We start from the raw sequence: 144179 nt of genomic DNA on the forward strand, positions 1-144179 counted from the left end.
TGATCATTCATATTTTAAATACGCCTATTAAAAAAGGTGAAAACTTGCTGATTTGCATAAAACCGAAGTAGCCACTTTCATTTCATTATTATGTTTTGATGAGTCCCACTGTGTAAAAATCCCGGTAAAAATATTGGATCCAAAACATAATGATCAAATTGACTGCATAAAAGCCAAAATTATATTTATTGGTTTCGCTAAGAGTTGTAAAATGTTGGATTCGACTACACCTCTTCTAATATTTTAAAACTTATAGCTCCAGCAATAAATATAGGCTTAATCAATCCAATTTTTCTGATTTCACCATTGGAATTTAGAAAAAGTGTAGTTTGACATATCTTGAGTCATATACAAAACGGTCAAATGCTGGGTTCCTCAATTTAAAGTTACCAAAAATATTTTAGCTATGTAATGAAACATGAAGCAAAATAAAATGCATATAAATAATTCTTGTGCGTCAACATTTGGTTTCTTTGCCAAATCACTTATTATTAACGTTGTAATCACAGATTGGTCGTCATTCCTGTCTTGTAAAACCACTCCAACTAACTGTGTATGTCACTCTCCTCCCCCTTTACCCTTCAAACTTCAGTAACTGGGCTGGATGTTGGGCGACGAATGCGTTGGACCCTTCTAATACACCCCGCAGACCTCTATATGTCGCTTCAGACTAAAACTTCTGCCCGGGCTTCTGCCAACTTCTCCCATCGTGCATACTCCAGCTCTTACTAGTACATCAGCTACCTTCGACTATATTTATAAATTAGTATTTATAAATACGCACGTGACACATGGGCACGACATACCAAGACCAGCAAGCGTGACCAAAACTCTTTAGATAAATATCATCAAATTTAAGTATTAATTGAACAGCAAAATTATTACTCATGGGGGATTCCGAATTTGTAATATGTTATCAAAAACAACATTTTGAAAGTATTTGCCAGCGGAAAAATATTTATCGAGGGAAACATTTACAATATAATCACGAAGTTGAATAAAATAGACAATTTTGCTGCATAGTCTCGCTTTGTTTACCGCCTTTGCATTCAAATGTACAGGAAGTCCATCCGCTATGTTGAAAGTCACTTCGAGACTTATTGTCTAGAAGTTGTTATGGCAGCCCGATACCTATATATGTATAGACTAATCCAACGAGCCAAGTCATGGTCAGGATTTGGTCAGACATCTTTGGGTAGCCGCTAGCACCAACCTGGTGTTTTGAGCGTCCAATTGTGCAAATAAAAGCCGCCTAAAACCTAGAGAAGATGCAAGGACGAGGAGGGTTAAAAGCTAATAGCTAATAATATATATAATGGAGATAATTCCGCAGGTAATCCCGTCGCATCTATTCATACATAGTCCTTTTGTTCGCAAGTACATGAATGCATAGATACCGCGTGCAGTTAATCCGATTATTATGTCACTTCAACAGCGAATAGACCATGTAGAAGCTTGTAAACTTTAATCATTCTTTTGTCTACCTGTGTTTTCGCGGAAGGTGTAAAACGGGTGATGGAATGCAGTTTAAAATTTCCGCCAAGGCCGAATCATTTCACATTTTGAGTGCATTGTAGCCGACGGCTACCCAACTAAAGGCTGCTAGTCAGGTGTAGGAATGCGTGGATTTGGATTCCTCTATACCCAAAATAGCGCATCAATACGTCGAAGTGCGTCCAAACCCTAGCTGGTGCTAGCAAAATCAATTCTTCATGAGAGGAGTTAGTCATACCCGACAGCACGACGACAGTGATCGCTCATTATTTTAGTAATATGTTTCATTTATCACAATTCGCCTAGTATAGCATAGTCTAATCCTAACGGGCCCCACTGTCGTGATTCCTCAATGCAATAATACCAATGCCACCCGCCCATACGCTTCCACTGCGTCATCATTGGTCCTCTTCCTGTTCCTCTTGATGTATCCTCACTATTGCTCTCTTCTTACTCCCTTCACCAATCACCTTCCTCCCGTTCCGGTTCTTAATCTTTTTGCGACTCCTATTCTTCTACGGTTTCCTTATCAGGTTTCCCTTTCCTCCTTTCTACCCTGCCTTCACCGACTTTTGTATTCCCCTTTAATCACCTAGATTTTGTTGTTCTTTTTTCTGCCTAAAACTTCGTTCTATCCGTTACCCTTTCCCCTTTCTACATCCACCCTTCTCTCCATACGTTACGTTGCTTTTCTAGCTCGTCCAGTTTGTTTTGCTGTTCTTCTTCCCGTTTCTTAGGCTTCTTCCAACTTCTTTTTCTGTCCTTTTTTTTTTTTTTTCTTTCTCTCCTCTCCTTCGGATTTCTTCTTCCCGTTTGCTCTGTCTCCTCTTTCTTCTGTATCTTCTCTCTAGCTTCCTCCGCCTGGCATTCCTGGCGCTCATTTATTTCTACCCCTCGTTTCATTTCTCTTATATTTTTATGCATTCTCTCTCTTTTCTGTGCCCTCTGCGTTCTTCTCATTCCTTTCTATCATTCTCCTTTTGTTTCCTCTTTTAACTTTTTCTTTCCTTCTTCTGTCCGAAGCTCTCTACTTTCTTTCTATCGTTCAATTTTTCTCTGTTTCTCTGTATTTTGTTTAAGTTTTTCTTTTTTTTTTTCTGCCTATAGCTTTCCTTCTACCTTTTCGTCTTTCCTCCTCCAACTCTTCCCGTTTGATCCTGAGCATTTCCTTTCTCAACTCCACCTCCCTCATTTCAAACTCTGCAGCATGTTCTACACTCTCTTGTGTCTTTTCGCCAACTCCCACCCTTTACATCTCTTCTACCATGTATATGTTGTTATTCCTCTATCTCTGTCAAACTGTATGTTCAAATGTCTGGGACATTTGTTTTTGCTACTGCAACGATGTAGAGAGTACAGCCAGCGACACAATCATGATGAGATATTGCTCCGTTCTTTCCCCTTTTTGTTACTCATATCTTGGTGTTCATGGCATTTGTTAGGTTGGGTTTAATACCAGGTCTTTTCAAGAGCACTTGTGAGTTATGTTCCGGCCGGACTGTGTCCTTAAACTGCTGGAGAACAGTGCGGTAAGGTCGGGTGCTGTTTTTCTGGTAGGGCTAGTTTAGTTCCAAGGTCTCTTGCCATGAACATCAAGCTCCATCTATGTTTTCTTGAGTATTCTAAGGGGACAAGGACGTAGTGATTCTCTTCATATTGGAGTAGCCTATCTCAATGGCTCCTAATTTTCGTCATGGGCCAAAGAGCGGAAGTTTTACTTCCCAACGGTCAATAGGCTGGTGTTGAACATGTCATCATTGGTCAACCTTCCAACACTGGCCAACATGTTCCAGATCAGAGGCGAACTACTGCATATTGGTAGATCTCGGCTGCTGTGTGTCCAGAAATAAGCTGAAACAGGGCTGATCACCCGTAAAGCTGCTGGGACTGGACTAAAATAATTCCCTGCAACTCAATGATTACGAAAACTACAAGCAAATCTCCAAAAATTCCGAGGGTAAATGAGCGGCAGTCTACTGTTGACCCGGGGGGCACTCAACTTTGGAGGTGACGCGTATGTAGGCTGTTAAGACCCCTTTTTCAGCATCGCTGTCACCCAAAGACCCCATATTTTTTTACGAACACATGCTCTGTCCATGCTCTGTCACCCGAAGACCCCCTATTTTTCCATTTGATCTGTCACCCAAAGACCCTTAAAAGTCCAATTTGAACAGCAGCTTTCATTTATCATGGATTTTGTTACTTATTTTGAAAAAACAAGGAAATTTGAAGCCATAACTCAATTTTCGAGGTTTCTGTGGCGCTTTTTCGGCTCTCACCCAAAGATTCCATTTAAAAAAAAGGTCATGTTCTCACCCAATGACCCCATATTTTTCACATTTTGCTCTCACCGAATGCCAAAAATCATGCTCTCACCCAATGACCCCATATTTTTTACATTTTGCTCTCACCGGATGCCCCTTAGTGCGAAAGTGCCAGCCCTGCACCTATATCCATTTCATATTGAAGTGCCCCCCCCCCCCGGGAATGTTGACTCCATGACGGACCAGCGGGAACTCGGCACACCATCACAAACTGTTGGCCCTGATTATTGTCGCCTGTCTACCTTCAAACCTCTTGTAATATCTACTTATAATGTCCGTACTATTTATCAACAAGGGAAAATCCATCAGCTATTCATGGGCTGTGCTGATGCAGGTATTGACATTGCCGGAATTCGAGAACATCGTCTCATTACACCAAGCCCAACTGATGAACTTTGGTCAGACGATAGGAACTGGGTTATAGTATACAGTTCTGCTACCAAGCAAAGGCATGGAGGAGTGGGTCTGGTCTTGTCCAAGCATATGTTCACAGATGTCTTAAGAGTGTTGAAGCTGTTTCTGAGAGGGTGCTATTTGTAACATTCCATGGTAACCTTCAGCTTAGCATCACTGTTGTATATGCACCCACTGAGTGCTCAACATCGTCTGACAAGGAGGATTTCTATTCATCTCTATCTGACCACTTGGATGGTATGAAAAGGCACGACATCCATCTCATCCTCGGTGATTTTAATGCCAGAATTGGAACAGATAGTCATCTTTCCCATTCATGGGTGATTCAACCAATGACAATGGTGAGCGTCTGGTCAACATTTGCCAGACCGGCCCAACTGAGATTCCCCCAACCCAGGAATCGTCTCTGGACTTGGACCCATCCAGCTGGATCAACCCATGCACAGTTAGACCACATTCTAATAAACAGCAAGTGGGTAAATTCTCTCCGCAACTGTCGAGCATACAATTCAGTAGAAGTGGACTCCGATCATCGTATTGTGAGCGTCTGTCTAGCTGCCAGTTTGCGAACAAGCAAAGGAAAACCTTGCAAGAGACCAAAATTCAATTGGAAGAAGTTGGAAGATCCTGATACAAAAGAGAAATTTCAGCTGGAACTAACAAACAGATTCCAGGTCTTGAGCATGGATGATGCCACGCCCATCTCTGATAGGTATGAGACCTTTGAGACAGCAGTTCGTGAAGTTGCTGAGGAAGTTATTGGAAAGCAAAAGCCATACGGACTGCCAAGTTGGGTATCAGATGCAACCATCAGACTTAAAGTTGAAAGGGATGAGGCCAAAAAGCGGTACTCCATTTCAAAGTCTTGTCAATCTAGAGAAAGGTGGAGGAACTTGAACACCAGCCTAAACAACTCCTATAAATCTGATGAGCTTGCTACACTCAATAAGCAGATGGAAGACCTGAAGCTGACCGATGAAATGGGGAATTACACCACCACTTGAAAAACCATACACTCGCTTTCTGGGAGGAACTCAAAGAAAGGGGTAAAAGTCAAAAAGAGAGATGGATCAGCCCCAACCAGTGACCATGAACTGCTTGAGGAATGGAAGGAATATTTCAGCTCACTCCTTGACAATGACAGTGGCACAGCAGCTTCAGAACTTCCTGCACCAGCTGTTGAAGATCTTCCTATTATCACTGAGCCCCCAACTCGTGAAGAAATAGTCGAAGCAATAGCAGCCATGAAGACCAACAAGGCAGCAGCATTGGACTGTGCTATAACTGCTGAAGCACTTCAGGGAGGAGGGGATAGCATTATTGATATGATTCTCAAATTCTGTATGGAAGTATTCTCAACGCTGACACCGCCACGTCAATGGGTCACAAATGTCATCATTCCTCTACCAAAGAAAGGCGACCTCTCTCTCATGACAAACTACCGTGGTATTTCGCTTATGTCCATTGTCGCAAAAGTGTACATCAAGATCCTTCTGAACAGGATTCGACCTCACATTGATCCTTTACTGAGAAGCAACCAGGCTGGCTTTAGAGCAGGTCGAAGCTGTGCTCAGCAAATACACATTTTGAGGAGGATCATGGAAGGCTTCAAGGAGTACCAACTTCCCTTGACATGTCACTTTTGTGGACTTCAAAAAAGCCTTTGACTCCATCAACAGGTCCGTCATGTTCTCAGTGCTGCAGCATTATGTGGATGTTACAATCTAAATGCGGATAGGTGTGCGCCGTTCGGCAGCAACCTAGTTGATGCGATCTGATTGTGATGATTCACCATTGCAGTGAAATTACAGCGCTTTGAGTCCTCTAAGATCTGGAGAAAGGCGCTTTATAAATCCAAAATTTATTTAAGCCTTTCCAAGTAACAACTGGAGTGCTTCAGGGTGATGTGTTGGCACCATTCCTGTTCATTATCCTGGTAGACTACCTCCTGAAGAAATCAAGCTCTGGAATTGATGCTGGAATTGTTACCTACCCACGTCGGTCAAGCAGGTATCCTGCTAGGATGCTGAATGACCTGGATTTTGATGATATTGCCCTGTTGGAATCTTCTATAGCCCGGGCCCAGTCACAGCTTACTAGGACTGCAACAGCAGCAGCAGATCTAGGCCTTGTCATCAGCGCACCTAAGACAGAATATATGACTGCAAACTGTAACGCTCAGCCAGCACTTGTCACAGACTTCAACCATGTCACAGACTTCAAGTACTTGGGTTCCAAGATGGGCTCTAGTGTTGGAGACCTAAAAAGAAGAAAAGCACTAGCCTGGGCCGCTTTCTTGAAACTGGAACGCCTTTGGAGAAGCCCATCCCTGCCAATCGGAACAAAAATCAAGCTGTTTGAGACAACTTGTGTCACTATCCTTCTGTACGGGTGCGAGTCATGGGTAATCACCAAGGACATGGAAAACAAGATCAATGCCTTTGCAACATCTTGCTACAGAGTTATGTTAAACATCAAGCGTGTGGATCGGATCCCAAATGAAACCATCTACAATCTGACCAACACCACTCCACTGGTTGCCAGAGTCAAGATTCATCAACTCAAATTTCTCGGCCATATACTGCGTCTTGAAGATGACGAGCCTGTGAAAGAATATGCCCTTTATATTCCACCACATGGGAAGAGGAAACCGGGACGGCCGCGGACACTGTACTTACAGTATGTACAGCACCTCCTGGGAGATACTAAAGGGATGCTGCAGCCAAACAAAATTGTTTCGCTTGCCCAAGATCGCAACAGTTGGAGAAAGCTTGTAGTCGCCTGCTCCACAGCCGACTGATGATGATGATGTCAAACTGTACAATTGAATCCCGCTCCTGATCCGTGCTATTTTCCTTCTGGCCCTGCAGTGTCATCGCCCCGATATCTTCATGGCAGAAATCGCCATGGTAGGGTGAATCCACCGCCATGTATGGCCATTTTGTATCGACCTGTTTGATAGTTTTGAGTCGCATAATGGGCCGAAGGACATCTGACTAAGGCTACTGACAATATCCCCGATTAGCTCGGTGACGGACCTCGCTGTGTGTCAGTCGAGCATGGTACGTCATAGGTCATATTCTTTTAGACTACCTTCACGATTGGCCTATACACTGCGCTATATAATTCGGCACATATAAATCAGAATTATTGTCAGTTTTTGACTCAAGACGCAAGCTACTGTCTCAAGGCGCAAGCTAACGACTATCATTTGTTCAAAATATATATTCATGTGCAAGGAACCACATCTGGTTTCTTTATACGAAATCATTTACGGGAGATATTCATCATTTTCTACCCCGATATCCAAAGATTTTCTTCTCATATCAAACTCGTGCATAGCAAATTCATGTGTATCGATCCCGGGTATTTATTTTAGTATCTCGACCTGCTGACAAAGTATTTATTAGCCAGGCGATGTCGGTGTGCCCTGCTGATGTAAAGTATCTACCTGGATGCACAAACTGGGCCTAATGGCCCTTCCCCTGTAATTACAGATCAAATATATCCACTTCTCATTCTGTCTCTTCGTAACTCCGTGGAATCCCACCGCTCCCTCGTCTCCCACCCCCAACACGCTCAATCAATACACACAGGATAATCCCCTTCTTTATTGCACTTCGTACTATACTATTACTACCTATTCTACGTCCTCACCCCTCCATATCTCCTACAGAGTGTCCCTGAAAGAACTGTGCAAACGGAAACTGACCGTAATACTTTCAATTAATTGCGTAATAAAAGCTTTCATATACTTTTTGAAATTTTTAAATTGACCCGTTTCGTTCTTGAAATGAATTTGAAAGAAAATAGCTCATTTTCAATTCGTTTCATAGACATAGATCCCGGGGAATGTGGATAAATCCCCCCAATATTTTGATAGTGGGATGGTCCATACAATCATCTCCCAAGGTTGACGCCTGCATGTGGATTTCTGACCAATTTAACCTCATTTGTGGTCATTTTAGCCTACAAAGCGCCTTTGCTTCGCGCGAATTTATTCCACTAGAGCTAGACCTTAACTTTTTGGCACTAGCCAGTCGGGCTTGTAACGCTAAAAAATTACACCGATAAACATTTTATAAGCCCGATTTTTCCAGAAATTTTCCGTTTTCTTATTTAATTCTCTTTTTTCTTCATTTTCTTCTTCTTTAACATGTTTACTACCCTTTCCTCCTCAGTAGCCCTTTGTTTTGATGGGTCTTACATAATTTGTGTAGCCACTGTTACATATTTCCACAGTCTGAACAGCGACCAACGACCTCGGAACCAAAACTTTGATCCAATACTTTCCATAAAATGTTAGCTTTTACCGTCAAATATGCCCCCTTTTTATTTTGAGCCGAACAACTGAGGTAAACCAAACAAAATTGGAATTTACTACCAGCGCCAAAGCCATACGCATTCGACTAATACCGTAGAAACCCGTCTATAAGGAATAGAAGCGACTGTGATGATAGCATATTTCACGCTAGCGCCCTCCACAATATTATATCATTATGGAATTTGAGCAAATCATTTACCGACACAAGCAGGTATACAATGTATTATTTTATCTTTATTTCGCATCTCACGAGCATAGCTCACTTGGCAAGGCATAAGACTTTGGTTCTTTAGATCGGAAGATGGTGAGTTCGAGCCTCATCACGGTCACACAAACTTTTATAAACAAAATATTGTTCAAACTTTTCATTTATATTTTCTTGCATTTTCTAAAGACTCCTTTCGTGATCATTTTTTTTTTCATATTTAGTTTAATTTATTCTATTGTTTTTCTTTTATTGTTTCTTTTCTTTGTCTTTTTTTCTTGTTTAATTTTTTTTTTTCTTTATTTTTCTTTGATTCATATAATATTGGCAGGATAAGGAGAGGAGGAACTAAAGACCCATTCAGTGATTTGCTCATCCGGACGATCGTAAAAATCATCAAAATTCACCTTTGTCATTGTCATAGATGTGGTAACATAGCCTGCTAGTGGTTCAGCAGAAAACCGTGTGACACATAATATACATTTGGCTACATTTTATTATACGATAAATACGAATTTATTAAACATGGTAACAAATATTCTCTAGCAGATCGGTTATACGATGGAACTGGTAGGCATAGGCCTATTCAGCATCGAAGTGGTTACGTAATTCTCTTGGTTACCGGATCACGCTACTTTGGTATGCCTTCGAGTGCCATATACTTTATGTGGTGATCATTTCGATCGTGGTTCATTACTCTAGCGCGTGATCCCGTTGACATAGTAACATTACGTAACTTCGATACTGAATTATAAATTCGGGATATTAAATATCTTCCTGACGAGACAGATCTGCGCATGTGGTCAAAGACGATTCCTTACTAGCCACAGACCGTCCGCTGGAATTAGTTGAATCGCTATGGCTGTTGGTCGGACCTCTCATCTCTCCACATCGATTGTGACCTATCCCCGACATTGCCCTTATGAACTCACATCCTCCTGTTTTATTCCAATACGCTGGCGAAGTTACGTAATAATCGGATTAACTACCATAGCAATAGGTGAAAACAATTTTGAATATACCGCGTTATACACTGATACGTTCAGGCGGTACCTCTTCATTGAACCATATCATGCTGCACCTGTAAGATCTTTGAAAAGACCAGTATTGTATTCAATCTATGATTGCAGACATACACAGTACAGGTGATGAGTGTAACCTGCTTGTAGCGCAGCGCGATATGTTCAAAATTGTTTTCACCTATTGCGCCCGCTATTGCTATGGTAATTAATCCGATTAATTACGCAACTTCACCAGCGTATAATGGCCGAATAAATTCTGACCATCACTTGGCTTGTTGGATTCGTCTATACTACAATTCGCTGTCGAAGTGACGTAATAATCGCAATAATTACCATCAAGCAGATTGCACTAATCACCCGCGTATGTCACCAAACATAGATTGAATACCACTCTTTTCATTAATACTAATCTTACATGGCGAGTGATTAGCATTTCTTTGACAACTATGGTTTAATGCATAGGTGCCACGTGAACGATGAAGTGCAGGGCTATATATTCGAAATTGTATTCATCAATTGCTATGGTAGTTAATCCGATTAATTACGTCACATCGACAGCGAATAGCCTATAGTATGGGTTCAAGTGGAACAAAAAATAGTGTATGTCCATTGCTAGCTATGGTAATTAATCATGTTAGTGTTTACATCACAACTTCGGTGAAGACAAGAGAAGTGTGCCTTCTCTACCAACGCCTGTGATATAACAGGTGCAAGCGAAACAAAATTGAATGACCAGAATAGTTTCCTTTGTCAGATGAATTGATTGAAGTTTTTGAAGACACTCTATTCTTGATGGGACAATAGATTCAAATATGGAATAATTATTATTCCTCATCTATTTTTTTTTTTTTTGAAAAAACTGCAATTGTGGCAACAGAACAATATTTATTTTGATTTCATTTCAAGTAGAAACAAAATCGTGCTTAAGCCAAAAACGCACCCTACCTCAAGAATTGGGATGGCACAAAGGTGCAACATAGGTTTTTATTGCAAAGACGAGGACAGACAAGTAGTTACAACACATCTGTCTAACCGTGGGTTTCGCTATTATTTAGAATAAATGCTTTTACTAGTTTCTATAAAACCACAAAATTACTATAAAAAAAAACTATAAAAAAAAAACGCACCTAAAATTAAAAGTAGAAAGGTAGATTTGAAGAAAGATAAAAGAACATGTCAAAAGTTAAAATTAAACGAGAATAAAAAACGGAACCGGTGCCCGGACCATGCTCTCTTCAGCATGTCTTCAGTTCCAAAGTCTGACGCTCTATCAATTGAGCTATACGATCCTGATATACGAAACAGTCGTTATTATGTCAATACAATTGATTGGTGTTACAACATACTTAGATGGAATGCATAGCCACCCAGTGCCATTATATTTGCTCAAACTCCAAATACAACAAGCAACCAATTTTATTGAGGGCGTTTCTTAGGTATATCCTTGTAGACGGGGTTTTACGGTATCCATCATAATAAATTTTGAGAAAACTACACCTAAAGTCTTCATTTTTACAGGGTATCTTAGTCGAGAAGGGATATGGTTGTGTTCGATTGAAGTCAGCAAGCAAGAACATCCCTTATTATGATTATGGTAAATGCTGCTGTAAAGTGCATGCTACATAAATGATTAATCAAAAGGGAGACACTGCTGCCAATACCTGCAATGCCGGTTGCAAAGAATCAGTTTTAACATGCTGTTTCTGGTGTTGGATTTCCCATTGGGTGCTCCGACCCAGGTGCGGGCTGGTATTTTACCAGAGTAAAAGTGAGGGAATGAGTTCTCTCTGCCTCCCTAGCTCAGTTGCTGAACATGCCAGCTTTTAATAGGGCGGAGGAACCATCAGGTTCAACGGCCAGTATGTTCCGGTCTAACCGTCCAGGCCAGTTGAATTCTTCTCAGTAAGTTAAGTAAGTTAGTTCCATCAACACAACTGCTACTGTAATGTCGTAGACAGTCAGCAGCGCATTTAGGAGGATACCTGTTTAGTGCTGAATATTATACATGTATAAAGAGCATAGGAGGTGTTTCATGTCTTCGATAGGTTAGGGTTCTCTCAAGAGCACCTTGTGATATGTGCCAGCTGGACTTGTTCCTTAAACTGCTGGAGACTAGTGCGGTTAAACCATGTGTTGTATTCTGGTAGGGCTAGTTTTAGTTCCAAGGTGTTCTGCCATGTCCAGGGACAGGCGATATGCGATATGCGCAGAACTGTTTTTTCCGCGCAATTCCGCGCAATTGGCAATTTTTTTTCCTATGGGCAGGGATACATGATTTGCACTGAAAAAAGAGTTCCGCGCAATTCCGCGCAATTTGCTATTTTTTTCCGCGCAAATCGCCTGTCCCTGGCCATGTCTCACTTTACTATAGCGTTTATCCATTTAGTGTCCACTCAGTGTCCTTCATGTAACCCAGCTATGGTTCAAATAGTAACCTCAGGAGAAAAGGACGATTTCTATAATCCACTAGAAGACCATCTTGAAAAGGTGAAGAGGCGCAACATTAACCTCGTTATTGATGATTTCAATGCCAGAATTGGCCAAGATAGCCATGTATCTCATCCAGCTGTGGTTGGTCCTCATTGTTCTTATGGCACAACAAATGACAATGGAGAGAGACTAGTGAATTTATGCCAGGAATTCAAGCTCCGTCCTTCACAATCAAGATTTTCCGAACTCAAAAGTCGTATCTGGACATGGATGCACCCAACGGGCTCAAAACACCAACTGGACCACATCCTTGTCAACAGTAAGTGTTTAAATTCCCTGCGCAATTGCAGAGCCTATAAGTCTGTAGAGCTGGATTCAGACCACCGAATACTCAGTATACGACTGCACACCAGTCTCCGAACTAAAAGGTAAACATTGTAAGAGGCCAAAGTACAACGGGAAGAAGCTGCAACATGCTCCTACTAAGAACCATTACAAGATTTAACTTTCAGGTCCTCCAGCGTGACAAAAACCAGACACCAATTTCTGAGAGGTACGAAATGTTCACGAAAGCAGTAGATGAAGTCGCAGAAAAGGTCGTTGGAAAATGTAGCCCTTTTGGAATGCCAAGCTGGGTGACAGTCAAAACCCTCAAGTTGAGATCAGAAAGAGATGCAGCTAAGAAGACATACCTATTTGTTATAGAACTCGTCCCTCCAAAGAAGTGTGGAGAAGGCTTAACACCCTGCTCAACGAGTCATTCCGAGCTAACGAACTTGCCTCTATACACAGACAGATGGAAGACCTACAAGTAGCAAATGAAAATGGCAATTATAACACCACATGGAAAATAATCCATGACATCTCAGGGAAGAAGAAGAGATCGAATCCCAAAGTGAAGAAGAGAGATGGGACAGTACCCTCAAGTGACAAAGAACTACTTGCTGAGTGGAAAGACCACTTCTGTGCTTTGTTGAACAATGACAATGGACCACCAACATCTGACCCACCACAAACAGATCAGGACTTACCTACTTGTGTTGATCCCCTACCCTGGAAGAGATAAGAAAAGCCATTCAAGCAATGAAAACAAATAAAGCTGATGGACTGGACTGTGTGAGTCTTGTATGATTACCACTGTTACCCTTCCAAAGAAAGGAGACCTCAGCCTCATAAATAACTATAGAGGAATCACACTGATGTCAGTTGCAGCTAAGATGTATAATAGGACCCTACTGAATAGAATTAGGGACCGTGTTAATCCTGTAATAAGAAGTAACCAGGCCGGATTTAGATCAGGCAGAAGCTGTGCACAGCAAACGCCTATCATAGAATCATGGAGGCTTTCCATAGTTACCAACTCCCACTCACAATACCATTCACTGACTTCAAGAAAGCCTTTGATTCAATCAACAGGAAGATTATGTTTTCTGTTTTTCGCCACTATGGTATCCCAGAGAGCATCGCAAAGGCAATACGTGTACTAATACACAAAGCGCCGTATAATACGGTAGATGATTGGTAGATGTGGTAGATGACAACATCTCGGATCCCTTCCTAGTGACAATTGGAGTATTGCAGGGGGGGTTCTAGTTCCATTCTTATTCATTTTTCTCATCGACTAGTTGATGAAGATGGCTACCAATAGGACTGACACTGGTGTTGAAACACATCCGCGTCATTCGAGGCAATATCCTGCCAAGGTTTTGAACGACTTGGATTTCGCTGACGATATTGCCTTACTTGAATCTTTCATCCCGCGGGCGCAGGCACAGCTGACCAGAACAGCGGCTGCAGCAGAAAGCCTGGGTCTCATAAGTACATGACCATCAACTGCGATCACCACTCCAAGTATACGGAGAACCCATCAAGTATAATATGTCACCGATTTTAAATATCTTGCTTCCATGATGGGCTTTTGTTACCAGTGACCTCTCCCGACGAAAGGCGCTTGCATGGTATGCATTTTGTAAACTGGAGCATCTGTGGAGAAGTCCAACAATTACTGTTGCAACAAAAGTCAAGCTTTTTCACACCACTTGTGTTACAGTATTGCTATTGCTCTATGGCTGTGAGTCTTGTGTGATATCCCTGACATGGAAAATAAGATCAACGCTTTTGGTACATCTATTGCTGTGAGTCCTGTGTGATATCCACTGACATGGAAAATAAGATCAACGATTTTGGTACATCATGTTACGGGATAATGCTGAACATCTAGCGCTGAAGCTCACTGATCATCTTGGTAATGCAAGAATCTATACCATCACCAACACTGTGCCTCTTATCAACTCTGTCAAATCAAGACAACTACGATTCCTGTGACATATCCTAAGGATGCAGGAAGCCCGGCAGGAAGATGAACCATGCAGAAGATATGCTCTCTACACCCCCATTACATGGTAAAAGAAAACCTGGAAGGCAACGAACATCCTACTTGTCTTAATATGCAAAAACTGTGGGGGACCGTTCGACAACTTTTTACTTCCAGATGCCATTACTGCAAGATGTCACTTCAAATCATAATACACGGAGAAACTTTGTAGTCGCCTAAGTTCGTAGCCGAATGAAATGAAACGACATAATTAATTATGAAGTAAAAAATGAACTTTTTTTAACCAGTCTTTACCTGAGGAGTGTCAAAATTCCATACGGCAGTCGGGCGTGTACTTAGCTAAAAAATTTGCGCGCTATGCGCGCATAGTACACAAACGATCAAATTTTAACGCACCCTGCATACTTTTGGTGCGCTCCTGGCCTTTGTTCCGGCAATGAATATAGCATTACCAATCGGTATCATATCAACCTGATGGGGCAGAAGGGAAAGGTTTTCCAAATAGGAACATGGAATGTAACAACTATGAATCAAGATGGAAAACTGGAGCTTTTACTTGTCGAGGAAGATAGGCTACATCTAGATGTTCTTGGCCTCAGTGAGACTAAATGGAAAGGAGAAGGATCTTTTCAACCAGATAAAAACACCAAAATCTTGTTCTCTGGAAAACCGAGTAGGAAGAAAGGAGCGATATGCAAGGCATTGCAAGCTACAATCTCATCTCTGATCGACTCATCACTGTAAGACCCAAACCAATAACCATCTTGCAGGTTTATGTCCCAACATCCAGTCACGAGCGCAAGCATTGTCGAGTGTTATGTATATATGCAATCCGCCATGGATAAGAATAAGAAAGGAGATGTAAGTGTGGTCATGCATGACACCAAAGCTGGAGATGGTGAGGACAAGAAATGTGGAATTGGAAAGTTTGGTCTAGGAAACAGAAATGAACGACGGAGGGGGCAGGCTTGCTATGCTGAATTCTTCTGCGCCACAACCTAACAGCTCCTAGCCATCATGAATACTTGTTTCAAACACCACAAAGAATCCTGTACACATGGAAATCACTTGGCGACCGTTACAGAAATCAGATCGACTACATCATGATGAAAAGAAGAAGTAAACCGAATGTCATGGCTGACTGTGATATAGATCACATATTACTAGCAGCAAAGATGTGAGTGAAGCCAACATGTACCAAACCAAACTGGAGAAGATCAGGCAAATTGAATGTTAAGAGGCTGCATGACCCCAACATCAAGGCACCGAACAACAGTTCGGAAATGAAGCAATGAACCAACCGAAATACATCTATGAAACCAATCCTGAATCCTTGTGGGTAACATACAAAACCATAATTATTGACACAGACAGCTGAGCAAACCAAAAGAGTTCCCAAAACAATCATGGATTAGCCAAGAAGTACTTGATACCTCTTGATCTAGCTGAGGAAAAGAACAGGTTGTGCAAACAAAGTAACACGCGAACCCAGAAACATCGATACAAAGAACTACGTGCTGAGGTCAGAAGAGGCAAGGCAACATATCTTGAAGAACAATGTAAGCAGACCAGACACATTTGATGCAACCGGAAAATCCAAGGCAATGTTTGAATGGATTAGATCAGTAAAAGTCCACTCCAACATAGCAAGCATGCATCAAGGATAGAGAAGGAAAACTACTTAGTGAGTCGGAAGATATCATGCAGATGGAAAGAATATATAGTAGAAAACTGTTTGAAAAAACAGATGGAGAATTGGAGATATACCACTTTCCTTGCCAAAACACCGGTTGAAGAGGTACAGCCACCACCTCTTATATCTGAAGTTGAGCATGCAGTCAGCAAACTCAAGACTGTGAAATCACCAGGTCTTAACGGTGTACCTGCCGAGCTATTATAGTTCCACCGGACGGTGTAGAATAGAAGCTTTTAATACACCAACTATGTATATGGACAAGTTGTGAATGGCCAGAAGACTGAAAAATACAAGAGTTTGTAATGTTATTGGGACATACTTCAAGCAATGTTCCAACTACAGGACCATTGCACTCATCAGTCATACCAGCCAAGTTCTCTTGATGATCATCATATATACATCAAAGCAAAGCAAAACCGGAGCAAGAACTACTAGAAGAACAATCTGCTTACAGGAAAGGCCGAGGAACTAGAGACTTGTTGGTATGCCTTCACATACTGATGGATAAGATACTTGACTTCGTCATGTTCATTGATTATTCAAAGGCGTTTGGTTCAGTCAGTCACGTTAAACTGTTTGGTATAGTGGAAGAAATGTGCTTCCCAGTACATCTCGTGTTTCTGTTACAATCCTTGTATGTAAACCAGAGGGGGAAGATCAGACGGAATGGTGAAAATACAGATGAGCCTCAGCATGAGCAAAGGTGTGAGACAGGCTGCATTGCGTCACCATATCTTTTCATGACATACACAGAGAAACCGATGAGGGATGTTGATGTGGATACTTATAGCATCAAAGTAGGAGGCATACCAATCTCATACATCCGTTATGCAGACGACTCCGAACTCCTTGAAACATATGTAGAGTAGCCTACATAAAAGATTGGCAATAGCAATAGATGTAACTGGAAAAGACATGAATATCAAACTCAATGTGAAGCAAACAAAAACTTCTGGTTGCAGAGGCAGAAGGAAAAAGAGTGCAACACCAGAAGTTGAACAGGTGAAAAATATCTGGGCTCGGTGAAAACATCAAATGCAAATTGCACGGCAGACATCAAAGCCAGGATTTGAATGGCCAAAGGAAGTATGATCGAACTTCAGGATCTGTGGAATGATCGGAACCTTGTGTCAGAACTGAAATAAAACTGATCAAGATACTGGTATGGAGTGTACTCCTTTATGGCTTGAATGACTGGACTATGACTAAGCAGATGAGAACCGGGTGTTTGCTGCTGAAATGTGGTTCTGGAGCAGAATGCTAAAGATCAGTTGGAAGGAGAAAAGAACAAACAGGAGCATCCAAACTTCGAGTGAAGAGAGAGCTGCTTGGAGAGTTGGTGACAAAAAGTTTACCTACCTTGGTCACATCCTCAGAGTAAGTAAAGTTGAAGGGAAAAGGAAAAAAAAAAGAAACAATGGTCCGACAACATCGGAGAATGGACAGGAATGAACCCAGTGCAAACCAAGCGTCTAGGTCAGAACAGAACAGCTAGGAGGAAGGAGATAAGTGAATGAGGCCAGGTGCAGCCAATTGTCAGCAGTGACGGCCGCCGAAGAAGAAAAAAGAAGGGAAGGGCAGGTACAAGCTGATCGGGGATACGCAGAGAAAGTGAGGACGAGTGGGAGGAGGACAAGAGGAAGGCGAGGGAAGAGGAAAGGAAAGTGATGATGGAAAATCGAGGAGTCAAGCATTTGCAGAAGACTAGGGATAATTTGCCATGCTATATTGTTGTGTTAGAGTTAGAGTGCATGTACATATGCCCAGAGAAGGTGGATCGAAGAGGATGGAGACAAGAGAGAAACTTGTAGGGTGAGGGATGAAATATAACTTTCTCTAAGGGGATGTCATTTTCTTCGGCGGGGGGGGGAGGGTGGGGGTCATGAATATGTTGGTGACCGAATTTTTTTATGACCCCCCTATCCCGGGTAAAAAAATTTTACAACCCCCCCCCCTATCTTGGGTCGAAAAGTTTTATGCCCCCCCTTCCGCCTACACAGACTCAAGACAAATTAATTCAAGAGTTATCCTTTCCGTAGAATTTGGGGAAACGCCGTCATCATTGGAACTCCTCTCAGGCTCAGCAACCTCTTCCTCAGCATAGTAGCATCGCGGATGTGTGTCCTAATTGGGTCCCAACACCCATCTGTTTGACACATATTCTTTCTAATCTGCATCTCATAAATGCTATGTTCTCGGGAATAATATATTGAGACAGTGGGCTCCGTTACCTTCTGCCTCAGTGCTATCTCGCTGTCCGGGATTCCTGTGGATCTTGCCACTGCTGGTGCTTTAAGAGCATCTCCTTCAGGTAATGTTGCCATGGCACTGTTATGTACAACTTGTGCTGGATGGTCGTTGGCTCTTTCAAGAGAGCTCATCCGCCCATGCAGATAGAACCATCCTCTTGTGCTGGATGGTCGTTGGCTCTCTCAAGCGAAGCTAAGAGAGCTCATCCGCTCTTGTAGATGGATCTTGCATTTATTTCCATCAGGGTGTCCAACCACCCTCCTCACTGTATTCCTCCTGGAAACCAGTGGGGTTGACGGTGTAGTCGCCGTCGACCAGATTTACTCAAAGTAGGTATAGACGCAGGGTCTTGTCTTATAATGGTTGAGTTGGCATCAGATTCAGATCTAGCTGTACTACAACAAACGCCAACTTTAATTTGGGTCAAACACCGAAAAAGATGTAAAGTGAGTAGTGAACACGCGTCCACACCCCACACCCCTGCACACACCCCTCCCCCGTGCACTACACAAACCCTGGCTATACTATCATAGCCTATAAAAGCCTAAGGTCAGGTGGAGCACCCATATTTCCTCAGCCGATACACGCATTGTGCTATCAGTGAGGGGCTGTGCTCACCCGGCCTGGACCCAGTGCCGTGACTTGCGCGCTTCGCGCGCCCTCTCGGCCGCTACACGGCCACGTAGTCCGAGGAGCCGGTTCTAGGGCTGTACAATAATTATGAGTACCCCCCGGGAGGGAAAATTTCCAAATGACATGCCAAAATTGCCCCCCCACCTCCCCCACCTGCTAAAAATCGCCTCCCCTCTCGACCTGCCAAAATTCTTTGCCCCCCCGCATTTCAATTCATAGTTTGAGTATATCTTTATTTTTTGTACTTTAACTTGTTTAAGGGCGTGTTCATAAATGCTTTGGTGGGGTGCTGGGCAAAACTTGGGTCAGGGGGGGGGGGGACACAAAAACTTTGAAGTTGCAATAAGGGGGGGGGGGCAAAAAACCTTATGTGCAAAGGAGATCCGAATGTAGTTTTTTCATCACTCAAAAAGAAACAAATTTGGCCAAAAAAGGTACGCCTATTTCAATGAAAACATGGTAAACATAAACGACGCGGTACTGCAACTTGAGACAACTTAATTAAAGAAAATGTAAGTAATGTAGGCCTAATTTACATCTTTCATTTGATACAAAATTTGCCATTGTATGAGCATGTAGTAGGCCTAGTTTTAAAGTGCTAATTTGAGTTTGCTTGTCCAGTTTTGTTTGGAAAACCCCATATTCGTACTTTTCCTAAGCCTTTTCAGCATGTTTAGAAGCTTTTAGGGACCGTTCATTATTTATAGGGGGGGGCCGGGAGGATTTCAAAATTGAGTTCATAAAGTTACACAACCCCCCCCTATTAGCAGCATCTAAAATTACATAACCCCCCTATTGCTGCCAAAAAAAATACGTAACCCCCCCCTCACACCGAGAAATACATTTTGCTGGTATACCATGGCCGGATTCACCTTTTGATAGCCTATCTTCGTATAGAAGACACCCCTCTCCCCACAATTGGAATCCAAGTTTTTTTCCAAGCTGTCCCCAAAAAATATGCTATTTCAATGCTAAAATTCAAAGAGAGATGTATCGGAGTCACCGAGCCAGGGGGCAAAATTTCCAAATCGTCCCACTGATCTGCTACTAAAAGAACATTACCGGGACAAATGCGCTCGAAGCGCGCTAAAAAAAAGCTAAAATGAACAAATTAAGGACAATATGTGCCCTAAAATCATTCCAAAGGATGATGCATATGGCTTTCACAACTTTTGGTTAATTTAGTCCCAGTATTTTGATCCAGTATACAAGTTTTATGCTTTTTCCAAGCATCAGAAGCTATCAGAGGAGCTGCCCTAGCACTCATATTTATGATTTACATTATAGAATGGATGGAATTATAACTCTCATTTTTGACATTCGTGTTCAAGTTCAAGATGAAAAAAACACCAGAATTTACAAGGGCACGTCTCGCAGATCTACTCACAGAATGGTTTTTCTGAGATAAATGCGCGCGAAGCGCGCAGCAATTTGGCATTTTGATAGGCCTACTAAAAAAATGGGATTAATTTAAGGGTCTATGTGGAAAAAAAAATTATATTTAGGGTCTAAAATAGACCAAAAGGAAGATGCAAATCATAAGTTTTGTCACAATACATCTGTCGACTGAGCAGGGGAGGGGACTGACTTGCCACCCTGCCATATGGCTAATGTACTGATGAACAGTGGCGTAGATTTCTTTTTGACATGAGGTGGTTGGAAAAATTTAGTATTATGTGAATCCAGCACTTTTTGGTGAGAGAACAAGTTTATGACACAAATGCGTGCGAAGCGCACAAAAATGTTGCCATATTGAAGCTAAACTCAAAATATGGTGTAGGAATAAATTCGCGCGAAGCGCGCAAAAATTGACATTTTTGTGGCTAAAATGGCCAAATAGGCCTATGAGGTAAATATTGTAGCAAATCATAATCATAGTGAATAATTTAATATTAAATTTCACCTGACCCCCCCTATCAGGAAAAAATAAAATCACATAACCCCCCCTGTTTGTTAAAGTGAAAATCACATAGCACCCCCCTACATTTTTCCCGCCCCCCTCCCCTGTAAATAATGAGCGGTCCCTTAGAGCGTTTTATTAAAATTGCTTCCCCCCCACCCTTGGCTCGCCAAAATTTCTTCACCCCCCACCAATTTTACCCTCCCACCAGGGCTCATAATTATTGCAATTTCTGTAGCTTTCTGGGAATATAGGTGTGTGTGTGAATTTTTTTTTTTGCGAACTCAACTGATAGACGGTGTACAACATCATGTCAGAAATTAATATTTTGTTCTGGGTCTGATTATTCGGATTAGGTGTACAGTGAATCAACGTATAGTGAATGAATCGGCGATTCAGCGCATGCGCAGTACAATTTCACTTTCATTGTTTACAAACTGTACGATCAGATCAGTACGTGCCGAGGCCGAGCTGTGAGCTGTCACTGTTTCTTTTAAATCGAGATTTCTAAGTTTATACTCGATCAAAGATGTAAGTATATAAAGTTCGAATAATTAACGCCTTGTGTATAATATAGCCTTGGTTTTATGTGTGTAACTTGAGATGATAATCATGCATTGCATTGTTGGGAGTGGCAGATAAAGGCATAAAAATGAAGGTGCAGAATTTGGAAGTTTGGATTCAGTTCATTCATGTCATTATGAGTTGCAACTTGTAATAATTATAATTAATATTGATGTTCTACATTCTACAGGATTTTATGGGTAGACAACTTTGTGCAGTTGTATTAGTATCACGCCTAAGCCTTCAAATAAGCAAACTGGAACCAGGAGCAATTTGTTTTTGTTTTGAACGTTGCTCCTGGTTGTGACTGGGATTTTACAAGAACCAGGAGCAATTTCTAAAGAAACAGGAGCAAATTTTGAAATAGTAAATCCTTTTCTGCATATATACAATACAGCATACAGCACTATTGCATCAAGGGCAAAATTAGAACCAAGAGCAATTTCTTTCAGAAAATTGCTCCTGGTTCATGTTAATTTAACAAGGACCAGGAGCAATTGATGGCTTTACGAGAGCAAATTTGCTCCCCGCGCCCACTTATTTCAAGGCTTGATCACGCCCATCTTGTCCTCTTGAACCTAGAGGTTTAGTACAGTCTACAGGTATCAGAACCGGGCCGTGGTCCCCATTCTCTTTTCGAATGAGAGTTGAGACTTTTATCACTATATAATCAAATTAAGTAATTCTTGGTCAAACTGGAAACACTGTGAACGCTAGTGGCTCCACGATAAACACACACAAATATAGCGTGGTACAGAAGAAAGTATACACGCGCCTTACACTGCGTACACGCTTAGTACACTGCATGGATGCAATGCGCATGTTCCAGTTCGGCCAAGAATTACTTAATTTGATTATAGTTTTAAGTTTAACGTACCCACAGCTAGCCCTAGTCCGAATAATCAGACCCAGAACAAAATATTAATTTCTGACATGATGTTGTACTGGGTCTGAACTGTTTCCATATGAAATCTTGATGGAAAATTGGACAATAGAAGCACATGGTTCTACGTGACAGCTTTTTAATCCCTATTCAGGTTACGTGAATCCCGCTATTGTGGACCATCCTTCTGATACTTGAGTGTTTGGACACGCGGAACGGTTTTTTGTCTACCTCTCTGTTTGTAAACAAACCAGGAGGGCGAAATCGTCCTCCTCTCCGAATACGAAAGTCAGCATAATAGTACGGCACTAAGCTAGCCCTAGAACTCGGGCCATAGTTGAGAAAATTGAAAAATTTGTTGAGCATGCTTGAACGATCCAGTACAAAAGTTGAAAGCATTTCAACACATAGGCACAAAAGGCTGTGTTTATGTACCATTACTCAGCCAAACATAGCACAGTAGGGCCCGGATGTCTTATCTTCACAACGTTAATTTTCTCAACAAGGAAAGAGATACGAAAAGCGAACATCTACACACAGCACAGGGGTGACTCGTCTTTAAAAATCCACATACCGGTATTGAGGGGGTACATGCCTCCTCAGACCAGTGACAGCAACAGGTGGGGGATCTAGTGGGTCGCGAACCACCTTGTACACATACTGTGCCGCGCTGGAGGAGTCGTTGTGGTGTGATGTGTGAATGCATGGTCACCACATGAGATCATTTGAGACATATTGGACAGAACATCAACTTATTCAGACCAAATATCTCGAAACTACCAACTCAACAAGATGAGTATAAAGTCGCGGCGAGTTTACGGTGATTTCGTGGTAGCAGGGCACAAAGGCTCTATAGACTGTTGCAGATGATGTAAGCAGGCAAGACTTGAGGTTTGAGAACTGCCTCAAGTGTCTAAAACAACTGATTGAATGTGGAATTTAAATTTCAATTTCCAAATAGATCAAACTAGATCATTAGTATTGAGCTATGTTTCATCTGGCAAACAAAACATTTAGTGCTGTATTTTCCCGAAAAAAAATCATATGTTATTTTCATTTTGACATATTGCAGATACATAACAATCAACATGGCATGTGGACCCTGTATGGGTGCTGCTGGAGATGTAAGTATTTTTAAAACAATTGAATTCCTTTTAAAAAATGTGCGTAAGCATGTTTTGAACGGTCAGATGGCACACACTTTACTACTTTAGAGCATATACTACTATATGTGAGGACTATGCCTAAAAGGATCTTTATGGGCCCTAAAGTTGTTGTTCTTTAATACTTTGTAAACAAGAAAATGTATAATTTATTCATTGTACAAATGTATATTTTTAAAAATTTGCATTCTTTATAATTTTGGCAGGGGCCCTTTAAACCATCCATGAGGTCACCACTGATCAGATTTATATGCATGAGTATATCCTTTTCTTCATGGCCCCTTCCCGATATATTACTAATAACAGAGTCAATACTCCTCCACTGTTATCTTCAGTGGCCCGATTCCATTTGAAATTGAAATATAATTGTTTTAGGAATAATCTATTAAAATAAGATATAGCTAACTTATACATGTATGTCACTATGTGAAACGGAAAATTAAATAGTCGCAATCATAGACAGTAACACTATGACTGTCAAAAGATAAAAAAAACTATCATCATAAAATCTCATCACTGACAGAGTTAACAATAGAAAGTAAACATGATTGACTTTCCTTAACTTGTTGTTTCTGTTTTCTCTCTATAATAGGAGCCAGATGGTGGCAAGCTACAGCCAATAGCAAAGCGTTCTTGTACAGATATCCTTTGCTGTTTTCTATTTATTGTGTTCTGGGTTGGCATGGTAAGTCTAGTTTGGCTTGTTCTACTTTGTTCGGCTTTTATTAAGTGGAAATTATTCGGCTTTTGTTACTGCGCACTTGCGTAAATTCACATATAGCAAGCGCAGGTCATACATTATGCAACGCACAACTAGCGTAAGCATTGCATCCAACCGCATGGATGCCATTCTATATATCAATACACGGTGTTATGAGCCTTATTTTTTCCGCCGTATATAAACCGAACAAACTTTAGATGTGGGAATTCATATGAGAGTATTTAAAACAAATCATGTTTATTTTTTGTCCCTGCCTGCTTCCTTTTATTTTTCAAGGCTACTTCCTTTTTTAGAATTTGAAAACAGAAATTGCAACATTTTGAGGTTTCCTCCAGCAATTTCCCATGCGTCAATGAGAGTGACATTTGACAGACATATATCGTCAGCCTGCTACACTAATTGCCTAAGTCATTTTTACATGTTTCTCATTTGCAATTTTGATTTTCTGAGTAATAAACCCATAATATTAATCAAATTTCCAGCCGCATTCTTCATTGGAATACATCAAAAGAGATGGATTCCACAAGTTAATGAAAAATGAAGCTGGAAATTTGATTAATGGGTTTATTACTCACTATACTCAGCAAATCAAAATTGCAAATGAGAAACATGTAAAAATGACTTCTAAGGCAATTAGCGTAGCAGGCTGACGATATGTGGTATTATTGATGCACAACTTAAATTGGGCTAATATTTGTACATACATATGTGTGTACATGTACATGTGGGTTACTTTATGAGATTTGGACCATTGGATATTTTAGAAAGATTCCAATTTTACATAAGTACAATCAAACATGATGTATAACATACCATACTTCTATGTAATCGACCCTTTACTAAGATAAGGTAGCCCTTTAATTAATAGTGATCATTCCAAACTTAAAATGTGACACCTTCCAATCCAATCAGACCATAGTCGGCAATAATGCAATTGAGATATAGGCAAAAATAAGGAGCAAAAAAAGTAAAAAACAAACAGTTCATAAAATTGCAACCAAGTATCCCACAGATTTGGAGATTTTAACAACAGTAAGTTATAAATATACTGAGCAAGTTAGGGATAGCAATAACTAAAATTTCCAACTTTGTGGAACAGATCATGACCATAGATATTCTCTTTCTTTGAAAAAACGTTTTGTGTGCATACATTGATAATCTTCATCTTCATGTGTTTCCTAAAAGTTGCTGATAGCAGCCTACTCCATCCTTTTTGGTAATGTGTTCCGCATCATTTATGGCTATGATAGTTTTGGTAACATATGCAGTATGGAGAATGAACCCATAGAGGGAGTAGAACTATCTGGAATGGATATGTCTAATAGAAGGTAAGTGTGACTAGACTGCACACATGCAAATACTCATGGCTCTTTTGAGCTACTTAGAAAGTAGGGCTGTTGTCGAGTAGAACTTACATTGTAGACAATCGGCAAATCTCAAGATCTGATGTCGATAAGTTGTTGGCAAAGCAATACATTGACAGTTAAGTCAAAATATTAAGTTCAGAGACCACATTGTGCATCATTTATTTACACTGAAATATTATAAATAAAAATAAGTTTTGGATTTATAAAGCGCCTTTCTCCAGATCTTAGAGGACTCAAAGTGCTGTAATTTCGCTGCAATGGTGAATCATCACAATCAGATCGCATCAACTAGGTTGCTGCCGAACGGCGCACACCTATCCGCATTTAGATTGTAACATCCACCAATTATCTGTGCTGCTCCCCAAATTCCATTGGGTGAAGGAAGTTTTTGATGACCAAACAACTAATCACCGATTTTTGCGATACAGGAGGAAACCGAAGATCCCGGAGAAAACCTGCGAGAGCAAGCATGGAATCGGGATAAACCAAGTGCACATGAGTCCTTGGGCCGCACCGGGGCTTGAACCCAGGACCTCAGTGGTGCAAAGCGAGGGAATTACCGCTGTGCTAACTCGCCCTCCCTAATATTAATATTACCTAATAAAATATTACCATATACCACATTCACATCATACCCAAAATGCAAGACCAGCTAATCAATATTTTGATAATATAAATTATGTAATTAAATAAGTAGTGATTAACCTCAACCTGCTACTAAACTTGACGTGACAGCCTTTCATAATATTCTGCAAGTAAAAAAGAGCATTCATAAATATTAGCATATTGATTCTGTCATGCATTTAGTATACATGTAGGGCTGCCAGCAAACTCTAAAGTTATGTTTTCATGCATTGATGTCAAATTTGAAATCTAGTTTGGCAGTAAAATAACCATTAGGTTAACATACTTGACCTCAGATGGACATGCATGCCTTTTCTGCTCTAACTATGACTTTACTCAGATGGACATGCATGCCTTTTCTGCAGAATAAACATCATAGTATTTCTGTTCTTTAAAAAACAAAGTAAGTAGAAATGAGATTGACTGGGAATTGCATGAACCCCCAATATATGTGCTTATTCCAAAGGGTTCTCCTCTAACTATGACTTTACAAGGTATGATATGAGCTGCTAGACTGCTATATAGATGTTGACCTAATGACCTTACATACAATATAAGAATGAGATTACAAAAATCATACTGCACCTTATACGCTGTTATAATGTTCTTTTTCAAGTGTTTTTTAGAAAGGCATGACATTTTTAATTGCTAGAAATTTTTTGAAATATCCCTGTTAGATCCTTGGGTGGATGACAGCATTATAATTGCGGACCTTCAATGAGTACTTGATCAATTAAATTTGACAGCAGCTGCCATCAAATAGGAAATGATGTTATACACACTAATTACTTATAAAGGTTATACCAGCTGGTCTGAAGTAGTTGTGTATATGGGGGTGTGGTTATATGTGTAAATATGCAAGTCATATCCAAGAGGGGTTGCATTTGTTGTTGGTGTTGTCTTTTGAATAATTACATGGACCATTATAGATCCTGCATGTACATCTTTGCTTCTTTAGTTTGTGTACAATGTAGGTCTAATTCCTGTGGGCTGTGATTTTATGCGAATGAAATAGTATTGTTTTATATCAATTATCATGCATAGCCAATTTAAGTGTATCCTTCATGTACTGTAAAACACTTAAATTTTGCGGGTACTTTATTTTGCGAATTGAGAAAAAGTAGGATTTTTTAGGGTTTTCAATTCACAAATCCAGATGATTTATTGTTAGTTTCAATGACTCAATGTAACTTTTTATTTCACGGGGGATTTAAGTTTGCAAATTTCAGGTCCTTGTGAAATTAATACCTCGTGAAATTTAAGTGTTTTACTGTAAACAGATTAACAAAAGAGGACAGAATAAATCTCAAATAATTCCCCCAATCAGTGATTTAATCATCTAGCACACTTTCTATTCATATTCAGATTTGGGCATTTTTGTGCTAATGACACAAAATCAGTCTAATTAAGGTAATACACTATTTTAAAGTGTTGCGATTTGGTAGTTCACAACATCTTGCGAATGGTAATGAGCTTTGGCAAAAATTGCATTGCTCATTTCCTTGCAAGCGTGTAGAAGAATTCAAATGTCACAGAAATAATTTTGTAGGTCCTGTGGTTCTTGAGTTATGTTGTAAAGAGGGCTGAAACAACAACACTTTTGTAAAATGTACATAACTCATTAACAACAATAAATTAAGCAAGTTTTCAAATTATATAATTTGTAGAATGAACCTTTGCAAAACATCAAGGTGTTATTTGTCAATAATTTATTGATCTAGAGAATGAAAATCGATTTTTTTGGTTGCTTCGACCAACAACTCCTCGTCTACCCTTAAATCTGGATCTATGATCTATGTGCCTCGGGTTAAAATATGTGTTCAAGGATGTGAGCAGTTTTGGAGTAGTCTAGTTCATCAAATTTACAGGAAATTGTGCAAAACTTGTATATTTGGGCTTTTTTGATGTATAGCCCATTTCTTCATCAAATTCACAGGAAATGGTGAAAAACTTACCTAATCTGTCTAATGTGAAACTGTATTGGGAAATTACAGTTTTTGTTCATTCTTTTCTTTTTGACACATTGGATTAACATTTTTGAGCAGAAATTGAGAGAATATCAAACTAGACAATATTTTACAAATTGGAACTTTTTCACAACTGCTTTGTCAAATTCAGTTAACTTTCCCATTCACTGCAACAGCAACCTTTACTCCAATTTCAGAGGGAGGGTGAAGAAATAGCCATAGAATAGCCTGTATGACAATACCACAATCGATAAAATTTGTGGCTTTTCAGTGTTTTATGCTGTGATCAGTTTTCATGTCTGTATTTATGCATCATGATAAATTGTACAAGTTAGCAATTTGGCCTTTGATATACATATTGCATAAGATTACACTGAATGCCAAAACTTGTTCATTTTTCAGGAACTCATTTTTCATTGGTATTGTTATCCTCTATTAGCCATATCTACATTAATTTTTGCTTATACAATTTATGTTCATACTTGTTTGCTTAAATGGTTTCAGACCCAATTTAATAAGACTTTTTTGTTGGCTGGGGTTGGGTTACAACTTTTGTAGACATGTTGGGGAGCCTTTAATTAAATTCCACTCTAATATGTGACACGATCTGGTCCATGGGGCCAAAGGCGGCAGATTTGAAACTGAGATAAAGGTAAAAATATGGAGTAAAAAACCAATAAAATACCGGTACATAAGAAAATAAACATACAAAATTCATAACTTTAAAGCCAAGTATGCTAGACATTTGATGTTTTCAGTAAATGATATCCTTATAATGTAATAATTACAGTAACTCAATTTTCAAACATACCTCCTTTTGGCCCCCATGGACCAGATCGTGTCAAATATTGGGAATAGGAGTTGTGTATTGAAAATGTATTTTTTTATTTATATGATGTACAATTTGTTTAGCCACTCTATTTGTGGACCTTGTAGTTGGATTCTATGCAAAATGATTAGTATTATCATTGTCATCACATTTTTTAAACAAAATTGATGGAAGATTGTAAAGTGTTTATAAATAGCCATTATTTTTTGTTTTTTAATCCTGCAGTCGTGTGTTTTTTATGGACATCCGTGATCCAGTACGCTCCATGGAGATATGTGTGAGTCAATGTCCAGATGAGATGCTCAATACTAATGAAGAAGTCAAAGACTTTGCCACTGAAACTGGCTCAAGACTTTGTCGTTATGATATAGATACTAGCGAATATCCAACAGCAGACCAAGGTTTGGATGGACCTTGTCCTGAAGTTGTTTATGAAAGGTATGAAAGCAAAAATCTGATATATAAGACTCGTTATTGACATATTTTGCATCAAAAGCAGTTATTATTAGCAGTTAGCATATTAGTGCAAAACAGACTTAATCTTTCTTCAGCTTCCAGACCATTAAGGTACTGGGTAACATTCTCTATTTTAAAGTTGTTATTTTAGCTGTTTTAATTTTTTGACTTGGTCAGCAGCATATCCCATGCCCTTTTGAATTTAATTCAGAAACTTCAATCTGTACAGCACATTGTAGGATTGGAGGTGGTAATTCATGGGGCCTCTTTACAAGAACTATGTCTAATTTTTGAAACATTATAAACATATTCCAATTCATGTCAAAATTGTAGAACAAACTGTAAAATCAGATGCTAAAATATGTTTTTTCCCATGTGTTTTTTTTCTTCTCGTTTCCCATGCAGCAAAAAATATTATCAATCGCTGTGTTCCTGTGCAGTTGGAAGAGTTTGTACGTGAATTTATTGATAACGTAATTGAGGCATTGAATTCTGCAGAATTGATTTCTAAAGCTCTAGCTGATGTGTACATGGCAAGATGGGCTATCTTGGCCATGTGTGTTATTGCATTGGGTAAGTGTCACTTGAAATCAATGGTATAGCCAGGATTTTTTTAGAAGGGGACAAAGTTTAATGCAAATGGTCAATGAAGGCCTAAAAATCGAAAATATCACATCAGCCATCATTCCACAAGGGGGGTGGGGGACAAGATGTTCTACAAGGGCAATGCAGGGTTTGATGTTATCATATTTGCAGGGTTTGATGTTATCATATTTGCAGGGTATATTAGCACAGCCATTCTCTTTACAATGCACTTTTTTTTTTTTCATTTTCTGATTCTGCGAATTACAGATAGAGCCTTTAATTTATTACAGGGTTGGAAAAAAAATGAAATTGTGACTGTGACTCTCCTCAGTGACCAAGTTCTTTTTCACTATTTAAATTATCCCTATTTGTTTTCTTTTCAGTTCTTGCCTTCCTAATGGTATTCCTGATTCACATCGTAGCACAGATAGTGGTGTGGTTGATATACATCATATCAGTTGTAGGGTCTATTGGTAAGTATCATACAATGGACTGGGACAGTAAGGTTTTTGTGTGTTATTTGCTGCAATTTCAAAGAAGTTAAACCAGAAGAACTCTCACTCCATTATGGCTTCATGTTACTTTGCCATATTTGATTGTCAATCATGGTGATTTGTAAATGATAATGGTGTCATAATGCATAAGTATTACAATGTTTATGCATTTAGTGTATAGCACTTGTTATATGCACCACATAGCTGTCGTCCTGCATCTATCGTCTCATATAACACAGGCGACATCATTATTTCTTGTGTAAAACAACTCGGCTTTGCCTTGTTGTTTTACTTAAAATAATGATGTCGCCCGTGTTGTATGAGACGATAGATGCACAACATGGGCTAAAACAATACCTTTATTCTCTAATTATAGCATAGATAACAAAATGGTTGAATATGAATTGCATATATATTGCCCCTTCAGTAGTATACATTTGTAAGTGTAGCCATTCATTGCAACTGATCTTGCAATTTATTTAATAGGGTTTAAATTAATTGCAACTCGATCAAAAGACATTGTATAACAACAGCAATAACATTTAGCCTATTTATTTGATGTTAACTAAAACATCCAATCCTAAATTTGTACAATAGATGGGAATATTTGATCAAGATGGGAATGGAGACACATTTTGACTTAACAGGAACTAAAGTACAGAAGAAAAGTCAGCTCTTTAATTAGAAGTATTGATAGCTATCATTAATTGATTGGGCACACATTTTTCATTGCAATTATTATTATTAGTCATATCTATGTTGGATTTTTAGGGTGTGTGCAGATTGTGATCATAGATACCGTAAAGATTCACCTCTTGACATAACTGAAATTTTAGGCACAGACTAAAAGTGCTCCGGTAAAAATCCCACCAGCAAATAAGGTCATAGACCCTTAATTCTTGAGATTTTCAGACGAGGGACCTCTCTGTTTGTATGTGAAATTTACCCATGGCAAAAGAGCCCAATTTTTATGGTATTAGAATTGATTAAGTAACATTATACATGTATTACTCCTTTTGTAGCTGGTACTGTTGCCCTCTGGATAACATGGAAAATGAAGAAAGACATGTTTGAACAATTACCCGAGTTGGAACAACTTGATGCAGCTTCACGAAATGTCCAAGCTTTCCTCATATATTCTATATTGGCAACAGTGTTTACTGTAAGTATATGTTCTCAATGTACAAAAATATACTACTATATTGTACTAACAAAGAATGTATATCTGTTTAAAAACAAATTTGCATCAAATTCATTTAAGTATTATGGATATCCATCAAATTACTTAAGGCATTATCAGCTATGTTGTTTACATGTCTACTTGTAAGATATTAAAAACACTGCTATTCTTTCTTTTCAGGTCATCCTATGCCTGGTCATCTTGGTTATGAGGAAGCGTATAGCATTCACTGTTGAGCTGTATCATCAGGCTGGGAAGGCATTATCAGCCATGCCATTATTACTGATACAACCTGTTTGGACATTCCTCATATTGGCAGTGTTTTTCATCTATGTGGCTGCTGTCTTTGTTTTCATATCTGCAACAGGTAAATTCAATGACCAATATGGGACCCCATTATATGAAGATTCAATGAGGATTAAAGATGGGAGTTTTTCTGATATGAATGCATATCTCTTCATTCAATCTTCATTAACTTAAGAAGATGGAATGAAGCTAAAGTGCCTCATTAGATTCGCTTAATCAAATTACGCAAATTTGTAGTGTGAACACTTCATTCAATTAAGAGAAGTACTGTGTGTTTTGTCAGTTTCTGTACTTCATCTCTAGGCAACCACACATGTACGATTTAATTTGATTTTGATTAATTTTGGATGTGAATTTGGACAAAATCTTCATTGAATGAAGGCATTTTTGGTGTGAACGGGTATGGGTCTCATTGTAAAACATACTTATTTAGTCTTCAAAACCCATATATAAAAGTTACGAATTTCCTTAAATGAATAGACCACTTGACATCATTGTTTATCAACAGGGCGAGGGACTGGTCTATCAATATGCTTGAACGAACCGCTACACTGTTCAGTGGCTTTCTTGTACTATGTGAAATGTGGTGAGCGATTTAAAATGCATGTGCCCTGAGCAAACTATGATGCGTATGCACACTGCAGGGCAAATACAATGGAAATCGCCATAATTTGTGTGCATACTGCTGGGCAATGATGTCACGGGTTGACAGGATGAGGGATAACTATTCAAGTTCTTATTTTATTTTTCATAATTAGATGCACCCATGTTGAATTTAATTATCAAAATAATCTGGTTTGCCATTATCAGATGCACAAATTATAAAATGGTTGAAATTTATTGTGTATTTTCTGCAGTAATTTCTTAATGTTTATATAAGTTTCTACTACTAAGCCTCAAGACATTTGAACATAGTTGATTGTGGTAATTATAATTAACATACAGTTATTTTTTCTTTTATTCAAAGGTCATCCCACAGTGATGAATGACACAGGATATGTGACCTATGACCCTCCTTCCCCTGTCAGACATTTTTTGGTGGTATCATGCTGTTGGGTTTATCTGGACAGCAGAATTTATTTTGGCATGCCATCAATTCGTCATTGCAGCTAGTGTAGCTGATTGGTACTTTACCAGGTAAGCACAGAATTTCTTAAAATGAGCAATTTAACTTATCTTGAATTTCTCAATGTACCCGTATGATATGTGCGAGACATCCGATGTTGTAACAGGTACAGGAAATAGGTGTGTTCTGTTGGTCACTTTTGTTGACCTTCGGTTGGATTAGGATATTATAAAGGAATGGCAATCTCAGTCCTAGACCATAATTCTTTTTATGCAAGTGAACATCTTCAAGAGTTCAAAAGACTTGCTGCATACATGTAAGCATCAGCAATGAACATTGTAGCACAAATGTATCTATTACAGCATCCATTGTCTTTGTAAATACAAGCGAAATTTCTAAACATTAAAATATATCGCTTATGTTCATCTTTCCCACAGAGAAAAGAAGAAATACAGTTCTCCAATCCTGAAAGCCATTGGAAGACTGACTAGCTACCATTTGGGTTCTATGGTATTTGGTGCATTCATTATTTTACTTGTGAAAATACCCAGGGCTATTCTGCTATACATTCAGTACAAGTAAGTTATTGTTAAGAACTATGCAAAGATAACTAACTGACTGACTGACATGATCTGTATAAGCCGCCTAATTACCAAAGGATGTAAGGCGTGCAAAGAGAGAGAGAAAAGGAAAGACTACATGTCAGGAAAAAGAACGACTACATGTCAGGGAAAAGAAAGACTACATGTCGGGGAAAAGAAAGACTACATGTCAGGGAAAAGATGAAATTTGAGCAGCTTTTTGGTGTATTTATCACATTAAAAAGAATCAAGTCGCACAGTGCTACATGGCTTTGTTATTGAATGCAATACCAAAATCTTGTATCATTATTCAATTAGCTAATCAGTACCTCACTTCTGCGTTTATGCAGTGAAGTGTAACATTAGCAACAAAAACTGAAAAAGACAAGAAATGAAGAAAGTGACAAATCAAAATGGGGAAAGACTAGAAGAAAGGAATAAGGTTTCAACAATTACAATATCTTAATTAAAACCAATGCAGGTTAAGTACCATATTTGGCCATATAGTGCCCACTCCCAGGTGCAAAGTGAGATTTAAATTTCACATTGTATTTATTTTTCTGCAGGTTAAAGGACAGCGCAAATGAAGTAGCTAAGTGTGTTTTGAAGTGTTTATCTTGCTGCCTTTATTGCTTAGAAAAATTCCTGAAATACATCAATGAAAATGCCTACATCATTATAGGTAAGTTAGCGGTAGAAAATGATACCGAGTGACATTTTGTTTAAGTATCTACGTATGTAATGCAATTTACAATTTAACCAGCCAGTAAACTCCAATTAGCTGTGTGTGAATCTGTTGTGCATGTTTGACTGGCTTACCTTTTGCATGTTCATCATTAGGTTTTTAATGCAGCATGCATGGCTGTATTGTGCCAATACACCATGCACATGCACACAGGCATGATCACTAGTATACTAGGACCCTGAGCTATTATACCGAATTTAGATTAATCATGAACTATTTTGTCTTTTGTCAACATTTACAGCTATTGAAGGAGGTGGTTTTTGTAACTCTGCTAGAAAGGTAAGTGCATTGGATATCCTGGTTTATTGATATCTTGATGTGGGGTTCATTTCACAACAATTGTCCTTTAAGTCATCATCCAAAATTTGTGGATACCCTTTACTGATCGTTACTTTTGCAATAAGTTATAACCCCATTATGTATTAATTATTACTTACGTTGTATCAGTGTTGTTTTATGAAGCAGACCTTAATGTATCAAAATGTTTTTGAAGCAGACCTTGGTTTTCAAAAACCCCTAGCATTGTATTTTCAATTTACAGCCACTACAATATCCCTTCCAAATCACTTCAAGAAGTTGACCATTTTAAAACCGTCAGTCAGGTATACTGTGGGCTGTTTCTCTTGCCCAAGATTTTAATTATCATTTACTATTTCCAAACTTCAAACCGTGATGTATGAAGAAGACAGCTCAACATTCCCCACTCTCCCCCATAGTCTACAGTTTAAAAATGTTATTAAAAGAGAAAAAACATCTAAAATAACCTACATTGTCTTTAAAGGAAATCTGTACCATAAATTAATCAATGGCTAATATAGTTATATACCCCTAAATTAAACATACCAGACGGTCTATATGAATTTCGGAATATTCCTAACAAAGAAAAAGCACTTTTAATCCTTCGTTTCTGCGATTCATGGAAGCCGCCATGATAGCTCCTTTCTGCCACAAGCGTACAGTGTAACCTTTCACACAGACCCGTGGCGAGCGTGCGGTGCTATGGCATTCGCGACCCCCACAGCGAATTTTGGTTTTTAGTGCTGTTTTTACTTTTCGTTCTCAAAAGACATTGTTGATCATAAATATTACTTGAAATACATTTTTTTATGTTCTTCTGTAGTTTTATGGGTAAAAATTGTCGCGTTTTCTTTTGAACGAATGTTGAATCTGAACTTTGGTAGTATTCGCTTCGTGTCACCAAAGTTCACGAGCGCGAGTGCTGGTGGCACAGATTTCGCTGGTTTCAAAATCGGGGTACCGTTACAGCGTAATAAAATACATCGGGTATCACTATGGCCGCCACCATGGATTACATTCTGATTGTCGTAAGGAATTAAGAATTTCTCCTTTATTTGGACGTATATAAGCTTGGGACTTTTACTGTTTGTCGTTTTTATCATTACTGCAACTATATAGCCATTGATTAGTTTATGGTACAGATTTCCTTTAACCAGATTGTTACACATTCTCCTTTACAGGCACTTATAATCTTGCTGTCAAACAGTCTAAGAGTGGCAGCCATCAACTGTGTTGGAGACTTTGTCTTGTTTCTTGGCAAGCTTACAGTTGTAGCATTGACTGCAGTATCAGGATTACTAATCATGGGGGTAAGGATTAGTGTGTGTGGAAGTGCAAGTGTGGGGGTGTGCGTGGATTTGGGTCGGAGTGGGGTGTGTGTGTGAGACTTTGTTGTATGTGTCTGAATCTGACTATATGTTAGTGTGCGGGGGTTCAGTTCAGTTCTGAACTGAAGTGTGTGGGGGTGTGTTTGTGCTTATGTATATTTCCATGCATTTTATTTAATGTAATTTCACATCAATTTTTATATGGAACATAAGTATTGCATACCATCACAGGTCAATAAGTGCACTGGGTTTCTCATTATTTTCCGATGTGGTCATTTCGCTGGGCCAGGAAATCCATAAGGTCATCCAAGGTACAAGTATGAATGCACATGAATCAGTATATGTGTCCTATCCTTTACTTTCTGGTTAGTTTAATTTTTTTTTTTGGGGTATGGTCAAAATTCTAATGCATTAACCAATTCAAGTGGAGAGCCCACTCTAGTCATTTATGTGGCTGATAGCAATGCGATTTCTTGATCTTTGCAATTTCCCATTAGATCACCACCTGCTGCTGTACAGTCAATGTCAAAGGTCATACTTTCCATATGTGGCACTGTTCTGGGACTGATAATGATTATGAATTTCGTTTATTGGTGCTTTTCAATTGTAGCAAGTTCATCTATACCATTTTCCACCCTGATGTGGCAGTGACATCAACACGTTAGGGCAGCTGTTTCATGTGCATCTATGCTTTAAGGGCGTATGTGTGTACGCGATTTATAGATGCGCCCAATGAAATGGGCACTGATGTCACTGCCACATCAGGGCAAAATATGGTATAAACATTACCACAATGAAAAACAATATACATGTAAGACACTGATAAAAAATGCTGTTACAAATTTTTAAAAAAAAAACCTGAAATGCCTGCAGAAATTGCAGCTGAATGCATAAATCAGTATTTAGTTCAATGTTTTATTCCTTTTCAATTAACGATTAAAAAAGAAGAGATCATCTCATCTTTTGTCATTTACATTGTACATATGTGACACGATCTGGTCCATGGGGGCTAGGGGAAGGAGGCATTTTTGACAATTGAGTTACTATAACTATAACCTTATACAAACATTATACTATCATATACTGAAAACACCAAAGGTCTAGCACACTTGGTTCAAAAGTTAATAAGTTTTGAGATGTCTATTTTCTTATGTATTTTATTGTTCTTTTAGTCCATATTTTTGCCTTTATCTCAATTTCAAATGTGCCGCCTTTGGCCCCCATGGACCAGATCGATTGTGTCACATATATCACTTCTATTCAAATGTATTTGGTCACATGTGTAATGAAAAGTGGACACTGCAGATTTAGTAAATGTATGCTTGTATTATCATTGTGTTTTGTTCCATGTGTCATTATGTTATCACAGTTCCAGGATGATCCTCGGTTGATCTTTTATGCCATACCTGTAGGCATTGGTAGTATATTTGCCTACATATTTGCCAGTTGCTTCTTATCCGTATATGAGGTAGGAGGGTACTGTATGCCTAGAACTTAAGTGTGGCGAACATGATGTGTCAAAAGTGAATCAGGTAGTATAGATTAACACAAAAATTGTTGTAAGATATGGAAGTTAATCTACTTAAATGATCACAATTTGATGCATGATGTACTTCAAAGGGTTAAGCTTATTTGATTGGCTGGGTTTGGTTGCATTCAAATAGACAGCATTCTACAATGCTGTATAATTGACAGGGTGTCATTGTTCATGACCTAACCTTGTGGCTTGTTGTTTCAGTGACTTAATTATTTGATGACAAATCTGTAGAAATATAATCAGCTATAAATGAGCAAAGGTTACACTTACAAACTAGTGCCTGACAAAATACTAGACCAAGCAACCAAACACACTATGCCAAATAAGCTTAGACCTCATGGATAGCACACACTATTGAAGATATTTATCAATAATATAAATACTAACAATTATATTTTACATATTTTCATACTTAAATTTCTATACCTCTAGCTTGACCAGGACCTCCTGTTTTATGCTGTATCACTATTTCTTGGATGTACATTTGCATACTTAACAGCTTCTGCATTCTTTAATGTGTATGAGGTAGGTCAAGGATTAAATGTTGAATGCGAGTGACGTTTTTGGTGCCAAAGGTGAGATGTGGCCATTTTGGAATGATGAGCATCATTGTGCATCTTGTTTATGGCTGACATATTATTGAGCTTTTATGGAGAATGCATACTTCTCTATTTCTGCATGTCAACCATGAAGGTAAAACATTGTGGTCATTTTGCTGTGTGCTGAACTGTTTGTGTCCAATCCATGATAGGTGCTGTGTGTTTGTGAAAATCTACATTGTGCACATTCTCAACCCCCAAAATTGCAGCATTTGTGTTTGTGTCAATCAATTTTGGAAGATTCTCCATAGCATTATATATGAGGCTTTTGTAATACAATCAGTGTTCTCTCTGTTAGCTTCCTTGGCTGTTACTGAAGGTACTGCAGGAGCACCCATGCTTTTTTCCATGGTTCACCAAAGATGAATGGACAAATTTTCATTGGTATATCTTATGAACACTACGTACCAATCAAAATCTTTACAAAGGAATTTGAAAATCTGGCTGGAAAATGTGTTGGAATGCACAAGTGTAAATTTGCTGTTTGTAAATAATAGAGTTTTGATTTATCTTTTGTGTGAATGATTGATGATATTGCTAAATATTGCTTGCTGATTGAAATGAACCTAACCACTTGTCCATTCATATTCTGAAATGAAAGCAGTTTAAATCGGTTTTCACAACAAAATTGGACAACTAAACTACACTAAAGTTTTTTGATTTGTGGCACCGGCATCACATTTTCATCAGAATTGTGTTCCTTTGTTTTTAGTTTCAAAAAGTGTGCCACATATGCACATGCAGGCTGTATCAAAATGATTGGTAACCACCAGTTTCTATGTTTATTGAAAAGTCTGCTTCTTCCAATCTGTGTAGTGGATTAGAATATGCACATCCTATGCTAAATGTGTCATGATGTCCATATCCTATAGGTTACCAGCAGGAATAATAAAAGTAAATCCTGCTGGCCATCAAAGAATATGAGTTTCCTGGTTTGCATTGCCTAATGCTCCACATTACAAACTTAAGGTAACCTGTTGTATAGCGAGAACCCTGCTTTTGTTTTATGTGTGTCAACGCAAACATTTGAGATGGATGTCAAAAAGTAAATTGCTGATGTTGCCTGCTATGCCAACTTGTATGTTAGGTTGAACAGGGCAACTTGTTTGGAGTGAAACATTGATATCTGAGATTACGTCTTGATGCCACTCAGAAATAGTTTGCATGGTGACAATGGTGCAAGTGCTAAAGCATGGGCATGCAACTTGTGATTTGATACAGATAATTTGTGACATGATCAAGGTGAATGAAGTCGGATGTTGCTAATATTGGTTTTGAGATATTGGTAAAAACAGTGTTCAAATTCTTTTGTTTTATATTGTTTTTAGCCATTGACAAATTGCTCATAACTCGGTAACCAGATGTCCGATTTTGATGGGGTTTGCATCAAATGCAGCATTCAAACAAAAACTGCCAGAAAATGCTGTTAAAAACTTGAAAATTGCCGACATGTGACTCATTCCCCTTGATCATGTCACATTTGTCTTGCCTTCCAGTTGCAAAACATGCCATCCAAACAGGACACCATGTATAATGCAAACATGGTTTCAAGCTGGTCAGGTGCAGATGAACTTTGTCTTGGCAGCTCTGTGTTTGGTATTTTGTTTAACATATGTGATGTTACCAAGCAAAATGAGTCAGAAGTTGGAAATTCTAGTTCGTAGAGATGGGAGAAATGTGTCAAAATTGCTTAGGTAACCCCTTAACTTTCCAACAAAAGGTGATGGAAACATGGGATTTTCATTGAAGTCAAGTGAAATATTACTAATAATTAGAAATATAAAAAGATGGTATTTAATTCGACATCAGACTCATTTTACTTGATCACATTACATACACGTATGGTGCTTGGTTTATGCACAAAGGCTCTAAATATTCCAAATGTTATCTGTGCAAAAACATATTCCAAAAGTCAACTATTTTGAAGGTTTATTGAATATATATAGGCCCACTATTCTGATCATCCAATATCTTCTAAAGCTAGAGCAAGAATCCTTGGTCTCATGATACAAGGACATGCGCTGCAATGCAATCTACTTTTACCCACCAATTTTAATACATAGCTAATTACATGTTTATTGACCTTGTACAGTCTTTCACATCAATGTGCTATTTTCTGCACACATCGCATGTGCCCATTTGAACACTGACAATTTGAAGCTGCACAGAAACAAATTTCACACTGGTATCATTCTACACTTGATCAAAAGCACGATGAAGGCTATATAGTATATTATTCAGGCATTTTTGTTGCTTTTTTGGCTTGCTGCAGCGATATTTGTTTCTCCTCTGCAAGATTTGGTTCTTTGCTACAATTTTGTGCTTACATGATAAGCTTTGTTTGTCATTTTGATGTTTTTGGGAAATTTATGCTGGTGCGGAAAAAGATGCGGCAAAGTTTTTGCTACATTTGTGGCAGTGGCAAAGCGTGTACTATGTTGTATTTTATTTTGGCCTTGATTCAATAGGTGCAAAGACCTTTAATCGCTTTTATATTAATTCTATTCTATACAAACATTTATTAAGCACTCTACTGAGAATAAGCGCTTTATAATGAAAAACACATATTCAAATCAATGCACAAGAAATTGATTCAGAGAACCAACAAGAAAAGTAGAAAATTAAGCAACAAAAATCAACATAATCCTTGAAAATCAGTCTGTTTTTATCTAGCCAAATTTAGCAAGGCACTTGTCTACACCAATCCATTTATCTATTTTTTTCTTTATAAAGATACAGCACATTTCTGTAACATTAATTTTTGTTGAGGAACATTGAGAGTCTAGTATTGAATGAACAATAACTAAAGGAGATTGTCAAATATATTGCAGTATAATTAATATGTGTCATTCATTCCACTTACTGCTGAGGACAACTTTGTGACCTTTATACATGTGACATTTAACCTTTTCAGATGGCTGTAGATACACTGCTCCTCTGCTTCTGTGAAGACACTAGAATCAATGATGGGTCTGCAGAGAAACCTTACTTTATGGACAAGTCACTCATGGTAGGTACAGGGGTCACAGGCCAAAGTATAGGGGTCATATATATGTCAAATCTTTTAGGGGTGTAAGATATTGAACTTCAAGGTTGTAGGTCAGTAAATCTTCCAGGGTAAGATGCTAACATAATTGTTTTTGGGGACCCAATCTTATTTTACTAGTATAAATTCATAAAATTACCCTTCCCTTTCTATTTATTTCATTCCAGGAATTTGTGAGCAAAAGTTCCAAAAAGATGAACAAGAAGAAAAAGAAATCTGACAAAGAGGATGAAACAGATGCAGACCCAGCTGCAGTTCGTCTTCATGAATCTCCAGAGAAGTCAAGCCCAACAGGTGATGGACCACGAGATGAAGTAGATGCTCCACTTGACCCAGCCAAGGAAGCTAAAGAGGCTTAAATCAACACAGTCTATGGTATGTGTGGGTATCAAAGTCAATGTCAAAATCAGTTTCTAACTCTCCTAATGCTCCTGATCAATGATGAAGCTGATGGTGCTCTCATTTAATGCTGGTTTTATACTTTCCTGACGTTTGCTGCTGTGCCACATATATGCCGACGATTTTGTTTCACTGTGCAGTCACACCAGAAATGCTAGCAGTGACCAGCGGCAAACCAATATTTATAGCACTCCACTGGTTTGCACTAAGTGATAGAGACTCGTCAGATAGCTAGGAGTTGAATTCAAGTCAACTCGGTAGCGGTGCCGCTCTTGACTTATGATAACAGGAAACGATTTTTGGCAGTGCTGATCTACAACATTGGCTTTTATTAATCATGCCATTCTGCTTGCAGAAAAGTACAAGCAGCATGATGGAGGGTGACGCCACTCAGCAGCAAGCGGCAAATCATAAATAAATAAATATAGTTTATATGCACATGATGGCCAGTCAGTTGGTTCACTTACATTTGGGTATTCCCAACCAATAATGAGATCATGTCTTACCAGAGTTATGTAACTCTATTTTGTAAATTAAATCTAATACTGGAACTGAAATTTGCAACTCACTTTGCTACGTTGCGTCCGAAAACATCGGACTTCGTCAGGCATCTGATTGATGATGTTGTGACGTCAGATGTGATGACATCAGACGGGTGAGGAATGTCTCTCGGGTCCCATGCGTGTGACAACTGGAAGCGGAGTCCCCCTTTCTTGTTAATGGCGAGCTCCTCCACTCTCTCCCATATGGATTCTCTGACTCCTCTCTCAAACTACCTCTCCTCCTTATCTAGGATAACCGCTTCCTTAGGGTTGAAGAAGTGTTCAGTGTTCTTATTACAGTGGTTGTACACAGCGGAGTTCTGAGCTTTGTTGGAGCTTGGGCGCCTGTGTTGGTTTAAACACGCTTGAAGAGATTATGTAACTGTTGATCCAACTCTCACATTCTGTTTGTCTGGGCCGGCTATTCAATTTATCATGTTTACTTTTGCATATGCTCAACCAATGTGCTCATGTATTATCAGAGTTAGGGATGGCTTTGTGGTTTTAACTTTTAATTTTGTATGTTTGTATTTTAGACGTGATTGTGTTTGCAATTGACGTGAATCTTCATCTGCATTCTCTGATGGTAATTACGTTACTGTGAAGCTTGGTTACTGGGTGCTATTCTTCATCACCAAATCAGCTGAACACTTCCTGAACCTGCCTTTTTCCCATTTATACAATTTTAACTATTTCTTGTGTGTGTATAATATATATATATATAGTGTCAGCAAACAGGTTATATTTTAGGTCATAGAACAGAAGGTGAATTATGAATAAAATACTGGAATAACTTAAGAAGATTGACAAATTTTCATTGAATCTCATTGGACTTCATCTTGCAACTGCAAAGATGCTCCTGACACGTGGCCAGTCTCCGATTACGATCAATACAGAAGCATCTTTGCAGTTGCCAGATGAAGTCCAATGAGATTGGATGAAAATTTGCAAAATTCGTAAGTTATTGCAGTATTTTATTCAGAATTCACCTTCTGTCAAAAAATTACCGTATTCGTTCCAATAAGTGCCCATGGCCCAATAAGCACCCACCCAAGGTATTTTCAAATTGCCAAAGGGTACCACTAGTCAACTAGTGTTGAAGTGACGAATAGACGTCAATACAGGGAAATAGCTGGGGGATTAGAAGTCCTGTGTAAACTTGCAATACATTTTCTGCATTTTATAAAGTACATAAATTCGTCTCTAATAAACGCCTGTTAGGAAAAAAATTAGGTTAACCATATAAAAAATAAGTGCCCACCCAAAATGACTTTGTTAAGTGCCCTGGGCACTTATTGGAATGAATACGGTAATATATATCCTTGGTTTGCCTACCACTGATGTCCAGTAAATTTACTCAGTACCTAACCAGGGTATTACTCATATTATTTTTCCATAATCAGAGCTGGGGTCCTTGTATCTATTAGACTTCTAATATGAAGTGGAGATTAATAGATTAAAAGGTACATGCACATGTGTATATTAATTGTGCAACTTTACACTGGTAGTAGTATTATCTTGCCCATTTTATGCTCATACTATTATTATCTTGCCGTAAGGCTAACAAGAAGTTTGCTTCTTGTAGGCTGTGAACATTTTGTTTTGAGTAGTAGGTTTACCACATTTATTTTGAGAAATCCAAACAAAAATTCAGTTTCAAGCAAAATATGAATGAAAATTTTGTTTTACAAGCAATATAAAATAAATAAATCCTATGAAAATCAATCTTATGATTTTTCCCAAGCTTTCCACATCTAACCTACTACTCTGCATGGATTTGACAAGAAATATTTGTGATTTGAGGGATAATTGTCAATAAATCCTGACTCTATAAAAATAAAATTTAAAAAGCATTTGCTTTTCAGGCCTATAAGAAACAAACTTGTTTTTTAGCCTAATGTTGGTCTTTTTGTAATACAGTGTATTTGTAGCCAAAAGAATCAATTTCTAGCTTTTTGATCTCAGCAGGCAGATATACTTCTCACTGTACTCCTAGCACTGGAGACTACATACTGATAGATGAGAAACTGAAATACTGGTTGTTGAGATCAGAACCTTGAAATATTCCGTATTTATTTGCATGCAGAGGCTTATAGTGTACAATGTTGAATGTTTAGTTTTATACTTATTTATTGCAGGTTGTGTGTATAGCCCATATTTATTGCATGTTATTATGTGTATCATGTAGCTTATGTGCAAGAATATTTAGTGTAATAAGTGATGTATGTACGGTGCACTTGAACAACGAAGGTACAACGATTGCCTTTTTTCTATTTTTATTTGTTTATAATACATTTTAGTAGTACCTGTATGTGCTTCAAAGAAAAATCCCTTAATAAATATGTCAAAATGGTATTTGTGAACTTAAAATATTGCAAGCAGCCTAACTAGTAAGTGCCAAAAGATAAGCAGCAAGCTTGTATATATTTAAAAGCTACATGGTTCAATAAATGATGTCTATTTTGTTGTGGGTTGTTATTGCTGCTACTAGCTGCTTTAATGTGTTTGCGAAATGATTTCCATTCCGATCAAGTGAAACCAGAATGAGTGACAGCGAGATGTAGTGATTGTGCAAAAGAAAAGGCTGAGGGTATGTAGTATTAATAGTGTCTGGTTTCCAGTAGTTTGACTGTTATAATTAAGGTTATACAGTAGCAAGGTGTTTAGGTCACAAACAAATATCAGTTACTCAAACCAAATTTTGATGTTGGTTTAAGTATTCATGATAAAGGTATTATTTTGCTGATTGTATTTTCGTAAGTATTCCCTAAGTCTAATTTGAAAGAATAAATTAAGGTATTTTATAGTACTCTCCTGGTGACCTACGGAGAAGGGTGTACAAGTTTTTATCTGGGTGAGAAGGATGTAAAGTTTTTATCTGTGTGAGAAGAATATACACATTTTTATCTTTCATCACATTGGCCGATGCACATAAATGTTGGGGAGCATTTTTGTTCACCCTAATAAACCAGAGTATTATTTAACCTCGCCATCATAATTTGTATTAAGTACCAAAATGTGTACATCCTAATCTTCTAGGAAACTACTAAATATCTTATTCTAATCAATATGACTTGTACTTGAAATATCATTCTGACGCAACCTGCTCCATGTATGACAGCTGTGAACAATTATTGAACCTACGATGTACACATTTAATTGAATGATTCATTGTTCAGTTATACTCATGGGTTTAATAATTCTCCAAGGATCTGGTGTATGTTTTTCCTTCAACACTTATATGTGCTCTTGTAGGAAAAAAACATACACAATTTCAAGTACAAACATATGAAAGTGTACTACTGTGTATCTGTGTGAATGCAAGAAATATGCTTTAATTTTACTAATCTTTTTATCAAATTAAAAAGGATATACTATTTTCATCGTTGTATTGAAATCGGGTTATTAAATTGTATATATTGTGCTGTATTTGTGGAAAGTTGTAAACTATTTTAGCATACCATTGTATTATTGTGCTATTGTATTTGTTCAATGTTAGTGAAAAATGTTTTTAACAGTAAAAATAAAAACTTTGCCACAAATAAGTTGCCCAAATTGACTAAATTAGTGGGGCACTAAACCAAGTCATTCATGGGAAAGCTTAAATTTCTTACAAATACATGAATATTGAATATTTTCCTTCAATAATGTTGCAGTTTCAGACAAATACCAGTCATTACAGCGTGATCTCAAATTGTATTCCATAGGGTGGGGTGATATTTACAAGAAAATCCTGAAAAGTAGTTAAAATCTTGAAAACAAGCTTTTTTGTATACTTTTTACAATAAAAAATATACCTCTGTAAAATGTTAGATAAGCTGTACATTAATTTGCATTGATTAGTAATGTAGTGGACTTTGTTACTGAATTACCAATTATATATTGGTGAAATTACATTGTTTAATATAGTATCTAAATTGCTTTTGTCTGTGTGAGGGCGTAAAACCTCAAACATTTTATATTAATGCCCAATTATTGTGCAAAAAAGAGGGTATTTAAAATATGCTTTGAGAGATGATGACTAATACAGTCTACTAATCAGGGCAAATTTCGCACATTAAACATGCTAAAAAAGTAAACTATGTCAAAAAGAATTGTGGCAATCATGACATAAGCTTGTCAACAGTAGATGCAGTGTGTATAAAATCTCGAGTCATCGGTACTAGCCTTGAAGTTCAGTGTGTGCTGCGTTGGCTATGTGGCAAGGTGATCGCGCACATAAAAGTATGTACTTGCACCAAGTAATGCTAACTTGCTAAGCTAACGCAGAACACGCTGAACTTCAAAGCTAGTGCCGGCGACTCGAGGTAGATATATGGACTATAGCTTGCCTTTAGGCTAAGAAAAGTGCTTATATTTGATGCCATTATTGGAGGTAGTTCATTGAACCATATCTGTTGTCAGGGTTTTCAAGTCTCAACTACTTCAATGTTTTATACTGTTTTGATACCATCTATTTGACAATATTCCAATATATTTATATATTCATTACCAGCTCATTTTTTATATTCCACTACTCATTTTTATTGACAGTTTTTGTTATTATTTTTTTACATTGTATGATTTATACTTGTACTTCTGCATTTGAATCAACAATTGTTCAGTGCATTTTCCTGCTTTTATGACTTCCAGAAAGGTTATGCCACCAATTTCATATCAATTTAAATTATTTTTTATTTCGATCCAAAGATTATATTCTTTGCACTTTTATTGAACATGGGAGCAACACATTTATTTATTAACCCTAACACCCATAAATACCACAAAATACTACATTGAAAACCACTGCACATGCATGAATCCCAGGGGCTGTGATGATGCAATCACCCCAAGTGCTATATGCTCACAGAATTGCTGCCCAGGGCAGCGTCACCCGGGCAGCTACCGGTCGGTGATTGTGTGCTTGGCATGCAGGGGGTCACATGTTCGAATCCAAGGGGTGCCAAGTAACTTCTTTGTTCATCTTCTCTCTTTTTTCGTTTCTTCTGTAATTTCTGATAGCAAAAAGCAGGGTTGGGTGTTTGGGTGCCTATTGTGTTAGATGCAGACATAATTTTCAATTAAAATCTTGAATGTGCTGTAACCTTGGTCATATCCACTTGAAACTTGCCCTTCCTCCTGCTTAAGATTACCCTGCTTTGACGATTGTTGTAGCAAGATCTTTGACATCCTTTCCATGTTACCTGGATGGATGAAAATTGCTGGATCTGGAAATTTAAGAACTCCAAAAGTTTCCCTGGGACATGGGGTGAATTTCAAATGGAATAAAATGATAGAAATTGACATCCACATTTCCTCTACAGTCTACATTTACTTGATTCCCTTTCCTTTGTTTCATTTCAAGTAATACTATAGGACTGCCACAAGTAAACTTCACACGTAAACAACATTGTGTTTTTCCATGGCAGGAATATCTTCATATCAAATAGACCACTCTTACTGACACATAGGAGACATATATATTGTGATGGTGTGCTAAAAAGTTCCCAGTAGATCTATCTCAGTGTATGATTGAAGATTCTTTTTATTATACGTGTAGCTTCTAAAATGCTCAATAAGAATGGTCTGTATTTACTGGTCTGTGCAATTATTTAGATACTGGAAAGTGCATTAAAAACATGCTATATATTTTTGTTATTTCAACTTTTGTAATTTAATTACAAGTAATTTTCTGATACAATTTGTTATTTATGGAGCTAAGAACATAATAAGGACACCACTAGGCTAGCCCTAAACTCAACCTACTTGTTACCTACTTGTCTCAATTCCCAAATATCTGAACCCCTGACCCTTATCTAGACCCTGAACTTTGACCCTAGTTCTAAAAGCCTTGTGATGACATTCCTTATTTTTGTCTTGTCCATATTTTGCCTTACACTTCAAAGTCAATGCAATATCTGTGTCCAATAGCAATGAGAACACCATTAATTTTGTTGATTGTGATTCGAACAGAATTAACAGACTGTGATTCTGTTCTTATCCTTCATTGATGTGCATTGACTTTGAATACATATTGATATTTTCTTATCAAAACATTTCATGCCTATTTTCTAACTTTGTATGTATCGAATGAATCTGTTAAAATCATTTTAATATATTCCAATTAACTGCATTTATTATTGGCGTGCATGATTATTCAATAAAATATTGGACGTTTTTGTTTCAATACAAATACCTTAAAATTACATTGATGTTTTATTTCTGGTAGTTATGTATTCTGATATCATTGTAAGAGAATTGGTTAACCTTAAACGCCTCAAGGATGCAGGCAAGATAAGAGTTAAATAAGTCATTTGACACAAATATCAATTTAATATTCTTGGTGCTGATAATTCCATTACAATTGGACTTGCCATTTATGACGGATGTTTCATGCTGCAGAAAATGAAATATTTAAGTAATTATATTATAAGATTTGGTAAGTCAGTCGCGCACGACCAAAGTCGCATTAAATATTTTCAGTTTGTCACGATTTGAACTGCACGGAGCATAACACAGCATGTACAGTGTAGACGGCTGGTAGAATTAGTCTAGTTTTCACTATCATTTGTATCAAATTCATTTGAGCCAAACTAATAAGGTAAATGTCTATTTCATTGCAGCACCTCGATTATGAATGTGTGTATTGGTGAATCTGATTGGCTGATTAAAACTAAGGATCTCATGTGATGTTTTCAAAATTCTCACATTTTGTCACAAATACACCACTTTAGGCCTTTTACAGGGTATTTTTGTTCATTACAATTGTGTAGAAATCTGATTCACTAATACACACATTCATAATCTAGGTGCTGCTACCTTATTAGTTTGGCTCAAAATAAATTTGATACATATGATAGTGAAAACTAGCATTGGCCAAAAAAAGATCCAAGACATTTTTCAGAAATCTTACAATATTGCTTTTTTATATGGAAGATTGCCAGTTTCAACCAAATCTTAATTTTACCAACAAATCTCTTGCTGTTGCATATTAGAATGCAGTTTGGATACCCTAAGGGATATGCTAACATTTGAGCCAAATCAGCATTAAAATTTGCAATGTATTTTGCAATTTTGGTAAACCTTGAACTCTGACCTATCAGGAAAATTCTTTTTTGTGTGCACAGTGTATTGTTTAAAATATGTATTACTAGAATAACAAAAAATGAAACAAACATGGTTATCTCAATTAAATTATTTAAAATATTTTAATAAGTAACATTATTACAATAATACTGAATGAATAATAAAGTAATTTCCCCAATACATGTAGGTAAGAGTTAATGTGTACCAAAGATGCCAAAACCTTCCGACAATACTTTACAAATTTGTAATACCGATATCTCTCATTATGCATTAGCTAGCCAACCATCCACACTGGTATTTAGGATCAGCAATACCTTTGACAGATGCTCAAATGTGATAACCACTTGGAAAGTTTTATTATACCCAAAAGTAGTTCAGTGCTTAGGATTTTACCACATTAGTACATATGAAGCCTTTAGCAACATATACACTATGGTACTCAAAACAATTAAAGGCCCAGAATTTGTTTTTGTTCTCATGATGCTGACTGAGTTTTTTAGTGTCATGGGACTTCAGTAAATGACACTCATCTGGTTTTCAATGTTAATGCTGTTTTTGAAAAATGCTAATACAAGTCTGATCCTTTAATATTTTGAGTAGTGTATTTGAACTCACTGAACCCCTATATTAGTCCATGTGGGTTCCCCCAGAAAGTGATGTTAATACTGCTGGAGTTACTTTGCATTAAGTATACGCTAAGTCAACATGCACAACTTAATACTAGCACACTGGAGCACGCACTGATGTCACTCTATGGAGGAAGCCAAATGAACTACAGCAAGTTGCTGAAGTCCCCCTCACCAAGTGCCTAAATTATAGTCTCCAACAAAAGAAAAATGTGTCACTTTCTTTTAATTTTACTGAATTTATGACCTCGAATTTTGAAGCTCAGATTTTGAAGCACTCATACACATATTATGTAAATGTTTCTTCTGTGCTCTCTTGTACAATGTACCTCCTCATAGCACCTTAATTTTCTCCCATAATCAATCACACAAGTGGGAGTTAATTTTGCCTGTTAACTTGTAACTATATGAGGAGTTTGGATCATGTGCAAGCCACAAATTAATCACTTAATTACACCTTAATTGTGATGGATGGTCACGTATGTACCCTGCTGTTGATAAATACTTGGTGGCGTAGTGTCATAGGGGCACAGGGAGGCATGTGCCCCCCAATCGAGTTGCACATTTAGGAAAATTGCCGAAAAAACGTCTTGTGCCCCCCCCCCCCCCAGGGTGACTCATGCTATGTCACTGTAAATATTACTTTATATCCCTAGTAGTGCATTACATGTATGGATTTGTTGACATGTCACATGCCCATTCAGCTTCCTCTGAGCACACTGTTGTAAATAATAATAGCAAGGTTTTGCAAAGTCACTGTTGATATAAACCTGCAACATCGTCAATACAATGAGAGCTCTGATAAGTCTTGCTAACATTCTGTTTCTTAGCAATAGAACATCAGTGTGTTTTTCTTGACAGAATGACTTCAGCTCTTACTAAATTGGAAGTCTATGTTTGTAGTGTGCAAATCCTGCCTAATATTATCAGCCCATTCTATGCTTTTGCCTCTTGTACTTTAATCAATCCATCTGCATAATGCAAATCCCCACTTTGTTCATATTCACACATGTCTAGAGCCACCTCACAGCTTTCCCTCACAACTCTTTCTTTGTCCTTGGCATATTCCTTCAGTATATCTTCACTTTCATCTTGCGCTATAGAACCTACAAATATGCAGAGAAGTAAAAATACAAAATAATGTTTTCAAATTTGAATCCCAGGATTATCAACATTGATATTGAACGCATTCACTTCATTCTTCAAACATTTTTTATTTGCAGACTTCTCAGTAATCATATTGGTAATCCCTGATAACAACCATAAACCAAAGTCACATACATCAAAATGATTGTTCTCCATCCATGTTTTGGTGTTCTTAAAAAGCCTGCCTCTTCCAAACGCACCATTGGATCTACTTGAAATGATTAGACTTAATATGTGACACTTTAGTTTAACAGGTGTGCTCATTTCAAGTGGATTTTAATGGTACATGTATGTTTGGAGGAGGCAGGCATTTCAAAAGCACAAAAAAAAACCAGATGGAGAACAATACAGCCCTGTAGTGCATAGCCTGGTACATAGTTACTGAACCCCATAAAATATGCAAAGGCCATATAGGATATTAATGTCCCCATATCAAATAATAACCTTTTAATAACTTTTTTGCTTCCAGTAAAATTTCCAATTGAGAGACTCCTACATGTGCAATGTAACATGCTGCCTTGTGGACCCTGCATTGAAAGTCAGTTTAAAATCACTCCAAGCATTAACTGCATGCTTGCAAACTATTGACTACTGCTGTAATAGAATTAACTCTCACTCACCTAAGGCTTCTGCACACTCATGCCTCACCATAGCATTTTCTTCTAGTTTTTTGAGTGACTCAATGAGCTGAGGGACACAAGCCTTGTGTTGCATCTGACCTAACACATATGCTATCTCATGTCGGAACAGGGCACTGTTACTGCATTGCAAACCTGAAAATAAAACAGAAGGAATTAGAATACCTTACAAACCATTAATGTCATATCTCTAGGGTTCATAACATGTAGGCCTGATTTATACTCCCTAAATATTGTTAAATACCTCTTGTGACAAAAAGTGTTCAGCAGGTGATGAAATTGGCTGGCACTGTCAATTGCAACAGATTCTAAAATGTGCTATAATTGTAACATTATTGAACTTACAATGCTGTTGAATACTTGTTGATGTTGCAAAGCTATAAAAATTATACATAATAGCTCTACATCATCAAATATTTGTTTAATCTATGGAGTAATTAACCAAGTCTTACAGCCCTCACTGTATTGAGCCCTCATTGTATTGAGCCCTCATTGTATTGAGCCCTCACTGTATTGAGCCCTCATTGTATTGAGCCCTTAATCACCATATTCCACTGAAATACATTTTCATAATTAAAGTAGGGATGACCAATGAACCATCAACTTGATTAGAACACTCCCATAGACATGCAGGGAGCTCAACTGTGCACTGCTTGCACAGACATTTCTAAATTGAGCTCATTCTTTTATTTTTCATAATTTTTCTGTAAAAATTGGAGATGTTAATGCCAATTATATTTTGTAACTATCCTGCAAATTACAGCAACATAACTTATTTGGTTTTTCTGTAAGTGTGAGTCAAAATTGGTCCAACGCCACAGTGCGCTTAATTGCCAGTGGCCAAGTGCAGCACTGCTCAGAATGGCACAAAATATTCAGATGAATAAGATCAGGTGAACACCTTGACCTACTGAGCTGTAATTTGGCAGAGTTGTCGTTATGACCTCTATCATACCCTCTGTAAAAAGGTTAAAAAATGGACAAGTAGATCTCGAGTTAAAAATTAAATCACCAGCTTCCCTTTGGAATTTCCATACACCTTTCGAATCATGTTAAGTAGACACCTTTCTGAACATAAGTGTGAAGTTTTGTGCTCATTTGTTGTATTTTTCACCTGATCTCAACCCTAAACATTTTCTTATATTTATACCATCTGCACTGACTTGCTGCTATACACGCACAGGAGCTGTACTTTAAAATATGCGCCTAATCAATAATGAGTCTTTCACTCCATTGTTTAAAGTACTGTGCTCCCTGTAGCATATGGAGTGACCAGGTCCTAGAGTGTGATGGTTTTGTAGCAGATGACAGTATTCATTCAAGCCTATCAAGGTCAGTTATTAGCCACTTGCTGAATGGCTGGGCATTATCAGCTATCAAAGAGATACCTTATGCTGCTGCCAATCACAATAGAGGTTAAACATTTTGTTAAAACCCCAGAATTGATATCAGGACAAAGCTGTGCATGTTGGTACTTGATTGTTTGGATTCCTATGTTGAAAATCCCTTGTAGTACATTAGTATTTTTCTTATGTGTAGTGTATATTGTTGTGGAAAAAGTTCACCTGGACTTTTGATTTTGTGCCACTTCGGCCATTATGGATGATTTTTGGCAAATGTTTTCTAAAAGCATGATTTCAGTGCCTAACTTTCACAATATGCTTGTTTCATGTTTGCATATAATATATATTAAAATAAAGAAATATAAAAAGGTAAATATATGCTTATACCAATTTTGCTCACATTGCTATTTTTAGACTTTGTCAATTTATTTCGTTCCAATGACCGGTCAGAAAGGGAAACTTTGAAAATTCATAATTCGAAAAGTTTTTGACCGATTTTGACCATTTAACCACCAAAATACTTCTGTTGATGAGTTCTTTCCAGAAAAATTCTTTTGTAGCAATAGGGGCAACATGAAATTATGATGGTCATCCCTAATTAAAGAATATTGTGGCATCAACAAGAGTCATTTTTTGTAATTTTGAGAACAAAGAACAAAATGTGGTTCAAGAATGCATCAGTTACGTGATCACCCTAATTATTTTGGATTATTCCCTTTTATTTCATTTTGTGCAAAGATCAATTGGTGAATATGTTCAAATGCATGTTTGAACCATATTTTGTACTTTGTTCTCAAAATTACAAAAATGTGATCTGCCAACAGTCTGCAGCAATATTAAACCACTTGCTAAATGTTGACAGGGAGCGATGTACTCCTTGATTGATATGCAAGAGCAGCTGAATGCATGGTTTTTAGAATTTCAGTTAAGGGGGTACTATACCCATTGCATTTTTTTGCTTTTTGAAAAAATGAGAAAAGAATATTGGACAAAGTAGTATGCAAAATGAAGGAGCAAATCTTCGCATTCTATTGGTGGCATCGGTATCAATGTAGCTTACATGCTTTTTTGGTTTCTACCTTTAAAGCATGTAAGCTACATTGATACCGATGCCACCAATAGAACAAGAAGATTTGCCCCTTCATTTTGCATACCACTTTGTCCAATTTCTTATCTCATTTCACAAAATACCAACAACAAAAAATGCAATGGGTTTATTACCCCCTTAAAGAGCAAAATGCAACCACAACAGTTCTACTCTTTAAATAATATACACATAGTATATCCACTACATGCACCTTAAAATGTAACTTGTTTCAGTGACAAACTCATCAAGTTATTAGTAGTATACCATGATATTAGTTCTATATCATAGTGTATGAAACTTCAGGACAGAATGCTTTTGTTACTGAAGGATGATATAAAGGGATCTCCTTCAAATTAGTACTAGCCTCGAAGCAATGACACGTCAGTCAAATCATCTTCCTACCTTCTGCTAATGCTTTCACTGACTCCTCACTGTTATGATTCCTCAAAGCAAACATGGCCCTGTATCTATCAAACAATGATAACTTCTCATCTAGAAGTCTCTCTCGTAATGTCTCAATAGTAGTCTCCTCTGCAGGAGGTGCTGGATCTACAGACTCAAATGGGTTTGCTGATAGTTTAGATGACTCGTCATGCTTCTTTTGACTATGAAGCCACTGTATCCTTTGAATAGCAAGTTGACATGTCTCTGAAATCTGAATCAAAATCAAAATTGTCAACAACAAAAAAGTGTCAAAATATGTGTTTTAGTGTTTAACACTTGCATCTCATTTTGGTACAATGTATGAGCACAAATTAGCATAAAACAGGCAACAATCAGTAATTAGTAAAACACAAATACTGCACTGATGATACCACTGAGACAGAAAACCTGATTGAAAGCAAGATGCATTACATATATGTCCCCAAAAATTTCATGCCGACTCAGTTTTTCTATAAGCAAACTAACAACACAGCCAGGGCTTTAAATGCAAACTTGAAATGACCAGACTGAGTTTCCCAAGGGAAGTTACGTAAACAGAAACAGACTGATCAAATCAATACAGAATGTACATGTAGTATGAAGGATGCAGTCTGGTCATTTCAGGTGGGTCCAATGGTGCATTTGGAAAGGGCAGGCTTTCAAACACACCAAAAATGAATGGCGACAAATAATTTTGAAACAGCCTGATTAGATGTACTCATCTTTGTAATATTGGAATCTATATGAAGTCAACTCACCTCCTGTATTTCACTATGTTCAAATTCCTCAAGAATGTCCAGCACACTGTCTGCACCAATGGCACCAAGTGCTTCACCTGGTATTTAAAAAAGCGCAGAGAAATATATTTAATAAATAGAGCTGTGATATGTGCAAATTTGTTTCGAAATTTAAAAAAGCACTAAACTTTATAAACAAAGATTATTATCCAACCAATCAACCTCTATCTCCCTGAGCTGTGCTAGGTTAAATGTGAGAACAATACATGGTACCTATACTCAGGGGCAGTTACAGTTCTACAAATTTTTAAAGTTGGAGGACTTCTCCAAGTTGCAGGAAGTGCCATAGGGTGTCTCCAGTGTAAACTGTTTTCATTGTCGCAAAATATTAATATTGACAATAATTGACAACCTGTTTGACCTATCCCTTAATAGCGATTGTGACATCAATTTTGAAATGCTATTCATTTGAATGACCACAGCTGCCAATAAAATAAATTACAATGCGAACGGACAACCTTGAAATTGACTAACAGTAACACTAACCAATCCCGAGTGAGTAGGATTTACTTCCGGATTTTTAATATACAGATTGACATTACATAAAATACACATTGTTGTACATAACATGCGGGCATTTAACCGCTTTGCTGCAGATCATACATGGGAATTTTGGTGTGTAGGGACCTGGATTGGGATGTAAGTCACCTGCACGTGCGAGCATCAGTATTGAAATATAACACAAGGTGATCTTCCACGGCCGATTACAACTCATAATCCTCAAAGATTGGGGTCCTGTGTTGCTTAGGACTCCCAATAGGGCCGGAAAGTGGTCAAAATAATTCTGACTAACTAAACTGATCTCATTTGACATTGAGGGTTGATACTGAAGAGTATCAGGCATGACAGGTCTCATAGTGCGAGCAGGGAGTTTTCACAGCAGCACAAGAGATTTAGGCTGATTAAAAATAATAAATACACAATATATATATATACCAATTAGAAATTTTCGCTTGACAAAACCAGTAAGTTTTTACTTACTCTCTAATATTTCGTCCTACACGTCGGAGGACTTCTTCAGATGTGAAACATCTGATCCACTTTCCGGAAACTGACTTCCGGTTGTGATTGGTCTTGTTTCCAGTCTTCAAAAGTGGGTCATATACGTGACTTAGGAAATAAGTGCCTTCCTCTCTATTCATGATCTTTGTCCCCCTCTTTCTGATCTCCATCGCTTCTCGTACTTCTCTGGATCTTCTGATATGTTCTTTGCCAAGTATCTTGGAGTTAAAAATTCGAAAGAATTAGCGGAGGACTTAAGTGGAGTATGTATCGAGGAAAATGAAATATTTAACTCGCACGACGTGGTATCCTTGTTTACCAATACCCCAATAAACGAGGCTTTAGATGTGGTTAAACAAAGACTGGTAGATGACAAAGATCTCAAAAAGCGCACCAAACTTGAAGTTGAAGATATTATCGAACTCCTTGAATTTATTCTCACCACCACATATTTTGAATTCAGAGGTGCCATATATAGGCAACGGTTTGGCGCAGCGATGGGCAGCCCAGTCAGCCCCATAATAGCGAATTTATTTATGGAATTCCTGGAACAGCAAGCAATTGCGACTGCCCCGATTGATTGTAAGCCACGGTATTGGCGTCGTTATGTGGATGACGTGCTTGAAATCATAAAAACAGGTGAAGTCCAGAATTTAACTGATCACTTAAACCAAGTTGACAAAACGGACAGTGTAAAATTCACGTATGAGGAAGAGAAAGAAGGGCAAATTCCATTTCTCGACACGCTTATTGTTCGGAAACCTGATGGTACGGTAAAGCTCCTGGTATATAGGAAACCAACCCACACTGACCAATATCTCAGTTTTAAGTCAGAACACCCTCTCCATCAGAAAATGGGTGTGGTCCGAACTCTATTTGACCGTATGTACAGCGTGGTCACGGAAGAAACGGATAGAGAAAATGAAGAAAAACATGTGCGTGGCGCCCTTAAAAACTGTGGCTATCCTAAATGGGCAGTAGACCAAGTCAAAGAAAAAATGAAACAAAAATCTAAAGCGACTGTGAAACCTAGCGCTAAGAAAGATCAAAAGATTGAGGACAAAAGCAAGGGGATGGTAGTGCTCCCTTATGTCAATGGAATCTCTGAACGAGTTCAAAGAATTTTCAAAAACACAAAGTAGACACTGCAATGAAGCCCCACCAAACCCTCAAAAGATTTTGGTCCATCCAAAGGACAAGAGAGACAAACTTAAGACAGGCAATTGTATTTATGAGATCGGCTGCCAAAATTGTGATCTTAGTTACGTTGGTGAAACCTCTCGGTTGTTCGGGATTAGGCTCGCAGAACATCAAGCGGAGGTTAAGAAAGCGAATGACAAAAGGTTCACTCGGTCAGAGCGAAGGACATCGAGCAAGAACAAACGAAGTCAGCCATATCTGATCATGTCGCTAGAGCAAATCACGTTGTCAACTGGGAGGACTCCAAGATACTTGGCAAAGAACATATCAGAAGATCCAGAGAAGTACGAGAAGCGATGGAGATCAGAAAGAGGGGGACAAAGACCATGAATAGAGAGGAAGGCACTTATTTCCTAAGTCACGTATATGACCCACTTTTGAAGACTGGAAACAAGACCAATCACAACCGGAAGTCAGTTTCCCGGGAAAGTGGATCAGATGTTTCACATCTGAAGAAGTCCTCCGACGTGTAGGACGAAATATTAGAGAGTAAGTAAAAACTTACTGGTTTTGTCAAGCGAAAATTTCTAATTGATATGTCTTACAAACCTGATGAATCTATTCACTGATATATATATACAATGGTATGCATAGATATTAACACAAGAGCCCAAATAAGGCAAGGAAAATCAATCATGCGCGCATGCAATTATCGTACAATAAGAGCGCTTGCAAATATGAAATGCAATGAATGTCACAAGAAATATGCAATTAGCATGCAATTGAGCAATATAAATATGATACAAAAATATATGGCAATATGACAATAATGATGGCAATGTACCGTATACATATACATGCATGATAATTAGAGAATAAACAATAGGAATTTTTATTTTGCCTATCCTCTACCATGTGATAGACATCAGGCAGGTCCAATATTTTGAGTAGTGGATGCCGGCGCAGCCGGTATCCACTACGATAAAAATATTGACCTGCCTGTCGCCTATCATAGGTAGAGGATAGGCAAAATAAAATTCTATCGCTTATTTTCATTCTTAGTTAGTTAAATATTATTTTAATAACTGTAAACAAATTTTTTAAGCAAAAACTAAGTTACCGTCATAAAAACTCCCCTCATTATAAAATGAAATAAACTTGTTTACAACTTCACGTATTCTGTTGCGCGTATTGCTAGCGCGTTCGCGTATTCCGCACTAGTCTACACATCCAGCGCGATACATACGCGCACCTCTACACGCATATGTTACGCATTATCAAGACGCATGATGATGTGGGGTCGTCTACGGCCTGATAGACGGCACCCGAAATCATGCGATTCATGCGATCAGAAATGTGTCTACGAACTAGACCACTCCCACTGACTAAGAATACAGAATTTACAATACAAAACACGTAAGCATGTCTAGCAAATGACAGGAAGGATAATATTAAAATTCATACAATCCAACTTACATTTTTACAATCAATCAAATCAATGGAGCACGACTAGCGCAGATTTTGATGCGCATGGCTGCACGCAAAGCAATGTATTATGGTACAAAAATATAAACATAATATATCATTGAACAGTGATAGCGCCAATTGTCGGTGTATACATAATTATATAAATAAATAAGTGCTCTTCTTCCCCCGACAAAAACTGTAATTAGTGTAAAGACAGTATATTCGATTTCTCACCTGCTTCATGTCTAACAATTGTCTCCTGATTCTCATCTCTCAGAACACTCTCCAAAGCAGGTATTGCCCCCTTATCTTGCATTTGACCCAAACAATACGCACATTCATGTTTGAGAAGGGCTGAAGAATCACCAAAACATTTACTGATGCAGTCAATAGCGGTCTGTCCACCAAGATTACGCAATGTAAACAATGCCCGAAATCGACCTGCAAGGGGCTCTTTGGGATCATTTAAAACATCCCCAATTTTTCTTACTGTTTCATAATCTGTATTCATGATGACTAGAAGTCTCCTCTTGCTGATTGTAAATAGATTTATGAGTTGTTTATGGATTTGCTACACAACGTGTGTCGGATCGCTAGAGAACATGTGTTTTGTTATGATTTTGTAATCCCTTTAAACCAACGTTTCTAGTAAGACTCAGATATCAATTTTTTTCTAGGTTAAATTTATCACAACTTGAAGTTTCATAACAGTTGTTAAACACGTTGTTATTTTCTAATTTCCTTGTAACAATATCACAATGAAATACAAAAGTTCTAATTGATGTACTAAATGCCAAAAACATTTTTCAAATGGAGTTAGCTTTTTTCTATTTTAGAAACATAATTGATCATGGGTCATGGGGTATCAGGACGACTCGACCTCCGGACTACTCGACCACGGACTACTCGACCACGGACAACTCGACCTCCCTGACAAGTCGACCTCCCTGACAAGTCGACCTCCAGAATCGCCGTGCACTTGGTGCATTCATGAATAGTGATAAATGCATGCACGAAGTTGTTGTTATTTATCATTATTACTTTGTTGAGTAGCTAATTATTAGGCCTACATTTAAATGTTTTGTGTGAAATAATATCGTAATATGAATTAATATTCCATAGGCCCTATATAAACAACACATGATTATCAAGATCATAATTAGAACTCTGCATAGAGAGATACGATATGGCAATATTTTTGTATTGACCACTTGATAAGGTGATTAGCGCATTGTCACTTACCTACAATAGCTGAATGTCGCAGTAGTTTAAATTCTTTGGTATTATATAAAATCAATGATTGTCAGGTATTTGTTATAAATGAACATGATCAATGGGATCTATAATTTAATAAAGAGTCAGATAAAAAGGAAACTAGTAGTTTTCGTGGAGAGTAAATATCACTATAAAAATCAGATACAGAATCATGATCAGACCGCGTATTTCTACAGAAAAGTCATGAAATTATGTGAAATGTTCTTGGCTTGCTGGTAAGCTCTAGTAGCTACTTCTGGGTTCCGTACGAATTAAATACAGCTCTTACCACCACGCGGAGCATTTATTAAAATACAATTAATTAAAACTTCTTTATATTGGAATGGATGAAAAAAATATTGGAATGGATGGATAAATTGTCTTAGGACTATAAAAATTTTGACATGAAATAAATTTCAGTACCAAGAAATAATATTTTAGCGATGTACCGGTATTTTCCATTGGGTTTGATTATTTTAAGCTTCGCTATTAATATTGACTTGCTTATATTATTTATTTATTTATTTATTTATTTATTTATTTATTTATTTATTTATTATAATTTATATGCTCTGAAATTGAGCATATCATTTACGGCGCGGCGCGCGGGTCTATAAAATACAGAAGTTCATTAATACATTTAGTATTATGTACGTGTTTATTGTCATCATGTATGAGACTTGTGTTAATTCTAATTCGCCTCAACATGTTTAACATAGGTAAGCACGTTGGTGGGCAACGGAGTATGCGGGGACTTGTGTTAATTTCACAGGCTTCAACACGTTTAACAGCACGTTGGTGGGCAACGGAGCACTACACTTGGGTTAATTTTGACACGTTTAACATAATGCACGTTGGTGGGCAATAGAACCCATGCATGCACGCATAGTCTTGGGCACGTTGGTGGGCAACGGAGTATAGGACTTAATTTTTATCGCTTCAACATCAGACACGTTGGTGGGCAACGGAAGCCCATGCATAGCATGGCGCGTTGGCATGGGGGGGGGTGGTGGAGTACGAGATTTGTGTTTTATTTGACATCGCATCAATACGTTTAAGATATGAACGGGGATTGTTGATGTTTTATGTTATTTCGTTATCTACTGAAAATTAATGCACACATTTGGCAGAATGTAGGCCTATTAGGAAAAACTTTTAGTATTTTGATATTTCGTGTTTGTTGCTTTGTTTTGTTTGTTTGTTTGTTTTGGGGTTTTTTTTCACTATCTACTGAAATAGCATTTTGCGGCGCGATGGCCCTATAAACTTGATATAGAACATTTGAAAAAAGGTTGAAAAGGCCTACTTTTAATATTGGATAAATTTGAAAATTTCACAAAAGTTGAAAAAGTCGAATTTCGGATTGAAAAAGACTTCCAATGATTGAAAAAGTGTATAAAGTTGAAAAACTCCCGAATTTTGGTTTTGAAAAAGACTATCTTGACGAGGCCCAAATAAGTTTTTTAATCCGACCTTTAATATTTGAAATGTTGAAAAACTAGGAAAATACTAGACGAGGTCAATTTTTGAAAAAGCGTGATTTTGGTGTTGAAAAAGATTGACGAGGGCAAACAAGTTGTAAAAGCCGACTAATAGTTCAACATATTTTTAAAGTGTAGAAAAAGTTATAAAATATAACCCCGTTACAACATTTTGGGTTAGGGTTAGTAACTTAACTCAGTGATTTGCTCATCCGGACGATTATCATAAAAATAATCAAAATTTAGATTTTTAGTACAGCTGTCGTTGCCATACAGATGTGCTAACATAACCTGCTAGTGGTCCAGCCGAAAGCAGTGTATGCCCTATTTAAAAGGGCATTTCGTGATCCACAGCATCATCCCCCACCCACTTTTCTCAAAAAAAGTTGAGATTTTTATATCACTGGAAACCTCTGGCTACATAATATTTATATACAAAAACATTCTTGCAGATTAATTCGTTTAGCAAAGATCGGGAAATTTGAATTTCATTCTGGTATACCAGTACGAAATTACAACACATTGTCTATGGAGCAGTGAAATACACATCACGCATAACTCGCAAACGAAAAATCGGAATCAACTGAAATTTTCGGAATAAGCTTTTTTCGTGGATATGTACTGAAAAATGTCATAAAAAGAGGATGCTAGGATCACGAAATACTCCTTTAAGACAAAATAAGGCATTTATATACATAATATTATGAATCTGTAGTTTATATACATTATACGGACATTATATTAATAAGCTACATGTATTTGAATGGAGCTTCAACTTCGTCGATACTGCTGTTTTCTTCGTTTTTGCCAAATATTTCATTTCAAAAATACCAAATGACAATTTGAATGACTTATCCTTCACCTTTAAACATTTTTTTTACACTTGAGCTGGGATCACTAAAATGGGTGTTTAAATGAGACATGTACCCATATAAGGCACAAAATTGCAAAGAATAGTTTGCAAAGTAGGATACTTACAGGGTGTATCAAAATGATTGGTACCGACGACTTTTCATTTTTGCCGAATTGTTTTACTATTTTTTGTACCAGTTTGGGGTTAATTGTTTAAATATTTGAAATTATAGTAGTTTTATCTTCTCTAAGAATTTTAGATCATGTTAGATAAACAAGTAAGTAAATAATAATAAAAATTAATTAATTGCTAATTAAATAAATGAAATAAATAAATAAATTGCAATAATAGGCCCTAAATTAAACAAACATATCTGGATACGTCGCAAGCACAAAAACACGGCACAAGACACGGGCAAACGGCCCGTAATAGACTTGTAACTCCCCATGCGATTATAGTGATGAGATGAGAACATACCAGTTTATGCAGACACGTAGCCGAGGGGCCCGGGGACTCAAGTAATCGATCGTACGTCCGGGTCCGTTCTGTCACCTTTGCGTGCTCGGTTGCAGTGCCGTTGATTCAACCCCTGTCTCACCCGGCGCTTTCGGCAGCACTGAAATACCCGCGGTGCAAAACGTGGGTGCCGAATGTACCTCAAAAATCCCGGAGAAAAAATAGTTTAATATCTCCTCCAAGCTGCTGCTCGCGTTTGTTTCGCTGTGCGCATTTGTCTTGGAGAAATTAGTTAATTATTTTTAACATAACTTTAAGTACATAAGGAATTTAACATAATAATAAATACATACTGTAATCAATGTATCTGAAACGTAGATGTCTACATTTACAACTATCATAAATATCAAGGCCTAAATTTCAGAAATATAAATTAATTATTGTCCTGTTTCCCTCTGTTTTTGAATTATTTTATGATATGCCTATCATGCGCTATCATGCTTGTGAGTTTTTTAATTAATATTAATTTGCTTATTGTGCTCTGAAGCTGGAAATAATCTGAAATCCAAACTATTCTTCTTACTGTTATAACATTTCTTCAACTTGGTATCGATGATTATAATCTGATTATACTTATAGATTCCATTGATAACTTATAATAGCACACTAGTCAATGATTGATACCAAAGAATTCAATATCCTAGTTATTCGGCTATTGTTCCTATTGTATAATGTGACATTGCGCTAATCACCATATCAAGTTGACAATACCAAAATATTGCCAAGATATCCCATCCTATACATTGACTTCTTAACCATTCTAATTATATAGTCCCGGCTAATATCACTTGATATGCGCAAATAGAACATCAGCCCCCCCCCATTAGCCAAAAAACAAACAAGACTTCTTGCACATAGAAATAAATAAATAAATAAATAAATAAATAAATAAATAAATAAATAAATAAATAAATAAATAAATAAATAAATAAATAATTACATCAGATAACATACCAGTTTATATTTATAATAACCCGGAGAGATAAGAAAGAAAAGTCTGGATATAATATTAGTATCACTAAAATAATTGACAATAAAACCATAGGAAATAAAACCATAGTAGATCTAATCATGAAATCATAAATATTATGGAAAACATGGAGCAAGCAAATCTTTCAACATGATGTAAAATGAAATGCACGATCAGCAAGTCACTCACGGCTTGCTAGTAAGCTCTAGTAGCTACTTCTAGGTTCCGTGTACGAATTAAATACAGCTCTTACTACCATGCGGAGCATTTATTAAAACACAATTAGGCCTAATTAAAACTTCTTTATATTGGAATGGATGGATAAATTGTCTTAGGACTATAAAAAATTTTGACATGAAATAAAAATGATTTCAGTACCAAGAAATATTTATTTATTTATTTATTTATTTATTTATTTATTTATTTATTTATTTATTTATTTATTTATTTATTTATTTATTTATTTATTTATTTATTTATTTATTTATTTATTCTATGAGCATAGCATTTACGACCGGCGCGGCGCGCGGGTCTATGAAATACAGAAGTTCATACATTTAGTATCATCTACGTGTTTATAGTCATCATGTATGAGACTTGTGTTAATTTCAATTTGGCTCAACATGTTTAACATAGATAAGCATTAAATAGCTCTTCAAAGAGTCTTCAAGGAGAGCTGTTTAGAGCATTTACAATAGAATGTAAGGAGAGAATGGTCAACTAAGGAGAGCTAAAAATCACTCTCCTATATCAGATTTAAGTTGAGCAGTAGAGAGCGATTGCTATTGCTCTCCTCAAAAGGCAGTCCCTGGAGCACTGTACTTGTGTTAATTTTGACATGTTTAACATAATGCACGTTGGTGGGCAATGGAACCCATGCACGCATAGTCTGGGGCACGTTGGTGGGCAACGGAGTATAAGACTTATTTCTATCGCTTCAACATCAGGCATGTCGGTGGGCAACGGAACCCACGCATAGCATGGCGCGTTGGCATGGGGGGGGCGGAATACGAGATTTGTGTTTTATTTGACATCGCTTCAATTCGTTTAAGATATGAACGGGGATTGTTGATGTTTTATGTTATTTCGCTATCTACTGAAAATTAATGCACACATTTGGCAGAATGTATTAAATGTATTAGGAAAAACTTTTAGTATTTTGATATTTCGTGTTTGTTGTTTTGTTTTGTTTGTTTTTGTATTTTCACTATCTACTGAAATAGCATTTTGCGGCGCGGCGGCCCTATAAACTTGATATAGAACATTTGAAAAAAGTTGAAAAGGCCTACTTTTAATATTTATAATTTGAAAATTTCACAAAAGTTGAAAAAGCCAAACTTTGGATTGAAAAAGACTTTCAATGATTGAAACAACTCCCGAATTTTGGTTTTGAAAAAGACCATCTCGACGAGCCCCAAATAAGTTTTTAATCCGACCTTTAATATTTTGAAATGTTGAAAAACTAGGAAAACTAGAAAAATACTCGACGAGATCAATTTTTTTAATCGACTTTTAATATTTGAAAGAATTGAAAAAGTGATTTTGGTGTTGAAAATGATTGACGAGGGCAATTCATTATCAGTTAAGTATGGATACCTGTGTTCGAAATACATGAATAAAGTACTGAAGTAGGGCCTAAACACATGTATTCCAAATCTAGGTATATTGAACACCCAGATTTGGAAGTTATAGGTTAGGCCTATATATAGGAAGTGGTCATTTTGTTATAAAAATAGATATGACAAGACATATTCTTTATAAATTTATTTCACTTTATTACACTTTTTTTTACTGATCTATATATGCATGTAGGGAACACTTGTAGTTATAGGCCTATATACATACGTCCGATGTGAAACCTTAAACCATCCTTTTAAACATTGTCGATCAAATTTTCACCAAAAGACTCACTTCCCTTTATTTATTTCTTGAATACTTAACCGTTCCCCCTAGCCCTGGGGAATTGGAAAATGAGGTTCTAAATGAAGTCCCAATCGAAGTCATACCATGTCAGACAAGGGATAAAAATTAATGTTTACCACCTTTACAGATATTTTGCAACAGATTTTTTTTATTTCCATGATAATCTATTGACTTTTTCATGAAAATAATAAAAAGTTTTGGCCAGTGATAGCCTAAGGGTGGTGACCGGACATTTTCAATCACCTTTCATTACTCTCATCATGGAAATACGAGAATTTTGTATAGCCTAACTATAACATTGAAGAGTTTGTTTCCAAAACTGATTATATCGAATGGCTAGTGTAAAAACATGGTTAATTAATTCCTGTACAGCAGTTGACAAGTTCGAACAACAGATATGAAATATTTATAACAATGATTTGAGTAGGAAAGCCGGGAAGGAAAGCCGTCTATTTCTTTTTACACTCATCCAAAGCAGATGATATGGCATAGTAAATTGCAACGTGCTAAATCAATATGGGAGAATTCAGTAGGCGGATTAAACTTAAGAAAATATATTACAAATAACACTGACAAATTCACTGTCATATATACCTATCCATTTCATTGGTGAAAATAATGTTATTAAAAGTTGCAAAGTTAAAATTATACAATAAAAGGTAACAGAAATCAGCTGTTCAAAATTGATTTAACCAGTTTTGTAAACAAAATGTCAAGTTCTACTGTCTTCCTTTGAGTAGGCTACGCTACGTCCCAAGCACAAGACACGGGCAAACGGCCCGTAATAGACTCGTAATTCCCCAGACGGTTATAGCATGCTCGTTATAGTGATGAGAACATACCAGTTTATGCAGACACGCAGCCGAGAGGCCCGGGGACTCAAGCAATCGATCGTACGTCCGGGTCCGTTCTGTCACCTTTGCGTGTTCGGTTGTGGTGCCGTTGATTCAACCCCTGTCTCACCCGGCGCTTTCGGCAGCACTGAAATGCCCGCGGTGCAAAACGTGGGCGCCGAATGTACCCCAAAAAGCCCAGAGCAAACGGTATAAAATCTCCAAGCTGCTGCTCGCGTATGTTTCGCTGTGCGCATTTGTCTTGGAGAAATTAGTACAGAAGTAATTTAAAATAATAATAAATACATACTGTAATCAATGTAACTGAAACGTAGATTTCTACATTTACAACTATTATTATAATCATAAATATCAAGGCCTAAATTTCAGAAATATAAATTAATTATTGTCCTGTTTCCCTTTGTTTTGCTTTTTTTTATGATATGCCTATCATGCGCTATCATGCTTGTGAGTTTTAAAATTAAAATTAATTTGCTTATTGTGTTCTGAAGCTGGAAATAACCTTAAATCCAAACTATTCTTCTTACTGTTATAACTTTTCTTCAACTTGGTATTGTTGATTAGAATCTGATTATGCCAAAGAATTCAATATCCTAGCCATTCGGCTATTGTTCCTATTGGTACAGTGTGACATTGCGCTAATCACCTTGTCAAGTTGACAATACCAAAATATTTCCAAGATATCCCATCCCTTTCCTACGCAGAGCTATTTCAAGTTATCATCTTTTATAATAATTTTATTATTTTAACCTATCGTCAATATACAATAAATAATTCCTCACGCAATGTTGAAATATACTAAATGTTACATAAACAACTAAGTAAATTATAATAAAAAATAATTAATTGCTAATTAAATAAATGAAATAAATAAATAGATTGCAATAATAGGCCCTAAATTAAACAAACATATCTGGATATACGTCGCAAGCACAAAGACACGGCACAAGACACGGGCAAACGGCTCGTAATTCCCCAGGCCCAAGCGGTTATAGTGATGAGAACATACATGTACCAGTTTATACAGATACGCAGCCGAGGGGCCCGGGGACTCAAGCAATCGATCGTACGTCCGGGTCCGTTCTCATTCTGTCACCTTTGCGTGCTCGGTCGTGGTGCCGTTGATTCAACCCCTGTCTCACCCGGCGCTTTCGGCAGCACTCAAAATACCCGCGGTGCAAAACGTGGGTGCCGAATGTACCCCAAAAATCTCAGAGCAAAAATAGTATAATATCTCCAAGTTGCTGCTCGCCCCGGCTGCTCGCGTTTGTTTCGCTGTCGCTGTGCGCATTTGTCTTGGAGAAATTAGTTAATTATTTTTAACATAACAGTACAGAAGGAATTTAACATAATAATAAATACATACTGTAATCAATGTAACTGAAACGTAGATTTCTACATTTACAACTATCATAAATATCATTAATATCATCAAGGCCTAAATTTCAGAAATATAAATTGATTATTATCTAGCTGTTTCCCTCTGTTTTTGATTTTTTTTAATGATATGCATATAGTTTTTAAAATTAATATTAATTTGCTTATTGTGCTCTGAAGCTGGAAATAATCTGAAATCGAAACGATTCTTCTTACTGTTATAATTTTTCTTCAACTTGGTATCGATGATTAGCATCTGATTATTCTTATAGATTCCATTGATAAATAATAGAGACTTAATAACACACTAGTCAATGATTGATACCAAAGAATTCAATATCCTAGCCATTCGGCTATTGTTCCTATTGTTTAATGTGAGATTGCGCTAATCACCTTATCAAGTTGACAATACCAACATATTGCCAAGATATCCCATCCCTTTCCTACGCATTATTTCAAGCTATTATCTTTTATAATAATTTTATTATCTTTTTTTAATAATTTTATTATAACCTATTATCGTCAATATACCATTAAATAATTCCTCACGCAATTATGAAATATAATAAATTTTAGATAAACAACTAAGTAAATAATAATAAAAATTAAATAAATAAATAAATAAATAAATACATAAATAAATAAATAATGACATCAGATATAAACATACCAGTTTATAATAACCCGGGAAAGAGATAAGAAAGAAGCAACTTCAAAATAGTGAGTGTTTTCATATGTTTTTGTAGGCCCCTATACGATTACTGTACCGGAATATTGTAATAAAAGTCTGGATATAATACTAGTACTAAAATAATTGACAATAAAACCATAGGAAATATTATAAAACCATAGTACATCTAATCATGGCATCATAAATATTATGGAAAACGTGGAGCAAGCAAAATTTTTCATCATGATGTTGGCCTAAAATGAAATGCACGATCAGCAAGTCATCCATCGGCGATGAATGCATCAAGTGCACGGTGAATATAAAGCTCGAGTTCTCAGGAAGGTCGACTTGTCCGTGGTCGAGCTGTCACGGAGGTCGAGTTGTCAGAAGTCGAGTAGTCCGGAGGTCGAGTCGTCTGACATTCGGTCATGGGGTCATCTAAGGTCAAATTATTTTCGATGCTGAAGTTCACGAAGGTGGGCGTTTTTCACCTAAAAGTTTTAGGCTAAAACACCTGAAAGCTATGTAAGATTTAAACGATTGAGTCAGTGTATGCATAATATTGTAAATAATAAATAAGCGAATGAAGAAAACATTTTAAATATGATTGAAAAAAGCGTTTAAATTGAACAATTTTAAACTAAAGTGATAAGCTTTTGGTTTGACATATCGACATGGATGGTTTTTATGTTACAATAACATGATAACAAACAATCTTACTCAAATAGGGGAATGCTGTGGGTTGGTTTGTGGGTGGGTCCACGCAAAAACTCCATCAGTTTTGATCCAAATGTCGCCAAATGCATACGGGAGATCGAGGAATACACGGGAACGTGGTTAAACTCTGTATTTGATTGCAAACGGTCAAGAATTGACCTCAAATTCAGTAAAAAAAGTGAGTTTTTCGGGCAAATATATAGTGGCTGTTTGTTTACGGGCTATGCCAACCAATGCGACCACATATCTAGCAGAAAGCGCGCCGTCGTTAGCGTACACGCCGCGCGCCACTTGGAAGTCTTGGTTGCACGCACAGGGTTTGCATGTATAGCCAACTTGCGTACATGTACCGGGTTATAGTTTATGGCACATGTGTATACGGGGATGGGATAACCGGATTAGGCCTACGAAGACTATAAATATCGTAAGGGTAGGCTACGGGAGGGAGGAAGCAAGCAAAAATAATAAAGAGAGAAAGAAAGAAGAAGAAAGAAAGAAAGAAAGACAGGGTTATGGTTCTAGGCTAGGGTCTTTACGTAATAAAATAGCAATTTAGTTGCTGGCCTGCTATTAAGCAAGCACTATGTCGCCATGGACGAAGTTCTGTTGATATGTTGACATAATTCACTTTGTCGACAGGATTCCGAAAGAGGACCTGTCGAATGTCGATGCCGGGCTTAATGGTAGATGATAGAAGAGCTATATCATCTGCAAAGTCCAAATCCTCTAATTTTGTCATAAATTTCCATCGGATTCCTGTGTTATTTCCCTCTGTTGCATGTTTCATAATCCAATCAACCACAATCAAGAAAATAAAGCCAGACATTACATCTCCTTGCTTCACACCGGTTTTCACCTTGACCCATTCTGACTCCTCCCCTCCATCTAATACTGCGCACTCGCTATCTTCATACAAGATCTGGACCATTCTTATTACCTTTGATGGAATTCCATAGCTAGCCATAATTTTCCATAGGCTTTCTCGGTGTACGGTGTAAACACTTTTTCAAAGTCCACAAACGTAATGTATATTAGGTTGACTGCCACTCTACGACTTGCTCAATAATATTCCGCAAAACAAAAATCTGCTCCACTGTATTTTTTCCACTTCTAAATCCAGCCTGTTCATCCCTCAACTTGTTGTCTACTCCATCTATAATTCTATCAATAAGTATTCTTCCAAATACTTTGCTTGGGACAGAAGCTGAGACCATAATACCTAAGGTATTATGGTCTCAGGACAGAAGTTAATGTAATGCCTCGCCAATTTCCACATTCTGTGAGATCCGCTTTCTTTGGTAACTTGACAATGAGCCCCTGCTTCCATGTTTTGGGTACTTCTTCTCTTCTTTATCCCAGATTGTGTTAAAGAGGTCTGCAAGCCAGTCTACAGTTGTGTCTATGTCTACTTTCAACAATTCAGCCATAATTTCAATCTTTGCCACCTGATTTTCCATTTTTCATCATTCTAATTGCTGCTCTAATTTCTGTTTATCACTTATATCCTCGATTACCGTTACTTGGTCATTTAATTCCTCAGATACTAGGTTCGTTGGTAGTGGCCTCTTTAAAACTTCTTCAAAATGTTCTCGCCATCTGGTTCTGGTTGAGTCAGCATCTTGTTCTCCTTGCTGATTGTTCTGTTTTACATGTATGTTCCCAGATTTGTCCTTTACAGCGTTGCTTAAAGTCTTTGTAATGTCATATAATTCCTTCATTCGCCCATTTCCTGCTGCTTGTTCTGCCCGAGATGCGAGATCATCAGCCCATTCCCGCTTGTTCCTTCTCATTTTTTCTTGACTTCCTTGTCTTTCTTCAGCTTTATCCTCTCTACTAAATCCCATGATTCCTTGCTGATCCATGGTATCTTACCCTTCTTTTTGTACCCGAGAACCTCCTGTGCAGTTTCTTTGTAAGCATTCTAAAAATGTTGCCACTTCTTCTCTACACTGTCTTCTACATCCTCATAATCATGGAGTACATCAAATCTATTTTTAAGTTCAATTTTGAAATTTGATCTGATGGTAGTCTGTTGGAGTTTGGTTGTATCAAATTTCCTTCTGGTCTCTTTTGGTTGTTGCTTTCTTTTCAACTTAATCTTGAATTTGGTACAAACTATATAGTTGATGATCGCTGTATATATCAGCTCCCTGCATGGCCCTTGTATCCTGAACAGATGTCTGGGGCAATCTGCTTACCATTATATTGCATGATCAATTTAGTTCTTAGTTCTTCCATCTGGAGAAACCCATGTTTGCTTGTGTATCTGTCGATGAGGAAAAATTGTTCCAGTAATCACAAGGTTATTTAGATTACAAAAGTCGACAAGCCTCTCTCCCTTGTCATTCCTCACTCCTAGTCCATGTTTTCTCATGATGCTTTCACAGCCTTCATTATCCTCTCCAACCTTAGCATTAAGGTCTCCCATCACAATAAGTAAGTCATGTTTGTGAATGATATCTACAATTGCTTGCAGTTGGTCATAAAAATTGTCTTTATCCTCTTCATTTGTTTCATTGGTGGGTGTATATACTTTAAGGATTGAGAATTTCAAAAATTTCGAAAAGAATCTTGCATAAATGATCCTATCGTTTATTGGTTTCCATTCTATCAATGCATGCTCTGCCTTCTTCGACATCATTATTGCAACTCTGTGTTGATGTAAATTATCTTCTCTCCCAGAAAAAATCATGCTTTCTCCTGTGCTCAACTTGACCTTTCCATGCCCTGTCCATCTACACTCACTTAACTCCCAAGACATCAATGTCATATTTTTCCATCTGCTTTGCAAGCTGAGCAGATTTTCCAATGGTGTATAGTGTTCTTACATTTCCAACATCCTATGTTAGTGATTACTTTCGGCCTGGTTAACGACGTAATCGGCCGCTGAACGTCCTTTCAGCTTTGATTCAGAAGTGTCATGCTGTCCACACACATGATATTATCATCTTCTGGTATCTGGACCATCGCCTCACCATCGCCATTTCCAGCGTTAGCTGTATCTATAGTTTCTTTGATTCTTGCAGTTTCCGTAACAAAGTTTTGAACTGGAGGGGTTGTTGGCCCACCGCAGTAGGTTTGTTTTCAGGGTTTTCCTTCCCTTAGCGATATCCTTGTTAGCTTAGAATGGTAAGGAACTTGTTTCCAGGGTGCACCAGCTTGGAGGTGAGGTTGACTTGAGTGTTCTATGGTTCATCAGCAAACTACTGCTTTTCACTTTTCACCCATACTGGGCTAGCTGACCTCAACATCACTGGCTGTGATGCAAAGTGCTTGAGCACCCCTGACACCCCTACTCTAAAGTCTAACAGGATTGACTTTTGAAGAAAAGTTCTGGCACCACATCTTTGTTTCTGTTTAATTTCTCTTTCATTATTTTTGTTCAGTGATTCAATACAAGTCTAGCTTTCTTTTAAACTGTAAGAAGCTTCTGTGCTCAATCACACTCGATGGTACCATTGGGGTATGGGAGAATCATCTTGGTCTTCCCCCTCCACCTCCTTTCCCATGCAATGGCAATATAAAATAAACCCTACTAGACAATTATAGTGCTAACTACTAGGGCCTTTTGACTATGGCATGTAGAGTCTTACGAACATCGCATACACATTTCAACTGTTTTGTTTTGTCACAAAGACAGCACCTTAACTCAAGCATTGATATTGCATGGTATGAAACATGGTAAGTCAATTAACTAGTGAGCTGTATAATTATCTATGTTACAATGTACAGGGTGTCCCAAAAGTCTCGATACCTTTTTAAACCTTTGTATCTTTAAGAAGAAATGATATACAAAAACTTTGAAAACATATTTGGAAAGAAAACACTTGGGCAATTATTTTGGTACCAAACTTGCCTCCTTTTGTGCCTCCTACTTAAAAATAATGTTAGATAAATGTATAGGCACATAACGCGTAGTACCATACAGCAGTCATTCCTTTTCTGATCATTCACAGATCTTCTTGGGCTTGCTGATACAGCACGTCTTACTTTATAAATGTTTCGTGTATCATGTGTATCGTCCTGTCTTCCTACGTCCATAGCGCACTGAATGACGCACTGATCCTGTCTTAAAGAGTTTGTTGACAATGTTTTTTATGCAGCATTTTGATGGTGCTCGAGTATGTCCAGTGAGTTGATAATGTTCTTTGAACTGCTTTTGAGTTTTGACCGATTTCGTTTCGGCATAAAACCAAAGAATGTGAATTTGTTGTTGAATATTGTAAGTCATGTTGATACAACGCCATTTATCACTTATTCGTGCATACAAAATGTCATCACTGCAAAAACAAACCGATTGAATGCGCTTGAATGGAAGGGGGTAGCAGAGCAGAACAATGGTTTCAACAGGACGGTGCGACTCCACACACAGCCAAAGTGACTCTCCAATGTCTTGAAAATCGTTTCCATGAGAAGATCATGTTCCTCAAAACTGATCAAACTTGGCCACCTCATTCTCCGAATTTAAGTCAACCTGATTTTTTTTCTGTGGGGTTTTCTCATACACCGAGTGTATAGCACAAAACCTCGCAGCATACCCGACTTGAAGGAAAACATAAAGAGTGAGATAAGAAAACTTGAAAGAGACACTTGCTGAAGCGTCATTCAGTACTTCATCGTCAGAGTACGCGAGTGTGCGAATTTATGTGATGGACATCTTGCCCTGGCTGAAATTTGATACACTTTTGATACACCACTTTTGATACGTATGAAAAATGTATTCAAATAAAAGGCTTTGAATTGGAACCCTCATTTCATACACTTTTAGGTATCAAAACTGTATCAAATTAACATTGCATACACATTTTATACATATCAAAAGTGTATCAAATGCCAAGATAATGTATCAAAAAGTATCAAATGAAATGTATCCTTTCATTTCATACATATTTGATACATAATTATATCAAAAGTGTATCAAATAAGTAACTGTATCAAATCAGGGTTCCAATTTAAACTGTATCAAATTAGCGTTCAAATTTTTATCCTTTCATTTCATACATATTTCATACATAATTTATATTAAAAGTGTATCGAATATGTTACTGTATCAAATGAGGGTTCCAATTTAAACTGTATCAAATTAGCGTTCAAATTTTTATCCTTTCATTTCATACACATTTCATACATAATTTATATCAAAAGTGTATCGAACATGTTACTGTATCAAATGAGGGTTCCAATTTAAACTGTATCAAATTTATGTTCAAATTTTTATCCTTTCATTTCATACACATTTCATACATAATTTATATCAAAAGTGTATCGAATATGTTACTGTATCAAATCAGGGTTCCAATTTAAACTGTATCAAATTAGCGTTCAAATTTTTATCCTTTCATTTCATACACATTTCATACATCATTTATATCAAAAGTGTATCGAATATGTTACTGTATCAAATCAGGGTTCCAATTTAAACTGTATCAAATTAACATTCAAGTTTTTATCCTTTCATTTCATACACATTTCATACAAAATTTATATCAAAAGTGTATTGAATATGTTACTGTATCAAATGAGGGTTCCAATTTAAACTGTATCAAATTTATGTTCAAATTTTTATCCTTTCATTTCATACACATTTCATACATAATTTATATCAAAAGTGTATCGAATATGTTACTGTATCAAATCAGGGTTCCAATTTAAACTGTATCAAATTAGCGTTCAAATTTTTATCCTTTCATTTCATACACATTTCATACATCATTTATATCAAAAGTGTATCGAATATGTTACTGTATCAAATCAGGGTTCCAATTTAAACTATCAAATTAACATTCAAGTTTTTATCCTTTCATTTCATACACATTTCATACAAAATTTATATCAAAAGTGTATTGAATATGTTACTGTATCAAATGAGGGTTCCAATTTAAACTGTATCAAATTTGCGTTCAAATTTTTATCCTTTCATTTCATACATAATTATATCAAAAGTGTATCGAATATGTTACGGTATCAAATCAGGGTTCCAATTTAAACTGTATCAAATTAGCATTGAAATTTTTATCCTTTCATTTCATACACATTTCATACATAATTTATATCAAAAGTGTATCGAATATGTTACTGTATCAAATGAGGGTTCCAATTTAAACTGTATCAAATTTATGTTCAAATTTTTATCCTTTCATTTCATACACATTTCATACATAATTTATATCAAAAGTGTATTGAATATGTTACTGTATCAAATCAGGGTTCCAATTTAAACTGTATCAAATTAGCATTCAAATTCTTATCCTTTCATTTCATACATAATTTATATCAAAAGTGTATCGAATATGTTACTGTATCAAATCAGGGTTCCAATTTAAACTGTATCATATTTTCGTTGAAATTTTTATCCTTTCATTTCATACACATTTCATACATAATTTATATCAAAAGAGTATCGAATATGTTACTGTATCAAATCAGGGTTCCAATTTAAACTGTATCAAGTTAACATTCAAATTTTTATCCTTTCATTTCATACACATTTCATACATCATTTATATCAAAAGTGTCTCGAATATGTTACTGTATCAAATCAGCGTTCCAATTTAAACTGTATCAAATTAGCATTGAAATTTTGATCCTTTCATTTCATACACATTTCATACATAATTATATCAAAAGTGTATCAAATATATGTCACTGTATGAAATCAGCGTTCCAATTTAAACTGTATTAAAGTAGCATTGAAATTCTTATCCTTTCATTTTATACACATTTTATACATAATTATATCAAAAGTGTATCAAATATGTCACTATCAAATCAGCATTCCAATTTTAATGCTGGCCAGCGGGACCGCCCTATTTTTGATACATGTCATTTGATACACTTTTGATATAGTTTTTGATACACTTTTGATACAGTTTTTGATACACTTTTGATAGTTTTTGATACACTTTTGATAGTTTTTGATACACTTTTGATACAGTTTTTATGCACTTTTGATACAGTTTTTATACACTTTTGATACAGTTTTTATACACTTTTGATAGTTTTTTATACGCTTTTGATACAGTTTTTCAAATTTCAAAATTGGTCCAATCAAGCTCAAATTCAACAAGAATTATCCTTACATTATCTAAACATATTTTCAAACATTAATGACCCCAAAGCTCAAAGTGAAAGGGTCAAAGGTCAAATTTTGAAATTAGTCTAATCAAGCTCAAATTCAACACTGCCCTCTACTGCCAATGCTGACCTCTAGCACTTTCCCCATCACGGAGCAGCTCAATGCACTTTCCCCTATCAACGTTCAAAATTAAAACACAATAGGACAAATGTGTGAGAAAGTATTGCAAAAAAGAAGCAAAACCCAACCAAAATGGAACATACATACATCAGAGGGCCTGCTTGGAAAGCAGTGTTTTTTGCTGAAGTTGTTACCCTCAATAAAGAGACATAAAAGCTACCAATAACAAAAAGATTCTGCAGGGTTTTTTACTATACAGGCATGTGCTATATTCATGCTTAATACATATACATAGAGGCCCTATAATGTAATATATAGTAAGCTTACCTTATCAGAACAAAGTCAATACAATATCCTCTTTAATCACAGTCCCTGATTACAACTACATTGTAACCTAATGTGCAGTCTACAAGCATGTTTGTATCTTCATCATGATAAATAAAACACCATAATTTGCTCTAAAATACAGTACATTTCCAAATGCAAATCCTGGTGTTAACTGCATGCATGGCACATGGGCAAATTTGAAAATGATGAGTCATTATCTAGACATGTGATCAGTTATTGATACAGTTTTGATACACTACAAAAGGTCAGTTTATGAAAGCCAAATTTGATACACTTTTGATATACCTCTAGCCACCCAAAATAAACTAAGTCCAATTTAATATGCTTTTGATACACTGTAGGCAGCCAGAATTTGACCAAGTCCAATTTGATACACTTTTGATATACCTCTAGCCACCAAAAATTAACTAAGTTCAATTTGATACACTTTACATACACTAAAAAACAGGCAAAGTCCAATTTAATACACTTTTGATACACTGTATGCAGCCAGAATTTGACTAAGTCCAATTTGATACACTTTTGATATACATCTAGCACCAAAAGTTAATTTTGATACACTTTACATACACTAAAAAACTGCAAAGTCCAATTTGATACACTTTTGATACACCACAAGCATGGCCAAAATTAACTAAGTTCAAATTCTATACACTTTTGATACATTTTTGATACAGTTAGGTGGTATTTGATACAGTTAGGTGGTATTTGATACAGTTTTGATACCCTATATTTTCAGTTGATACATTTTCAATACACCCTTTGTATATCAAAACTGTATCAAATTGCCGTTTGATACAGATTTAATACACTTTGATACACTTTTGATACACCTCTTGCTGTATAGAATTTCTGCTAGGGTGAGCATATTTCGAATAGACTACTTGCAAAACAAAAAAAATCCAAACTACGGAAGAACAAAATAAAAATAATGTGAAGTTGTTGGGAATAGTGTTTCAATTTGACAAAGTTCCTGGTGATTTGTTGGTTTGTTCCCATTAACCATTTTTGCATATGCGCTATATTCATGCATAATGTGTTCTGACTGAGCATGAAAAGGTGAGTTTCAATGTGACAATTCAGTAATGATAGGAGTATCAACTCAATCAAAACATTATAAAAACCTTGAGATAAGGAAAATTACTTTACCAAGTCACTTTGTTAGGATTGTGAGCAAATGCAGAAGGGGGTGTTAATTTGACAATTTGTTTGCATTTAATTAAGTGTTTTTGTTTCTCCGCTTGAAAGAATGATTTTCCAATATGATAAACATTTGGCCGTATCTTCGTACTACAACATGCAAATATTAACAAGTTTGGTACCAAAAAAATTGCCCAAATGTCCTCTTTCTAAATATGTTTTCAAATTTTCTGTATACTATTTCTTCTTAAAGATACAATGGTTTTAAAAGGTATCGAGACTTTTGGGACACCCTGTACCTTCTAAAAATATGTTGCAGTGGTGTATAATTTATTTATTCTATTTGATTCAATCCTTGTTTAGGTTATGGAGTAGCCTTGTGTTGACACTGATAAACTTGATGCAGTAAGATGACCAGCGCCCTCTACTACAATGCCATTGTACTCCAAGTGGATCGGCACTATCCTCGACAACGGTGCTCTCAAGTACATCTGTTTTAATCATATGATCACTACGTATATCCTCACCAGTTTGATGATGTGTTTGATGACATTGATAAATACAACCACTCCACGTTTGACTAACATTTCAATGTCGGCACTGTTATCATTGTTTATAGTAACTCTCGCCATCAAGTTTGCATTTCAAATGGCTCATGGATTTAAAATTCACTTTGACATCAATTGATGCTACATTTGGATATGCCATGCAGTACACAAGCAACAAAGATTTAAAAACGCAGTGCAAACCAGAATTAAATGCTTTCAACAATAAACGGCAAAGATCCTGGGAATATAAACTCTAGCATTAATCTATCACCAAATGGGCTGATTTGTGAGACTTGTAGCTATAAAGTTTACAAGATTGTTGGTCCAGTCCATGTTCAGGCATGCTCTTGGTGTACCTAGAGCTCACTGAGACAATTATAGATAGATTTGGCCTCAAACACATCTTCTTTAACTACGTCTTTTCCTCTTGTATGATCTCTGGTCTTGTCCTGTTTTTGATGACCATTGTGAACACCACCTCCCCACGCCTTACCATTGGTGCTATTATGTCCTTGTTGACCATCCTTATGGTCAGTCTTACCATTGAATGTGCCCACCAGATTATATTTTGGATGTACATCAGTCGTGCACCATTTTCTCTGATAGAACCAGACCCAGTAGAATCACATCAGTTTGTACATGGACATTGACAACAAGAAGATCTTTGTGTATACTTGTAACTTTCCAAAACAAACGTGTCTTGCAGATGGACATCTTTATTCTGCCTTAACATTTCACTTTAAAATAGTAATCATCCAGATACTATGTGTCCAAACATTTGTAACACTCTATATTCCGAGACAGTAATAGACAAACTTGGACGTAAATTTGTTGTAATGAACTATTCCTTTTCCCTATTTATGGTCTTCATTTTAATGTTATTTTTATTCGCTATTGCAACAACATCGACTCGGTTGTCTGTGGCAGGACATTTGTGTTTTATGCTTACTGTCATTGCATCTATGATCATTGAATTTTCTCATCAGGTCACTTACTGGGTACATATGCATGAACGACGGATATACTGTCAAATTAAAAACTAAACTGGTTTGTGATACATCTTAAACCTGGCTACTTGTTACCTTAACTTAAGTTATACAGTTGGTGTCCTTGTGAAATTGAAACTTTTCTCATATGTAGTGCAGCTATCAATTGAGAGTTGAAAATGACTGATACCAAAGAAGACAAGAGGGTGGAGGAACTGTTGCCTGTTGGCCAGTTTCTACCATCAGAGTTAATGAACGAAAATCCTTCAACTGAAACAAGAACTCCACATTCTCCATCAGTAACTTCAAATGGAGATGGGCATCCAAACCCAGTATCTTCCCAATTTGAAGAAATTGATTCCATCAATGTGAATTCGACTTCCACCGAAACTGACCAACAGTCTTCCAAAACTCACCAAGATGGGGCTGATGACAAATCAGACTCTTCCACTGAATATCAAGACACTATTAATAATGGTAGCAACAACACCAGTGGGTGTGTGGAAGAGGTGCCTTATAATAAGGATGATGGATTAGACTCTTCTCAAGAGACTGCTAATGGTTTGCTTGAAGGTGAAAACACTACTTTGCTTGCAAATGAATCTGTTGCAGAGTCTCCCAATGAAGGAGATGGTACATCAGACTCTCCTTATCAAGAGACTACTAGTGATTGTGATAACAAAGATGCAAACACTACTTTGCATGCAAATGGATCCGTTGATGAACACATGGCTAATAATGAAATGGACAGATCAGACTCCTCTACGCAATATCAGGACACTGCTGAATATCATGAAGAAGTAAACGAAACTCTACATACTAAAGAATCTGTTGAAGAGACTCTTAATGAAAGAGATGAAGATTTAGTCACCACCCCCACTTCACAGTATCCTATGTTTAGCTCACACACAAGTCCTGAGAAGGTATCTCCAGTGTCATTGAATTTTGAATTTGACAGACCCAGAGACACTTGCATCAAAATTGTTCTACCCAACACACATGACTGTCCAGTATATGCCCTTGTACTGTGCTCATGGGATAACATCCTAGGTCCAAATGCTCAATATGTCTGGGGAACTGAACAAAAGCATGGTTTCACACCAGATATGTTAAATTATCTATCCACGCACACCCTAACATCAAGCGATCAGCCAGAGAATACAGTGGACACAAAGATGTTAATACTGAAAGAACGAGGCATCCTAGTGACATCGTTTTTGTTCAGTGGGTACGACGGGATTGAAAAGACAGTGTTTTCATTGTCTCTAATAGTGCCTTATGTGGAATGCCAATGGTATTTACCATTGCATGAATTCTGTGTGTCAAGACTGAGCATGATGATTGGAAAGCTACGTGTATTACAGGATAAACACAAAGAGGAGGTGAGTTTACAGAAAAATGGCTTAAAGATAGCACTGTTAAACATCTGCTTCACAATTGGCATACGTGGGTCAGGTTTATGTTATTTCTCATGCTAATCCAAAACATGACAAAAACTTTCAACATGGTCCAGCATCTTGTGTTTGCTCGTTGAACTTGGTTTGCAAATTCAACTGCCTTGGTCCTGTGAGAATAAAAGTTTGTACTTGTAATCTTGCATGTTTTTATTTACACATCTTTATACTTAAATACAAAATTATGTCAAAATCCAAATTTTGATAACTATTTTTACATTTTCTGGGCAGGCAAAAATTGCTGACTGACATTTCAAAGCTTAAGATTATAAGAGGGACCTATGTAAGAGAAATAGGACAAGACATTCTATTGTTGGTCTAAATTTGAATATTTAGTAAAACATGTTAATTTTTTTCTGTATTTTAATAAGTTGCTCAAAAGCTTTAATTAACATTTAAAAATGTTTTAAATTAAAGCTTTTGAGCAACACAGGACTTACAAAAATAACTCACATGACACAGGAGTTTTTAAAATGACTCATGTGTTGCAAGTGAAACGAGCGATTTTCTTTGTTACTGATCTAATACCTATTTTGGCTTTTTCGATCTTTCCACTTCAAACTTACAGGTCGGGGAACTTGCAATCAAGTCCTTCAATGAAGATGTGCCTAAATTCATAGGTGTCCTCACTTTACTTAAGACATCAAGCCCTGGACCAATAATACAGGTGAGATATCAATTGCATTTATTAAGTGCTTTCGTATGATACAATATTATCCCAAATCTTGGGTATAAGCTAATTACAAATAAAACTTTGTTTAGCATATTTTGTTGCATTGATTTGTAAGGCTCTTGGCCTCTCATGCATCATCTCCATATGTTTCTTTGTTTAATTGATGACAATTATATTCGGAAACTGGAAACTTGTTTGGAAGACATTATTATTGTTATTGTTATTGAATTAAATCAAGTTATCTTATCTTATATTTTCAGCTGAGTGATACAGTGTTTGCTGCTGGACTAGACAACACCTTAGATGTGCAATTCACTAGATTGTAAGTCAGACAAAATAAATATATTTTTAAATCATAAATATTTCAATGGTAGTAGATAGCTTTTCTTCACAATTGTCACTTTTGACTTAATGAAAGCAAATATATTTAACCCTACCAAAAGTCATGTCATAGTATTAAGGCGGCTCGGCACGGAGCATGACCTTGCGATGTTGGCACTCAAATATTGAGATAAATAAAGCTATCACAAAGAGAAATGGCATGGGTTCTATAAAGGTGATCCCAAGGCTTGATTATAAGGGGTGTAATTTCCATCCCTTGTGCACCATTTTTCTTGGGAGGGGGAAAACACCCAAAACTTTTGTTTTGATATATATTGGCTTTAACCCAAGAACTGCAAGACCTTTAGAAATATCAGGGATGTAACTCTTCAGGAAATTTCCTGATTTCAGGAAATTTCCTGATTTCAGGAAATTTTGCTTGGATCTTCCCTGTACAAAGTATAGGGAAATACACATTTTCAGGAAATGTTAAAGCAGTTTCAGGAAATGTTAAAGCAGTTTCAGGAAATTATGTCAGTGCTTGTTTTCATCCATGAAATATAAATTCGATTATTGGCTTCCTTTACTAATTTCCTATAAGGCCAATGTATTAATATTAAGAAGTGCACTGCAGTTTTTTTAATGAGAAAAAAGCTCCTGCCATCCTTCTCACCTTAATATAGTGATCCTAGTACATCAGTATAAAGTGATCACTGATCACAGGTATGTCAAGAACTTCAGATGATGTCAATTACATCTCATTATGTACCCACATTAGAAAATAGAAGTTCTATTCATGGTGCAACTTTAGAAATGCATAATGGGTGTAAAGTTTCAACTAAGTGAAAATGTTAATAACACAGGTATGGAGCTGGTATGTCTGGAGGGTTTTTTTTCAGAGTTATCTGCCAATGCATGTTATGTTTCCATTGTGGTTTCATGTCGGATTGTGGAAGTGTGTGATGCATGATTCCTCTTTCCCCTGACTATTGTTATATTATTAATAACGATTAATCATCATTAATTTGATCTTGTGCGCTAGTTTGTAATGTCTGAGTGTTTCTGTGTTCCAGTGTATGATGTGTAAACCTCTTCCCTTGTTTTAAACTGAATCTGTTCTTTGATGGTTTGTTGAACAGAGCTATAGCTTCCCATCTTCAGACATGTGGTTGTACAATAGTGATTGGCAATTCTGTTTCCGATATAAACATGGTAAGTAGACCAGTTAGCGAGGCTTTACTTTTTACTGCAGTTTCCTGCAATGGCTTTACGTTATGCAGTCTCAATGTGTTTAAAGCCAAAGCTATCACACAATGCTTATTAAAATGTGCATGAATTGTGTGCTTTCACATTTACCTGAAAATATGATTTTGCACTTAGGAGAGGTGCAGAGTAAGAATTGCAGTTTTGTCTTGTGCATTTCATGGAATGATATATGCTCATTTTAAAGTGTCAAGGTAGTCCTTTCCTGATATTATACAAGGAGGTAAATATTAATATATTTGTGAATTAGAAGCATTGAACATGTAAAGAAAGAAGAGGGAAAAGCATTGAGTAGTAACAATCAATGTATCAGATATGGGGCCAATGGAGGTGGTTGTTTAGGCACTGCAAAATATGGACAGTTGAGTCACAACTTTCATAATTGCATAATTTTACAATACCACACCCCAATATTCAGTGGGGATAAATTGTATTCTTGTTTTAAGTCTCAGTGGCATTTTACTGTTACTACAGAGTGTCTTTTGGATCTATATCACTAAAAGCACATATCATTGATCTAGACTATGCAGCACTTCTATCCCAACATAGTTATTTTTTGGGTTTTTTAAAATTGAAAATAAGTAAATTTGATTTGAATTGAAGTTGTATGCTACTCTAGAAATGTAATACAATAGAGATTCCATTTTGTGTCATAAGATATTGATTACATGTATATACTGTGCAGATGTTTATCTTATGTATATTATGTTTTGACAGATGATCAGTACTCTAGCCATGTTCCTGTCTCCAGGGGAAAGAAGGGGCTGTATATATTTGACAGAAGGAGAAGAAAGAGTGTATGAGAAAGATTTGTATCTGCAAGGCTTTCTTAAGGTAAGGGTCAATATTTAGAGACTGCCAATAATAAGTCTTTGTTACAGGCAGGGTACATATAGATACTGGAACTATACTGTCCTGTCATGCAAGTTGTGAATCGTATCAACTGGGGCATTGGGCAAGTTGATAAAAGTAGTCAAGCACAAGTCCTGATCAAATCATATCAGTTAGTAGAGCGTTTTGGGTCAAGCTGGGAGAAAAAAATCCCAGGTCGACCAAAAATAGCGTATCGCACACGATAGACCACCTAAGTTATCGTAAATTTTGGGTTGCCACATTGCGGCCCGCAAACGCCAGGATTTTTAGCCAGGTCGACCCATGACAAGCATGCAAATAGCCCTACATACGTGCCCCGACCATGGCGATATACATGTGATGAGTATAAACCATTGAACGCATGTACGGCACGATTCATTCATAACTTTGTGCAAGCGCCAGTGTGACTTTTACGATATCAGTTTCAGTGTCTTGGCATCTAAATTAATTCAGTCATAGGCCTACTCTCATTTTCGTATTTATTTAATAGAGTAGGCCCTATTCTTGTTTTAGTTTGCAAAATACAGAGGCAGATATAGTCCGGGATATAGTCATACTTCCAAGTTTTCTACTTTCTTGAATTTGCGTCAACATGTAGGCCTAAGTGCTTAGATGCGAACTTGGATGCCCGGCTTGGATGTAAGCTTAAAAGCTTACATCCAAGCCGGGCATCCAAGTTCGCATGGACGGTACTACGACTCGATGTTTCAGACTTTACTTGTGAGAAAAGGAAAGTAATAAATTATGAGAAGAGGTCACAAATAGGATCAAATAAAATAATCCAACAAAGAATCACCCTGCCTAAGTGCCGGACATAGGCTAGGCCTATTATTATCCACCATGAATGGAGTGCCAATTTCTATTAGCCTAGGCTGTCTTTCTATCAACAAACGTGGAATCTCCCAGCTTGACCAATTTGGCGTTAGTAGAATACTCTGACTAGAATAGAGTACCCATCCCAAATTGCTCAGGTTTTTTTTATTTTAATAGAAGCATATTTTTCATGTTGTAGGACCACATCAACTTGTCTGAATGTATGCGAGAGGTGATGGTCAGCTCATATCCCAGTACTCTTGTTGACATGGTAACGCTTGAGGTCCGTCAGATGTTACCCTATAATGAGCATGCCTACTGGTAAGTCAGTCAATTTATAATTGAAAAAACATATCATTTCATACATTCTAAGAATATTGTTGGTTTCCACGCTAGTGGTGCTGTTGTATTGTGCTCTTTGACAAGACCCTTACCTCTGTTGCTTCTCCTCACCCAAGTGTATAAATGGGTACCAGCATGTAGTGCGGGTTAAGTTGAAACATACTCCTTGTGCATGAGAAGTAAACCCTAAAAAGTTATTATGAAGACTCTGGTCCGCATGCCAAGGAAAATGAGATGGGCACTTTGGTTTGAGGGCAGTGCTCTAGCATGACTTTTACCTTGACCCAAGAGTACCTAAACATATTTTACTTCTCAGTGTTCACTCAAGCAAATATTGATCTTAACTTCAGAATTGAATAGTTAACAGGGATGGGAATGAAGGAAATTGTTTTATTGTGGTCACCCTTAAATAATTGTGTGAGTAAGTTGAAATCACAACAAACATGAAATATGTTGTGAAAACAAATTATAATTCTTGACTTGTTGCAAGTGATTTCCCAGGAGTTGCAAAGCTGCCAACCTTAACTTACATAAACCAAAGGATACACCAATGGTTACAGAAACATATATTTGGGACAAAGTCTGTATTTTTCTTAGCAATTTTGAAGACACTATATTTTCTTGGCATAAACTAAAGTAGACCGTCATTTTGGTTCATTTCAGGCGACATGAGGTACTATGTCATGAACTACAAAGCCTATGGCTGGATAGTCAGGAACCTATGGTGTATCTTCCAATGTAAGTATTCTACATAAGGCCAAAAAAATTGTTTGCTTGCCCTCTACTGACCGACCCAAACTTGGCCAAAATCAGGGTCGGCCCTTTAAAAAAATGTTGTTTTTAGGATATAATTTTAATGGTTTTTTATTACTTTTTCTGTGTATAAATTTCATTTCAAATCTAAGTAGCTAAATTTGGCCAACAACATTTTTATTAAGAAAAAAATGCATCAATGTTTCCAATAAACTTGGCACCTTATGCCTGTAAGTATGCAGCCATTCTAATTGAATCCATCTGTATGGTGTATCTTGCATATTGAAGGTCTGAAGTGAAGTATTGATGTATCTTTCCACATGACCAATGTTGTGTACAGGCCTATACAGTAGTGAGTCATTAAAAATATATATATATTTCCGACCGACCGACCCACCCCAAAAATCCCACTGGAGTGCAAGCAATTAATTTTTTTGGCCCAATGTCATAATTTACCAAACCTATTATTGGAATTATGAAACCAGCAACACATTGAAGCAGGTGAAGGCAAACTTACTTATACTATTATAGAACCGGTATGATCAGATAGCAGTCTGACCTGCCATAAGACATGTAAACTATGACACCAATGTAGTTAGATTTTGAACCAACTAATGTTTTCTTGAATAAGACATATTCCTATTCCTCTCCATTTTCTACAGTGTGACCTTCCAAAACAAATGTGAAACTGAGACTTTAGTACAAAACTTCCAAAGAGAGGTAAGATTGTCAATCTTGGTTTATACACTGAGACTGATGGGGTTTGTGACACAGCCAATTCAAACACCAGTTAATGTGGGCTCCTACAAATGTGTTTTAAAGAGGCATGGTCCGATTTTTCATGGTTTGTTTTCTATCTTAGATCAAGGCCTACTATTAAAACAATATGTTTCCAAATTTTGAGTTGCATTGCTGCAACGGTTTTGATATGAGAAGCAGAAATGTGTATAACAATGCCCCATATAGGATAGAACGTACATTTCAGGTGTGGTAACCACAAATCACGTTTTTGTTCACACCATTTAACAAAACATATCTCATGCGTTAAATTTCCTTGGGATATTGAAAAAATATGAGCTCTTCTGATACCAAAATCTTGGTTTTCATGAATAAAAATGGGGGATCAGGCTGTCAATATCTTCACTGCACTAATTGCACTGCTTTATCTTCTGAAAACACCATCTAATTTGATTAGATATTAAAGATAACATGTCTATCATTGCATGCCATGTGTGTGTGGGGGGGGGGGGCACTCTGGTATACTAGTGTACACCTGCAATTTATCTCAACATTTTTCGCCCAAGAGGAGTAGTATGCCCCCTCTCATTCTGTTTCAAAGTATGATAATAAAAAAAGAATGGTCACCACCAGGTTGTGAGTAGGATACCTTTATTTTTATTTTTATTCATAATGAAGCTGTTATCAGTTCATTTCATGTTTTTAATGTGAACCTATGGTAAGTACTGATGCTTGAGTTTCATTTAATATATTTGCTTGTAATCAGATCAATCTTCTCCATCCACGTAGCGGAGTGCGTGAAGCATACATCGAGCAATTTCAGAGGCTACTAGATAGGAAAGCAGTTGGACTTATCAAATATGTGGAAGAAGAAACGTAAGTATGATACAACATTGAAGTGAACAGTGAATCCCTTCGATTTGGAGGCTGTGAGTGATTTTGATTTCTTGGTATGTGGATGGTGACAGACAGCAGGAAAAAATTTAGTCCTTCCAGATATGTGGTAGTTGATACACCCTTGCTTAGCTGAATTTCACAAAGACTCATCACCACTCATACCCCTTTCCTGTAAGATTGAGATGTGTTACAGTTTTGAATTTCCCAAGGACTCATCGCTCACACCCCTTTCCTGTAATGTTGAGGTGTGTCACAGTCAGTTGATAAACGGTGCTATAATTTGAAAAAAAGGGTGCTAGGGTAGTGTCTGGGAGGCCACCTGTGAGAGAATAAAACAGCTGCAGCTGGTTTTCTCAAGAAAAGGAGCCATATCTGATGATGTATGAGTCACCAGATTAACAGTAGTATGGCAGGCATAGAAACATTGGCTGGGGTCTGCCTCCACTCTCATTGATTACATGGTTGCAGTTGAACTGGTTGATTTCAAATATTTCACCTTGTGGGTATAATGTTTTTTGCCTCAATAAATGAGATCAGATGAAGGCAAACATTTAGCAAGGCCAGATGCAACTAGCAAGACCAACCTTGATATCACATAGTACATATACTGCCAAAGTACATCCAATTTATGTCCTCGTGATGAAGTTGCCAACTTAATTCCAGTGTGTAATTTTAATTTAGTTTGTTGTAATATCTGCTGAATGACTAGTCCATATCCAGACACCAGTCATAACTTCATAATTGACCCCAGCTTGAGATGTAGTTAATCAAAACTTCTCTGTTTCTTTCTTTTTTAGAATGAGGGGCAGTAAAACCAGTCGTATCACCATCAAGAAACTCAAACATGACTTGGACCTCAATCCTGAGGGTAACTTCCGCATTATTTTGGCAAGAGCAGAAAAACTGAAACCTGGCATCTTTACTATAGTATGTGGCAACCCAGCTCAAATGAAAGACCCATCTTTACAAGAACTACCAATGACCTAAGTCTGGCTCCATTATTGAATTCCCCTGTGACTGAAAATGGTAGTTTGTGTACCAGCAAATGTGAAGGCTGTCTGTTTTTTGCTTTTAACATTCTTGCCCAAGTAATAGATGACAATATGCTGATTATTGTATAAAATTGGTGTTACAGGTCCTGAGATACATTATTTGTGTACTGCAGAAAAGCGTAGCTCAAAATTGATTCAAAACAAGCAACTCCTTGTGTTTTATCTCTGATGTCACCTTTGATATGACAGAGAGTACATCGGGTGAGCCTGTTGCCTCAATTTCAATATGTATCAATGCTATCCAAGAGGGTGTTTTATAAATGAGTTGATGTGTGTTTATATTTGGTATGCCTTCTGCTGATAAAAAGGTGCAGGGCAATAGACCCTATAATAGTCTATATACATGGAGAAAGTTGATTTAATTTTGGTTTTAAAGCTAATAATACCAAAAATGTTATCAAACTTCTCGAAATAGATTCATCAGGATTTTGAAGTAAATTAGTTTATGTAGACAAATCCAAAATTTCTACTAACTTTAGTTTTGTAACCCAGCTCGGATGACTTCTTCAGTAATGCAGTTTTTTCCTGCCAGACTTCTCATCCCTAGGGTGCACAGTTCTCAACAGTGGATCATATTATGTGACTTAGAGAATATATCCCTTCATCATGATTTAGCATCTCCTGCCCCCTCTTTCTGATCCATAATACCTCGTGTATCCACCTTGTGTGTTTATTTGAGTCCTTTGGATTTGGAATTGTCTACATAAACTGAGAACTTACTGTTATCAAACTTGCTTCCATTTGTTACAAGCTAAATAATATCACCAAATTAGGTTTTGCAAGTTGGGATTTGAAAAGATTTTGCATGATCTGCCATAAGCAACGTATATTTGCCTTGTGTTAAACAACGGAAGGCATCCTGAATGTAAACATCATAAGGCAACCCAGACAATTTTTCAAAAGGATGTGGATAAAAACATTCATATTGAATACTTAAATCTAGTGTGGGCTCTAACATGTATAGAAGATTGAATGTACTGTAAGCAAATGCATGACTTTGTCTAAAGTAATTGGTATACTGTTGGCTTGATCTTGCCAATAAAATGGATCAGATTTTTGTACATTCTGATTCTAGTTGGTTCTTCTCCCTATTCTGACCTGCTTGCAATGGCAACTTGGACTTTATAGCAATAGCCGGCCCGCATGCCAAATGCTGACCGGACAATTGACCAATTGAACAGCTCCAGTGTGCACATTAAACATGGCATACATAAGGTGTGTCTGGCTCTCAAGCACAGATGTTTGAAATGAGTTTGTCCCTCTGTGGCCCGCAAGCAAGTTTATCGAGAACCCCTGCTTTATAGCTTAAAGCAAATCAATTCTTATCTATCAATGATCAGTGCATGTTGTGCCTGATTTGACCTAGAATATGGGTATTATTATATGAGTTTGGTTTATGTGCACCCATAAAAGGTATTTTCTCACTGCAGTAATTTTATTACCCATATACTTAATAAATAAAGGGTAATGCAGTATCTTTTACACCTAAATAATGTGTCTGAGGCAGTAAAAATGTAAACATATTTACTGCGGAGTACTCATTGTTTAGGTGTAAAAGATAATACACCCTTTATTTCTGTTATATTACCACAAAATAGTGCGATTTAAAGAGAAAATATCACTTTTTTGCCCAAGTGACAGTGCATATCACAGATATATTTTAAGTGTAACCAAGCATAATGCTATGCATAGAATGTGTTGTGGCACTTGACCCATATTGCAACCCATTATTTTGAATAATGATTTGTCAGGGTAATAGAAATACATCTAAAAAGCATACTGTTTGCATGCACTCCTTTATTTAGTCTTAAAGGATTATTTGTTTGTTCATAACTATGATAGCAGGAAATACTGAAACACATTTGGGTATGGAAAATCCCCTAATGCAAGATGGTGGGAGAGCCTGATTTAAAAGGACAACCAGCGATTTGCTAACAAGAACATCCCAGAATTCGTCAAATGTAAGATATCAACATTTTATGAAAAAATCATAAAATATGCTGGTTAACCCTGCAAGTGGCAAACATGAAAGTAATTTAATAAAGAAAACCTTTAGATGAAGGCCATGGTTTACAATTGAATGCAAACGAAACAATATAAAAGACACTGGGGATAGCCATTAACACTTTTAACGAAGTACTTCATTATAAATTTTGACATCCGTTGTACAGTACTAAATGTGTTTAAAACTTAAAATGTTTATATAAAGCTTTTCAACACATGCAACTCTTGTGTAATGTCATTTGATTTATGAGTGCGATAATGTAATACACTTGTATCCTAAATCGAGGAGTGGTCACTTGACAAGATTCAAGAACACTTGTGTTTTTGTCAGTACATTTCCAAGTTTGAGCAATCCTTCCAAAAACCCGACTACACCACTGCATTTTGCTATAGGTAACAATCACAAAATAGGTCAAGGTGACAGAGCTCAATGGTCTTTGATCTTTTTGCCATGTTATCCAGGTACAAACTATTCTTTGTTTAAAATGGTTTTTCAAGTGGAGCAATATAAGACTATTTTTATCAATATCAGGAAGTTTTCAATTTTTGTCCATGCTGTGGAACCCAAAATTTGATATTATTTTGACCTTTTCCCTATAACTCCAGAACTGTACACCAAAGTGTTTTTCTGCAACCAAAACATCACAAAGTCGATCAGTAGGCCTACACACTTTCCAATTTCTTTATTCAGAACAAATTTTTCGAAAAAAATGTACAAAATGTTAATTTTATCAATTGCAGCTGAAAATGGGAACTCGTGATTTCTTTCTTTAACGTTCCTAAAATTGAGATTATCTAGATCGATTATCAATTATCGATTATTAATTATAATCCATTATTGATCATTGATTGACACGATAATCCCCTCCCAATACAAGTTTGTAAGAAAAGGCCTGACGGAATTGAAAATCATTTCGCCGTCATTAATGCTTTTTGAATTAGTAGGCTTGATTGATTATATTGACTGACTATTGATTATCGATAATTGATTAGTAACCCCCCCCCCCCCCACACACACCCCGACAGACGAAATGTAAATGACATGATCAGTCGGCTGGAAATCATAAAATATGTAGGCCTACAGCCTTAATCAAAACCATTTGTACTAGGAGGTTACCCGTATTTGGTGGTTCTCGGCTGTCGCGATTACCTGACTGTACTCACCAAGTTTTATGCCTATAGGACAGTTTTTACTAATTTGACCCCTTGTGACCTCGAAATGACCTTCCAAAATTTGGCTCTAAATGTTGACTGTACCCACCACGTTTCATGCCCATATGTCAACTTGACCTTGGATGACCCCAAAATGACCTTCCAAAATTTGGTTTAAAATGTTGATTGTACAGTACCCACTACCCACCAAGTTTCATGCCCATACGACATTTTTTACTAATTTGACCTCAGATGACCCCAAAATGACCTTCCAAAAAATTTGACTCTAAAAGTTGACTGTACCCACCAAGTTTCATGCCCATACAACAGTTTTAAGTTATTTGACCTCAGATGACCCCTGGGTGACCCTGGATGACCCCAAAATGACCTTCCAAAAATTTGGCTCTAAAAGTTGATTGTACCCACTAAGTTTCATGCCCATTTTACAACAGTTTTAAGTTATTTGACCTCAGATAACCCCTGGGTGACCCCAGATGACCCCAAAATGACCTTCAAAAATTTGGCTCTAAATGTTCACCGCACCCACCAAGTTTCATGCCCATGCCCATACAACAGTTTTTGCTCATTTGACCTCATGACCCCTAGATGACCTCAGGTGACCTTGACCCACTAACCAATACAAACTTGTTCTGTATGGGGTCAAGCTGCACCCACCCACCAAGTTTGAGGAACGTGCGACCCCCAGTCTCCGAGAAAATAGGCGGACAGACAGACAGACAGAGGCACAGAGTCACAGACTACCAGTATTTATATTATATAGATAGGCCTAATACTATTTTCGCGTGGTTTATTTATTTGATATGTTATCTATGTTTATATAAAATAAAAGCAAGTTTATTTTGACTTTTCATAAAATCAACCTTTAAGCTCCTTTAGGCCATATATCACAGGGGGAATTGCACAACGTTGACCTAATTGTCCAACAAGAATTTGTCTTTAAAAAGACAAAGTTCACGAAACAGGTGTATAGTACTTTGATCTAACTTTCAATATTCATAATTTATACTAACCTACTCTGCACTGATTTGACAATAAATAAGTGATTTGAGGCATAAATGATATCTTGACTCTGGAAAATAATTTTCAAAAAACCTCATTTTGCATTTAGGTTTTTAAGCCACCTGCAGGAAACAAATTTGGCTATTATACGAAGAAAATTACATGAAAATGTCTACTGTATCAGCCCATCATGCATCAGATGCTATTTCCCGTTGGATGTTGGAAGTTTTATTTGGAAGAAAATCACCTAATGTGTTACAGGAACACTGCATGTCAAATTATTTTGTTATCACTAAAGTAAACAAATTACAACACATTGTGGTCTTGCTAGATTTTGTCAGGGATATTTGTCTCATATCAAACACCAATTTAATTAGTTTGTAACAGAAAATATACCGTACATTGGATATGTTTATACACACATTGCCTGGTTATTACAAGAGTCAATAAACATTCAATTAACTATAGAGAATGGACTTAATTTTGTGCAGTGTAGTTATTTTCTGAAGTAAATTGCCAATTGCAGCTTGCTGAATAGGTTATGCCTAATCACTAAGTAAATAAATTATAGCTAACTATCCTGCCAATCAGTTATGTGTATTATCAGCATGTGATGACTGTAGGCCAATTGCAAACATGTTTAATAAAAAGGCTAAAAAATTCATACACTAAGCAGTCTCACTCAGGATTATATGTGCTAAATAGTAATTGATTAGATAAAGGCACACAAACGAGGGTATGAGATATTAGGAATTATTTCCTAGTCTCTTAACCACATGGGTTGGTAATACAATAGCTATTCGAAACACACAGTATGTAAGGGATAAACTGCATATGAGATGTGGGTTCAAGTGGTATTAACGTTCACTGGCGTGAACAAAAAGGTCTGGCATGATTTCGCAACATTATACATGTAGGCCCTATAATAGGCCTAATGTTAGGCTACGTAAAATGGCCCGACGATTTTCGGCAATTTAGCGCAAGGCCGCTCTGACTTTATGCAGTAACTTGTACGCAGCTGGGTGGGGCAACTTGTAATTTTGAAAACTTTTGAGTGTGTTTTCAGCAACTTTACGCAATTTTGAAAAAATGTTAAGCAATTTTGTACTTTCAGTGGAATTTTGAGAAAATCTTAAAACAACTTTGTGAAACTTTTAATAACTTTTTTGGGAAAGTTAAGTTGTGAAACTTCGGAGTAACTTAGTATTTTAACAATTTTTGACAACTTCTGGCAATTCCCCTGTGACCCGGGGCCTTGAGGGCTCATTAGGAGGGCTATCACCCAGGGGGGCCACTCGTATAAAAAGTTGTAAGCATGCGTGTGAACAAAAAATGCGGAATATGGGTGGTTTTTTCTACTGCAACATGGGCCCGCGTTAAGGGTCTCAAAATCATTGATTATAGCAAATAAGGGTGTCATTTTTGACACCATGTGTCCATGCTAAGGGTTGTTAAATCTATATCACATTCCTATACCCCTACAATCGTCATAATAAAATATACTGCCCTAATAATGCAGGCGATAATTATGTTGAATAATGATAACTGAGTAGGCCTAAGCCTACCAAATCCAGTTAGAAAGTATCCAATTAGAGTATAATAATAAAGGAAACAAGAAACCTTGAAAGTTGATGTCTTTTACTTTTTTCTTCAAAATTGATTATGCATCGATCCTTGCTAAGGGTTGGATTTAATCCACTTGTAACTTTGTCCTTGTTAAGGGTATGGTTAACAAACCATTATCCTTGTTAAGGGTCATTTTGAAGACACAATGGTTGTCCTTGTTAAGGGTGCTTTTCTGAAGTGCATTCACACGCATGCTTACAACTTTTATATACGAGTGGCCCCCTTGGGGGCTATCATTTTCTTCGCAAGGGGATCCCAAATATACGGGGGGGGTCATAAAATTTTGGAAAGAAAAATAGGGGGCGAGGGTTATAAAATATTGGATGTAGGGAGTCACAAGATGACCATAGATAGTGTATTTAAAATTACTGATTTCAATACAAATTTATCCTGTTTAGGGGGTAAGGTGTATCGGTGGTGGTGGTGGTTTGTTGCCAAAATAGGTGGGGTCGCAATTTTATTGACGCCAACTTTTTTTTAATTTGGGACCCCATCCGAAGAAAATGATAGCCCCCCTTATGATGTTTCCCGAGTGAGGCAGAGAATCTTCACGTCTCAATTTGGTCCCCTATATCGTACAGTACGGTTGTCTGACAGGAAGCGCTTGGAACCAGATTGAACTTGCAGAGGGGGGGGGGGTGGGGGCAAAGGTGCCTGGCCCAAATTATTAGGGGCTCAATGCTACTTTTCCATTGACCAAAATGATCAAAAATCACATTTTTGACCAAAAATCACATAATTTATTTGACCAAAAAACACAGTTTTGACCGAAAATCACATTTTTGACCAAAAATCACATAATTTATTTGACCAAAAATCACATATTGACCAAAAATCACATTTAATATTTTTGACCAATATCCATTTTTGACCAAAATCACACTTTTGAGCATTTAAAGCAAAATCACATTTTTTAAAACCAAAAAATCAATCATGTTTTATACTAAAAACCAGGCGGCATAGGAAGCGCAACACGTGACGTACGAGGCTGGCGAAGATACAGGGCTGACAGCCCCATTCAAAATACACGGTTAGCAATTACAAATGGAAAATTACCATAGGCCTACTTGCAGTGGGGTACTTTGTAGAACCCCGACGGTTTTAGAGTAAGATAATTTTGCTTTGACACCACATAACAAATTCAGAATTGTTTGTGAAGATTTCATGTTTATGTGTTAGGGACCGTTCATTATTTATAGGGGAGGGGGGGCCGGGAGGATTTCAACATTGAGTTCATAAAGTTACACAACCCCCCCTATTAGCAGCATCTAAAATTACATAACCCCCCTTTTGCCGCCAAAAAAAATACGTAACCCCCCCCCCCCCTCACATCGAGAAATACATTTTGCTGGTAGGGCCTAATACCATGGCCGGATTCACCTTTTGATGGCCCCTGGGCATGGCATCGTGATTGCCACCTCTGGCTCTTCGTATAGAAGATATAGAAGACACCCCTCTCCCCACAATTGTAATCCAAGTTTTTTTTCCAAGCTGTCCCCAGAAAATATGCTTTTTCAATGCTAAAATTCAAAGAGAGATGTATCGGAGTCACCGAGCCGGGGGAGGGGGGATAATTTCCACATCGTCCCACTGATCTGCTACTAAAAGAACCTTACCTGGACAAATTCGCTTGAAGCGCGTAAAAAAACACAGCTAAAATGAACAAAATTGAGGACAATATGTGGCCTAAAATCATTCTAAAGGATGATGCATATAGGGCTTTCACAACTTTTGGTTAATTTAGTCCCAGTATACAAGTTTTATGCTGTTTCCAAGCATCAGAGGAGCTGCCCTAGCACTCATATTTATGAATTTTAGAATGGATGGAATTTTACATTGTAACTCTCATTTTTGAGATTCGTGTTCAAGTTCAAGATGAAAAAAACACCAGTTTTTCTGTACTCACAGAATGGTTTTTCTGAGATAAATGCGCGCGAAGCGCTCGCTAATTTGACATTTTGATACTAAATGGGGGTAATTTAGGGTCTAAAATAGACCAAAAGGAAGATGCAAATCAAGTTTTGTCACAATACATCTGTCGACTGATCAGGGGAGGGGACTGACTTGCCACCCTGCCATATGGCTAATGTGCTGATGAACAGTGGCGTAGATTTCTTTATGACATGAGGTGGGTGTAGTATTTGAAGTATTTTGAAGTATTATGTGAATCCAGCACCCGTTTTTTGGTGAGAGAATAAGTTTATGACACCAATGCGGGCGAAGCGCACAAAAATGTTGCCATATTGAAGCTAAACTCAAAATATGGCGCAGGAATAGATTCGCGCGAAGCGCGCAAAAATTGACATTTTTGTGGCTAAAATGGCCAAATATGAGGTAAATATCATAATCATAGTGGAATAATTTAATATTAAATTTCACCTGACCCCCCCTATCAGGAAAAATACAATCACATAACCCCCCCTGTTTGTTAAAGTGAAAATCACATAGCCCCCCCCCCCCACATTTTTCCCGGCCCCCCCCCCCTGTAAATAATGAGCGGTCCCTTAATCCAATGGCGACCTCAAAATTGGCGATATCGCTTCCATCACCGCCTGCTAAAAACCATGTTTTTTTCTTCTAAAAATCATGTTTTTTGACCAAAAACAGATTCTGATGACATAAAATGATCAAATTGGACGGATATATACTTTCGCATGATACCTGAATTTATCTATCTCGCTAGAGTTTTCAAATATTCGTCTCACGGTTGGGGAAGGTGGGGCATAACGGAACACTTAACTTCGAGGATACTCTGTGACGTCACCATAAGTAATATGACTGTAAAAATTATATGTTCAGTTGAAGATTGTATTAAGCTTTAATATACCATTAACCAATATAACTTGAATCTTACAATTTTTTATAAAAATGAAGAAATATTTTCAAAAAATAAAAACCGTTTTGCCCCACTATCGGGGCAAAACGGAACCCCCCTATGGGGCAAAACGGCACCCTGGGTGTAAACTTATATCAGCAGTTCCATCAGTAGGTCCTAGGCCTAGTTATATGTAGGCCTATATTCAGTAACAATAAAGTGGGCCTACCATCTCTGTGGAGTGAGTGGTTAACTTCTTATAGACCTAGTAGGCCTATAATATGTATGACCAATATTTGATTAGAAAGAAATATTAAGTAGGCCTACCCATCTCTGTGGAGTAAGTTAACTTTTAATCATTAATTCTATCTGTAGGCCTAGTTTAATATGCCTATGTTTCAGCGAAGTGTTTACCATGCTCGAGTAGGTCCCTAGATAACGCCTACATTTCCTTGAGTGAATACGTATTATGTCCAATTGGGGCAAAACGGAACCCATCTGTGGATCAAAACGCCCGGGGCAAAACGGAACCCTGTTCCGTTATGCCCCACACTAGGGGTTTCGTTTTGCCCCATACCCGATTTTTTAGGAATATGTTGCATGCATAATACATTGTAGCATATAGACCATGCAGTACATACAGCTCAAAGCTAGTACCTATAGTGTTTACAATATACACAATTATTTGGGAATCCGATATTAATGAAGTAAAATTTCCGCACATTAAACATCTACATATCTTACGTCAGACAGGTTGTAATTTTTTGACTCGAGTCTTGCTCGGATGTCAGTAGATTGTTTCAGATCAAATTTTTGTTGTAAATCTGCGTGGCTATACTTGTGTTCCTCAATATAATTTGCATAGACGACAGTATTGCCAAGGCCTATTTTTCCCTTAGGTCCGTTTTGCCCCGGGGGTCCGTTATGCCCCACCTTCCCCTTATTTGAAAACTCTAGCTCGACCGATAAATTCAGGTATTATGCTCAATCCGTCGAATTTTATATCAAACTTGATGATTGGATATGTTGGCCTCCTGTAGCTTCCTGTATAGTTTTGTGTCATCTTATTTGCATTTTTATGAATATTAATGAGCTTATTTGCATCCACTCTGCAGCTTAAACGCAACAGATCAACTTGTAACTTGGGATTTAGTGGCCTAATATGATGTATAGTTTCGGGACATGTTATTTGCATATTAATGAGCTTATTTGCATATTATTTTTATTAACAAACCTTTATACACCTTTGTGTGGGGACCACCTTAATTACGAACCGCGTAATTCTAGTTTCTCTTTGATTTGAGTTTGACACCACTCAGGATCCTTGGCAGTTCAAAATATAAAAAGGACCCGATTACTGCATGGGTATTAAATTTTAATCGATTTGCAATCGATTGGTGGTATTTTTTTAAAATAATTATAATTCAATTAATTTATTGGAATTTCTTTTTTTATGTTTCTGTGTTTTTTATTTTTACAAGATATCACACAAACAAGAATTACAAAGGAATCACACAAAAAAAAAATTACAAACTAGAGCAACTGTGCCCTTTGCAAGGGCACGAGGTAAGTTAGGCGGATGATTGTGACGATCTGATGAAGCAGCAATACTGTGCTGGATAAGATAAGGATCATTGCCTTTAAATTTCAGCTCAATTGAAGCATTTTGAAAACTTGACCTTTGACCCCTTTAATGCCCCCTAATGACCTTAAATGAATCTTAAAATGTTTTTAAAATGTTCAGAACATCATAAGGATTATTGCATATAAATTTCAGCTCAATTGGAGCATTTTGAAAAACTTGACCTTTGACCCCTTTATTACCTCTTAATGACTAGACTAATTCCAATCAGCCGTCTACACTTCGCATGCTGTGTATGCTTCGTAGTGACGACTGATTATCTTACAGGCCATATCATGACGGACTTCTGAAAACTATTCAATGCGTCTTTGGTTGTGCGCCGTAGCGCGACTGACTAGCGGCGCCCGTGTACCGCGTCGCTGTACCGCGCCGCTGTGACAAGATCGCGCTCTGAACTTCTAAAACAACAAACTCGGTCAAAAGGTCAGTTTGGACACAACTGCGCATGCTCTATGCCACAGGAATCCTGTTGCAAAATCCGTCACTTTTTTTCCACGTAGTTTTCTCAGTCGTCAATCCAGACGGTCAATCCAGACGGTCGTCAATCCAGACGGTTGACGACTGAGGGCAGCAGTCTACTTAATGACCTGAATTAAATTTTAAAATATTTTTTATATGTTTAGAATGTCATAAGGATCATTGCATTTACATTTCAGCTCATTTGGAGCATTTTGAAAAACTTGACCTTTGACCCCTTTATGGCCCTTAATGATCTTAAATGAACATCAAAATATTTTAAACATGTTTAGAAAGTCATAAGCATCATTGTATTTAAATTTCAGCTCAATTGGAGCATTTTTCGGTTAAATGACCTTTTTTGACCTCTGTGACCCCTGGATGACCTTGGACGTTGAAAAAACCCATAACTTTTGTAGCCATCCACCCAATAGGCCTACTGCTTGTGACTGAGTTTGGTCGAAATCCGATCAAGGATGTGGCAGAAGAAGCAAATTGTGAGAAAGAAAGAAAGAAAGAAGAAATGCAAAGAAAGAAATAAGTTAGGCTGCACGCCTAACTTAAAGATCACCATATCAAAAACAAAAAAATTGCACAAATTTAACACCAATTATACCATCCAGCAAGAAATGCTGAAAAACATAATAGGCCTATACCTTTATCATGCAGCCATCAAAACTTTATAAAATAGATACATCAAAAATAACAAACCAAATCTCCATTTACGGAAATGGGCCCCTGGGGCTCCTGAGCAGAAAGTTTGTCTTTACCCTTAGCAATAACTGTTTCCCATTGGAATTTCTTGGTGGTGTGCGCCCGGACTGACCCCTGACGCACAGCCCGTCTACCAACCAAAGTGCACGCACGTTTGTTTGATTTTCAGACGTATCTGAACATCAAATTACATGAATTCATGCGGAAAATGGCTGAATATTTCGGAAATGTGAAGTGCTGAGTGATTCACGGATCACCAGGAAGTAGAAATGATGATATTTGGCCACTTTCATGGATTACCAGGTTAGTTTAAATTAGTTTTTAAACTGGCCCTGCACTGCAGTAGTTCTATATCTGGTTCCATACAGCAATACGCAGTATTGCTGTCTGGTAAGCAGGTACGAATTGAGACGTCGTGAATTGAGACGTCGGAGCCGGTCAAACACAGAGGACTAGCCTACATCCCGTATCCTACTATCACTCAAACAAGCAAATCTCTTCACGAATTCACTCACCTTGCGATCCTACATCATCAGTTGAAACAAACATCTAAGTTTCCAAAAACAACTTTGTCATTCCTCAAAACTACAAGTAACTTCATTAATAAAAAATTGAAATCATACTATTACCCGTTATTGAAAATTTTGTTCGATTTATGTGAACCAAAAGAACGCACGAGTCGAGTTCAGTTGACCAAAATGGTATCTCCTGCCTCCTGGTCACCTCAGATATGACGTCAGTATCAAGCTGCTTATTAAACGGTGGATCGGATTGGTTGAAATCAACGCCACGTTTTTGACCTTACAGGGGTCAGAGATATGCATATTCATGTATGAAAACAGCGATGCGGATATAGTATCATCACCGGAACTGATATTTTGCGACATTTTCGATGTTTGTACCGGGGAATTTCAGACACGGAGACTCCGCGGAGATTTCGAAAAATTCGTCCAAAGGTAACCAAAGGGTTGGGGATCGCATTTTTAACTATCACTAAATGTTTCGGAATTGAGGTCGGCTAAAAAGTAGACAGTTTCGGGGACTGTAATTGGTGTAGATGTCACATTTTGAACAGTGAGCGATAAGTGACCAATTTGATGCTCAGCGCAAGTGACTATCTTTACTCAGGGTACAGTAGTTCAGACTGAGTTCTGAGTTCATATACTAAAATGCAACAAACCTTTTACGAGCGCGACTACCGTGATGTTGCAAATTCGGCGCTAACAACGCGTACGGCGCACAGTTCATTCATAAATTTCCACTCAGCAACAATATATCGCCTTAGCAGCCAATCAGAGACAAGTGCGTGCAACGCAGTATATACGCGATGTATCCTTACAATACGCGCTCGTCTAAGGTTTTCTGCATTTTAGTATAGTTGACAAGTTGTCCATGTCCATTGGCAATGAACATGATGTTGAAATTTGTTTCGTCACTCATCTATGTATAACGACCAATAGATAAGTGACTGATTATCGGGAATTAAGACTGAGTTCCGCAGTCTATACAGTATAGACTGGCCTGCCCTGGATTTAATGCACTTTCAGTTTCCCACGCCACGGATTTGAATGGGAGTTGCACATGTGCAATCATGCAATGCGCACTTTCCACATCACATCATGTTTAGCATGTTTGTTTGTTCATGTTTTTGGGGAGCATATTTCTTCAATATTTTGACATATGTTGACGTCAAATGTTCTACGTACGCAGCATAGACCTGTGTCTTTCTGTCTGCCCGCCCGGCCCGCCCGCCTATTTTCTCGGAGACTAGGGTAGAGCTGGGCGTTTCTCAAACTTGGGTGGGCGCATCTTGACTTTTGGTTTGTGGTCCAAGGTCACCCAAGGTCATCCAGGGGTCAACTGATATCAAATTAGTAATGTCATACGGGCATGAAACGTGGTGGGTGGGTGAGGTGCATCTTGACCCGAGAGTAAGTTTGTATGGGTTGTGGGTCAAGGTCACCCAAGGTCATCCAGGGGTCAGCTGATATCAAATTAGTATGTCATATGGGCATGAAACTTGGTGGGTGCATCTTGTCCCAGAAGAGAACAACTTTGTATTGGTAAGTGGGTCAAGGTCACCCGAGGTCATCCAGGGGTCATCTGAACTTCTGAAGTCAAATTAGTAGAAACTTTTTTTTCTCTCAGACTAGGGTCCCACATTCCTCAAACTTGGTGGGTGGGTGCATCTTGACCCGATTAGGGATGTTCATAAAATTTTGACGTTCAATAGTTTTAGCTGAAAATTCTTTCATTTGAAAGAGAATCAAATTACGGTACGGTACCTAAACAATATAGGGGTCAATCATGTTTCTAGTGCATACTTTTGAAGTTAACTCTTTTGGTGTGGTTTGTAATCTAAAATAGAACTTGTAATAGATGAAAGTGCATAAGGTCAATTGTGAGAGGTCAAGTTTGATCGATAGATCTTGGAACTGATGCGGAAGTACATACAAGAAATATTTTGGTGCAAGTTAAGCTTTTGAATACGGTACAATTATTTGAGTTTTACAGATTTGGATTTGAGTTGATGATAAACTGTTTACTTTTGTCAAACTGACGATATCAAATTGTTATAATTTTAATGTAAAAAATTGTTTGTTTGCCGGAAATAGCCATTGTTAAATTATGTTGACACAAACAGCATAAAACGTTTTTTGCACATTTATACAGACACAGTACATACATCGAATGTATGGAGCCGGTATATAAACCATCTCCATACAAACAAGGTAATATAAAAGTTCTCCAGAGAGTCAGTACAAAATGTGTAAACGTAAATACAGTCAGATTGTCATCACTTTTTGTCTCGCCTGAATGTTCAGGGAGAGACTTAGTAATCACTATGGTGTGTGTGTGTCCGTGTGTGGGCGTGTGCGTGTGTGCGTTCGGAAAAAGCTTGTGAACGCGTTATCTTGAGAACCGTAAGCAGGCCTCCAAAAACCGCGGGAACGCGGGAACGGCGTTCCCAGAAAGGTCACAGAGGTCACAGAAAAAAAAATTGCAAAAAAAAAAAAAAAAAAAATTTTTAAATTTTTTTCACAAAGTTTTCGGCGACCTTGGAGAACCACTGGACCTATTATGAAACTTCATGATCATTCACAGTTAATTTAAAAAAAAGAAAAAAAAATCAGAAAAAAATTACGAAAAAATTACAGTTTGTTATCCTGTATATGCAAACCATTAACTAATGTTTATTTCTTCATCTGTCACATATTATAGATGCATTGGTTTTCCATGCATTTATAATATGTGATAGATGAAGAGGTAAACACAAGTTAATGGTTTGCATATTAAGGATAACAAACTGTAATTTTTTCGTAATTTTTTCCATTTTTTTTTTTTTTTTTATCTGTGAATAATTCTATCCCTTCAGAATAGGTCTAGTGGTTCTTCAAATTTGCAAAATACTTCTAAAAAATGTTAAAAATAAATAAAAATTGTTTTGAGTTCTGACAGTAATACTTTGAAATTTTAAGTTGTGTTTTTTTGTGAAAAAGGATGTAAATTTTTATAGAAAACTGTTCCAAAATAAGGCTCAGATTGCATGAGAGAGCATCTAAACCCTGAGAGCTTCCAGGGCCCTTAAGCGGGCCCTGGACCCCGCCGTTAGGATTTCAGCGCATTGGCGCTCGTGATGTCCGCTACGCACATAGGCCTATTTCAGTTATTTCACAGAAAATTTTCAGCACTTGTCATTAAGTTCCCAGACAGCAGAAAATTTTCTGGAGGCCTGAGTCCGTAAGTGCTATGATGACGAAACTTTATAGGGGGTAGCATGACCAAAGGGTGTCGACCTGATTAGATATTGAGCGCAAAATATGGTAATTAAGTACCTAATTTGCATAATTTATGCGTAATAAGCAAAATACCTTGTGAACAGATTATCTGGAGATCCGTATGGGGTACAGTGACGTAATTTGGTGGGGAGTAGCGTGGCCAGATGTTCTCGACCTGATTAGATTTTCAGCGCAAAATATGCTAATTAAGTACCTAATTTGCATAATTTATCCGTATTTGATGCGTATCAAGCAAAAAAACCCTTGTGAACAGCTTATCTGGAGATCCGTATGGGGTACAGTGACGTAACTTGGTGGGGAGTAGCGTGGCCAGATGTTCTCGACCTGATTAGATTTTCAGCGCAAAATATGCTAATTAAGTACCTAATTTGCATAATTTATGCGTATTTGATGCGTATCAAGCAAAAACCCTTGTGAACAGCTTATCTGGAGATCCGTATGGGGTACAGTGACGTAACTTGGTGAGGAGAAGCGGGGCCAGAGGTTCTCGACCTGATTAGATTTTGAGCGTAAAATATGGTAATTAAGTACCTAATTTGCATAATATATGCGTAATAAGCAAAAAACCTTGTGAACAGATTATCTGGAGATCCGTATGGGGTACAGTGACGTAACTTGGTGGGGAGTTATGGGCCAGAGGTACTCGACCTGATTAGATTTTCATGAGGTCAAAGGTGACATACAAGGTCAAAGGTCAACTGAGGTCACCAAATCTTTTAATAATTAATTTTCAACTGTGCATCACATATCCCAATAACAGCTTGATCGGTCATGTAATTAAGGAAATATGACGACTTTAAGATAGTCGCTTTCTTTGTAAAGTAAAGCAAAGTAGCACTTTCAATGAGTGATAACTCGTAAAGGAAGCATCTTTCTGTTTTGATTTATTTGATGAAATAGTTCTTTGGTATTGCCAAATTTGATTTTTCAGCGCAACATACTTTATCCAATTTCGTGAGGTCAAAGGTCACATACAAGGTCAAAGGTCAACTGAGGTCACCAAATCTTTTAACAATTAATTTTCAACTGTGCATCACATATCCCAATAACAGCTTGATCGGTCATGTAATTAAGGAAATATGACGACTTTAAGATAGTCGCTTTCCATGTAAAGTATAGCAAAGTAGCACTTTCAATGAGTGATAACTCGTAAAGGAAGCATCTTTCTGTTTTGATTTATTACTTTGATGAAATAGTTCTTTGGTTTTGCCAAATTTTTGGAAGGTCATTACGGGGTCATCCGAGGTCACTCAGGGGTCATCTGAGGTCAAGTTATTAAAAACTCGTATGGGCATGAAACTTGATGTGTACAGTCAACATTTCAAGGCAAATTTTTGGAAGTTCATTTTGGGGTCACCAGGGGTCATCTGAGGTCAAATTAGTAAAAACTGTCGTATGGGCATGAAACTTGGTGGGTACAGTCATCATTTAAAGCCAAATTTTTGGACGGTCATTTTGGGGTCACCAGGGGTCATCTGAGGTCAACTTAGTAAAAACTGTTGTATGGACATGAAACTTGGTGGGTACAGTCAACATTTCAAGCCAAATTTTTGGAAGGTCATTTCGGGGTCATCTGAGGTCAAATTAGTAAAAACTGTTGGATGGACATGGAACTTGGTGGGTACAGTCACCATTTAAAGCCAAATTTTTGGAAGGTCATTTTGAAGTTACCAGGGGTCATCTGAGGTCAAATTAGTAAAACTGTCGGATGGGCATGAAACTTGGTGGGTACAGTCAACATTTACAGCCAAATTTTTGGAAGGTCATTTCAGGGTCACCAGGGGTCATCTGAGGTCAAATTAGTAAGAACTGTCGATGGTCATGCAACTTGGTGGGTACAGTCAACATTTAAAACCAAATATTTGGAAGGTAATTTCGAGTCACCAGGGGTCATCTGAGGACATAATAGTAAAAACCGTAGCATGGTCATGAAACTTGATGGGTACAGTCAACATTTAAAGCCAAATTTTTGGAAGGTCATTTCGAGGCCACCAGGGGTCGTCTGAGGTCAAATTAGTAAAAACTGTCGTATGGGCATGAAACTTAGCACGAGGGGTACAGTCAACATTTAGAGCCAAAATTTTAGAAGGTCATTTCAGGGCCACCAGGGGTCATCTGAGGTCATATTAGTAAAAACTGTTGCATGGGCATGACACTTGGTGGGTACAGTTACCATCGGCCAGATAATCGTGCCCAGCCGATAACCGCCAAATTCATTTACCTCTCTACCAACAGTTATCGCAAAAGCAGGCGGTCACAAAAGCAGGCGAGACTCGTGGTTCGAGAACCGCCTTTTTTCTACATCTTACCGCATTCCTTCCCACACAAATGTTGATTTAAGAGGGTCACACGAGTGTTGGAAAGCCACCTGCACTATGGATGTAAAATTTTACGGAGTCTAAATGAGTTAAAAAACGATGAAAATCTCACCATCTCTCAACAAACACCTTCGTAAATTGTTTATTTATGTCAGCATGTTGACTTCCCATCATGCATCATATTGACCTTGGGCTATTCATAACTTCGTGGCGTTTAAGTGGCTATTTGTCACGAACTACAATATCATTACACGCAGTAGCGCTATGTCTCATTTATATTCAGTTGCAATATTTTAAACACGACAGGTTGTTTCTATATGAAATAATATAATTTTGTCTACAATACATGTTTATTTTTATTCCTTTTAGTGACTGCACTTATATGATAATGTAGATCTAGTTCTCTTAGTCGTATTGATATTATGGGTTCCTACGCTCATTTGTGGGTTAGCCTCTTTCGCGTCGTTTAATTCGTTTATATTGGCTACCTGGACTTGGCTAGCGGGATTTCTGAACTGTTAATAACGACTGCGACTCAAGAATAAAAGTTCACAGGTCATTGTAGTTCCGGCGTAAAAATCATGTGCGAATAATGTAAACATGGCTTCTTGAGCTTGTTAATCTGTGTTTGTCGGGAATTCTTTTCATTTTTTCTCCCGTTTACTTAACGCATACTTGCTACCAAATGATTAAGACTGCTCCCTAATATGTTGTGACAACATTAAAGCAAAACGAATGAGTGTAAGTATTGTCTGAGGTTAGATATTAGTGAGGTAAGCATATCAAAACAACCAATTCAAAACTCGTATTCATGTATTTTTAATGTACATGCGTGTGTGAGTAAGGATTGTGAAAAGCCGTAACTCACACATACGATGGGTGTACAGACACAGGTAGATTCCTGGAAACCAGAATTTTGAACTTAGGCCAAGTAATTTGGAGACTACATTTAAAAGTGATCCAGAGTATCATTGGTATTGATGGTAGATGCATCTAATTTCATATTTATTTTATTTGTTATAGATGTTTTCCAAACATTTCACTGGTGGGATGACGAGAGTCCCTACCAGTCCGCTGTTCTACATGGGTGAAGAACAGGAGTATGAGTGGAGATGGGAATGTAGCAGAAGCACAGAAAAACTTTGACTAGAAGTAGGCCTACTAATTGAAGATGAGGTGAGTAGGGGTACTTCATGTTGCAATTAGGGGCAAAACATGCTAAAATAAAACTGGTTTAAAAATAATTGCTACGTGAATTTTGTGATGACTAAACTCAAGTGGCTGGTGCTGTCATTCAAATACATACATGTACAACACAACCCAGGGCTTCCCTAACTGTAGGTTGTGGCTCAAATATGGGTTGAGATTGAGACTAGAGCACTTCACAGACCTTTTAAAACTGAAAAGGAATAAAAGTCAAGAAAATACTAATAAAAGTAGATCATTTGATGTATAATAAAGAAAAAAATAGAAAAAGTTTACCTCCTTGACGAAGTCTTTGTGTATGTTCCATCCCTGTAGCTTTAATTTTGTCTCTCATCACCCTACATTTTGTACATGCAGTGTACCAACACTGGAAGTATGCCCAGCGAGGTCACGTCACACTCGGTGTGACGTGCCCTGAACTCCCAATAACTTTCGTAAGCGACAGACAAATTGCAGGAAAGCGTGCCAATTTATTGAGCTTCCTGTAATATCTATTGCACATAACGTACGAAGTCACAAACTTACAAACTTCAATATGCACTTCAAATACTGCAGACCAGCTGTTAATTATTACCGATCCTGTAGAATAACTTACATAATCTTCAATTTCATGGAATCCCGTTGCTCAGAATTGCAAATGTTATTTTTATCTGTCAAATCCGCTGTGTATGTGCTCAGAGATTTTATGATATGCTCCATAAATCACAGCTGTGAAACTGATTTTATACATGTTTTATACCACTCGCTCGCTTTTAAAGCTAGCAGAAAAGCGAAGCCTCCGCTACCTCGTGGCATGACGTCACACAAAATTTCCGATGGGCGCCTTATTTATTTGTAACCCGTTTTGTGATTGGTTGCAAACGCCATTCATCGCAATCGTTAGCCAATCAATGAAGGCGACGGCCTTTTACGATATGAATTAATGTGACCCGCCAGTAAAGTACGTCTAACCTGATTGGTTTACAAAAATAATTGGATATTTGCTAAGCCAGTCAGCGTGCTCGATGCTTAACAACCTGGTCGTAGAGGTGTTGTTTTTTTTTAATAAGCGAATTCACATGGTCATCCAGCGATCGAGTATAAATTCAGCATGACTTCTGCTGTAACAGGTGCAATAACAATACGTCGACACAATCAGTGACATTTACACAATACAATAATGAATTATTTATGACATGCATGGGCTGGATTTTGCGATCGAGGTAAGGTTTTCGGCCTGTCCCTGCGTGAATATCGTGACTTTTCAGCATCAAAGATACTTGCGATGACCAGTTTTTTGCGGACACTTTGATAACAGGTAACTTTTATAGGTCATAGGGTAGAAACGATAGTTGTACAATTGTACGAAAATATACATTTTGTTATAGGCCTAAAATGTTTACAAAAATATATTGGTCTGTACGTTGTGCATGTATTCAGTTGTTCGACGTATACACTGGAAGTCAGCTCAGACCTGAGATGTGTGGTATCCCAAAACGCTACTACTGACTTTGACAGACTGTGTAAATAAGCCGGGACACACATAACATTTGTTGCGACAAACTTGGTAACAAAATTTGTATTGTGCTGTGGGTCGCACCATATTTTTCTCTTGAAATTTAGGTCTCTGCAGGGAAAAAAGTTTGGGGCGTTTACTTTTACTTTGAGGACTGTTAAGTACAGTATTTGGTTAATAAATTTTAGAAAAACAAAATAATCTGTACATAAGTTCATCAGTATTATCCGTAAGATACAAATCGCAAAAAAATCATAGCCATTAGTAAAACAATTTTAACATTATATCCTGAATGACAGTTTTGAGCTTCTTTGTAGCACTTTCTCAAACAAATTGACCAATTTTTGCGCTCCAGATTGTATACTTCCTGTTGGAAACTGATGTAGAGGGTATTCATTACTACATCATTGATGTGATTGCTCATGCATAAAATTCTTCCACATAGGCTGTTTAGCTTAATCAGGAAAGTGACCTCTTGAAATGATATCACAGTGATCTTTATGAATTACAGTGAGGCGCACATACAATGTTCAACACAAAGTGAATGATGCTATAACTTGGGAGAGCAAACAAACCAACACCGCCAAATTCGACTGACGTGGGAAGCTATGGGGAAATTTGTTGTCTGATCATGCATGTGTTTATGGTTCGGATAGCGGTTAGTTAGCAGTTAGGTTTATTGAATACGCTATTGGTGGCACTGGTTTGAGTTGTAGAACTGGTCATATACATGCACTAGATACATTGTGTACAGTGATTTCTCTCATCTCAAGCCATCAACATCCATCAACAGCCATCAAATATTATAAACTAGTTGAGTAAACGGGAGCGGTTAGTAAACGGGAGCGGTAACTAAACGGGAGCGGTAACTAAACGGGAGTGACAATTTATGGCATTTGCAACACAATATAAATATTTGGAAACTCCAAGCATGGGCACACCGGGCCCGTGCCCCCTGGCTCTTTCGAGGTTCCTATTTTTGTTTGAAAAATAAAACCCCTTTGATTTGCTTTTCATTTTTACACGCTTATGGAAGATATAGGCCTACACTATATCGCATTTTGATCATGATCAACGATCTCCCATCATGTCTGTGGCGGATGCAGGCAGGGGTACACCCGGGGTAGGCCTACACCCAGCCCTTGCCCCCCTTTCATGTTAAAAGAAATTTATTCCTCTACTTTAACCAAGTTTAAAAACTAATTCTGAGGGGACACACCTCCCTCAGGCAACCCCATGCGGCGCATAACACAATGGTGCCGATGTTATAGTAGTGCTCGGTGAATGGTGCTTAGTTCTCCCCCCCCCTTTTCCCAAATTCCTGCATTCACCACTGTCTCAGAGTAGGTCCTAGTAGTCACGCGTAGGCCTACACGCGGTAAGCCAACATCATGGTTCCGTGAAATCATGGTTCCGTATACAAATAACACCGCTTGCTGTTGACACTAATTTATTCCAAAAATACCTAAATTCTAACAAAATATTATTCTCAATTTTTTAAATAAGTTTAAGTTAAAAAGACACCGCGCGCAGCATTTGAGTGATGTAAACGCGATGTGGTAGACGCAGTGCGTGTCCAGTTGCGTGACTCGCCACTAACCGCTGCATTTGACGCGTTTGTTGTCATGACCTGATCCATAAGGTTATTGACCTTAAGTGTCTAGAAACCGACACGTGAATCGCTACTAAGCGCGCGTGTTGGACAACGCTTGTATTTGACACGTTTTTTGTCATGACCTGACCCGTAAGGTTATTGACCTCAACGGCCTAGCAACCGACCATTTTTTGTTATTTCCATAGTGATTGAATAGTTTTCCATAAATGAACTTCAGATGGTTTAATGGCAATATGTACCCGATCAATGTACGAATAAATCAAAGCTGAAAGTGAAAGCATCTCGGAGCCTGCTTCTGGACAAGATTTAGCGACTTCCTTTTATTTATATAGATCCTGATTACAGAGCTATATTCATAAGCATTCCAATAGAATGCTACACATGTACATTGTAGTCTGCAAATAATATTTTAGTTTACATGTGCCTCTAATATATGCTGTTGTTTATATCCATTATACAGGAGAATATAACTGAACAGGTGAAGCTTGTCTTCTGAGGACAAAGGTACTGAAGTATACCGCAGTACACATACAACATTGCAAGATGGAAATTAAGTAGGAGCAATCCAAAACATAACTTTTAAAAATCCATAAATCCATCAAGGAGGTCTATCATAGTGAGAGGTTAGTATCTACCCATAATATGCACCAAATGCACAAACACAGTTTGCACTGCCTTTTGTATGCACTTGACTATATTTAGCATCATGTGGCAAAAGTCAAATCTGAAAATTGCATTGAAAAAAAATTTAGCAAACTGGTACCAGGTTTGGCCAATAATAGTTACAACCTTTCAAGAGTTATAGCAGAGCAGAGTGTGTTAGCTGCATTTAGCCAGTATGAATATATAGGAGTCCGAAGCTCTATGTATTGAACGCTGGACATTAGCCTGTGATGTATAATTTGCCCAATACACCCACATCCAGACTAATTAAAATCATATCACCAGGGATGCATTGTGGGGAATCTGGTTGAAACTGCTACATACTGAACTATAGTATACGAGAAGGTATGAGCTGTAATTTGTGGTCAATATTGCCCTATCAAACTCTTAAGCTTGAAATGAAAATTTTTTAAATGTAAAATAGATAAAGAAATACTACATGTTTGTGGAATGTGAATACATGATTATGAGTGGAAAATCTGTTGATATAATTAATCAGTTGTATTCTTCTCTATTCTCTTACACTACAGTCATCAGATGGAAAGGAACATCATAAGAAATGGTGCTGGACTGCTGGTGTGTATAGAGGTAATGAAACTCCTTCTGATGAGAAAGGTGAAGGAAAAGTGGCAGTTGGTCAGTGGTCACTACACTACCACCAACCATTTTGTTTTACCATTTGGGAACATGTCAAAATGATGGTATGACTACATTTGAAATAGCTAGGGCACCAACTTAGCATATCTATGGAAGAGGAAATTCCTGGTTTTTTTATTTTATGATATACATGCCTATCAGGAACTATGTAACAGACTTGTATACGAGTGGATAGTCATACTTGGCCGTAGTGGTAAATAAAATAATTCAACAACATTCTTTTTTTTTTTGTTCATCGGGAACGTTTTCGGCCGCAGCAGATGGTGATGTTATCTTGTCTTCAATCGGAAGCATGAACTAAATTATGTTTAAGTGATAGGAAATGACTTGGAAGATTGTAGATGAAGGATCAATCAAGTCCTATTTGGAATTCACTGACATTAAAAAAACATTCTTTGAGGGAACAGAACATTCAACTCTAGTACCAAGAACTTTAAGGAACACTGGATCGAAGAGCAATGAGGATGGTAAGATGTGTATAGAGGATGAATTGTACCAATTCAGTCTGAATCTCCAACCTAGTATTAACTTGGCACCTAGCAAACACATGACAACGTCAACCAAAGTTTGCACTGCCTTTTGTGCCAGAAGCAAACTTCGCTCTTATTGTAATGTTGTCATTTGTTTTTAAGCAACATTTTATTGAATCAAAATGAATTGTGAGATAGGTGCAATTCATCCTCTGTTTGAATCGAAACGACAGACTCAAAATACATTGGACTATCGGCAATTTATCACGAAAAATACAATATTGTTTGTATTAAATTTCTCCCTCTATAAATGGCCCCAATATTTTTTTTCAATTGCCAAGCATTGTAAGTAGGCATGTCATGATAGCGAAATTGCATGGACGAATCGTCATATACTCTAACTGATATTTCCATCCAATTTATTACAAACAATATTGTAACCATGTGACAAATATATTTATGGCAAAAAGTACACATGAGGGCTGCTTTTGGGGTCAAATCTGTTCAACATTGCCCATGTAATCAAAAAATATTTTGAGTCCTGTCATTTACTACTATGATTTTATATGCTCCACTATGCTGATGGATGGACCATGCTCTGGAGCATGGATCTTGTTATCAGGATACATGTCGAAAAGAACATGCATCTGATATCAACATGTTGCATCCACAAGCTTCTCTTGATTGCAGGTGAGAATTTACCCAGTGATGTACCAAAGGGGAAATTGGGCAGGGAAAGGTTGTCCCCAGCTCAAAATAATTACAGTGTTCACAGTCTTCTAGGCCTGTTTGAGACATAAGTAACATTAAGTTTAGACTAATTAAAGAAATTACAAAGTTTTGCATGCTATGCATGCATTTGTGCCAGTATAAAGAAGAGTCGCTTTGTGAGCGGGTTAGTGAGATGAATTTGCAATATGGCCCCTGCCCAAATTTTGCTTTGTACATCATTGTTTAAAAGTGCAAAACTGTTTATATCTATGCACATATTTCACTGTTTATGGGCTCATATAAGTATATACATACCCACTTTGGGTTACTTGTTATATCCCTCAGATTTAGATTTGTCATTACTGTACATTTGTACATTAATAAAACATCTTTGGCAGCCTTCAAATTATTTATGTAACTTGTATTGCAAAATCACACCCGGAACAGTTTAAAGTTTGCTATGCAGAAAACAGTTGATATCATTTCAAAAGGGAAATAATTTCAATGATGTGCACAATTACAGGTAATTGCAAATTAGAAAAAAAGTGAAGCCTGTGTGTGATTATGTTACAATGTTATAATAATGACAAATCTAATTGTAAATCCCTGAATATGGCTTTCATTGTTTTGAAATGTATTATTAATGCTACCCTCTGTAATAGTACACTTATGATAGGTATGAAGTTCAATTTCAACTTACCGTACATGTCAATCATGATGCATAACAACATGTGTTTTAAAGTTTGTCAAACTTGCTTGAAAACTTTGATTAATGTCTACATGAAATGTTCATGTTGGTCGACACTTCAACTGTGTTCAGATGCCTCTTGCTGAACAAAATTAGTTTTTAGGAAAATGGTGCTGAATGGCATCAAGTCAACTAGTCTTCATCAATGTAAAAAAGAACTGCACAACTGCGTGGTTGTAGTTTTGACCACGGCAACCATCAGAAAAAAAATTGATCTCCTTCACCCAAGGAGAAAGCTTGTTCTCGATGTAATGTTTAAGATATGAGGTCACTTCATTCAATCCTCCCTTTGCATACCTGAAGACATGGTCTTCAGGTATTCAGTCCCTACCTCAGTAAAACTTATGCACATCATGATGATCATGTGTGGTACCTTGTGAAATCATCACCAATGGATTGAATGAGTCATAGTCTCACCACACTTGCATGTCTATGCGCACACAATGGGTGTAATGTAGCAGACTTGTGACCACAATGTACACTCTGGATCTCATCTTGGTAGCGGCATGAATAGTTCTCTGCAAAATTAAGGATCATGACCACCTAACCTGGTGGATTCTTGGATATGCTTGAATGATCCAGCTGTTTCCTACGTCTCTTTCACAAGGTTGGCGATGTTGTCTTCTCCTTCTGGACCATCTTTAATGTTGTCTTTCCATTCACTAGCTTTGTTTCCCTCACCCATTTCCTCAATTTGACTGTATGGCAATGCCTGTGGTGACCAGCTGCACCACCATTTTGCTCAAAGCTGCAAATTGCTAGGAGTTGAATTCAAGTCAACCCAGGAGCATTGCAGCTCTGATCAGTGAGAACACAATACCATTTTTGGCCAATGAATAAAGACTATGGCCTTCAGAGTTATGCCGCTGCCGCTGGTGACGTTGGCGGGTTGTCCACAAATGATACTCGTCTACTTGATTGGGCATTTCTGTGGAAAATTCTGTTCAACTGTTAAGATGTTTGATTTCCCTTGTCATGGTAGAGGCGAGAAAGAGTACCAGAAATGATGATATGTGCTGATTAAAATTTGGCTAGTGTAGTTTCAATGAAAGTCTCAATTTATTCCTTAGCTGTACCGGTACTATTGGTCCAAGCTTGCAACACTACACATTTCAAAATATGTTACCATCAAAGTCACTTGTCTTTGTACATCAGCGATGTTTGCTCCTCCTTTGGCGAATACTTTTCTTGTTTTACCCCTGTAAAAGCGAGGCTCACTAATTCTGGAACAGATAGAGTTACTAAAAATGATGATCTCAGGATCAGGTTGTGGAGTTGGAGGTGATAACGATACTGGGTCGGGTTCTCTTCTTAGTGAACGCTGACTCCTTTGCGGTAGTTTAGGTGGGCTCATAAGTGATATGTGTGGGGCAATTGATGCAGTAGGCAAGTCCATTTGTGGGGGAGTGTCCTCAACATTCAAAACTGCTGCTTGCAGAAAAATGCAAGCCACATTAAAGAGACATCTTCATCTTAGGCCAAAAAAAAAAAGGTTTGTCTCAGAGCTCGCGCGCGCATTTGTAAAATCACCCGATTTGACAAAAAAGAAATGCGGAAATTTTTTTTATTTAAAAAAAAAAATTTTAATAGTTTTTTCCAGAAAAATTGGGCGAAAATTAGACTTTTTTTCTCAAAATACCATTAAAAAAAGTCTGGAATAAAAAATATAAGAAAATCGCATTTCACATTTGTTTTCAAACCACTCGTGAGCTTTGAGACAAACCTTTTTTTTTTGGCCTTACTGTAAGATGACAACTTGATGTGTTCATACTTCAGTTTACCATGCAAGTAGAGTCTGTTCGTTTTGCGATCATCCATGTACAAATCTTCAACCAATTGGGCTATTCCAGATGTATTCCGCACCCCCCCCCCCTATGGAAGACATTTAAAAAAAATACAATTCAAGCTGGAATTGAGATGTGTCTAGTTCCAGCAGTCATTTTAGCAAAGATTCCGGCTGGCGGGTATGGAAGACATTAAGATTAGGTGAAATTCGGCTGCTAAAATTAACAAAAAACAAGAGTGGGGATTGTGAAAGGCCATGATGTGCCTATGGAAGACATTCATATTTCTTAATATTCCGGCTGGAAAATGGTCAAAATGCTCCAATTCGGCAGGATCTTCACTTATGCTCGCCATCTCGATTAACCTATGAATGACATTTACAATTTACTTGAATTCTGGCTGGAAACTGAATGTTATGTTACATTTGTTCTGGATGCTTTGGGTTTCTATGCTCTCTGGTGCAATCTGAGTAGAGCCTTCATTTTATAAAATCTTTTGCCAGTACTTGTTGCAAACTTTGCACTGTGCGCCTTAAGAGCTTTGATGCCATCAGAGTCATATTACAATTCATAAGTATTGATCAACTCTGGATCCCATTCACTAATTGTTGCCTTTGAAACAGCCCTAGATGTATATATGCCAATGCATCTTGAGTCAAACCACAAGAGACCATACCAGACACAGAATCACTGGATGCAAAATATGACATGTTACAACTGGCATATATATCAATTAATGAATTTAAGCTTAAACTTACATAGTATATGAGCATTATATATTTAACTCGCGATTGCGCAAGGAAGGCTACTCCAGTGACTCATTTGCCACGAATCTTAAATTCTTATCTGACACTTGTGAGTTTGATGCACTGAAGGAATCCCTGATCGTGGATAGATTCATCCTTGTTGGTTATGCGATACGTGTATGAAGCCACGGCTAATGAACATTGACAAAATAACTCTTGAAAAAGCAGTCAATCAGGATAGATCAGCAGAAACAGCTGCTGCACAGGTAATGTGTCCTCAATCTGTTTATGATCGCTACTATTTGAATCAATCAGAAGGTGGAATTCCTATGGAGGTCAATACAGTGGTGGACTTGGTAATGTGTTAGGCAGCCGATCTGCCCGACCTGTTATCAAACATGGTGCAACTACATTGGGGCGGAGAGCTAACAGACTGGTGCTGAAATTATTGAGGATGTGATGGGTGGAAAGGTGATGGTAATTAACTAACACATATACATGTGAAGTAAATATATAATGGAATGGAAACTTCCATTGTGAGACGATCTCAGATTCCGAATTATGATCGACTCTGATCATCTCCGACCCTTTCATAACCGGCCATTGCCGAGTCGTTCTGATCCATTCAGATCCAGTTTGAACTAGTCTGGATGTTCGGGGGATTTTGTATGCCAAAAGAAACTCACCCGCTCTCATTTGACCGGCAGACAGTTGTAGAGCTGAGCAATAATGTGTGTCGTCATTAGTTATTACTATTTATATTTATGTCATAATTGCTATGAAATCTATTATTATTTATCTCAATTATATTTATGAGGCTGCAGTAAACCTGGAGAAAATCCGTCTTGGCCTGAGATTGGGGATTGGGGAATGAACATTGACAAAATAACTCTTGAAAAAGCCGTCAATCAGGGTAGAGCAGCAAAAACAGCTGCTGCACAGGTTAAACAAAGAGATACGCCTAAACCGGAGCATGTCAAAGCCATATGCAACACAAAATTAAGCCCAAGCACAAGCTACAGTCAAACTCACCACGGGAAGAGGGGGATTTTGAGGTGGTGGGTCTTTGGGAGCTGACGGCGTTCGATCCCCTGCAGAAAGAAAGATCAAAATAGAGCTTAACTATTTTGGATGATACAAAGGCAATGTGTCCTCAATCTGTTTATGATCGCTACTATTTGAATCAATCAGAAGGTGGAATTCCTATGGAGGTCAATACAGTGGTGGACTTGGTAATGTGTTAGGCAGCCGATCTGCCCGACCTGTTATTAAACATGGTGCAACTACATTAGGGCGGAGAGCTAACAGACTGGTGCTGAAATTATTGAGGATGTGATGGGTGGAAAGGTGATGGTAATTATCTAACACATATACATAGGCAACAAGTTCAACACAAGTATGTCAAGATGTGGCAAAAGCTTACAAACAATCTTCTGTTTCAGTCCTTAGAGCCATTAATATATCATTTTATCTTGTGAGAAAATGGGCCAACAGATAGGTTTGCAACTTCCCCGTACCATGAGCATAACGATGTACTTCGCAATGCTGTGATCTGGATCAGTATTCCCATTAAGTACATTTTCATAACTGTAACTCGTACAGGTAGTTGCCCAAATCTGTCCAATCAGCTTCCCAGTATGTTTATTATAATAGACTACAATGTACATTTAAGTCAGATTTGATCTTCTTTCCGTCCAACATTATGCATACATTTGGAATAGATAGCAGTTTTCCAAATCCCACTCCTGGCAAAGGTGGGCTAAGCTATCACAGGTAAACCCTGATGTTGGTTTTGTCCAGTGCACATATTGTTTCAGTGTTGTTTCATTAGACCATTTTAACATACCTGTGTTTTCATGTCTTTCTTGAGCTGAGTCTCAGATTCAAAGCCCATTTGATAAGCATTGGGTGCCATCGATGTCCACAGACATATTGTCTGTCCAAATTTGATGCTGCCATTTTTTGGTTGTTTGTGTTGATTGACATAACTGTTTTTCTGAGTATTGATGAGAACTTGATAGTTTTCAGATTGTGTGATTTGGGGATGAATCAACACGTGACATGAAATGGATCTTATTGTTGATGTATAAATATCATTTCCAAGAAGAACATCTTGAATTACTGAGCAGATTTGAAACCATGGTTTCTCTTACAATGTAAGCATTTCATGAAATTGTGTTTCTGGATTTCCTGGGCAAAGTTTTCTTTCATCAATGTATTTAATAGCAGTTTGGTACTGCAGTATCAAGAATGCTGTTAACCCCAGGAATGTAACCATTTTCTGCTGTACTGAACCATCTGCCGCTATATGGGCCATATGCTAATTCCCAGTGCTATATGTATTAGGTAAAACAAATAAACTAGTCAATATAAAAATGTTAAAAACTGTTTAATATGTACAACAGCATCCAAAATGTAGGTTTAAAAAGACAGAACAATGGATGTTGCGGGAGCATAAAAACATCCCTTTTACAAGGTAAAAACAAGTAGCACTAGTAACAAGGTTCAATACCGGGTACTTAACCATTTTCAAATGCTATTCACTCCACAAAAATTGGACCTCCAAATGTGTGGGTCCTTCATCATTGGCCCATCCACTGGATTATCATGCTGCATTTGCACTAATGTTTCCCTTTCCAACTTAGTTGACCATTTTAGTGACATCAGCAGAGTCATTAACATGAGTAACTCTTTGTCCTGAGCAAGCTGAGGACATGATTTAGCCAACAGTGCTACCTTAAAATACAGACACATGTTTAATTCTTTCCAATAAAACACCTGTCAAACATGGCACATATAATACAGTGTTTTGTATGTACAGTACTGTTTGAAATATCAAGTACCAAGTTTGTACTGGTTACTTGTTTGTTTCAGTTTCAATATCCAGTTTCCTGACAAACTCTTTTCCTGATTTGGTTAGGTTTTCCAAGCGGCAGGTGTCGTCAAACAGCTAGAGCAAGCTGCAATCTAAGAAGAAGTTGGGCATGGCATGGTGGGTAGCCAAGGTTGGTTACATAGTACAAGGCAAAGACATCCTTCAATCCTTGTTTTAAAACATCTGCAGTTGCCATTATACAGCTATACTTACACCAGTGCAAATGTCATCATCAAGTGTATATATTGTACCTTCTTGTGAGACAAAGTATTTTTTACTGTAATGGATGTATAATGCTCTTACCTCCTATTTCCTCCAATCTTCTAAAAAAATATTTGACTCTTGCACCAAAATGGCTTGCAGCATAGCTGGAACATCATCACCTTCAATTTATTCACTTTGTATATCAACTTTCACTTGCCTATGGTGCACCACTTCTCAGCATTCAATTCTGAATCTTAATTCAATTGCAGTCATTCACCCACCCATCTACTCCTCACTCACGGCTGTTCGTTTCAACGCGAAAGTGGAAATAAAGTTTATCGCGCGTAGTCTTTTTACGCAGTCGTTTCAGAGGTAAAAGATCGCAGCGTAAATGACGGCGCTCAGATGCGCTAGGTACACTAACACATAAACTCTTATAAAACACGTTTTTTTACAGTATACAGACAAACTAAAGGCAGTAACTTTAAAAGGAGGTTACAAATTCATTATACAATATATTTTCATTCGTTTTAGCTGGAATAATTTTGCGTAAAGGCTACTCAAAATGTGCAAGTACAACATGAACGATTTTTACTCAAATCTGCACATACCGCCGATTGCGCCAAAACACTCATTTATTTTCAATAAATTGTGAAAGATATAGTTAATTTCAATATTACAGAATACATATATACCGATTGACATAATTTATTCCGTTGAAATTACTTGTGCAAGATTTATGTCATACAATTACAGCCTTCTCAACTTGTACTAAAAAACGCATGTAAAAACTTCATCAGCTACGTGCATTCAATTTTCAAATAACAGGCTAAGATGGTTACCCGGGGATCACGGTGGATGTGGTGGTCATAGGTTAAAGTTTCACAAAAGAAGTTAAAAATTGTAATACCGGTAGGCCTACCACGAATGAATCAGTGAGAAAAATTGAATAAATACCTTTAAACGTTATATTTTACCCATGTTTTCTTTAAAATAACGGCAAGTCTGCAAATATCATAATAGGGGAGGGATTTATTATAATTAAAAGTTGCCTACAAATCCTTGTTGGCTAAAGGAGTAGGCCTACCTATAGGCCCCAGGCCTACTATCTATAGAGAATATTATTACATCTCAAGTTGTAAGTTCTAAAATTCTATATATCAAAAATGCTATACTGGATTGTAGCCCCCCCCCCTGTCACAATGACGAGGAAGGTTTAGGCTCATCATGCTCATGCACGGAGGCCTAGTATAGGGCCTATTGCCTAAGTTCCGTTTTTTACGGACGTCAAAAAATTTATAGGCCCGCTGTCGCTTTTATAAAAAATATGTTGTTTCTCCGTTTAACATATGTCATTGATACACTACCTGATATCAGCAGTAGATATGGCATTGATAAACTATAGGCCTACCTGATATTAGCAGTAGATATCGCATTGATGAACTAGGCCTACCTATAATTCTCTGTAAAAGCAATAAAAAGCCATACATGCATTTATATATATATATATATATAAACAATCATTATGCCTAGGCCTATATAAAAGCAGAAACATATTTCTGCAAGCCTAAAACGGACACTTTCACTAGAGGAAGTTTTTGGATGAGAAAAATGAGAACATATTGATGAGGAACGGCCAAAATGGTAAGATTTTTTTTTTAAATTGCTGTTGGTAGAGAGATTTAATTTTCTCACCGTCTGTGGTCAGTGTGCAATGGTGTGTGTCAATCATTATTTTCTCATTGAAACTAGTCAAAAACATGAGAAAATTTACATTCTTTTCATTTTGGTCGTTTCTCATCAAAATGTCCGTTTTCTCATGAAAAACTTCCTGTAGGCTTAGTCATGCATGCGCTTGAGCAATTTGTCCGTCGGGTTATGGGAAGATAATTGGAAGCGGAACAGGAAAATGGAAAAGGAAAAGAGAAGGAAGAAGAATATAACAGGAAATGAGAAGAGCACCCCAGGGGAAGAGCAGGGAAAGAGGAGGATAATATAAATATGAAGAATAGAAATTAGAGTATTGTTCCGCCTATATAATAATAGTCTGAAATTGACCTGTTTTTTTTTTTTTAATGAGCTCACATCGCTAACCATTTTCAACAAAATTTGAACACCTGCATTTATAAGCGTCAGGCCCAAATATATTCCGTGTTAAATCTGAAATAAATTCACAAATTTAGCCACTGACATGATGACTGAGGACAATATTCTTTTTGGCGGACAAAATTTGAGAAAAACCCAAATTGGCCATAGGTACCAAAATTGACCTTAATAAAAAAGGCCTCATAGGCTTACCAGATGACCACAAAATCAGGCCATGCTCGCGATATAGGCCTACGAGCCAATATGGTGGCTTTGTAGACTGGTATAACGGCCCACACAATGCAAAGTTTCAGGGGCTAATGGGCTATGTTAAACGCATTATTGAATTTCACTTTTATGCAAGTTTTCCCCTGGCTCTAGATGTTAGGCCTTGCCTGGGACAAAATTGACTAAAATGTGTTATGTAAGAATACATTTTGCCTTTGGGCCGGTTTCAAATCAAGATTAACTTTATTGTACCAACCCAAATAAAGTGAAAAAATTGTGTGCATCATTGCATGATGCGCGCATTTTACAGTTTGCAGCTTTGGAGTGAGACCTTTACCATGTTTACCGACCGCAATAGGTTCTTTTTTGTACATTATAATAACGTGTATATTTTCAGGCATGAGAATTTTCAGTTTTAATACTGAATTCAGTTTTTTTTTTTAGTCAAAATTTCCGCGCGCATCTTTATTTAATTTCAGCCTGTTTTTCTTTGTAGGCCCTACTTCTTGCCCAATTTCATGCGCATTTTCAGGTTTATTTTTTAGGAAAGTGCAGTCTCATGCCTCTTAGGCCTACTTCATTGCAAACAAAAAAATCATTGAAAACATAATGTAGGCTTATGATAAAAACTTTTCACCTAACCCGCCCCTTGCAGATGTTATCGCTGCTTGCGAAATCTGCCCCCCCCCCCTCCCCATTCGTTTAGGCAGAGGCATATACTTTTTTTGAAAAAGGGTGCGAAAATCCAATAGGCTATATGAGCAACTGTCATTTTGCTCTTTAGGCCTCAAAATAGTAGGCCCCTAGACTTCGATTTGCATGAGCACTTAATTGAGCATGCAGTTGAGGTGCCGGGGTAGGGGTAGAAAAAGGGTAGGTATAGGCTCTTACTATTATTTTTACTACATTATTGTGGATGCTTGTGGCTTGTTCTGTACAAATCCAGTGACTATATTGACCATGCGTAAATCGATAATTCTGAATTTCTGACATTCCTATGAGAATGCATGGGTCATTAATTAGGCCTATTTTTAGCCAACTATGGCTGGTCCATATTATTTTTTGGAGTTTCTTTTATGCAATACTTGCACAGGCCTAATAGATATGTGTATTTGTATATCAACTTACTGAAGGCATCCCTTTTTAGAGCTAGTACCATTCCTCCCTCCCATGGGTTGAGGTGATTTTAGCATAGTATAGGCCTAATTAATTGTCATTCAAGGAGGGGAAGTTATGCTGCATGTCGTCATTCATGAAAATGTAGGCCTACACATGTTGCTATAATTATAATACCGATCGTAGGCCTAAACCCGTTGATGTTGAATAGAATAAATAAATGTCGTTTCCTTCTTTTTTTTAAAAATTAAATCGTGTTTTATTTTTATTTGTTTATCATCATACGGTAAGTATTAGGCCCTAGGCCTAGTAATAATGCTATTATACAATTTCATCAAGTTTAGTCAAGTCATTTTAAGCAGGGCGTGGAAATAAAACGGGAAATATTTACTCTTCAAGAACTTTAAAAATAAATAATTGACTTTTATTTTTTATTGATTTTGTTGAAATATTATTCTTTCAAAAACAATAGCACTTCGTTCCTATCTAATACCGGTACATATAATAGGCCTAAGCAGAGATTAGAAAACAGGGGAATAGGGCCTAATTGTTTATTAATTATTATCATCATCCCCATTATCGTTATTGTTATTATTGTTATCGTTGTATGTAATTGAAATTTCTATTGTTATTGCATTTATTATTATTATTATTATTATTATTATTATTATTATTATTATTATTATTATTGTTGTTGTTGTTGTTGTTGTTGTTGTTGTTGTTGTTGTTGTTGTTGTTGTTGTTGTTGTTGTTGTTGTTGTTGTTGTTGTTGTAGCCTTATTGTTATTTTTTTAGTGTTATGGCATGGGCCGTCGACTTTGCCTGAAAGTAGGCCTATTATGTCGCCGCTGTCAGCGCTGACCATGGCGGACCATCATCTGCAGTGGTCGGGCGGGGCATTGACGTGAGCGCTGTTTTAGACCCTATAATATTAAAATCATCATATTTGACTGAAATGTAGGCCTACAGCTGTATTATTAATTTTTCTTGACAATATTTTCAATGGTAATTATTTGCGGTAGCATATTTATAGTAGTTTACGTAGGCCTACACCTAGGATCTATGACCAAAAATGTGTGATAGGCTAATTCATGGATGAAAATCACGGATTTTTGACACTTCCTTAAAAAAAATCTGATAATCTTGCATTTGATATTTAAATGGATTTTGAAAAAAGCAATGGATGTTTTTTGAATAATCATAACCTATATAGCAGCATTTTACTCAAAAATGTACTTTTTTCACGTGGAAATGTGGTATTTTTACCCCAAAACATTAAAAAATCAAGAAAAATACGTAGTAGGAAATCACCGATAATTACAAAATTATTTTAGATTTTAGCTTTAAATTCATTATTTTCCAATTTGTACATGGATTTGTGAATTATTTTATCAAAAGAATCAGTGGTAAAGACACAAAAACATTTTTATAGCCCCAGATGAAATTCCCGCCATCTCGGAGAATTTCATTTTTGATTTCAATTGCGCGGGCAAAACACCGCTGACTAGTGCGTGCGTAGAAACCTAGTTTCTATGGACGAACAGCCGTGCACTCACCCACTCACTCAACCACAACACCCCTACCTGCGTACACCCAGATAGCAATGTGAACTTTTATATGCTTATTATCAACAATTATTTTCAACACAATCTTTATTTTCAGAAGATGAGGTACTTAATTACAATACCAAATTGAAAAAAAAAGCTAGTTGGGTATGTATCGCTCTGTAACATCAAACTACCGATGGTGAATTTGCATTCTTCTGGGTTTTTTCTGACACATGTCTTCTGATGGCGTTTAAACATTGGATTACAAATCCACTCATAACAGAATGGGCAGGGCCCATAATCTTCTTTACAAAATTGGTCTTCTGTCAACCTCCGCCTAATAATGAGCTCTCCTTTTTTTCTTCAACACTTTTTCATTGTGTATATTATCACTTGTGTTGCGGAGTAGAGTGACCATCTGATTTTTCTTTAGCACCTCTTTATACTCAATAATTGCTTTCATCTCTGGCTCTCCACTGGCTCCTAGAGAAAATGTGCTGTCTGAAGTTTGTAACTAGAGTCTCACAAAAGGGGCAATAATGTTGGTTATCATACACTCGGTCATATTTCTTCTTTTTGCCTGTCTTTGTTGCTGAATTGGTGACGCTTCGTATGAAGATCTGGGGGAATTCCACATCCCTGCATCTGTGTCTTCATCTATATATCATCATAATCTGACTCCTCACTAGAAAAATTGCTTTTGTGCTCATTGTTCTCAATCACCTCACTGTCAGTCAGACTTGTTCTCATCACCCTCCTCAAAGTCTGATTCACTTGACTGATCACTATCAGGTTTCAGATCACTATCACTGGCACTATGAACTGTATCACTGTTGTCACTGTTATCACTGTATTCCTCTTCCGATTCGCCATTCACTCTACAAAATTGGACCTCCAAATGTGTGGGTCCTACATCAGTGGCCCATCCACACAAATGCAGTTGATTGGTTTATGTTATTGCTGTTCAAATTATGTTCAAATAGTCCCGTTTATATTTTCCTTTTCTCTCCACGACTTCATAATTCTCTGCACTATGAACGTGGTGAGTAAGTCTTGCTGTGGTGTGGAGGTTTTCTGCAGCTGTGGCGGCTGTCTTTTGGGCCAAGTTCTGGATGTGATTGTTGTATGTTCCATCTTTCCCGGTATAAATCATTCTGGGACACCCTGTAGAACAAAGTTCCACTGAAGACAAGTAGTCATTTAATAGTATCTGGAATTGTTCTACTTTCATCAATATCAGTATTTATCTACAACTTGGGCAGTACCATGTACCTCTTGGTTTGTGTTTTATTCTGACATTCATAATGGAACCACTGCTGTACACAAGTAGCATTGTCACACAGTACCATTTTACCAAATTCTCCACTGTAAAATGAAAAATAAAAATAAATTAAGTTTGCAATTAAAACATTAAGTTTTAAAATTAAAAATTTGTCAGCTTCATCTCATAGTGATGTATAGTTATAGCTATTCTTCTGCACTCACGACAAACAGTAACCGACTGTCAATTATCATAAAAACTGGGAACAAGTCCAACGACTGCGTTGTTTCTAGATTTTTTCCGCAAAAAGAAGAATTGCAATTTTGGCGACCATGTGTGCTTCATTTAGGACAGTCATCTATATAGGACAGTCATAGAACAGTGATGGTTCATCAAAATCAGGAAATGGTGCGTCACAAAACTGATGAGAGGTACCGTCATTGCAAGTGAATGTCCGTCATTTTTGGGACGCTGGGGTGCATCATGGTATATGAAAATCCGCCGCAGGTTGGACAAGTGACGCACCATTCCCGGGGGTCATATTACAACTGACAAGTGTATTACACTACTACAGTTAACACTTGTAGATGTGCCAACTAAAATACACACTTTGGATCTTTGTGCATTTATTTAGCACTGACTGATTCCATTGATGATTTTGTGAGTAACATTTGCTGCAGTGATAAAGCCATCTTTGTGTAGTAGCGATTTTTTGTGCCAATTTCTTCCAATTTTTATCAGTAAATGGTATCCTGCATTCATTCATAATCCCTCCCTGGTTAACAGCAAAAAATGAGAATCATTCTTCCGTTGGACTATGTTGGTTAAAACTTGTACAGTATGTACATGTAGATCTACCAATAAAATACATACTTGGGATCTCATGGGTGCATGTAGCATTGAGCGATTCCATGGTTGATTCTGAGAATAACCTTTGTAGCAGTGATAAAGCCATCTTTGTGTACAGTATCAGTGACCGTTTGTGCTATTTTCTTCTGATTTCATCAGTAAATGGTATCCTGCATTTGTTCAAAACCCCTCACTGGTTTTAAATGCCAAATGAATAAAAATCATTCTTCCATTGAACTACTTTGATTAAAACTTTGATGTACTCACTGAAGTACATACTTTGGATCTTTTAGGGTGCATTTCGCATTGAGCGATTCCATGCTTGGTTCTGAGAATAACCTTTGCTGCAGTGATAAAACCATGCGTATCTTATTAGGGATATTTTGAAATTTTCTTCTGATTTTTATCAGTAAATGGTATCCTGCATTCATTCAAAATCCCTCGCTGGTTATTGGCAAAAAGATAAAAATCATTCTTCCATTGGACTACTTTGGTTAAAACTTTGATGTTCCAACTGAAGTACATACTTTGGATCTTTTAGAATCTTTTAGAGTGTATTTCGCATTGAGCGATTCCATGGTTGATTCTGAGAATAACCTTTGCAGCAATGATAAAGCTATCTTTGTGTATCTTATTAGAATCGTCTGTGCCATTTTCTTCTGATTTTCATCAGTAAATGGTATTCTGCAGTGCATTCGTTCAAAATCCCTTACTGGTTAATAGCAAAAAAATCAAAATCATTCTTCTGTTGAACTACTTCGGTTAAAACTTTGATACCAACTGAAGTACATATACTTTGGATCTTTTAGAGTGTATTTCGCATTGAGCGATTCCATGGTTGATTCTGAGAATAACCTTTGCTGCAGTGATAAAACCATCTTTGTGTATGTTATTAGTGATCGTTTGTGCCATTTTCTTCCGATTTTCATCAGTAAATGGTATCCTGCATTGTATTCGTTCAAAATCCCTGACTGGTATGGCAAAAAAATAAAAATCATGTACTGACTGATATTCATACTTGGATATTTTAGGGTGTATTTCACATTGAGCAATTCCATTGTTGATTCTGAGAGTAGTACCTTAGCAGCAGTGATAAAGCCGTCTTTATGTATCTTATAAGCGATATCTTGTGCCATTGTCTTCTGATTTTCAGCAGTAAAAGGTATCCTGCAGCGCATTCGCTCAAAATCCCTGACTGGTTAATGGCAAAAACTAAAAATCATGTACTGACTGATATTTATACTTTGGATATTTTAGGGTGTATTTCACATTGAGCGATTCCATTGTTGATTCTGAGAGTAGTACCTTAGCCGCAGTGATAAAGTCATCTTTGTGTATCTTATAAGCGATATCTTGTGCCATTGTCTTCTGAGCCCGGTCCCCGCACTCCGTGCATCCGCGGATATTCATGCTCGTCGAAAATTTCGTGAAATAAGGGGTGTATTTAGATGAAGAAACGCGATTCGCGAAACAAAAAAAAAAGGGGTGTTTTTTCAAACCATGTGTTCGCAAAATTGAAAAAAAGGGTATTTCCATCGAGCAGCTAGAAATATCATTCGCGTTTTAGCGAAAATAGGGGTATTGTCGAAGGGCAAATAATTCGCGAAATCGCTAAAAAAAGGGGTGTTTTTTTTTTTTTTATTTCACGAAATGAGGTTTTTAAAGTTCACCGACAAGCATGAATACCTGTGGATGCACGGAGTGCGGGGACCGGGCTTCTGAGTTTTATCAGTAAATGGTATCCTGCATTTGTTCAAAATCCCTGACCGGTTAATGGCAAAAAAATAAAAATCATGTACTGACTGATATTCATACTTTGGATATTTTAGGGTGTATTTCACATTGAGTGATTCCATTGTTGATTCTGAGAGTAGTACCTTAGCAGCAGTGATAAAGCCATCTTTATGTATCTTATAAGCGATGTCTTGTGCCATTGTCTTCTGAGTTTTATCAGCTATATTCCTTCACTGCTGATATTTCCATCTGTGGGGTCTGTGTTTCACCATGTATGTTTGGTCTATCTACCAATGCTGAAATGATAACTGCATCATTCATTGCGAGAATGTGTGGCTGTTGCTGTTACTACCACTACAGCACCTTGAGGAAAGACAGCCCTGAGTCTATCAAATTCACGATACTTCGGACGAAAGTCTTTACTCCAGGTAACCATGCAATGCGCCTCATCCACAAATATATGGGACTTATTTTTGGCCCATGGTGCCTTTGTCATGTTCTTCAACACCAGAAAGTCTTCAGGATGACCTTCCGGCCACATCATTCCTGAAGCTTGCCCAGAACCTTGTGCAATTTGTTATAAGAAGCTTAATCCCCAATGTACTGTGGTAATCACTAAAACCCATCATAAGCTTGGGACAGACATGTTTCGATGTCCAGAACCTTCTGCATTTTGTCATAACAAGCTTGATCCCCATTATGATAATCTCTAAATCCCATCATAAGCTTCAGAATGCTTATGGGACAGACTGATGGGATGGACGTATATAGGTGGTGTAAGATGCCTCCTTGACATTCTGGCTGCATCAGTAGAAGTTGCGGCTCAGAAAGGCTTGTGTACCATTAGCTTTCCTGACTGTTATATCCATGTGGCTGTTGAAGTTTAGCTTGGGAGTCTGTCTTCAAGCCAAGGTATTTGGCTTGAGGGACTTCTTTAAAGGGTGTGGTCATGGGTGGAGTATGACCTCTTTAGTGGCTTCCTCTGTCCTCCCATTCTTGAAGCTTGCCCAGAACCTTGTGCAATTTGTTGTAAGAAACTTGATCCCCAATGTACTGTGGTAATCTCTAAAACTCATCATAAGCTTGGGACAGACATGTTTCGGATGTCCAGAACCTTCTGCAATTTGTTATAACAAGCTTGATCCCCATTGTTGTAATCTCTAAACCCCATCATAAGCTTCAGAATGCCTACTAAGAGTAACCTTTTGCTGCAGTGATAAAGCCATATTTGTGTATCTTATTAGCAATTGTTGGTGCCATTTTGTTCTGATTTTCATCACTAAATGGTATCCTGCATTCATAAAAATCCTTCACTGGTTAGAGGTAAACAAATAATAATCATTCTTCCGTTGGACTACTTCAGTTAAAGCTTGGATATACCGACTGAAGTTCATACTTTGGATTGTTTAGGGTGCATTTCGTATTGAGCGATTCCATGGTTGATTCTGAAAGTAACCTTTGCAGCAATGATAAAACCATCTTTGTGTATTTTATTAGCAATTGTTTATGCCATTTTCTTTTGATTTTCATCAGTAAATGGTATCCTGCATTCTTTCAAAATCCCTCACTGGTTAATGACAAAAAAAATTACATAAATAAAAATCATTCTTCCGTTGGACTACTTCGGTTAAAACGTCAGTGTACCGACTGAAGTACATACTTTGGGATCTTTTAGGGGGTATTTCGCATTGAGCGATTCCATGGTTGATTCTGAGAGTAACCTTTGCAGCAGTGATAAAGCCATCTTTGTGCATGTTATTAGTGATCGTTTGTGCCATTTTCTTCTGATTTTTATCAGTAAACGATATCCTGCATTCTTTCAAAATCCCTCGCTGGTCAACGGCAAGAAAATGAGAATCATTCTTCCTTTGGACTAATATGTTAAAACGCTGATGTACTGACTGAAGTACATAATTATAATTAGGATCTTTTGGGTGCATGTAGCATTGAGCGATTCCATGGTTGATTCTGAGAATAACCTTTGCCGCAGTGATAAAGCTATCTTTGTGTATCATATTAGCAATCGTTTGTGCCATTTTCTTCTGATTTTCATCAGTTAACTTAATGGTATCCTGCATTCATACAAAAACCCTCACTGGTTAATGACAAAAAAATTAAAATCATTCTTCCATTGGACTACTTCGGTTAAAACTTTGATGTACTGACTGAATTAAGTACATACTTTTGATCTTTTGGGTGCATTTCGCATTGAGCAATTCCATGGTTGATTCTGAGAATAACCTTTGCAGCAGTGATAAAACCATCTTATTAGGGATATTTTGTGAAATTTTCTTCTGATTTTCATCAGTAAATGGTACCCTACATTCATTCAAAATCCCTCACTGGTTAATGGCAAAAAGATAAAAATCATTCTTCCATTAGACTATTTCGGTTAAAAGTTTGATGTACAGACTGAAGTACATATACTTTGGATCTTTTAGGGTGTATTTCGCATTGAGCGATTCCATGGTTAATTCTGAGAATAACCTTCGCAGCAGTGATAAAGCTATCTTTGTGTATCTTATTAGCAATCATTTAATTTTTGTGCCATTTTCTTCTGATTTTCATCAGTAAATGGTAGCCTACATGTATTCAAAATCCCTGACTGGTTAACGGCAAAAAATTGAAATAATGCTTCCGTTTTGTTTTACTAGTTCGTTTTAACTAGTTCAGTTAAACCTTGTAGATGTACCGACTAAAATACAGATTTTGGATCATTTGGTTTGCATTGAGCAATTCTGATTCTGAGAGCAGCAGAGATTATTAGTTATTAGGTGAAGCGTCGGTATGGTACGGGAAATTATCGTGCCATACTGGGTGAAGCCGAAGGCTGAACCCAGTATGACACTGAGCGCACGATAATTTCCCGCACCATACCGACGCTTCACCTAATAACTAATTTATCATACCACTAAGTCATTCTAAATATTGAAATAATTATGTTTTAAACATTTTAATTGCTGCTAAATATGAAAAACATTACAAAAAATAGATGACTGTTCCGCGTGATTACAGATTGCGCGTGCATTTTACGCTACCGGTTTACGCTGAACGCCTTTATACGCCAAGACTCGCCGAACACGCCAGATCGGGCTTGCGTAAATACGCTCTCACAGACTAGATATAAAGCGTAAAATACGCACTCACTGACTAGATACGAAAATATATCAGGTTAGCGGTGTTCTTTGATGTTTCCCTTAGTGGAATGATAAAAAGCCATCTCTGTGTATCTTTTTTAGTGACCGTTTGTGTTTTTTTCTGATTTTCATCAGTAAATGGTATCCTGGATTCGTTCAAAATCCCTGACTGGTTAACGGCAAACAAAAATAAAAATCATTCTTCTGTTGGACTGCTTCGGTTAAAACTTGCAGATGTACCAACTAAAATACACACTTGGATCTTTTTGGGTGTATTTCGTGCATTGAGCGATTCCATGGTTGATTCTGAGAGTAACCTTTGCTGCAGTGATAAAGCCAATCTTTGTGCATCTTATTAGCGATCAAAATCCCTCACTGGTTAATGACAAAAAGATAAAAATAATTCTTCTTTTGGACTATTTTTATTTAGCACAAGTAGCCCTTGGTGTTCCAATTGTCACATCCGTCCATGCATCCACATGGCTCTCATTGTCACAGGTGTTGTGGTTCCCTTGAGTGCATGCATAACAGAAGCATGACAAGTTTCGGATACAGATCCTTGCAGCAGTAATTCCCCTCACACTGTGAAGCAGCCTGGTGCCCTTCACAGTCTTCAATGGAGCTGATGAGCCCATATCCCGGTCCCATTCGATGTCGTCAACGTAAAAGAAAGTCCGCTGAAAATGCTGTCATTCTCCAGGTGGTGGTGTCTTTGTAGCAACTTTATCTAGGCAATACTTGAAGAGATCACATGCATCATTAATCGTCACTTTGCCACCCAGGACAGCAAGCGAGGCCTTGCGTTTCACTACAGCGCTTTCACCATCACTAGGCCCCTTTCCATGGCGAGATCCAAAAAACTTGTGGCGAACATTGATGTTGTAGTTTTCTTGAGCGCATGATAAGTCGTAGAATGGACCTTTTGCTCTTATACTGCGCTCCGCAGCAATCCGAGAATTGTACAACATCAGTCACATGGTCGGCCCCAGATGGTTTTTCAGATGGTTAATGGCCAGGTCCATGAAGCTGTTCACCGCATTGAAGTCATAGGTCTTGTCTGGGGAGATCATTACTAGCGACGTCATCATAATCTTTCCACAATGCGGACAGGAGTCATACGCGACGATGGGGTTGACAGTGGCATTTGAGTGATACCAGTGAGCCGACTGGTATTTACAGGTGTAATTTTCAGCAAAGTTAAGTACCAGGACCACCCAGCGAGCAGGAAGATTCTTGGTAAGCTGTGAGAATTGGCGATTCTGCCAGGTGGCGTTGAACAGATGGGCAGTGATGCTTTCTGATTCCACTTTGAGTTCGTTTATGCACTGCTGAAGTGTGCCTTCCACTTTGCTGATCACCTGCCTTGACACAGTTACACGTACGTTTAGTTGCGAGGTCTTTTTCTCCCACTTTTTCCATGTGATGGGTTTGTCCCCCAGCTTATCTATGATGTCCTGCAAATGATGTTGTATTTTCATTGTCCCACAGTCTTTGCACTTCCTTTCAATGCATGCCCTCCTGTTGAAGTCACCCTCCTTTGGGCACATGCTGACCTTTGCGATACTGTACACTCCTTGGAATCTGGATGGCAATTGTTGACGGTGGGCCAATTGGTTTATTGCTGCCAACTTCTAATCAATGTTAGTGCAGTACTCACACAGGCACCCGCGATACTTGATGACCCCATGGTCTTGATGTGCTAAGGTCGAAGTGAGTAGAACTTCTTCAGGCCTATTTTCAATTCAGGGTGTTTTGTTCTGAAGCTGCTGTATACATGGGAAATTGGCTCTTCTAAGAAGCCAGTTTTCAGAAGAGTCTTTTGCAGAAATATTTCATTGGGCTACTGTATTGCGGAGCTGATGTAGTGGGCAATAACTGCATCTACTGTCTGCTTCTATGTCCTGTCTTTGTTGTCTTAAGGCTAAAAGCTCCATTCTATCCAATTCACGATTGATTTTGTTTTGGTGTCACTTTTATCGTCTTTTTCTGTTTATTTCATCCTTCTCTAATTGAGTATTTGCATCCCACTTGGCTTTCTTTCTCAGTCTATCTTTTTCTTTTTTCACCTCTAACTCTAATTTCTACTGTCCTGTACATGTAGATCGCTTCTTTTTAGTTTTCTGCATTGGCTGTACACTGTACAGCTCCACTAGCAATAGCCCTAGCTTTTTCTTCTGCTTTCAGCTTTCTCCTTTTTCTCATTCTCTTTGCAGTCATCTCGTTATAGTGCTTCTTCAAATTTGTCATGTTGGCTCTGTTGAGTGATGATTTCATTGCATCAAATTTCTGAAAGTGCTTAAATTCTTCAGGGTCAGTCTTTATAAGTCGCTGAACCACCTGTGTTTATAGTTGGTTGATGAGTTGTACCGGTACATGAGGTTGAAGCACCTGTGTCGAACCTTTTCGGGCGAGATGATGACTGAAGGTTAAGTCTGAGCTGGAACACCATTGTTGGTGAACAACCACGTCCACTATAAATTTGTCAAAAAGTATTTGAAAGCAGATAATTTCATTCGCATTGACACTTAGACAGATTGTTGAGTCGGAAGAAGAGTTATTTGAAGTTGTGGCTTTCGACGATTGATTGTGTGAAGTAGTGGTACTGGTCGAGTTCTAAAGAACACAATGAAAAAAAAGGTATATTCGTCTCAGGAAAAATTAGCATTAGAAAACTTGTTGGCTAAGACAATGATGAAATATTAGAAGGGAGTGTTTCGGAAGCCGTACAGAAACCATATACGGCTACGGAACCAGTGCGCAGTGGATCGGTTCCGTAGCCATATAAATACCAGGCGCAGGAACCCAGGAACTTGCTGCTCTGATGCATTCCATTTTATTCAATATTCAAATTTCAATGCGTTCAAAAAATAATTCAAACTCCTTAGCGCCCCCCCCCTTGAAATTCCAAATGCTTCATTCCAATGTCAGAGGAGATTGCCAAATTACTTACAACTTTGTAATGTATCACTAAAAATAGTTTACAAATAACCTGGACAATACTGTAAATATTGTGTATGTGTGTCAAGGTGTAACATGATACCACATGGATGCCATTCTTGAAGCTTTCCCGGAACCTTGTGCAATTTGTTATAAGAAGCTTGATCCCCAATGTACTGTGGTAATCTCTAAAACCCATCATAAGCTTGGGACATGTTTCGGATGTCCAGAACCTTCTGCAATTTGTCATAACAAGCTTGATCCCCATTGTTGTAATCTCTAAAACCCATCATAAGCTTCAGAATGCCTACTGAGTGACCTTTGCAGCAGAGATAAAGCCATCTTTGTGTATCTTATTAGCAATTGTTTATGCCATTTTCTTCTGATTTTCATTACTAAATTATATATCACTTAGGGCGATTGCGTCATCACACCATGTGGGATGCATGCACGAACAGCGCATATATCAAGTAGTATTTTGTAGTATTCAGGCGGGTTAGGGTTAAGGAAGCCTATACTGAGTTTCGATAGTGGTAACCTAACCCTAACCCCTAAGGGCTTTTTCGGCGACGGGAAGGGAAAGAAGGAAAGAATAAAGAGAGAAAAGAAGGAAAGAAGTTGTTTGCTCTGGGTGGGATTCGAACCCGAGACCCCTCGCATGCCAAGCACTCGGTCGGCGACACTTTGCCACGGGTCTTGGGCTTCGCTGGCCAACGAAACCGTGCCTATATATCACTTAGGGCGATTGCGTCATCACATCACGTGGGATGCATGCACGAACAGCGCATATATCAAGTAGTATTTTGTAGTATTCAGGCGGGTTAGGGTTGAGGAAAGACAGTCCCGAGTCTATTAAGTTAATGAAGTCTTTACTCCAGGTAACCATGCAATGTGCCTCATCCACAAATATGTGGGACTTATTTTTGGCCCATGGTGCCTTTGTCATATTCTTCAAATTCTGTTCATCCAGAAAGTCTTCAGGATGACCTTCTGGCCACATTATTCTTGAAGCTTGCCCAGAACCTTGTGCAATTTGTTATAAGAAGCTTAATCCCCAATGTACTGTGGTAATCACTAAAACCCATCATAAGCTTGGGACAGACATGTTTCGGATGTCCAGAACCTTCTGCATTTTGTCATAACAAGCTTGATCCCCATTGTGGTAATCACTAAATTCCATCATAAGCTTCAGAATGCTTATGGGACAGACTGATGGGATGGACGTAAAGGTGGTGTAAGATGCCTCCTTGACCTTCCGGCTGCCTCAGTAGAAGTTGCGGCTCAGAAAGGCTTGTGTACCATTAGCTTTCCTGACTGTTATATCCATGTGGCTGTTGAAGTTTAGCTTGGGAGTCTGTCTTCAAGCCAAGGTATTTGGCTTGAGGGACTTCTTTAAAGGGTGTGGTCATGGATGGAGTATGACCTCTTTAGTGGCTTCCTCTTGTTGGTGATGTTGAGCCATCTGTCCTCCCATTCTTGAAGCTTTCCCGGAACCTTGTGCAATTTGTTATAAGAAGCTTGATCCCCAATGTACTGTGGTAATCTCTAAAACCCATCATAAGCTTGGGACATGTTTCGGATGTCCAGAACCTTCTGCAATTTGTCATAACAAGCTTGATCCCCATTGTTGTAATCTCTAAAACCCATCATAAGCTTCAGAATGCCTACTGAGTGACCTTTGCAGCAGAGATAAAGCCATCTTTGTGTATCTTATTAGCAATTGTTTATGCCATTTTCTTCTGATTTTCATTACTAAATGGTATATCCTGCATTCTTAAAAATCCCTCACTGGTTAGAGGCAAAAAATAATAATCATTCTTCCGTTGGACTACTTCGGTTAAAGCTTGGATATACCGACTGAAGTACATACTTTGGATTGTTTAGGGTGCATTTCGCATTGAGCGATTCCATGGTTGATTCTGAAAGTAACCTTTGCAGCAGCGATAAAGCCATCTTTGTGTATCTTATTAGCAGTCGTTTGTGCCATTTTCATCAGTAAATGGTATCCTGCATTCCTTCAAAATCCCTCACTGGTTAATGACAAAAAAATGGACTACTTCGGTTAAAACTTGTAGATGTACCAACTGGCACACACACTTTGGATCTTTTATGTTGCATTTTACATTGAGTGATTCCATTGCTGATTCTAAGAGTAACCTTTGCTCCTTAGCGTTTCAGAATATCTGTGTGAGGCTTTGAATACAGAGTGAAGATAGGTGGACCTGCGACTGATCCCTGAGGAACACCATAGTTGAGAGGATGGACACTTGAGTAGTTATTTACAATACACACTCTACTTGTACGATTTCTAAAATAGGAATTGAACTACTGAAAAAACGCAACCTGCAATACCATAAACAATGTTAAGGCTTCTTAAAAGAATATCATGGTCAAAGGTATCAAAGGCTGCTGACATATCTAATAACACAAGAATAACACCATTTACCTTGACTAAGTTCATTGACAATACAAGGTGTCCTTGAGAGAACTGTATCGTTGGAAACCTAATTGTTTGGGTATTTTAAACGGCGTTGCTTTAGTTGTAGGCTCTCTTGCTTTACCGTCAAGGCGCCGGTGGCAATCACCAACCGCTTGAAGTGGGCCACGAGCCTGTTGGACGCACCCACCACAGAGGCAATTCTGGGAAGTTTGATGCCCTTGTTGACACTGAGCTGCAGCGTGTGGGCTTAAAAAACTTGAAGTCTCTTGCATCATATAATTCATCAGTCAAATGGTCGATTTCTTAACCTTTGCAGCAGTGATAAAGCTATCTTTGTGTATCTTATTAGCAATCGTCTGTGCCATTTTCTTCTGATTTTCATCAGTAAATGATATCCTGCAGTGCATTTGTTCAAAATCCCTGACTGGTTAATGGCAAAAAAATAAAAATCATGTACTGACTGATATTCATACTTTGGATATTTTAGGGTGTATTTTACATTGAGCGATTCCATTGTTGATTCTGAAAGCCATCTTTGTGTATCTTATAAGCGATACGTTGTGCCATTGTCTTCTGAGTTTTATCAGCTATATTCCTTCGCTGCTGATATTTCCATCTGTGGGGTCTGTGGTTGCACTTACACCACTTGTTTGAAGTACATTTTATGCATTATAATATAAGTGTATGAAAGGCAAACACAAATGCACAATAATATGAAGCTTGAACTTGAATACCATTTCACTTTGTGATACTGATATCCTAATGTATACAAGCAGCCGTACATCTTGAACTCAGTATTACCTTATTCATGGGTGATTATCAGCATAAAGAAAGTGAGAAATTTGCTGGTTGTAAAGTTAAATACTGCACTTACCTAAGTTACCTTCTTCTTGTCTTTGTACTATTGCAGCAATTTGTTTTGAGTCAATAAATAAAGAGTCACAGTTCACAATGCTATGTGTATAGAAGAGTTTATTGACAATCACCAAACATTATGGTATAATCAACAATTAAGACAGTAACACAAACTTGTACAATAGACCTATATAAACTATAAGAAGTAGATATCTCAAGAAATACTCATACTTTACCAGATCTAACATCAAAACATGATTGAACGAAATTGGTTACTACTTTCAGAACATCATAATCTGAAGCACCCATAATCAACAAGAATATGTCATTCAATGACATATCATTACAGTGTAACATATTATTCATGTCAGAAAGGAAGTGCAAACATTGTTCATTGTATAGACCACACTCCATAACAAAATGATATTCATCTTCAATCTTATTTGCGTCACAATGAACACAAAGTCTGTCTTCAATTAAAGTTTTTGGCGAGGTATGTCGACCTGACTCAATTCTAAGAGAATGGCAACTAATTCTAAGGTTAGTGAATGCTAATCTACGCTATTTATTAAACATAACAGTATAATTTTCTTTACAAAATTGTTGTTTAAAAGTACAATAAGTCCTCAGTTTAGGTTGAGAATTTGAAGTAACAAATTTCCACTGAGTATTATATAAAAGTTCTAGACCAGTGGTAATAGTTTTAGAAATACTAGATGAACTACACGCATTGGGTTTGTCCCAAATATCATCTCTATTGATAACAGAAAGAACCTTTTTAATACCAAGTGACCATGTAAAACTGTTGCTATTATTAGACAGTTTTCTGTTTTCAACAAGAGCATCAATAACTAGTTTGTTACTATAACTATTTTGCATACATAAATCATTCAAATGCCACCAGTATTTAACCGAAAGGTTAAGCATAAAAATCAAAAGAGGAAAACTACCTAAGTCACCCCTTACAGCATGATTTGTAGTCTTCGTGGACACCTAAAATAAGCTTACATACTTTAACATGTAGAATTTCACTAGGTAATTTATCACATAATTGAATAAAATTATCATCCTTTAAGTTCTTTAGCATATAAGGTGCCCAAACCTCACATCCATATGCTAGAATTGGTTGAATAAGTGAGTAAAATAATTGGAAACTACATTTAACAGAAGAATTATATAAATTATTTCTAATTTTGAAAAATGCTTTAGAAGCCTTTTCCTTAAGTTTTATCATCGCTTTAGTAAATGACCCAGATGGTGTAAAAACAATACCAAGATAACTATATTCATCAACAATTTGAAGTAATAAGTCACCAAACTTAAAAGCATGATTACACATAATACGACCACTCTTATTAAATATCATTACCTTTGATTTATCAGTATTTACCATAAGTTTCCATTTTTTTTTTTTTTTAGAAAGTCTATCTAGAGCACATTGCAAACCCTTAGCGCTCTGTGAAATAATGACTAAATCATCAGCATACATCAAACAATTCAAATTAGAGTTATTAAGTTGAACTGGATCACAATGATTATCAAAGATGTCTGGAAGATCACTCAAAAAGAGATTAAAAAACATTGGACTAAGGATACATCCTTGTTTAACACCAACAGAAGTTTGAAAAGCATTTGTTACTTTATCATTATACTTAATAACAAATGAGACATGCTCATACATACTACTTAATTATTTTAAGAAAAAGTCCATTAATACCAGAATTATATAATTTATATAAAAGTGCTTTACGCCAAACAGTGTCGAATGCTGCCGAAAAATCAACAAATATTTACCGGCTTTGGTAATATACTTGTCAATCAGAGTCTTGAGAACTAAAACGTGATCACTGGTACGTGACCCCTTCCGGAAACCAATTTGAGCAGGTGGAATAATATTATGCAATGTACAAAAATTAACTAACAGTTCATGTAAAATTAAACAAAACAGTGTACATAAGTTGCTTGAGACAGCAATGCCCCTGTAATTCTTTGCAATATCTTTAGCACCTACCTTATGTATTACAGTTAAAGTACTAGTTCTCCAGGAAGAAGGAAAGTGCCACTTTTATAAATAGAATTAAAAAGACGAGCTAATGCAGGTGCAAGTATATCAACGCCATTCTTAAGCATTTCATTCCTAATACCATCTAACCCAGGAGCCTTTTTATTTTTTAACTTGAGCCCAGCTTTAATAACTTCATTGACTGTGATATCAAAATCCAGATCATGTTGAGACATAAAATGAGAGTCATAAAAAGAATTAATAACACGGTCAAAATTATCATCAGACACGGGCAGATTTCTGTTCATAAGATTAAAGAAGTGCTCCCACCATTGTTTAGCTGAAATAGGATTTTTGTCAGAAGGTTTATTTTTTCCACAGAGATCATTATAAATATCCCAAAAAGCCTTTGGATCATTAGTCTGAACATTATCCAGCATATCAAAAACTTTAGTCCGAAAAGTAGACCTTTTACTATTGAGAAGCCTTTTATAGCGCTTTTTCATGATGCGAAATTGATGAATTAAATTCAAGTCAATTGGATACTTCCTAATACATCTAGCTAATGACTGTATTTGTTTATACAATGTTTTACAATCAGCATCATACCATTTCTTATGCTTAGCATTTTTTGTACGAGAATTTCTACCCGGCTTCTTCTTTCTAAGACCTGCATGATTTCCTATTTCTTTAAAAAGATCATAACATTTGGTAACAGAGTAATCAACATTATCATGACCAATCATAGGATCATTAATATATTCATTTACAACAGATTGAACCTTAGGATCATACAACGCTGCCTTCCACAAATCAGCACTTTTTTTCATTCCACAAATACATGGCAGGAGTTTCTTTCAATGGAAAATCATCAGCAGATAAATCTGCACATACACTCCAACTTACTTTAATATTACAAGAAATCATACAGTGAATAGAGTATGGATTTATATCATGAACTTGAAATATGTCAATAGCATCAAACAAATTTTGATCACACAAAAGATAATCAATTATGCTTGGTGATCCACGATGATTGAAACAGGTAAAATTACCTTCTAAGTCACCTAGCTTACGACCATTAACAATACGCATGTTACTGCTTTGACATAATTGAAGAAGAGCCTTACCATGAGTATCAACTGGCTTAGTATCACAACTCCTGCGAAAAAGAGGTACATCACTAACATAATCTTGATTAAGATTAATGAACTTGGAGGAATCATTAACAATATAATCAGCCTCTGTAGATGTTCTTGCATTAAAATCACCAAAGATTAAACACTTCCCAAGATTTGAATATTTTACAATATCACTTTCAATTAGCTCAAAAATATCTTCTCTCTTTGATGTGAAAGATGATGTGGAAGGGCTAACATAGGCAGCACATATATAGATGTCCACATCAATATTGAAAAAATTTCTATTTAGTTTAAACCACATAAACTCTGAATGTGTAGACTTCATAAATGTCACACCTTTCACAAGACTTAATTTTATACCAATAGCTAAACCACCAAAAGGACGTGGAGCACGAGGTGATTTTGGTCTAAAATTCTGCACAAAATGATATCCCTTCAAATTTAAAATATCTGATGGATAACAATGAGTTTCGGATAAACAAAAGATATCAAAACTACTAAGCAATTTTACCACAGGATCAAAGTCAAGTTAAGAAGTACGGACATTGGCAATCGAAGTATGAAGACTGTCAATATTCCAAGCACCAATGTTAAGAGAGGTATTTAAATTAGCCATAACGATATCAATAACAAGTCACAGTCACAGGTCATGAAGTGTCTATATTAACTAGCTCACATTTATCTTCGAGCTGCATCCCTTCGACGTCTAAACCTGTGACCTCGCGGCGACGGTAGTTGCAAAACTGACCGAATCTTTCCTCTCATGTTGCCTGCTAACAAGCGGGTACCGTTATCCGAAAGATGGTATCCATCAGAGTTATTTAGTAAGTGCATACGTGGCTTCCCGTTTTGCATAAAGTTTGTATGATCACAAAAGTGGATATTGTTCATACTGGTGTCATTCAGAATTATGCCTTTGAGAATGGCATTTGTAATCTCCGTCAAGACAGCCAAATTAGAATGATCAACTCTGGGCAGGCCCAGACTAATGATGAAAGTGGTCTCCTTGTGTCTACTAGCATGAAAACGTACTAAAGAGTATAGTCTATTTGCACATTCCGGAGGTGGCCAAGTCTTCATATCATTTGTTAACAAATGGATAACAACAACGTCCGGCATAATTTCCAGGTTATGGAGGCATTGAGCAGCTTCTGGGATTGTATATGCGGTTATCTTGGAAGTAGTTGCTTCTGACATTAAGCGTTCAGGATCCATTCCAGAAAGGTGAGAATTGCCAATCACCATGACAGATTTGCGTTTCATACAAGTGTATTGGTGTTGAGAAGATGAATGCGGGTTCGGCGAAAGAGGAGGTATGGCAGATTCAGTCATATGATGATTTAGGGAGACTTGCGGCAAATCAGTAGTATGAGGAGGTTCCGGCACGCGTCTAGATAATGGCTCATTAACATGATCTTGGTTGTAATGAGGTCCGGAAACCGATGGTGTACCAGGCACAGAAGATGCCAGAGGAGTACCATACAATGACATGGGCGGAGCAGATGGAATTGTAGTTGAAGGTGTTGGTGTACAGACATTTGTTACACCTGGAGGAGCAAATTTGGGTGGAGACGAGTACTGTTGAGCAGCCTTTGACTTAGATCGAGAAGTAACAGGAGTAAAGTCAGAAGTGTCAATGGCAATCTGTGTGCGTTTAGCTTCATAGACCTCGTCTTGCACTTGAATCAGCTGGGTCTCTTTGTCTCTTAAAGCTTCTTGCAATGTGCCAATTTGACGCTCCTTCTCAAGGAGGATGTTGTCATTACGATGCGCATGCTTAGCGTTGATATCAAGTTGCTGCTTGAGCGCATCCATAGCAGTCTTCCATTGTCCTTGTCGATCCTTAAAAGATCTCTCCATATCAGTTCGTAGCTGATGTATCTTGTCATTAACAGTTTCATTCGGCTGGAGCGATGCTACTTCTTTCTTCAACGATTCATTTTCAGATTGGAGGTTGGCTATATCGGCTTTCAGAGCTAACAACTTAGCATTGTAGCAGTCTTTTCTGCTCTCAGCAACCTTTCCACTAAGTTAGTTTCTAGATCACGAATCGCTCTCATACATAATGAATGATCAGTATTACCACCAGACAGAGGTATATTGTTTTCCTTGTTGAGTGTGTCATAGTCCATTGTCCCAGCTTTGACAGCGCTGTTCACAGAGCTATGCGACTGTTGTAGTATTTATTATATTTTTTGTTCAAAGTAACCAACATGTCTTTCTCAATACACACATATCGAAGTGATTCTCCTGGAGTTAAAATAATGTCTCTGTGTATAATGGCAGCAATTAATGTTGGCTGGATATCCAGTTTGTTTTTTTGGTGGCCAAGAAAATCTGTTCTGGTTGCCTTGCAAGTGTTGCATGTAGCTCACAATGACTTGGTCATGTTGGTTGGTCCCTTGAACATGAATAATTTCACCAGGATACCATGTGTCCTCCCAAGCTGCAACAACGATGTCACCCACCTTGAGATCTGCTTTGCCATCTACATAAAGTACAAAACAAAATATATTATTTGAATCAGTTAAATGAAATGAAGGAAGCGAAACATTTTCCTCTTTTATTGCTGAATGCTGCAACTTGCTAAGTCAAATGAATTGTAAATATTTTGTGAGAGTTGCAAAATAGTAATATTTTGTTATTTGTGTCTTGCAAATAAAATACTTGGATTTGGAAGGCAGTATTAGCTGTTATGGTAGTTCAATTCTTCTGATTCCTTCAATAATAATTTAACAAAAATATGAAGTTGTTGTTCAATGCAATAAACTTGAGTGAAAAGAGAACCGTATCACTCACCTGTCTCCATTTCAGCTGCATCATCATCATCAGACTCTGTACTTTCATCCTCCATGTCATCTTCAGATTCAGAGCTTTCATCTTGCAAGTCATCTTCAGACTCCTCCTCATCGGATTCCTCATCTCTCTCCCTGGGCTGAGTGGGCTTCTCATTTCTGGTCGTCTCATCTGCAGCTAACCTCCTTGCTGACACATCTTGTGATTTTCTTCCTCCAACCCCAACAGATACCAGCTGATCTCTGATCTGGTCCTTGATATGGGTTATGTCTCACGGC

The 144179-nt window shown here is 37.5% G+C and overlaps 4 protein-coding genes across 4 annotated transcripts; 3 read left to right on the forward strand and 1 right to left on the reverse strand.

Annotated features, from left to right (window-relative positions):
- Positions 1-16744: 16744 nt before the first annotated feature.
- On the forward strand, positions 16745-17113 carry LOC140143721 (uncharacterized). Its single transcript, XM_072165534.1, has one exon. It carries the CDS (start codon positions 16745-16747, stop codon positions 17111-17113), a length of 369 nt encoding a protein of 122 aa, XP_072021635.1.
- A 4362-nt stretch (positions 17114-21475) lies between these two features.
- Positions 21476-43065, forward strand: LOC140143730 (choline transporter-like protein 1). Its single transcript, XM_072165543.1, is given in 19 exon segments — positions 21476-21558; positions 23547-23598; positions 24230-24322; positions 25544-25686; positions 29371-29591; positions 30007-30174; positions 30570-30659; positions 31703-31842; positions 32041-32227; positions 33134-33198; positions 33200-33303; positions 33670-33810; positions 34380-34495; positions 34800-34837; positions 36037-36165; positions 37553-37651; positions 41234-41329; positions 41533-41740; positions 42843-43065. Coding segments are annotated over 17 exon segments (2058 nt in total). The 5' UTR covers positions 21476-21558; positions 23547-23562; the 3' UTR covers positions 41725-41740; positions 42843-43065.
- Positions 43066-48964: 5899 nt separating this feature from the next.
- LOC140143729 (deoxyhypusine hydroxylase-like) lies at positions 48965-59679 on the reverse strand. The gene is made up of 5 exons (XM_072165542.1): positions 59275-59679; positions 55393-55469; positions 54614-54866; positions 51764-51916; positions 48965-51103 (listed from the first exon to the last, which is right to left on the reverse strand). Exons 1-5 carry the CDS (start codon positions 59549-59551, stop codon positions 50934-50936), a joined length of 930 nt encoding a protein of 309 aa, XP_072021643.1. The 5' UTR covers positions 59552-59679; the 3' UTR covers positions 48965-50933.
- Positions 59680-79636: 19957 nt separating this feature from the next.
- On the forward strand, positions 79637-91252 carry LOC140143748 (guanine nucleotide exchange factor C9orf72-like). Its single transcript, XM_072165562.1, has 10 exons — positions 79637-81254; positions 81895-81993; positions 82260-82321; positions 83460-83532; positions 84301-84417; positions 85469-85590; positions 86275-86349; positions 87027-87084; positions 87869-87978; positions 88797-91252. The coding sequence occupies exons 1-10, from the start codon at positions 80052-80054 to the stop codon at positions 88984-88986; spliced, it is 2109 nt and encodes a 702-aa protein (XP_072021663.1). The 5' UTR covers positions 79637-80051; the 3' UTR covers positions 88987-91252.
- Positions 91253-144179: the final 52927 nt, after the last annotated feature.

This window comes from Amphiura filiformis, unplaced genomic scaffold, assembly GCF_039555335.1.
Source record: "Amphiura filiformis unplaced genomic scaffold, Afil_fr2py scaffold_26, whole genome shotgun sequence".
Classification (NCBI taxonomy): domain Eukaryota; kingdom Metazoa; phylum Echinodermata; class Ophiuroidea; order Amphilepidida; family Amphiuridae; genus Amphiura; species Amphiura filiformis.

What these genes read in the sequence shown, in the direction of transcription:
- LOC140143748 (XM_072165562.1), top strand. Translation starts at nt 80,052, where the DNA reads ATGACTGATACCAAAGAAGACAAGAGGGTGGAGGAACTGTTGCCTGTT. An exon ending in GCCCTGGACCAATAATACAG is followed by an intron (nt 81,994 to 82,259) that starts GTGAGATATCAA and finishes TTATATTTTCAG; the next exon opens with CTGAGTGATACAGTGTTTGC. An exon ending in CTGTTTCCGATATAAACATG is followed by an intron (nt 83,533 to 84,300) that starts GTAAGTAGACCA and finishes ATGTTTTGACAG; the next exon opens with ATGATCAGTACTCTAGCCAT.
- LOC140143721 (XM_072165534.1), top strand. Translation starts at nt 16,745, where the DNA reads ATGGATAAGATACTTGACTTCGTCATGTTCATTGATTATTCAAAGGCG.
- LOC140143729 (XM_072165542.1), bottom strand. Translation starts at nt 59,551, where the DNA reads ATGAATACAGATTATGAAACAGTAAGAAAAATTGGGGATGTTTTAAAT. An exon ending in AGTGAAAGCATTAGCAGAAG is followed by an intron (nt 51,917 to 54,613) that starts GTAGGAAGATGA and finishes TTTTATTTTCAG; the next exon opens with GTTTGCAATGCAGTAACAGT. An exon ending in TGAGTGTGCAGAAGCCTTAG is followed by an intron (nt 51,104 to 51,763) that starts GTGAGTGAGAGT and finishes GCATATTTGTAG; the next exon opens with GTTCTATAGCGCAAGATGAA.